We start from the raw sequence: 101,322 nt of genomic DNA on the forward strand, positions 1-101,322 counted from the left end.
TCTTCACTGTAAGCACCGTATTTGATTTTTATATTTAAAACACAGTTCTTATTTCGGTCCAAGTCTTTCCTGTTGTAAAGATCTAGTTGATATTTTTTACACATTATGGGTGGCATACTTTTTTTTTTTTCTTACAGCGCAGCATTAGATTTTAGACACAACTTATATGGAACTTAAAGCAGGCACAGGTGCAAGACTTTGGTTAGGCCCTAGTCTCAATCCACTAAGTGTTTGCTAGCATTCTTGACATATTCATTAAGGTCTAAATTTTGGAAAAGACACGGGAATTGCTAACCTGAACTTAAGTGGTTTCCAACCCAAATTCTATGATTCCATGTAAATCTGCTCTACAGTTCTGTGGACAAGGTAAAAAATCAGTTTGAATATCAGGGCCACTGTACAGTGCTCCGAACACCCAGGACATGTTTTTGCTGAGGAAAATACTACCAGCTTAAAATGACCAAGAAGAGTGTTTCAGCTGTGGCCAAAGCCGCCTTCCAGGTGAAGGGTGACCAAGACAGACAACGTGGCTACATCCCACCGTCCCACAGCACATGCCACACCAAGCAGGGCTAGCACAGGAGCACAGGCAACGTCATACCAGCTTAGCCTGAGTCCTCTGTGGCTTCTTAACATCATTTTCACAAGGGTCAGTAATCTGTGTGGGAATGATGGAAGTTAATCTTTTCCCTTCCTTTCCCCAATTATTATTCAGCTAATGATTAAAGCAACCCCTGGGAAAGAGGGGGAAGGCGAGGGTTTCAGTTCCTACGGACTGAGGGGAGCCTACAGCTCTTTCCTGGGTGGTGCTGCTTTAGCTGGGGTGGAAACAGCAGGAGCAAACATAAGGTTCACTTCTGTTTTGATAGAGCTTTTTTATTAACTGCACATGACAGACTAAGACAGGAATATTTTAAATACGGGTAAAAACTGACACAACAATGATTTGCAACCACTTTTCTCTAGGAGTAGTAAAGCTTGATACAGCACAGCATGGTGAAGTGAACATAAACATCCCAGATATCATGATCAGAAAATATTTTTTTAAAAAAATTCGGGAATTAAGAGGTTAAAACATGTGCAGTGTTCCATGAACGTAAGGGCCTGCTTCATACATCACTGAAAGGAACACATTTATAGTTTATTGCGAGACTTTCTATTCTTTTCCTGCTGAAAAATGACTTGACAGGAAATATAAACAGGCCATGCAGAACTACTCTAAAATCAGTCTTTATCTTTCACCATAATTTCTAGCAGCTATGTTCTATTACAAACAGTATAAGCGTAGTTGGGGAAACAATACAGAAAGAGGAGCATGAACCTATGAAAGATTGATGCAGAGTGCTGTGAGGAACTCTTACAGAAGACTTTTTTTTTCCCACATTCTGCAGATACGTGCAATTTTTCTGAGAAAAAGTGCATTCCCTTCCAATTGTGCTATAACAAGTAAACCAGTCAACAACAGTGTCTCCATTTTGAAAATAAAATACTAAATGCTTATATTTTGCATATAATAATGAAATTCTCACCACTTTAGACTAATTCCTTCACATAACCTTAATAAATTTCCACATCCATGCAAATCCTACAGAAGTTAGACATCAAGCTTATGATTTCTGTGGGAATTGGAAAAAATTGAGAAAAACTGGAATAAGCAACTAAGTGGATTCCCATTGAGTTTCTCAGGATTCCTGTCTTTCTGGGGTCAAATAGTATTTAATTCCACATGTGTGTGCATATATATTTTCATAAACATACACAGTATGCATGAAGAGAGACGGAGATGTTTTTATTCCTGCTGCAAATAGAGGCCTATTTCCACAGGGCAAGCAGTTGTGCCTGTGGGGCTTAATATATGAGCAAGGCAAACCACAGTTGAAGGGTATTCAACAAAGATGTCATGGAAATTTGCCAAGTCTCACATTTCATTTATAACTGATCAGTTCCTTTCCCCTTGCTCTCTCTCTCCACCTATCACCTTTATTTGTCTGCTAAATCTCTTTAATTGTCTCTACTTTAACTTAGGCGCTGGTGATTTCAGGCAGTTTTTAACAAATTTTCATGTATAAGGGTTTTATATACTTTCTACATCCATCCTGCATGGGAAAATAGAGGTGCTTTGTAATTTTAATATATCACAAATGGTTTTGATTATTTCTACATATATGGTTCTCTGATTAATTCGAAGAATTACCAGTGTATCTAGCTTTGGTACAGTGAAAATATTTTGAATGTATGTGCAGTTCATGTGTGTTCATATGGCTACAAGTTGGAGCACAGCAAGTTCCACACCAATATGTGGAAGAACTTTCACTCAGTGAGGGTGACAGAGCCCTGGGACAGGCTGCCCAGGGGGATTGTGGAGTCTCCTTCTCTGGAGATATTCAAGACCCATCGGGACACCTACCTGTGCAACCTGTCCTAGGGAACCTGCTTTGGTGGGGGGGTGGGACTCGATGATTTCTGGAGGTCCCTTCCAACCCCTTCAATTCTGTGATTCTGTGATATCAGGATATATTTCTTGACCTACATAGGCTTAGCCTGGAACTGACAGAAAATAAAGTAAATTAAAAGTTTCGGATTCTGATCTCTTACTGCGCTTTTAGTCAGGAAAAAAACCAAACTAAAACCTACTTTGTCTGTAAATACGTACATATATAGATAGACAATATGACAGCAGTGATTTCCTGTCCTCTAACTATGAACATTTCAGTGTGTAAGAAAGCAAAGACAGAAAGTACTGGCACTAAAGCATCTGGGTTTAGTGGTCAGCTGAATGCACCTTGAAGATACAATCTTTAAAGTCTGACTGTCTTCACTCTGCATGCATATAATTTACTGGCACTGATACTGGGCCTGCAGTAGTTGCTCATAGTTTTCTTAAACATTTATTGACATATACTACCAGGTCAGAGAGGCAGCTGCAGCGTGATCTGTCCCAGATCTGCTGAGGCTGAATAGCCATGGAGCAGAGATGCTCCCAGCCAGAGGGTGGAGCTGTCTCTAGTCAGGTAAAATTTGCAGTTCTCATTACTGATCGCTCAGACCAGAAAAGCTGTCTGTAGAAACAGATAAGATGTCTGCAGTGTGGGCTGTCATGGATTAACCTGACAGCACAGAAGAGCACTTTCTGGAAGCATGGGAAATGTTTTGCTGCTCTTAGTGTCTTTGCTGTGGACACTGAATCCTTAACTTTCTGAAGGGTATTTTTGCTTTCTTTCTGAGCATACAGAGACATACAGATTTGTCACTGTATGCCATTGAGCTCTGGTAATGGCTCCATATAGGAAAAATCCCTGCTTCCATGGGAAGAGGCATGCTTCACAAGCCACAGACATTTCTTCTGTACACTCAGCATAAAAGTAATGCTCTTAACCCAGTCGTCTTTCAGTAACAAGCACTGCCTCCACCAGATGCTGTTGTGAACAAAATGTGAGAGAAATGTAACTGCAAGCCCACCACACCATGCAAAGCAGGGACTGTACCACACCACCAAAGCTGGTGGCAGGGGAAACACTACAGCCCCATAGCTATTCACTTAAGGTCAACCTCCACCCTGAGGAGGCTTCAAGCGGCTGTGAGGATTTCTGTGTTTGGCTGGATACTGGAGAGTAAGCACAGGGAAGTTCTTTAAGTTTGTGCACATGCATGAGTGGAAAGTGCAGAAAGAGCTTGAGAAACAGAGAAGATGGAGGGGTGTGCAGCTGCAGGCATCCTGCCACCCGCATGCCAAGAAAGCAGCAAGCAAGAAAAATACTGATTTTACAGAACAATGAACACAACATGAGAAGAAAGAGGAATGCCGACTTTGACAGATATATCCAGGTGGTTTAGAAAAGCAGGTTTTAAAGATGCAGGTGGGATCTCAGCTGCTTGTGAATTCAGGAAAGACCCGTGCAAGCAGGCTGGTCTGGCCATGATTCAAGGTAGAGTCCTTCAAGAGGTTCAGAAGTCAAGTCACAAGTTTTCTCACACGGCACTGCCAGAAGACCCCATTTTGTTCTTCTGCATGGGCAAACTCAGATGAAAGAGTAATAATAATGGTTTCTTGTTTGGCAACAAGAACTGACTAATAACCGTGCATTCCTTTCTGCTTAAAGCTCTGGTTTGGGGCTACACCTGCCAGCACAGAAGGAAAAGTAATATGTCGAGGTTCTTTTTCTGAATCAAATCAATATTTATGGGGCAATAAAGAGCTAAATTATTACTGTCAGGGACAGCACAATGCATGTATTCACAAAGCCTCCAGGAGAAAAGGAACACAGAAGGCAAGGTCCATAGCACTGCACTAGGAATCCATTGTGCAGCTTGCTCCACATGGTATAAGGTTTGGTTTTCTCCAACACTATCCCAGTCACCCTTTTATCCTCACCTCAGTTTTATACTGGTGATGGCACTGGTGCTTTGCAAAAAATGACCACATTATTTCAGATAGCTCAAACTGAAATCCAAAGAAGCACAGAAAGAATATTCCTGTGGGGCAGAACAACTGCATGGGACTCAGAGGGCAGCAGGGTCAAATGCTGTGTAGTGTGAACACAGCTAGTCAGGGACCTATTTTAGGCCATTCTTTAACTATGCTTTATTTGCAATATAGACACAGTCTGAGGACAGGCCAAGTCAAAGCAGACCTGCTAGTCACTGACACCAACTCCAGGCAAGTACTGGAAAAAAGTTTACATAAAAGTATTCATGAATGAAGGAGGATATGAGGCCCAAACTGGGAAGCATTACAATGATGATGCAGTCTGGCAGTGCCAGACAAAGAAATTGTATGTCATGATCTCAGATAATCTCTTTACACTTAATGCAGTGCTGTTTACAAAGGGTGAAAAAGAAGTAAGTGGCTGATTAGGAAGACAATTTTTTAATTTTTTTTTCTCTTTACTATGCTGTTTTATGGATATATCAAATTGAGTATAGTCACAGCCATTTTATGTTTCTTATCCCTGATATGCTGTGCCTTTATCAGTAAAATCATGTAGATAAAGAATTTATATCAAATTGAACTTTAGCTAAAAGATGGCATCTGTTTTATGTCAAATTTGGCTGGGTTTATACCTTTAATCTTTCAGATGGGGCATCAAGGCCAACATTTTTAATAACTCGCACTAGGCAGAATAAAGTCTGCCTCTGAGAACAAGAAGGGATATCATTAATCTGTTTCTAAACAGTGAGTTATAATGGCTCTTTAATCTTAAGAGGATAGATCCTGAACTGGAATGAAGCATCTAAGTGCCAGCCAAGTTCTGTGAAAAGTGAATAGTGTATATATCATAATTTATCTTGACATGGCTGTTTTGTGATCTACAAGAAGACATTCATTGTGTTGGAAGTACTTGAGAGAGACAGCTGTTTGTGATCAATTGGTGCACTTGCTGTATGTTCTTCCCTTAAGAAAGATCAACACTTTTTGTGGGTTGGTTTGTTTTATCTTTTATTCTCTATCTACTTGGTTACTTCATTGTCCTTTCAGGTACTTCAACTTATTAACTAGAAGCAGACAAGCTATCTTTCAGCATTGAAATCACTGGAGTATTTTAGAATATGCATCAGAGCATGCATATCACTAGCCTGTATTTATGAATGCAAATGTGCAAGCTGTTAATGCCTGGGTAAACCCAAAAGTTACAGTGATTGAGGAAAATATCTTGGGGCAAAGATTAAAAACAGCAGCTTTCTGGATTTGGTAGGCATTTCAGGATTGGCCCAACCATTATTAGATAAATCATCTCTTTCATGATGATTGTCACTGAATTCTTCCAAGACGGTAAATGAGCAGCAGCTCATGATAATCAAAAGAGATTTTGATAATAGTGAGCGAAAGACATGCTACCAAAATACAATAAACGTTCTGTTAAAAGTTACATAATTATATACATGTAGTTCCAATGCTTTGCTGCCAAACACATTACAGTACGATAAAAAACATCACAATAAGACAACTCACTAAATAAATAAATAAATGAATAATCTTTAAAAGAGCAAGAAGTCTTATACTACAGGAGAATCAAAATGTTTGGAAACTTGGTGATATGTTAGTACAAGGCTCCAGTTGTGTCAGTCACAGGGCCAAACACGAAGCATCTAGACCGATGGGCTTTCCAACATTCTGCAAGTAGCAAGCATCATATCTCAGTTGCAACACCAAACAATAGTAGGCACTTTAAAACTGTGGAGAAGCATATTTCAAGGGATATAATAATGAAGCATTCCAATTTATAAAAAACCTTGGGGGGGGGGGGGGAGGGGGGGGGAAAGCATCCAAAGAACTGAAGTCACCTTCAGATGTAGGGTACCTAAGGAGCTAAAGACATGCTTTCAAATTCGCCTCACTGTTCTTCAGAGCTAAAATCTTCAGCTTCATCTTAGCAAGGTTCTATGTCTTCATGTCTTGAAAAGCCCAACTATTGATGAAATTGGTTTAGATCCAGCCAGTATGCTTTGACTTGTTAGAGCTCCAAACATATTGAAAGACAACTAACTTAGAATGATGGAATCATAGAATCATAGAATGCTCTGGGTGGGAAGGGATGTCAAAGATCATCTTGTTCAAACTCCACTGCCATGGGCAGGGACACCCTCCATTAGACCAGGTGGCCCAAAGCCCCATCCATCCTGGCCATAAACATTGCCAGTGTTGTGACTTTTACAACCTCTCTGGGAAGCCTGTGCCAGGGCCTCACCACTCTAAAAGGAAAGAATTTCTTCCTAATGTCTAATGCAAACTTACCCTCCTTCAGCTTGAAGCCATTGCCCTTTGCTCTATCACCACACTCCTTCATGAACAGTCCCTCTCCCACTTTCCTGTAGGACCCCACTTAAGTATTGGTAAGCCATAGTGAGGTCTCCCCAGAGACTTCTCCAGACTGAGCAAGCCCAACTGTCTCAGCCTGTCTTCACAGGAGAGGTGCTCTAGACCCCTGATAAGCTTCATGGCCCACCTCTGGACTCGCTCCAACTGCTCCATGTCTTTCCTCCCTAAGCTGGATGCAGTACTCCAGGTCGAGTCTGGCCAGAGCAGAGCAAAGGGGCAGAATCACCTCCCTCAACATGCTGGCCATGCTGTTCTTGATGCAACCCAGGACACTCACTTATCCAGGCAGTGAGCACTGAACTATTTATTCAGTGAAATTACAGAGAAGGCTAGTTTCACCAGCCCCAAAATCAAGGAAGGACAGAAAGCACGAAGAGAGATGTACAGAACATGGAGGGAAAACAGTGATACAAAGATGTTAGACACGTTGAGGTTCTCAGTGGTATGGGCTAGATATCTGGTTCAATAAACGTTTGGATAAAGTAAATTGCTAGCACAATACAAAGAAGAATCAAGAAATATTTCCACATGCTAATGCTAGAACATCACAAGAAGGTTGGAAGCACACCTACCAGTAAAAGTAAAAAAGAAGCCAGCAACCTAGTTTTGGCATGCCCTCAGCTGAAAAACACAAACTGAGAAATCAGAAATCATTTTTGGGTGAAAGGAATAGTAATGTACTTATAGCCACAGCATTTATTATAAATACTAAAAACATATACAAGAAATGTGTTAAAATTTTGCAACTGAACAAACATAAGCAGTTCCCAGGTATCTGCTGGCATAAGCCAAGGTTACCCCTGAGAATATGAGTTTCACATGACGGCAAACAGTCTATTGACATTGTGGAAGTTGTCTTCAAATATTGAAGTCCTTGAACTTAATGAATTCATGACAAAGTGAAAAAGGTGAAGTATTTATGGACATGTGAAAGAAATACCTCCAGAGAGATAGGGTTATCTGGGCTTGGACTGCAAGCTAAATGTAAGGAAACCTTTGTCGAGCTGTTCTGGAAACTCACAAAGACTTTCCAGGCACTACTTCTAGTTCACATGTGACTTCTGTGATAACGGATAACGTGCTTCAAATGTATCAGTCCTTCCAGTAATCTTAACCTTGCTCAAGTGACATGATTGAAAGGCAAATCTCTATCACCCATCATTGTGGATTTTTTATTCTTTTTTTACAGGAATCAGAACAACAGGACATATTTGAAAGAACAGCCTATGCCAAGGGGAGGCCATTTTTTTTATTTCAGCTGACTTGGATAATAGCATTGTAATTTAATAGCATCTTTGAAATAATAATTAAAACAAAAGTGTCAATGACATCACACCAATGTCAGTTCTTAAAAATGGAAATTCCCACAGAAGTTCATGGAATCCATGTCTCAGTGCAAGAGTACGTGGAGATATCAAAACTGGAAATGAAGACTAGGGGGTCCCTGAAGACCACAAGTGCTTTAAGTGTTGTCAGTTCAGGAGTACCTGATTTTGTTCCATTTTGAAGCCAGGCAAAACAAACACACGAACTCTTTCCTGCTTCTCCAATGCAATTCCATTTCATGCATTTTTCATGTGTCCTACATGTTAAGGATGGCATTCTTCTGATCTATTTTTCACACTTGCTTTAGGATAAGATGCGTGCTAGCAACACATCTAAGACTCTTGAGTCACTAGCTTAGAAACTGTCATCTACAGTGCAAATAAATATTCATAGTTTAGTCAGACAGACCCCACCTATGGAACTATATGGAAAACATCCTTTACTTGTGAGCTGATACTTATTCTGAAATAAAGAGGTCTACAAGCCATTGGACACAATCTTCTCTTTCAAGAATCTCAGCCCAACACCAATGCCTGTTTCCAGGAAACTGTCTCTGAAATTTACCCTGGTCAGAAAAGATAGCAAAAAGTAACTTGTCCAGCTACCTTCTCCAAGAAAGTAAAACATCTTCTATCGCAGCAGTGACTGGATACTTTCTTACATCATAATTAGTGATGGGAATCAGTTGTTTACCCCAACAAGAGTCTCAGAGAGTAAATTACCTAAGCTCTATGTTTGTATGACATACACCATCAGCACTCACCAAAAAATAACCTTCATTGCATCCAACACGGTTCTCTTAAAATGGCATGCTATAGGCATTTTTGAGGTAAATGAAACAGAGACTTCGGAAGAATACCACTTGACAATCCTTTCATGGCTTTCCTATTTTATATATGTATACACTAGATATTATGTAACAGTCTAGTCTGTGCAGAATATTTTATTTGGAGCTATAAGGTATGGAGAGGAAATATTTTTTTTCCCATAAAGGATTTGTAAAATGGTCAAAAATAACAAACCCCATTGTCCAAAGAGACTTACTCTGAGCAGATCTTGAAACTTGTTATTTTAATGTTTGGTGATACTAAAGTATTGCCCTGGCTATGTGAGATATTTTACCATGTCACATACCATCTTATGTACTAGGAATCCTAAAACCAGACAATGACTGCTTTCTGATGGAACTGAAGTTCTCATGCCAAACTTCTTCTGAAGACATTTCTTAATTTATTGATTAAAACTTGTTTGAGCAGTCTCCAGCAATCAGACACTTGGATCAGCTCACAAAGGATCAGGCAGCATGCGCTGAAAATTCAGCAGATGCCTTGCAAGCATGTCACACTGTCCTGACCCTGCGCCCCCTCTTTTTTTTTTCCCCTCTTTTCCTCATTCCTAGTTAGTAATATGAATTTGTTTGGCAGGATCGTTACATCCTGATGTGCACAGGATGCAGTTACTGATTCACTGATGTGCACAGGCAGCCTGTTCATTTTCAGATTGCTATGAGGTCCAGAGTTCAAGGGCATACCTCGCCCACAGCCATCTGTGTGCCAAACCCAGGGTGCTTAGGGTTAGCCCAGCTTTCCATTTTGGGTAAAATGGTGTCAGCGATGCTATGCTGGGTTGCAGCAACAGCAGATCTGCCCTGCTCTGGAGACACTGTTCGGTCAGGAGGAATGATAAATGCCTATCCCCTTGAAGTAAAATCAATCTGATGACCTTCACAAGTCACTAAATCAGGTCTATCAGGAGGATCAGAATGACATCTTACCATTTATTAGTTCCAGCCATGAATCTATATTTGCCCTACAGGAAATAGCAGTGGGGGAGCCTGATTTAATATAACGTTTTAATTACAACAAAAGTCTGGTCCACTAAGGTCATCTTTTTTTCTTTGGCTTCCTCAGAAAGCAGCTGGGCTTTGATTTCAGTCTCCTTCTGTCAGCCATATGAATGTTGGAAGCATCCTCAGCTGTTGGAAAAGATGCACTCAAACCAGGAGGAGCATTCAGGTAGGTATTGGAAGATGTTTTAAAAGAGAGCTGAACAGAAGAGGCATTTATATTAAAACTAATATAAACATCAGCTTGTTTCATAAACAGTCATTGGCAGTCTTTCAGAAACCATGGATCACTATGTCTTCAGCATATGCAGTCGTGGAGGGTGGCCGGAAAAATTTTCCTGAAAACTGTTTCCATTTTGGAAGAGTCAAATATGTTTGCACTGAGATGTGAGTGTTCATTCTCTCCTAGACAAGAGCAATAACTCAGTGAACAGTTACTACTGTCCCACAGCTGGCAGGGTACTCACGCTCACTGTGCTGCGACTTGTGCGTGGGTGAAGCACCAAGCAAGTACCATGTCCCAGCATCCACCTTAAGCTGGACAATGAGTCTCCCTTCCTCCCTCTCCCTGCTGCACTGAACAAACTGCCAAAAGGCAGGTATAAAAGCTATGGCAGAGATAACAAGAACTGAAGGAGTCATAGCAGGTGTAGAGCATTAGGGTACCACCTGGGGCTGTCCAAGTCCAGCTAAAACAGTCTCCTCCACAACTGCCCAGAAGGGTGGGGTGGCATAGCTACTCAAGGTCAGGCAGGCAGGCAAGCAGAAGCTCTGGCTTCAGTCTGCGTATCGCTACAAGAGCCAGCAAGATTGTAGCCATGCTATTAATTACTAGGCAGCATTAATGCAAGTGCCAGCTCACATTCTTTCTCTAATTACTTTTGCTGATGTATTGTGACAACTTGAAATTGCCCTTGATTCTGTGTGAGCCGGAGTCCAGAAGTACAGCACAAACCACACCAGCAAACATAGGAAAAGTATTACCGCTCCCTGCCCAAGGTTAAGCTCAGTCATTCCTTCCCTTCCTCAGAAAAAAAGGTGAAAAACCTTAGGCCCCCAGCATGTTCTGAAACTCAAGCACCCCTCAATGCCTACAGCACAAGGTTCTGCAGGTTATAAACAACCTTGGGAACAGTTTCCAAGAAGAACATGCAACTCAGCCCAGGCTTCCACCTGCAATCGTGTCAGGTATCACCTGAGTATAGCACCATTAACTTACCTGTACTCTCTAACAGTGCCATTTCTGAGGGAATTTAGCAGTTCACCACTCTAAAATACGGCAAAGGCTAAATGTTTCTCAAGCAATTACAGAATCACAGAACCTTTAAGGTTGGAAAAGACCTCTAAGATCACTAAGGTCAGTGGTCAGTGGTCAACTGAAATGCTCACATTTTGCAGAAGGCTGTGCTGTGACAGACCAACTAGGAAAAACACCTGTAAATCCCATCAATATATATGAACACATTTGATTCTGGAGCTAATCTCGTACGAAAAGTAAGAACAAATTAACAAATTTTTAATGTGCCTCATGTATTCACGCTAAAATATAGTGAAATCAAGCTTTAAATAACTGGAAGGTGATGAGTCCCAGTCTTCTCTGTCTATTTATAGCAATGTAGCTGTGTAGTTTTTATTAGGTAAGTAAATGTGTGCCGACAGCAAAATGCTAACCAACCATTTTGCACTTCTAGCCTACAAAGTTGAAAATAGTTATGACCCCAAATTAAATACTCAGATAAAGATGAGAATGGTTAGCCTGTTTCATAAAGTGACTTATGACTCATGCCATTGAGTCATACAGCAGAGGATTTGTCCAGAACAGATGCTGGGTGCCATGACCCCAAGTGAATGCCATGCCTGGAAACACTGCTGGTCATTCATACTGTCTTCTCAAGGGTCCAGAGCTGATATTTCAGAAATAAAGTGAGATATGCATTATCCATGTGCCATGAGTGAGACTTTAAATTGTATAATTGACTCTTAGATAAATGTACAGCTCATTCTGGTATCAGTGGAAGAGAGTTCCAAATTCAAATGGAAAAAAAATTCATTTAAGCTTCACAGTTTTTATTTTGTGTTGGGTAGATGTTTCTAAAGAACTGAAGCCAATAAATAGGAAGTAGTAGGCAAGGACTTGGGTGGACTTGGGGCTTAGCCATGTTGTGGTTTAATCCTAGCTGGCATTTAAGACCCACTCAGCTGCTCACTTATCCCTACCACCCGTGCCCCGCAGTGGGATGGGTGAAAGAATCAAAGCTCCAAAAGCTAGCATACTCCTGGGTTGAGATAAATGCAGTTTAAAAGATAAAGCAAAAGCCACGCATACAAAAAAATCAAGACAAAGAATTTATTCACACTTCCTATGGGCAGGAAGGTGTTCAACCATCTCCATGAGAACAAGGCTCCAACACATGTAACGGTGACTTGGGAAGACAAATGCCATTACTCCAAACATCGCCTGCTTCATTTCTCTTCCACCAGCTTTATGTGATGAACATGATGTCAAATAATATGGAATATCCCCTTGGTCAGCTGGGGTCAGCTGTCCCAGCTGGGTTCCCTCCCAACTCCTTGTGCACCCCTATCCCACTTGCTTGTGGGGTGGGGTGAGAGGCAGGAAAGGCCTTGGCTCTGTGTGGGTACTTAGCAGTTACAAAAACATCTCTGTGTTATCTACACTGTTTTCAGCATAAATCCAAAACACAGCCCTGCCCTAGATACTGTGAAGAAAATTAACTTTATCCAGCCAAATGCAGCACAACTCATCTGGCTGAATGTGAGCTGAATGTTTCGGAGTACTCCATCCTGTCACTGTATCATCTGCTTCCACTCTAAATACATAGCCTGGAAGTTTTCATTTCTTTGACTGACTAATGTTATGTTTAATCATCGTTCTTCTTTGTCTGCCCACAAATAGATTTTACAGAATCAATTAGTTTTAGGGAAGACGAATGTACTTTTCTTTAATTATGTTCTCTTTATACATGCTACATTTTATTTAAAAAAAGAGAAGAATCCATTTAAAGAGTGTAAGAAAATTCTGCTTGTAGTTTCCTGCAACATGTATTACCTTTGGTATTTGTAATCTCCATGTTTGTTATACTGAGTTGGTATTATTGACAAAATATTATCACAGAATCATAGAACTATAGAAGGTTTAAGGTTGGAAGGGACCTTTAAAGGTCATCCAGTCCAACTCCCCTGCAGTAAGCAGGGACATCTTCACTGGATCAGGTTGCTCGGAGGCCCATCAGGCCTGACCTTGAATATTTCCAGGGATGGGGCCTCCACTACCTCTCTGGGCAATTGAGTTCCAGTGATCCACCACCCTCATATTGAAGAACTTTTTCCTAATATCCAACATAAATTTCCCATTTTCAAGTTTAAAACCATCACCCCTCGTCCTACTGCTACATGCCCTCATGAACAGTTCTTCCCCAGCTTTCTTACAGGCACCTTTCAGGTACTGGAAGGCCACTATAAGGTTCCCCCAGAGCCTTCTCTTCTCCAAGCTGAACAAGCCCAACTGTCTCAGTCTATCTTCACAGGAGAGGTGCTCCAGCCCCTTCATCAGTTTTTATGGCCCTCCTCTGAGCACGTTCCACCAGGCCCGTATCTTTCTTGTGTTGAGGGCTCCAAAGCTGGACACAGTACTCCAGGTGAGGTCTCACCAGAGCAGACCAGAGGGACAGAATCACCTCTCTTGATCTGCTGGCCACACTGCTTTGATGCAGCTTAGGATGCACTTGGCCTTCTGGACTACGGATGCACATTTGTGGGTCATGTCCGTTATGAGCAGAAAAGCTACAGGACTATGACATACTCTCATTTTCATGTGTTTTGTACATTCAGACCAACAGCTAACAGTACAATTACACTGGTTGTGCCATAGCCAGAAGCTGTATCTTTCACTGTAAGCTCCTGGTGTTAATTCTTGTGATACTAGAAAAAGGTGTATGTGCTGTCTAGTAATTGTGGGGATTATTAAATTTCAGTGCTACAAATTTTTTTTCTGTATATTCTGAAACCATGCTGTGCAAAATCCACATGCAGGTTAGTTTGAAGGCTTTGGATTCCAATAGCACACTGGTGCCGCCTCACCTTGAGTACTGTGTGCAGTTTCAGATGCCACAGTACAAGAGGGGCACAAAGCTATTGGAGAGTGTCCAGAGACAATGAGGATGGTGAAGGGTCTGGAGGGGAAGTATTATGAGGAGAGGCTGAAGTCCCTTGGTTTGTGCAGGCTGGAGAAGAGGAGGCTGTGGGGAGACCTCATCGTGGTCTGTGGCTTCCTGACAAGGGGGAGTGAAGGGGCAGGCGCCAATCTCCTCTCTTTGGTGACCAGGGATAGAACCTGAGGGAATGGCATGAAGCTGAGTCAGGGGAGGTTTAGGTTGGGTGTTAGGAAGAGTTTCTTTACTGAGAGAGTGGTTGGGCACTGGCACGGGCTCCCCAGGAAAGTGGTCACAGCACCCAGCTTGACTGAGTTCAAGAAGCATCTGGATGACATCTGGAAAGGAGTTATTTTTATCACCTGATATAGACAAATCCCTCCTGTACAGGGTAGATAAGAGACACATACTGGAGTCCCTGTGGCAACACAGATCCCTCTATGAGTCTATGATGATGCACTCAATCACATGCTCTGATTTCCCTGGCCCTATGTGGAGCCAGGAGTTGGACCTGATGATCCTTATGGGTCCCTTCCAACCCAATGTATTCTATGGTTCTATCACAAAGCAAATACTAATCATTGTACTTTTTTGCTATAGTAATACATAGGAGCCAATTGCAAATGGAGCACTGTAAGACCAACTTCTATACAGATGTGGGCTCCTAGGCAGCCCCTGCTTTTTAAAGCATGGTCTGTTGATTCAATGCAGTAACTTCCCAGCTCCTCTTGCATAATGGTGTTTTGGAAAGGTTCCCCATGACTGATTACATATACTTCTTTAAAGTAGATCCAAATGTCAGTGCCTAGGCTTAAAAATATTGGCCACTCTCCACAAAAAGTATGTTTTGTCACAGATTATAGATATTAGAAAATAAATGATGGAAAAGACCCGTGATATCATCTTGTCTCTTCCCATGATCATAGGGTTGTTCTCTACAGTGTATGTCAAGCAACTTTGTTCTTTCTAGTTCAAATGAGACTCAGGCTTTCATCAGACTCTTTTACAGTCTGATTTATCTTAGTACCATGACATTTGTCCAGATATTCAGTTTACACTTCACTATTCTGTGTTTCATCCCACAATTTTGAATTGTTGTCCTTCCTTCTAAATAAAGAATCAGGATCTCTTTGTGTTCCTTATTCTTGGAAAGTGCAAACATTTCTGGACTTAAGTAGACAGAAAATGTAAGTGCATCTCAAGTACATTCAATTGAAACTCTCTTAAATAATTATGATGCCCAGTAGAATGCAAACATCCCCAACTCAAAACTGTTCAGGGCAAAAAAATTAGCTATTTTCTAATAGTTTCTTTGAAACAAGGTTCTTCATTGTAATTTTTTGTTGTTGTTTTGGGTTTTTTTTAACTGTACTCTGTGCACATCGTCTTTTCAGACTCAATAGATACACTTGAATATGATTTGAATAGTGGTTGAATAGACATGATTACTCCTGTAATGGGTTGGGGTTTTTTTCAATTTATATGCTTTTCATTTATTAGTTTAAAAAGCACTTTCATGAGAACACTCATGTTTGCACTCTCATATACCTTACAGCATCCCACCTCTCTGACCTTGGTCTCACACAAACACTTGTCCTCCAAAACATTCTGCTTCATGCACCCATATGCCCTTCAGAAAAAGCCTAGTGGACAGGCGACCCTAATTAACAAGAAGTGTTATCTAACTAATCTCATTAGACACCATAATCCTGATTAGAATGTCCAGGCGACCAGCGTTTAATGGGATGAGTAAAAACATGGATCCAAAGAAAATCTGCATTTATAATTGTCCTCAAATAATAAAATGCTGCTTTTTAATTCCAAAGGCTTTTAACGAACAGCATTACCTGAAAAGAAACAGGAGACTTCACATCAGTTTTTAGGCACCATCTTATGTGCTGTCCATAGCTTTTCAAATAAGCATACTATGTACTAGACAGGTATCAGTTGTACATCTATATTACATGGGCCACTACATATATTTGCATATGGGGAAGGGGCGTATATGCACACATTCATTCATGCATGCACACCTACATGTTGTGTTTATGAGACAATAAGCACCCGGGAGAGAAATATTGACTGGAACACCAAATTAGTTGCATCTTTTGTGCAACCAGAAGAATCAAAGTTGGAGGAACGTTGTATCCCATGAAACAACTACTATACCCTATCCCCTTCACCTCTTGCCACTTTGGATCTTCTTGTTGTGGCATTGTGAATATACATTTTCTACCACTCTGTGTGTGGCCCAGTGATTCCTGGGGGCATATTTGTTCCACCTCTGAAGCCTATTCACCAAGCTTTACCTTGGTGAAATACTGTCTTCCCTGCTCGAAGCAAAACTTGACAGCAGATTGCACAGAAATGGCCTTACTGTAAGCTACAGTTTGTCAGTGTTTGCTAAGCAATTTTAAGTATGCTAAGCTTTCTAGCCTCTTTACAGTCTAAGAAAGAACTTTATCTTCTCTCCTCTCTCGAGTACCCTCCTACTAGAAGAAAAGCAAACCTGTTCTCAGATACTTCAGCAGGCTTTCTGGCATCATGACAGATACTAATGACAGGTACTCTGTACTATAACCTTTGGCTGCTATTTTTCACTTGTTTTTACAAGTTTTTACTTGTAATTACTGGCCTAAATTAATCACTGCCAGAACTCCATTGATTCAGCAGCAGACTCTCCTAGATAAATCTATCTCCAGGTTTAAGTGGCTGCTGTATCTGTTCTTGTTCAGCTATACATTGACCAATGTGGCCTTGAGAAAATCCTCCTAGAAATATCTGTATCCAAGACCCTCTGCTACATAGGTATTTATTTCAAGGTATTTTCATAATTCCATTTGGTTTACTTCGTTTCATTGTTCTCACTTGTAAGAGTTTGACAGAGAAAATGCACTTTTTTGTACTGGAAGAAATCACCATTTTGCTCTTCTTCACTATTGCAGATGTCCACCAAACATCTGCACTAGCTGCTGGCTTAAGCAACATCTGTGTAAAAGGAGCCAGACCCCTAACCTCAGACGAATGTAGGTTTCTGATCATCACTGATAGAAATCTACAAAATAAGGAATACTGGAGAGACCAACAATCACTGTTTCCAAAAATACAAGATTAATGGGTCCAAGAAATTAAATGAAGTCATTTAGGAGGATGTAGAAGCCAAAAGCATGTGCCAGTTCATTACACGACAGGCAGATTGATGGGCAACAGACCCACTGACTACAGTTATCTGTGATGATCTGGACTCAACTTCCAACACAGGCAGCCTCTGAAGTACCAATTACTGGAAACTACAAGGGCATACCAAAGAAAGGTTTGTTTATATTTGCTCAGCTCCTACACTTGTAAGCACCTGCTGTCCACTGTTTTTGGAGAAGACACTAGAGCATATGGTCTACTGATCTCATAAATATTGTAGATCCTGCTTGTTCTTTAAGTGAAGGTCCCCAGTGCCTTTGTCATCATGTAGCATGGATCAGACCTCATGAAGACCCTGCTCTGACAAGGCGTCCTTCCCGAAAGGGGCACAGTCTCACAACAATTTTATTAATTTATTCAAGGATGCATATCTATGTCTTTGGTCTTAACTTTAGACAGTTGTTCCTGGCTGCAGGGTTTTGATGAAGTGAATTCAACCAGCTCCACCTGGGCAGAGTTATAAATCTGCCATGGATTAAGCAAAGATCACTACAGCCATGGGGTGGATTGGAGAGGCTGCACAGCTGCTCCCCTTCCACGTGACATGAAGCATGTTCCACATAGGGGAAGCAGGAGCAGTCTCCTGCCCCCCTCCCCACCACCCACCACAAATCTCCTCCTGGATTAAACAAATTCAGTAAGAGGTTGTCTGTTATCTGGCTTTATTTCACGCAGATCTTTTTTTTCTTTTCCTGTGTCTGAGCCCACTGCAGAATCTTTTTTGGTGAACTTCTGTATCTCCTTTAGCTACAGTCAAAGGCTGGTAAAGGTCCTAACGCGTGCGTACATGTGTATGTATATGATTTTGCAAATCTCAGTAGGCAAATGGCTGTAAACCATTTGCTGTTTGTCTTGAGTGGTCATCTAAGGATGTTATATATAGTAAAATCTACTTGCTAAAATGCTTCCTGGAAACCGTAAAGCTCCTGCCTACATTTAAATCCGTGCATGTTCAGAGTTGTCATAAAAGATTTATGTGTACTTAGCACTTTTGGAAAAAAAGTGAAAGAAAACTCAGAAAGGTAGATGATGATATTTTAGAACAGTAGAATGATAAAGCTAATATTTCTCGTTCACCCATAGAGACTCATGACATTTTCGTGATTTGAAGACATGACAATTTCATATTGATTCAGCAGCAAGACAGTTGTGGGTTATAACCAACTTCACCAGTCACAGCAAACCAACTCTGAAATGGAAAAAAATGGGGAAAAATATTTGCAGAGGACTCTATTTACTATTTAGTTAACTTCACTGTTAACACAAATTAAGTATGCCTTTTCACATACTTTAAAATGTTTTGGCCCGTTTCACAAGACTCGCTTCTTCTGAAAATGAAGGCACTTGGAGTGGCTTCTATGCAGCCCAGTCCACACCTGATAACATAGGAGCAAGTAATTTAGGACTTACAGACTGCCAAAGTGACTCCAGTCAAGAAAGAAGTAGGTATATAACATGTGAAAATGCTGCAATTTCAAAATAATTCAAGAACAGAAACATGATCAAAGAACTTTAAAATGCTTCTGCCTTTAGTCAGTCACACAGCAAACAGCAAAACCATTTTTAGTCTCGTGTGGTTTTTTCAAGGTTGTTCAAGTCGCTTCGCAAAGAGCCCATGAGGGATGAAGGGATGGGTCTGTGGAGTTTTTATTTTTAGTGCCTAGTTAGTGAGAAAAAAAACATCACTGCCTTTGTGCACTGCCCTCTCCCTTTCCTTTCTGCTGCTGGATGCCACAGCGCTGCTTCAAAGCTGGCTGGCTGAGACCAGGAGGTGCTCCGAGATGGTGAGGACAGTGCCGGGTACATAGCCCCTGGGCAGGCTGGGGACACCGCCTGTCCCCGTACCCACCCACCAGCCAAGAGTGACCAAGAGGCACACAGCCTTAATCAGGAAAAACAGAATTAATGGGGGTGTGGGCAGCCCTCACTTTCCTCCATATATTTCCCTACTGCAGCCATCTCAGCCAGGTAAAGCGTTTATGGAGGCACCGGAACCCTGTGATTCGATAACCCTTTCATACAGCAGTCACACTGCAGCATGGACCTTGGCCGACGGTCAGGATGGGGGGGGGCCTGGAGCTCACTGGGAGCTCAGGCTGGCTGTGGGACCGCACTCCTCTGGACGGCTGCACACACACGCTGCTGCCTGCAGGCACAGTCCATCCCTGACACCAGCTGGCTGCTGTTGTGCCTGCAGCCATCGGTTTGCCCAGGCCAGGCAAACATGGCACCACCATCACTGAGAGCCTCTGCCATGAAAGCCATCTTCTCAGCCAGCTGAGATAAAGCAAAGACATTTCCTGAGTAGCAATGCCTCCAAAGAAGTTGAGCACGTTCACCTTGTGCTTAGCTAAAGCCTGTTTTCACTCTTTTCCAGGACTTTTTTTGGTTTTTTAGTTAAAGCCTGCCTATCCAGATTGAAAAACATTTCCCTCTTTATAAAAAAAATCTGAAGCTGGACAGTTTTGCCAGGAAGATCTGTGCTTGTACAACCTTTGGAGAGGCACACCTAGCACAGGCTCCACAGGGCAGGGAGGAAGCTGTGGGGTTTCATCTGTCGCCCACTGTGCCACAGAAAACCCAACTCAATCCTCAGTGCTGCTTGCTGGAACAGGCAGCATGGCTGCCCTGCATGGGTGCTGCATCCCAGTCAGCTGCAGTTGCTTGAGGTACCTCCGTCACCTCCTCCCGCCTGCTCTCACATTCCTATTTGTGCACATGTATGTGTGTAATTGTGAATTACTTCTGATCAACATATCTGGAGGTTTCAGCTACATCTGTAGTGGAAAAGTTTGTCTTTGTGTGTATCTTTTCCTTTTTATGTGTGTGGGATACAGTGGACAGGCACTTGTTGAAAAATTTGTGACTGCATTAGTATGATACTGGGCATGAGCTAACAAGCCAAGCTCGTCTTTGTGTCAGAGCGCAAATCGAGCAAATTCGTGCCTGTCCATCATATGCAGAATAAACACACGCAGAGTTTTCAAGTGGTCCCAAAGACTTTCCAGTTTCTCTTGCCAACTGAAGTATCCACATAGTTTAAGGCCACACTTTGACCTACTTGGATGGGTTTACAATCTCAGAAAAGGTCCTCTGAAGTTCAAAAATTACTTCATATAAAAGCCACTTGTCAGCAGCAAAACATTTTTCTTACATTTCTGTTGCACGCTGATTCTAGAGAGCACAGCAAGAGACAAGCAAATGCTAGAATACCCCTTATGTAGACAACCGCTCAAGCATTTAAAACTACATCAGTTCTGTGTGCAAATACTTAGCTTTCTGTGAATAATCGATGAATATCATTACAATAATTATTCCCAATAAACTGGAACAGCAGAGCCTGTGTGAGCAGACTGCAGCAGAACACTGCAATCTCCCAATTCAGCATTTAGGCAGTAAGTCCAGACTTGCTCTCACGGCCAGGATATCAAGTAACACAGCATGAGCCTGCCATGGCCTTTGGAAGCCCTTTGCTAGTCCTAGGACTGCTAGCAGGGTATGTGGCCCTGCTCTGGCCTTCTGAGTGACCTCTACGATGTACTACACCTCAGCGACTTTTCCTAACCTTTTCATGTCTTGTCTCTGGAAAATCTTGGAACTTCAAAAGAGTTTCAGGTTGGGTTTTAGCCCTGTGTGACCATACGGGGAGCACAGCATTTGGCTCTTCCTGTATCACTGTAGTTTCACAATAATTATGGTAGTTATTGTACAGGTGGAAAGGGCATCCATAAATAGGTCTTCTAAGTCTGGGAACTATCCTGGCTACGTCAAAGCAATAATAAATGCTGCTGCAATTCAGAGTCCTGCTGGGCTGCAGATTTGATGCACCTGCAGCAGCTGTAATAGTGTAAGTCTTCCGAAGGATAGTGTTGTGTGCTTGGCTTTCACTTGAACTTACCTGTGCTGCTTGGGCCTACTCAGCTGCTCCACTTCAAGTTCTGACAGTGAGTGCCCTATGTATACTGAAATACCAGTTAAATGTTTGCATTTTTGAGTTTCATCGGCACACAATTAAACTGCCACATCTGTGTAAGTATAACACCAAACCGCATTAGTAACAATACCAGTGTGCTCCACTACTACTCACGGCCTTGTCACCTTGCAAATCTGAAATAAAGCTCATAATCTGGGATGAGATATCAACAGGAGTGCTGGGTATGCAAGGAATGCAGAACTAAACCCTTTGTGCCACAGTTTGTAGTTTGCATGTTACAGACACCTTTTTTTTTTTCCTCATATCTGGGGCTTCAACATACCTTGGCAATGAAATTAACATATGTCTAATGAAAGACTTTACTGGATGCATACCTTCAAACATCCCAGACACAGAAGTGCCAGAAGTCACCAGTTTATTCGCTCCATGTTATACACATCACTGTAATCACACTGAAGAGAGTCAGAAGAGCAGGTTTTGATGTAATATTATGCAGCTGTGTTATTTGCCTGTTATTTACTTTTTTATATCTGGACTACCCTGGTCGTTGCTAAAGGTGCGCAAGTAAAAATCTGGCATGTGTCTTTGCATCATACTTACTTTTGCTTGCACATGCTGGTGTTAATGTACACTAGAAAAATGATCAGCCACTGAAAAAGTAAACTGGTTGCATGTTGAAGTTGTGAATAGAAAAAATACAAGACAATAGCAAGACATGAATGGAGGAAGCACTGTGTAAATTCTGATGCTCAACTTTGTAATGACATCTGCCATTGCAACATGACCCCATAAAAGCTCTTCTGTTCACGTTACCCTCTGTTCTAGCAGCCACTTTATTTTTCGTATGTATAAATCTGATTTTTCACTGAGTATAACCATGCCTTGACAACTTCTTCACAGTGCCAGCAAGCACATGACCTCCCCAGCCAGGTAGTGAGATCTCAGGGTAAAGGGCTCTAAGCAATTTCTGGAGTTTCACAAGTCAGGCAGGAAGGACTAGCATCCCAAAGACATTCACCCACACTGGCACAGAAACACCCACTATTAGATGAAACTGAAATCATTAGGATGTGATGTAAAGATCTGGGCATCAGATTTAGTCTTGTTACTGTCGTCTGATTTCTGCTTTAAGAGGCAGAGACAGTCAAAGAACCAAGACTAGAAAGAAGGCATGTGTTTCCATGGCTTGCTGCAGAAAAAATATGAACCATGGCTGGCTGGTATCAGTATATTGTAAGCATTAATGAGGAACAGAAGAGATTTATGTGCTGTAATAATCCCAGGACAGAATAAATAGATTCCTGTTGTTCCGACAAAGCTAATTTGACTGGATGCCTTTTATATAATATAAAAGTGCTCAGAAGCAGGGGAAAAACTAGTTTCTGTTTCAAGCAATTTCTCTAAAAAAAGTACTTCTCATTCAGATTTCCTGTTTTCTGCTCAGCTGTTCCCGTTTGGATTTGTTACACTGCCAGTGTCATCCACCTGTCCCACAGCAGAGCCTGGACACAGCCACTGCTACGGCAGGTAGTGGTCCCAGCGTGGCTGACACTCCCCAGTTTTCCCATAGGAAAAGTGGAACAACAAGCACACAAAAGCAGAGTGGTGTAAACAGCCTGGCAAAGACATTCACATGCCCATCAGGTATCATTACTTCAAATCCAGGAGGAAGATGAGTTGACCCAGCTGTCCCAGCAAGTCGGTGGCTGGGGTTCCCAAAGCACACATCCCCATCTGCAGGGGAGAGGCAGCAGCCTTCTGATTCAGTGCTGCAAGGAGTCTCTCTCCCCTTCTGCCTTTCAACCATGCAGAGACACACCGCTCAGCCTGTTTCTTGGTTTTCAGCGACCCCTCTTGATACAGTTTTATGCCCACCTGCAATTTGTTATCTACCTTTAAATTATTAACCTTTCCTGTTTCAGGCAGAGCACTTTGTAGTCAAAAAGGTAGAAACAGACATTAAGCTTTTCCTGTATTTTACCAGTGCAAATCCACTATCACAAAGGTTTACAGCAAGGCTCTCAAAGCTTACCATTCATAGATGATTAGTCATGCTCTGTACTGTTATTTGATATCTGGAATGGGACTTCAGTAATTTGCAGACATTCTTAATGCACTGCATAATGTCAGAGATTACCAGTTTCCCACAAATTAATTTCTCTTCCTCCACAAAAAAAAAAAAAAAAAAAAAGGATTTAATAGAAAAACAATGCAAGCTCTCTACTTCTGCCAGTTCAAAGAGCAGAGTGCTGATCCCACTCCACCATCTACTGGAAATCTGCAGAATCACTGGTCTGCCTTAGAGAATTTTCCCTCTGAAGGCCACAGCCTGAAAAAGGCTGGGGAAAGGGCAGTGCTCAGCACCACAGACCTGTCCTCCACTTTGCCACACAGCTGCTGGTGAGTGCTATTTAGACTCTGTGGTTGCCAGGCTAGGTGAACTTCTAAGCTGACCTGGAACAGATGCTTTCCCCGCCCCGCCCCCCCCCCCCCCCCCTTATGTTATCCTGTAGAACAAACAATAAAATCATTTTTAAAATTAACAATCAAGGATTTGCTTATACATTTCCCTTTATCAGCATGATGTGACATGTGCTGGCATCTGGTGTCACAAACCAGTGTGTGTATCCAGTACAGACACAACTTCACCCTGACCCTCCTGACTCACCTTCACACCCACCCCATTTGCTCCTCCACATGCTCATCCCACACCACCTTGCTCATCAAACCATCCTTACACCATGCCAGAGGTACTGAATGCAGTTTTAGGTCTGACAATACAAGGAGGAAGTCTTTGCAGGGTATCAAGAGAAAGTTACAGCGTATTGAAGGTGAGTGGGAGACTCCCCACTCCCTCTGTAGTGGGCACAACAATCAGTCTGAGAAAAAAAAAATTAAATTCAGTTTAGTTAATTATAAATCATCTGAGAAAGCAATACCCATAAAACTATAACAGCCCTGCTCTAACTGCAGAGTGGAATCTCAGGTGTGATTGGCTTGTTATGAAATTTATCTCACAGGATGCTAGTGATATTCCAATCAATTCCACCATGGGAGATGCCCTGATCCCACTGAAGTCAAGGGCAAAAAAGCATATTGACTTAGCAGAGGATGTATTTGACCTTAAAATGCAGGGAGCAGAACAGAACATATCCTCACTCTGTCTTACATTTCATGTGGGAACTGCTAAGGCACAGCTGTGAGTTTATTCTCCTCTCTCTAGTCACGGTTTATCTGCAGACATTTTAGCAGAGATTTTGCTTGTTTGGGTGAATCCTAAATTCCACCAGAGAGCACAGCTGAACTGTTCTGCCTGGCTTCACATTCATCTGAGCTTGGTGCAAACACAACGTTGAGGAAGGAGCTCCAAATCCAGTCAGGAGTTAATTCATATACAGCATGGTATTTGAAATACTTTATGGTCAAATTATTACTGCATTTCATTAGGAATGGAAAGTGAAGGTTGATGGTACCCCTTTTTTCATTTTCATTTCCATTCACTAGATCACATGATTACCAAGCAATACTGAGAGTATAAACATTCAGGCATGCAACACATCCATGAGGAAAGTAGGGAAACACTTCAGTGGTGGAGCTGCTGTCTTTGTGGTGCTGGCTGCTGGCAGTTCTTACAGGTTGGGACACTGCTGCTCCGGGTACTTTGCAAAGGCAGGAGGTCATCTTTCCTCCAAATACTGGCTGAAAATGGATGCAGAACCCTTGCTCACTTGCCAAAGTTCTCTCAGGGGCAGCAGAAGAGCAGCGTTTATGTTCATGATGAAAATGTAGCACAGAGCAGCTGTCAGCTGCAAGCACCAATGATCACTCAGTGTCTGCAATGCCAGTCTTCAACCCCACTCTGCAGCCCAGCAAATAACATTTACGTACCATTTTAATAGATTTTTCAACCATACTCTGTGATCTCACCAGAACTTTTGCATTTTGCATTCAGTTAACCATTATAAGGAGGAGAGTTCACTTCTCTAAATACAGCCAAATTCTGATGCATAGGCAAATGTGGGTAAACAAATAACCAAAAAACCCTCTGTGTTTATACTACTGTCTTTTCATCATTTTTCTGTAACAAGACTTTCTTCTACTAGAAGAAAAAACACCCAAAAATTACCCAACTACCACTAACAGCATAAAAATTCAGGAATACTTTGCTTATAAGTAATATAAGAATAATCTAAGTTAACAATATTAAAGCTATTGTCTTTATCTGGTGCCTAGATCAGACCCTACCTCTTCATGGCTGCACTGTCCTTAGCCAAAGTTGCTTTCATAGCCACTGAGCACAGGAGGCCCTGAGAAATTTGGAGACATTTCCTTCAAGTCTTCTAAAGAAGTAATAAAAAGATATTTACAGACCAGTCAGTGAGTCAAGCCCAACTCCTAAGTCCCAGGTTTTCTAGCAGCCTCGTAGCTGTGATATATCTACCACAGCTGAGACACAGAACTGTGTTCATCAGATGCCCACGTCTACATGGGGAAAGGTGTACTCAACTTGCTCCTCTTCTGGCAGGTGTAGAGGGCAGGAGTTGCTGGCTCTCAAACACACTCCATCCCTGCGGGCTGGGGACACCTGTCTTAGGGATGATGCGTGGCTCTCCCATAGCTGAAGGCAAGCTGAACCCCTGGCAAATGTACATAGTGCCATAAGGAATATTGTGCCCCACACAAGACCCACACGGAATTGGCTGACAGGTGTTTCTCCTCCTAAATTCCCAATGCACCTCCTCCCCAGGCTAATGCACTGCAAGAGTGAGACTGTACCAGTACTCTTCAAAAGCCATTCCACGGTACGCTCCGGAGCAGAATAGAAGGGCAGAGACCCAGCAGTGGCAAACAGGCAGGTAAAGCTGTGAGTATTTGGCTGCCTGGGTTAGGGAGAGGGCAGCAGAGCAGGCAGCTAGCTGTATAACCCGCACTGCAGCCACGCCTAGGGTCAGGAACCTCCTGTACACCAGGGACGAAGGGCCTCCTCTCACCTGCGGGAAGCAAAGGCCACTCTGGGGTCTTCTGAAGATCACGGGGGGGGGGGGGGGGGGGGGGGGTGTGGTGTGATAATGTGGAGTTCAAAATGCCTGGCTGCAGACACGTCTCCAGCTCCAGTGCCCCCTCCACGAAGGGGGCTGCGGCGGCAGCTCTTTGGGCAGAGACAGGGCGTGAGCCTGGACAGACCGGACTGTCACCCGCCGCTGCACCCCCGAGCCCCTCTCCTGGCAGCGAGATGCGCGTTAGGAGCTGGCTGGCTGCGTACCTAACGCTCTGCCCCCAGGTTGCAAGGACAGCACTTGCCACACGGTGGATCCACGAGCCAAAGCACAAACCATCCCGCGGTAGAAAAGAGGCAATCCCTGGCTCCACAGTCCCATCGCAAGCCTCTCTCTCCGTAGTTCAGGACCCTTGATCAGATCACACTGTCACATTTTGAGGGATTTCTGCTCTGCTCTTTCCTTTCAAATTGTTGCTTCCTGGACCATACTACCTTTTTCCAAATACTTAGTTTGGATTTAGGTTCAGAAGCAGATGTTTGGGGTGTCAGTCAGCTCCAGATACAACACCTACAGTGTCCACATCTACATTGTGTGTCTAGCACCCATTGTAGTCATTGGAATATGTCAAAACACCAGAACAGAATAAATATATTGAATAAAGTCTAGGGGCTTCTCAGGCTGATTGAATTTAGGCATAGTTTCAGTGTAGGTCCTGTCTGCACATTTGGGCCACAAGTGTCTTGTCTTTCCTAATTTTCATATATTAGATTGCCTAATTCAACAGTAGTGATGTGTGACCCAGGTCTAAGCAAATTTGTATACCTTGGTCATCCACCAGTCCATAAGCACTACTTGGTGACCTAATGCTCCAGGTAAATTCAAAGTTAGCCCATGTATTGTTTCTTCCATGGAAACAACACAGCAAAAAAGTAAAGCTTACTGGGGTCCCCTCCCCTTCACAGGACAGAGTCTGAGTTCCCAATTTAGGGAGGCAGAGGCCCAGTCAAAAAAAGTAATGTGAAGATGTAGGTCTACTGTTGGTTTGTCAGGCACTGCATGTGGAGCATCCGTTGTGAATTATTATTATACCTGTTGCACTATGCTGTTGGAGCTATCGCTGTCCACTTCAGCCATAGCAATGTGCTCCCAGTTATTACCTCCTTGTTAAATGTTGTACTTTAACTAACCATAATTGGGCAGTAGAAAGAACTTGTTAATTTGTGTTCTCCCTGCAGGAGTTAAATTAGGAAATAGGTAATTTGTGAAAACATCATTTCACAAACCATCCTCAGCCACACGCTGAGAGCACAGTGGTACAGGCAGCCTGCCCACGGGGCCATCTCTGAGTGCAGCACATGCCTCTCGAACGGCACAGCGAGGATGTCGTCTGCACAGCGAGGATGTCGTCTACACCCGACCTGCGCTGGCAACTCTGCACATGCTCTGTCTGCCAGACAAGTCCCACTCACCCTCTGAGGCTTGTTTGTCTACGGGCAGCATTCGGCTGCTGAGGCTGGGTGAGCTGCAGCATCTCTCAGAGCTGCTCATAGGCAGTTTCACTCGCCGAAGCTAAGACGTTTTTCAGAAGCACAGTTAAGCTTCCAGGGATGTCATTTTAAGAGGGTCTCTAACAAACAGAATATACTGTTCCCATCGGGCTAGTGATAATGTCCTTGCCTTGACGACAAGTTGCAACCGTAAAGCGAGTTTAATTCTCTGACAAGAAGATTGGTGACAGCTATCGTTGCATTGTTTACTATAATATATGGGATTCTTCCCTGAAAACCCTGGAGATGGCATTTGTCTGGTCTGGTTGTAAATAATGAGATAGACCACAATGGATTTCAGTTCCTCATCAGTGTTTGATCAGCACAAAGGTAAGTCACCTGCTACTAATTTCAAAATCCTCTGGTCCTGACGTGCCTCCCAAGCAAATGTATTAAGATTACTTGACAGAATTAGTAGTAAGAATTTTTAGAAAAGGTCAGGTCTCAGAGAGATTTATTTTGATTACCCATGAAGGAATTTCTTCAACCAGCTTTAGACATGGATATTTCAGGCTCTGGCTACAGTGATTTTTAAAAATAAAATTTTTTCAGCAGAATGTCAACAGCGTCCGGTTGCTTTTATCCTTAGCACTGAGAGATGTGTTTATATATGTGTTGTTTATATTATATATCATCGCTCACACAGATATACATATATGAAAAATTGTAATATTCAGAAGCAAAGCAATTTAAAATGGAGTAAAAATTTAAGAAAAGCTGATTTTCATACATCTACTAGTTTGTATGTATTAAAAGGAGTAGATGCTGACAAGTGATTGACTTGGCTTCAGCAAATGTAAGCTGTATAGGTTAGTATTGCCATAATTGTGAATTTAAAAGCTACAACACGAAGATTTTCTACATGGTAAGGTTGCTATGGAAATACAAGTTAAATGGTTGAATTTCATGTCTTTATTTTCCCAGTTCAAGCTTTTATGTCATACAGCTTAATCCACTATAAGGAATGTAGTGGTATTCCTTTTATGTTCCCAAGGCAGGAAGCTGTCATTGGTCGACTACCTGTGTTGCAACAAATTTCTCAAGTCAGCTTGCCAAATAATTTGTGTGCAGTGGCCACGGCTCCCAGTGCACTCCTTCCAAGGGTCCAAGCTGACATGGCCACGCTGGTCCCACAACAAAGGTGCTGACTGCAGAAGAAAGATGAAGGGCAGGAGGGAGAGGGATGCTACAGTGCCTTCCGCGTGTCTGTGTCCCACAGGTTGTAATTTTATGCTTAACCATGCTTCTTTGGTGAAACCAAAGTAAATTTGCTCCATATAAAGCAGTGGGCATAGGGCTGCCTTTCAGACACAGTAGCGTTCGAAGCCTGAAGCAAGTCTTGAGACTACTGGTCTATACCAGCCCAGCCAAGACCCCACCTTGAGTAGATGGAGAAGAGTGGGAAGCCAGCAAGGAAACTGACTGAGAAGAAACAAAAAATACTGCCAGTAATACAGGAAAAAGGGAAGTGCAAAGGGGAAGGGGGGATCTGTACTGCAGGAATGAGAGACAGGTGCTCCTAGCTCATATGTAAATGGTGTAAGGAGTGTTTCCCCAGCAGGACACACACATGGCGTGACTGAGCTTCTGCAGCTCCACACAGCTGTTCTCAAGTGTTCCTTCCACAGGCAGTATGAGTATGCTCTGTGCCACGTGCCAACCCAGCAGTGCCTACACTGAGGAGGGAGAGAGGAGACCCTGCACACTCAGTGCAGTGGGGTGGCTGACAGGGAGCCTGTGGAAGTGCTGACAGGAATGAGGCTGGAATATGACTAGGGCTGGGGAGGGACAAGTCAAGTCTCCAGATGCATTAGAGGGCAGACAGCAATGCAGGATACCACTGACCCAAACCACCTCATCTGGATAGGAGTGAGAGAGCTGGGAGGCAACATCTACCTGTCCCTCCCCTTGTTCCTTATCTGCAGCCCTTCCTTCTGCCAGGCCACTCTCCACACCAACCCACCCTTATTGCTGTCTAGCATCATCTCCAGACCCATGTCACACTGCACTCATAGCACTTCCCCAGCAAGAGGGTCCCTCCTGGATAAATTCATTGTCTCACCACCACCACCACTGCTGAGGGATGCTGGCTTATTAGCTAGTTTGTGACTTACCGTTTGTCTTCCCTGCTAGCTGCATGGCACTTGGATGGGGAGCAGAGGCAGGCAACACAGAGTAATGGGACACTGGACCCACTGGATATCATACAAAGGAAGGTCTATTCAATATTTACGGCATATAGTGGATTTTATTGAAATAGCATCTTAATGTCCTGGCACATTACTGATTTAAGCATGTAATTTTTTTTTTTCCTGTAGTAAAGAGAAAGGGAATATCCTTCATTGAAACAATTTATAACAATGGAATAATACAGACTAGCTTCCAAACACATTGGTCTAATGAAATAACCCAACTCTGCCCACAGCCCCTTTATCTACCCCATTCATCACCTATCCCAGCTACATATCAAATAAACAGCATTCCAGGCTTGAAAAATTATACCATCTCTCTGTAACACTTCCCATGGTACTGCCCATTTATATCTTGTAATACTCATCAATACTAACAGCAGCAGCAAAGTGGGTCTTAAGCAAGTCAATATCAGAAACCCCACTCCTCTTAATATTGCTTGATGCCACTTAAATGTGTGCTGTACCTGGCTTCAAATGTTTACCATTCAAACAGAGAAGCTAGACAAAGGCCTGGCCTGGTACATTCACAGCCAGTCACGCACAGGGATTATTACTTTGTTAGCAATCAATAAACCCATAACATTAGAGAGTGAATTGCAATTTCCAAAAACTGCGCTCATCTACCTCCTGCTGACCCTTGACACTGACATGCTGAAATGAAATAAACTGTCTAGTATTGTGTCCTGGTGACAAGCTGTGGGAAATCAAGTAAGGCATTTGGCTAATGGTGGAGACAAGGGGGTTTATAGGAAAGAGGGGAGTAAATTAAATATAAAATAAATATTTCTTCTTCACAATGAACATACATTATTCCCTTATCCAGCCTTCAGTTTTCAAACATTAGTGTTTTAGCAAGGTTAAATCAGTCATTGTCAAGACCACATACATCAAGCTGCAGCAAAAATACGTAGACCTTAAAAATCCAATGCAGGAGAAAGCACGCGCTTGTGTACATCTACTGCGCACTTTGTAAAACAGCACATCAGCCACCATCGTAAATTGGGTATAATGTGTGTTCTTCATAGGTGGGGCAAGGGGGAATTAATGTCCCAAGCAGTGTAATTTCATTGCTCTGAATCTTGTAATCATTCTGTATGTTTCTTTATAGACTCCCTTTTCTGGCCAAAAGACAATCACTTTGTGTTAGAGGAATGACATGTTTTTGAAACACTGCAGCCTATTTCAGATAGGATTGGTTAAAAGCCAATGGCTTTTAACTTTGATTTTTTTTTTTTTGTCTGAGGATTTTACCTACAAAAGACATCACAAACCTGTATGTCATTTGGTCTTTGCTCACTTAACATTCTTCCAGACTTTTCTACACCACTGTTGTGCCAGTCTGCAGTTTCTCCCTACCCTTTCTCTATACACAGGGTCTTAGTTAGACCTTCTGCCTTCCTGAATGTTATTGACGGCTTCCTGTCACCAGTAGCACATCAATTTTCCAAAACAACATGTAAAATCTATCTGAAATGGAACTAGTACTCACTAATGGTTTCAGAACTGCAAGATAATAAATGAAGCAACATTAATGCATTTGAAAATGAAGGGTCAGGGATTTGGCTATTCAAAATCCTGTATCCCATGTGGTGCTGGTACCCCAGCCACAGCTGACCTCCCCAGCAGGGTAAGCTCACAGAGTGGGACAGAAGCACTCAGTTCCTCATTGTTGCCTTCTGCAAAATGCCTACTCTCCAAACCATTCTTCTTCCTCCCAGGAAGGAATACACAGAAAGAAATGGCATACAAGCTTTGCACCTGTGCCCCCTCATTTCTTGACAAAGTAAGCTGGAGGAAAATGAAGCAGGACATGTGTCACCTGGAGCCTAGTGCATCCAGTATAGATGATATCCAAGCCCCCCAGGCATTTCCTGCTCCCTGTCATGTGAGGCATCAGAAGCCCATGTATCTTTCTACTTCCCTGTCCCCTACCCAAAGTCACAAAGGTCATGATAAAGACACCCTGTTTAAAATCATTTCACACTATAGAAATGGAATTAGTGTCAGTCGTTATGTCAGATGAATGATTTGAGCACTTACCAATTCCTACTGACCAATTCCTCCCTCACCAGCAGAGTGACAGCCTGGTCTCCCTGCCTAGCCTTGCTCTGACAGCTGGGACTAATGCGTGGGGAAGTCTGAATCTTGGATGTGGCTTCATGACACTGTCCCTTAAGAGGAGTGGGGCTCATGTTCTACAAGAGCAGGCATGGGAAAAGCTTTGTCTCTCCATCTGTCCAGCCAGCCAGCTATCCATCCATCCATCCACCCACCCACCCACCCACCCACATATAGTTTTGCTTACTCTCCACACAGGGGAGGGTAATTGTTCTGAGGAAAGCAGATTCAGCCCCACACAAGGGCACAGGAGAGAAGGTATTTTGGTTTTAGTTGGATGAAAAAGGTTAGAGAGAATCAGGAACACTTGCAGGTATGCATCCATGTTCTCATCTGCCTTACATACTGCTCTCCAGGTAAGCAACTGCTCTGCTCAGGAGACGAAAAGTTTCCCTTTGTGGGTGGATTGCTCTGCTCCTGACTCACAGCAGGGAACAGTACTTACGAGGCTAAAAAGCAACACCTACAACATTTACATGGGTAATGAACAAAAGGAGGTGAGGATGCCCTTTGATCTACTGTCTGCCCCAGTACCTTCAGTGGTACCTTTCCCGCTGCCAGCAGCATCTCTGTACCATTGCCATGTAATAACCACCACACACAGGTGTGAGATGAGCTGCATCAATGCTCATGGCGGGCTCCCCCTGTCTACCTCCAGAGAGGAACAAGACAAGCAATGAGCTTCTGCCTTGCCTCCTTGCCTTCTGCCCAGCCCATACCACACACCTTGAGCGAGGGACTAGCTCAGACCTGACCTTGATGTTAACAAGTGTTTGCTGAGTTTACCAATTGTGAGAGGAGTCTGCAGATCTGGCATGATAAGGAAATCTGATTAATGGCCCCTGTGGAAAAGTGCCCTCTTTTTTTCATATACTAGTCACTGATGATGACTCTCCAGAGGCGATGACTCTTAGTCTTTCCTGATCTCACAAGCTCACAGGTAAAAACTTCTGACCCAAATGAACAGCTGCCTCAGCAGTAGATTCCCCAACAGAATAAAAATCAAGTTAACATTTTTAATTTACAAATTTTATCAAATAAGCAATGGAAAAGATCAGGTAGAAGAAAAGAAATGTCATTTTCTTCAGTTGAGTAGTAATGAAGAGGGAATCTGTGCACTGGTGAAGGCAGATTTAACATCAGCTTTCTAGTTTTCCCAAGCCCACAACCAGAACTCCAGCTTTGACAAACTAACCTTTCTCAGGGTAAGATCCAATTGCATTTCCATGGCAGCCAAGTTTTGTGGTCGAGAGTGATGGCTGCATCCCAGGAAGAGAAGGTCACATGTGGGGAATTACACAGAGCTATAAACCCCAGCATGGTGTTCACGCTGCGACATCACAAAATTAATAGTGTGGCTAATAGTTTAATATTATCTTTAAAGACCTTTTATCACTCAAAGATATATATGACACTGATTAAAATATTATTTATATCAATGTGTTCATAACAATGTGCTATTTTATTTCAGATTCTCTTTAAACCATCTCCCTTTTTTCTGCACAGCTTACATAGTTATGCTGTCTCCAGGACACACACAAGTAAGGATAAGTCACCAGTCACTTAATCTTCCTTTCCTTTGATCAACTCTCTAGTCTGTTTTAGGTGTCAGTTTTACTTTCTCCCGCTAAGAAGGTGATGCAGTGGCTGGACAGATGTTATGCTCTTACCCTCAGCCATAGTAAACAGCAGAGCTTGCTGCAGCTGTGCTTCTTTTTGAGTTAACAGAAATCAGACTCTTTTTAAAATTAAACATGAGGCTGTGGCTGACCACCAATACATTTCTAGATTGTTTTACCAAGACATCATTGTACTGGGTTGGCATGGCAGGGGGTTGGGGGCAAACCTGCAGGGGTGGCTTCTGTGAGAAGTTGCCAGAAGCTTCCTCTGTGTCTGATAGAGCCAATACCAGCCGGCTCCAAGACAGATCTGCTGCTGGCCAAGGCTGAGCCCATCAGTGATGGTGGCAGCACCTCTGGAGTAACACAGTTATGAAAGAGAAAAGAACACCAAGAGCAACTGCAGAGAAAGACAGGAGTGAGAAGATGTGAGAGGAACAAGTCTGCAGACACCCAAGTCAGTAGAGAAGGAGGGGGAAGAGGTAGTCGAGGTGCCAGAGCAGAGATTCCCCTGCAGCACATGGAGAAGACCATGATGAAATGGGTTGTCACCCTGCAGCCCACAAAGGATGATGGGGAACAGAGATTCTACCTGTAGCCCATGGAAAACCCCACATTGGAGCAGGCGGAGGCACCTGAAGGAGGCTGTAAACCTGTGGGAAACCTGCCCTAGAGCAAGCTCTTGGCAGGACCCATGGCCCCATGAGAGAGGGGACACAGTGGAGCAGGTTTGCTGACAGGACTTGTGATCCTGTGGAGGAGCCATGCTGGAATCATCTGTTTCTGAAGGTCTGCACCCCACAGAAGGGACCCACTCTGGAGCAGTTCATGAAGAACTGCAGTCTGGAGGAAGGACTGACTTTGGGGAAGTTAGTGGAGGACTGTCTCCAGTGGGAGGGACCCCACACTGGAGCGAAAGAAGAGTGTGAGAAACCTTCCTCCTGAGGAAGAAGGAGTGGCAGAGACAACAGGTGATGAACTGACCACAACCCTTATTCCCCATCCCCTGTGCCGCTTGGGGAAAAAAGGTAGAAAAACCAAGAATGAAACTGAAGCTGGGAAGAACGTAGGGTGGGGGAACATGTTTTTTAACATTTGGTTTAATTTCTTATTACCCTACACTGATCTGATTGGTAATAAAATAAATTAATTTTCCCCGAGTCGATTTTGTTTTGCCCATGGTGGTAACTGGTGAGTGGTCTCTCCCTGCCCTTATCTCAAGCCACAAGCCTTTCATTAGGTTTTCTCTCCCCTGTCCAGCTGCGGGGGAGAATGATGGAGCAACTTTGGGGGACTCCTGCTCTCCAGCCAGGGTAAACCCACCAGAAACAGATTTGACCCTGTAGCAAAAAATCAACTCTTTTGACTCCTGGATTTAACAGGTTACTAGTTGGCTTGAAGTCAAAGGAGGTGTAGACATGCGGAGAATGGGATGACCAGTCCAGAAGGAATTTACCAGCAAAGAAGCACAGAGACAATCATCATGTTCATTCATCTAGAAACAATAATCTGAGGAGCGTTCAGGAACAGGTCCAGCAAGGCATCTGCTTTAAATGATACCTCATGCTGTAATTGCCAAACAAAATAAACCTCTCCTGGGTTACAAGCAATAGTCCACCTTTCCATTTTGGAGGAATTATTAACACAAACCATTGCTGCCAGAAGTTCACTCTCTGGAGAAGAGAATACCCTTGGAAACCGCAGGGAAAGGAAGTGAAAAGGCTCTGTCTTCTCACTGGTGCAAGGATAACACTGAAGCTGAAAATGCCTGTATCCTGACTTCATCCTATCTCATAGAAGCACAGCCAGCACTATTATTAGCTACTTCTGTAATTACTTCATTGTTTCTCAAGTCATGTTACATTAATGTTAGCATGATTTCTTATGAGGTGGAAACTTTCCAGAAGTTTTCTCATGTCATGTCTATGTCCAACAGTTTTTGGAAGAAGTTATGATGAAAAACAAGTTGCAGATGACTAACAAAACCCATAGAGCTGTTTAGACACACTTTGTTCCACCTTGAGTTATATAGTCGTAAAAACTCAGGGAAATAAGTGTCATTATTTTCACTGTTAATCATTTGTACTTGCTCTCTGCTTACTCAAGGACATGTTCCTCCCCTGCAGGTGATGCAGCAGAAGAGGTTGACTTGGCTGTGGTTTACCAAGCAGCAGCGAATGGTGATGTGAACACACTAACGGCAGTGATTCGAGAAGATCCTTCCATCCTGGAGTGCTGCGACAGTGAAGGTAAATGAAAGCTGAGCTTGTTCTCAGGGGTTTAGCTGCCTTTGCTTGCAATTAAATTTTCCAAATTTCATCCTGATTCTTCTGTTCAGCGAGTTATATTTAGTAGCAGAATATGGGAAATTCAAGTTATTCTTTGGAACATCCGCTGGAAATTATCAGTTTGAGCACTTTTCCTGTGTAATTGTATTATTTTTAATATGGATACAAATAAGATGTTTTGTTAAAATTAGAGAGTATTTTATAAATAATCTATTTTATCCCCTTTAGAGAGATACAGATAAATGGTTGGCATTTCAGAGAAGGAAAAATAATACTTTTAGCAAAGCCAAATGCTATACATTCTGCATATCTCTAGAGTAGAGGGTTTTAGCCTTTTGCACTTAAAAATATGTGTACAGACACAGTTTGAATGATTTTATCATGTAATTGTTTCCCGAAGGGTTGGTTGTACAATGTGCAATAGTCTAAATAATCTGCTTTATCTGTGCAACTCTGGTCCTTTTCATTTTGTGTTCAGGTTACTATCTAATGCCATTACAAAGTGTTGTTCATTTGCTGGGTTTTATATGCACCTATTTCCTAAGTGAATTAAAGCCACAGATCTCTGGAAGCTTCTCTCAAAGAAGACTTTGTTTATTCAAAAAATTATTTTATTACTGCAGTTTCTTTTAAAGGTTACATATGAACACGGTATATTCTAATCTTTACAAGTTTTTACCTATTCTTCCGACAATTTAAACCAGACATCCTAACTGTTATTATTTAAATATCTACTGCTTAGTAGGGAAAATACTTAATCAAACTAAAATGCTCTCAGTCCAGATTCATAGAATCAAAGAATCGTAGGGGTTGGGAGGAACATCCAGAGATCATCAAGTCCCACCCCCCCGCCAAAGCAGGTTCCCTAGTGCAGGTCACACACGTAGGCATCCAGACATATCTTGGATATCTCCAGAGAAGGAGGCTCCACAGCCCCCCTGGGCAGCCTGTCCCAGGGCTCTGTCTCCCTCACTGTGTAAAAGTTCTTCCGCATGTTGGTGCAGAACTTCCTGTGCTCCAACTTGAGGCCATTGCCTCTGTACCCAGAGACAACTGAAAAGAGGCTGGCCATTTCCCTTTGTCTCCCACACTTAAGATACTTCTAAACATTGATCAGATTCTCTCTCAGTCTTCTTTTCTCAAGGCTGAACAGCCCTGGTTCATTCAGCCTTTCCTCATAGGGGAGATGATTGTTAATGGGAGAAGGACCACCTACGAAGGGCAGTTGGTGGAGACAGACTGATTAGCAAACAGAAGTATTTCAGCTCCAGAATAATTTGTTTATTAGGTAGCACATACAAATGCAAATAAAAACCCATCTTGCAAGACAAAACATACAGATCATATCTTGCACAACCTCAGGTTGTTCAACAGTCTGCTTGTACCCTGTCAGAATAATCATTCCTCAGTTGTGTCTGAAGTTTCTAGTAGTCTTGCAGTTTCTCATATTCATGTTTATTCCCAGTTTAGTAATTTTAAATTGCTTTGTCAGAGTATGCTGGAAAATTTCTTGCTATTATTCAGCAGTTAGCAGAATAGAAGGAAGAGGAAGCAATTCAAAGATATCATAATACTTCATGAGGAAATTTGAGTATTAGGTTTGAATGATGATTTCAGGATTTTTTCCACCACGACAATTGTTTGCAGAGTGTAAAAAAGTTCTCATGACAACAGAAAATATTCTGAAGCAAAACCCCAATTTAAAATAAGTTACTGTCTACACAGAGCATCGAGTCACACACATACGCCTTTGCATGGGATAAGGCTTGATTTCATAACACTTTTTAATACATAGAGACAGAATGAAGCTAGGGGTTGAGAAAATTAGACAAGCATCATCTGGCTACTAGCCACTCTAAAGAGTATCAGTCTCCAAAGCAGTGTACAAAGCCAAGAACCTTCTTGGTAGAGTACTGTGGGACAAAGACCTGAAGGGAAGAGGTGTCCAAGACAGCTGGTTAGTTGTTGTTCTTTTGTGTGGCTGGGTTCTGGTGGAGGAGGAAGATTGCAGGGGTGGCTTCTGCAAGAAGCAGCCAGAAGCTCTCTGCAGGCCCCACAGAGCAAACACACAGAAATGAGAGAGCAGGAGAGAGAGAGATCTGCACCAGAGCTTTTGACCCTGTGGGCGACCAGGCGGGAGCAGTCTGGGCCATTCTATGATTTATGACTGCACCCCATAGAAGTGACGCACGCTGGGGCAGCTGGTGAAGAGCTGAAGCCTCGTGTGAAAGGATTCACACTGGAGAAGTTCATGGAGGACTGTCTCCCATGGGTGGGACCCAACCGTGCAGCAGGGGAAGCATGTGTGGAATGCCCCCTCTGGCTAAGAAGGAAAACATTTCATGAGGAACTGACCGAATCCCCTACTCCCCCATTCCCTGCCCCTCCTTGTGCCACAATGGGGGGAAGAAGGGAGTGAAATCATGACTAAAGTGAAGCCTGCTAAAAAGGGAGGGGTCAAGGGAGGCGCTTTAAGATCTGGTTGTGCTTCTCATTACCCCACTCTGGTGCCACTGGGTGTGCAGTGCAGTGTAATGAATTAGAGAGTTTTCTTTCCTTTTTTCTGTGGTGAGTCTGCTTTGCCCATAACACTGATTGCAGAATGATCTCTCCCTGTCCTTATCTCAACTCCTAAACCTCTCAATGCATATTTTCCCCCCTGTCCAGCTGAAAAGGGGACTGACAGAGTGACTTTTGTGGGCATCTGACCTCCAGCCAGGGTCAAATCATCACACTAGGTCTCAAGGATCACCTCCTCCAAGTTCAGGAGTGATGTATCCCAACAAAGTAGAAGTCAGGCAAAAATGCCCAGAGGCCTGCATGGATGGACAAGAAGCTCCTGGGAAACTCAGCTGCAAAAAGGGAGCCTACAAAGACTGGAAGCAAGGATAAGTAGCCTGTGAAGACTAGAAAAATTGTCTGAGCAGCCAGGGATCAGGTCAGGAAAGCCAAAGGCCTTAGAGAATTAAATCTGGCCAGGGACATCATGGACAAGAGAAGCTTCTATAGGTTCATCAGTGATAAAAGGAAGCTAAGGGAAAATTTGGCCTCCTCTAGAAGGACATGGGAGACCTCGTTACCCAGGATATTGAGGAGGCTGGGGTATTCAATCACTTTTTTGCTTCAGTCTTCACCAGCAAAGGCTCCAGCCACACTGTCTACAACACAAAAGGCAAAGGCAGGCACTGAGACAATGATAAACCCGTAGAAGATCAGATTTTACTTCGTCTAAGAAATCTGAAGGTGCATGAGTTCATGGAAAGTGATGAAATGCATCCACAGGTTCTGACAGAACTGATGGAAGAAGTGAATAAGCTGCTTTCTATCGTATTCGAGAAGTTGTGTCAGCACAGTGAAGTTCCCACTGACTGGAAAAGCCCAGTCCATTTTTAATGAAGAAAAAAAGGAAGACCCAGGGACTACAGGTCAAGCAGTCTCATCTCTGTATGGCAACATCATGGAGCAGATCCTTCTGGAAGCTATTATGCTCAGACAAATGAAAAAGGAGGAGGTGATTGGTGACAGACAACATGACTTCACTCAGGGCAAGTCACACCTGACAAATTTGGTGGCCTTCTACAACACGGTTACAGTGTTGGTGGATAGGGGAAAAGCAAATGATATCATTTACTTGTACTTGTGCAAAGCACTTGACATTGTCCCACATGACATCCTTCCCTCTAAACTGGAGAGACATGGATTCAACAGATGGAAGACTTGATGGATAAGGACAGTCGCACTCAAATAATTATGGTTAACAACTGCATGGCTAAGCGGAGACCAGCAGTGAGTGGCATTCCTCAGGGGTTGATACTGGGACTGGTACCCTCGAACATCTTTGCTGGTGACATGGACAATGGGATTGTGTGACCCCTCACCAAGTCTGCCAATGGCACCAAGCTGTGATTTGTGGTCAACATGCTGGAGGGAAGGAATGCCATCCAGAGGGACCTTGACAGGCCTGAGAGGCTGGCCCATGTGAACTGCATGAAGTTCAGAATGGCAACGCACAAGGTCCTGCACAGGTCAGGACAACGCCAACTACAGGCTGAGTGGAGAATGGCTTGTGAGCAGCCCTAAGGAGAAGGACTTGGGAGTGTTGATGAATGACAAGCTCAACATGAGCAGGCAATGCACACTTGCAGCCCAGAAGGTCAAAAGTATCCTGGGCTGCATCAAGAACAGAGTGGACAGCACATCAAGGGAGGTGATTCTGCACCTCTGCTCTGCTATAGTGAGGCCCCATCTGGAGTACTGTGTCCAGCTCTGGGGACCCCAGTACAGTAAAGACATGGAGCTGTTGGAGTGAGTCCAGAGAAGGGCCACAAAGATGAGAACACTGGAACACCTTTCCTGTGAAGACAGCCTGAGAGAGTTTGGCTTGTTCAGCCTACAGAAGAGAATGTTCTGGGAAGACCTTATTGCAGCCTTCCAGTACCTCAAGCAGACCTGCAGAAAAGATGGAGAGGGATGGTTTATGAAGGAATGTAGTGATAGGGCAAGGGGTAATGGATTTAAAGTAAAAGAGGGTAGGTTTAGATTAGACATTAGGAAGAAATTCTTCCCAGTGAGGGCAGTGAGGCCCTGGCACAGGCTGCCCAGAGAAGCTGTGGCTGCCCCCTCCCTGGCAGTGTTCAAGGCCAGGCTGGATGGGGCTCTGGGCAGCCTGGGCTAGTGGAGGGTGTCCCTGCCCATGGCAGGGGTGGGTGGAATGAGATGGTCTTGGAGGTCCCTTCCAACCCAAACCATGATGATATTGGGAACTTGTCAACAGAAAAACACATTTCCCTCCAGAAGCAGAGTTAATGAGGCAAGGCTTTTGCTAATGAAATCATACTCTTTTTAAAAACAGTGGTCAGTAACTGGCATAGTAGTTACTTCCTGCCTGCAAAAAGCTGAGTACAACTGTTGGACCATTGTCAGAGAAAGGATTTGTTAATTTGCCAGTGCTAACATGAGCAAATAAGAAAATATGTCTATCTTACGGCTTTGAGAAAATAAAAACTGTAAAAGAATATTTTACTTTCTCCCCCAGGTTGCACACCTTTGATGCACGCTGTGTCAGGACGCCAGGTTGATACAGTGAAGCTTCTGCTGAAGATGGGAGCCAATATTAATACTCAAGATGCATGTGGACGTACCAGCTTATCTCTGGCAACTTATTTGGTACCAAGACTTGGGGGAGAAGGATGGAAAGACAGATGAAGTGAAGGGACTGAATGTACAGACCGCATAAGATTTCTGTTCTTATTACAGAAAGAGAGTACAAAATATTTGGTTAAAGACAGCAGTGATATTGAAAACTTTACTGCAAAGGTGGAAGCAATGATAATTAGAAAAGGATCAGGAATCCTGTCAGAGTGTCCTTTCTCTTTTGGCTTGTAAAATCAGTGCATGGTATGGGGATGCCATTAGATCCTAGGTCCTCTGTGTGATTTCAAAATAGCCACCCCTTCTGTGCATTGGAAAGTCCTCTCTTGTTCTTAATACACAGATTAATTTCTCCTGCCCTCCCTCCCCACAGGAGCAAATTCCAATGACCAATGGGCATGTTATCCTGCACACCACGTGGTCCAGGGCATTACTTTTCTTTTTTCACTACTGTGCTGGACCTTGGATGGCCAGGTTAAGAACTTAAGTTCAAGTTGCTTCAGGTGTCAGTGTAGATGCCCAGATCACAAGAAATCCAATTCCCTATCAACCCATGCACAAGTGATGGTCAGGGCAGGCATCCTATTGAGAAGTTTGGGAAGTGAGATACAATGGTCTCTGTCTGAAGCACACAAGGTTGGTTCTCTTCCACTTAGACTTCTACTCCATGCTGGAGGGAATTCAGGATTCAGAGACAGAATGGGGACCAAGTTAGTTGGGGAGAGGGGTTGACCATGGGCTTCCATTATTAGTTGGACAGAAAGGAGGAAGGAATGTTCACCCATGCTACGTAGTTATCAGATATGGCTGGATGACTGCCAGTTCATTAAACAGATACCATGGCAGCCTAATTAAATCACATCCCATCCATCCAGTTTCTTCCTGCAAATTCAGGACAAAACAATGCTTCTGCTCAGCTATGTAATTTTCAGCCAGAAAATAACTGTAGAAAATAACAAAACAAGCAGTCTTTTTCAGTGCAAGTAAGTCCTACTTACTTGAGAATAAACATTTTCCTTGCCAGACATTTTCAAAAAAATATCATAATTGGTGTCATGCTCCCTTTTTCCTTTCTCTTTTCCCAGAGGGGAAAAAATATTCTCTGGAAAAAAAAGAAATGACTGGAAAAGATTGAAACCACCCAAGCTTCGAAGTTTCCATTTCTGTTTCTGTCATGGATATAATCAGAGGTCTAGAGAGAATTTGGCTGTGATATCTGTCCAGAGAACTGAATTCAGCAGAGCTCCACAGTCATAATCGCATGCAGAATTCAGTGGTCTTGTACTTCCACCAGAACCCACAACAGGGATGTTCTGTTTCCATCATTCCACACCTCCTTCCTATAAATGCTGGCAGTACCAATCCGACATAGCTCATACAGGAGGAATCAGTATTCATGAAATGCCTGCAGAGGTTTGAACAAAACACTTAAAGGCATGCTTGATTTCCCTGGGACTTAAATTTATATTGAAAGATTTACGCAGTCACGACCAGATTGTTTACTTGCTTTTCTGTCGAGGTGATCAATAGAAGGTCTTATCCCAAGAACTGATTCATCTCATCTGTATTGGTGCAGTTTAAGTCTCACACTGTCACTAATCCAAACTTCTGCAACAACGTATATAAGACCACACTCCTAGGCTACTTACTGTTGAGGTGCCATCACTGCTAAAATCTCATAATGGAAATGAGATTAAGTGCCCATTTTCTTGGTTTAACCTAGCCTAATTAAATCCACATGTAAGAATATGTCTAGCACTTGCTAGTGATATGGGAATTAGCAGGGTTTTAATCACTGTTTACTCAGTACTTATTGCATCTGCAGAAAAACCAAAATGCAGTGTAAAGGGAGCACCTTAACACAGATACAAATGCCAAAGCTAGTCTGAGACCCAGACTCCAGAGGGGAGCCAGTCTTAGTCCTGAACCAGTTCCTCTGCTGGCGGAAACAGCTAGTCACACATGGATGCCAGAACCACCAAGCAAAGATCTGGCCTGATGCGTTTCACTTTCCTCTTTGACATGCTCTGATTTGTTTTTTAGGGCTGGCTGGAAGGCTGTGTCAGCCTGCTCAGAAACGGTGCTAAGCAGAACATACCCGACAAAAACGGGAGGTTGCCACTACATGCTGCTACCGCGGAGCCTGACGTGAGGTATGTCACAGGCTCCAGCACCATTTGCTGGTTGAATCTCAACAAGCAGTTTCAAGCTACCCACCCTAAGGGGAGCTCAAGTCAGGAAGGTTAGCAGTGACAGTTACACTCGTGAGCTGGTCCTTAGTGGTTATCACAAAAAGGGTTAGAGAGAAGGAAAAGCATTGCACAAAATTGGTGTAACAGAAATATACGACCAAGGAATGTGAGGAGCCTGGTTTAAGATCACAACAGCAGAGGGGGGCTGTTTAGGATCACAACAGCAGCTGAAACCCTACATTTCCTCTGAACCATTACCTTTCTCCCACCTCTGTGCAAGAAATATTACAAGCAGATCCTTCTCTGGACTTCTCCTCCAAGTAGCATGGCAAATGTGAGAAAAGTTTTGCACACAACAACCTCTCTGAGAGTCTCCCATAAAGGGGAAGCTGAGGTTTGGTAGACTGGCTCATTTTTAATTACTTTTACTAAAGGTGGAGTAACAACTACAGAGTGCATTAACAAGAAACCTTAAGAAAGATCCTCTGTCTCATTCCAGCCTCTGATAATAGGAAGGTTTAACAAGTTTGTATTTGTACATCTGAATAAACTCGCTCAAGAAACTCTCCAAAGTAAATCACGTCTGGAGGAATAGAAGGAGATTACAGATGGGCAAACACTGAGTGCATGAAAAATGTTCATGTGACCTAATCACTGAGTCTATAGTTTTGCTGCTCTTGCCGTATCAGACCAGCTCAGGCTTCTATGCATTTCTGTCAACCTTGCTCTCCAGCCTTTTTTGACAGCATTATCCATTTTCCACATTATCATTGCTTTTCATGCATCACTTGGAGAGAATAGTCTGAGGTTCCTGCAAAAGTACAGGTCACTGTCATTAAACAAAGCCTCCACAGAAAGAAGACAATGTTTGTACAACACTGCACATGCTGCTACTTGAAAAGGAACTGTAATCTACTTTACCGGCAGCACACAGGATTCCCTGAATGTTTTCTACATTGTCCATAGATATGGGCAGACCTCTGCTCTGCACAGGAGTTTATCAGTTACTCAATTCCTTTTCCTTCATTGGGATGGAGCTTTGAGGGGGAGGCTTTTTCCTCACCGTCATTGTCAGTCTCTCGAATCCCTGCTATTGCCAAAAGGCTGTATGCAGTAGCCAGCTGTGAATGGTTTTTTTCAACCAAGTTTGATAGCTGCCAGACTGCTGCTACAACCCCATGTGCTGGAGGCAGCACATGGACCACATGTAAAGAGAGACACAGTGATCAGCCAATTTATGTATTGATTTGATAATTGATTTCTGTGCTGCCGTGTGCTCTACAGAGCCGAAGAGGAAAGGTGGAAAGAACATCATTGGACTTCTTGATCTATGCCTTTAAGGGTAAATACCAGAGAAATCTCAGCTGCGTGGCTAAATATGTACATATTTGAGTGGTAGCATTTATGTTACCATAATGGTCTAAGGATTTGAGACAAAATTTGTTGAGAGGTTTTACACTCAAAGAATGAGCTTTTCTTCACATACACTGGTTTCATTGACTATATATAGCATTAAAATACAGATCCATGTATCAGATTATAAAACTATGTGATAACATACAAACACATTATAGTTATCTCGTTTTCTTTCTGCTCACTGCTTCGTTTTTACCTGTACCTGTTTCCAGACACCGAATTTCTGAGATTGTAGTCGTTGTGCCAAATAACCACAAAATGTCTCTTCCCTCTCACAGTTTTACAAAACTGATGACAGGAATTTCAGAGGCCACACTTTCCAGAGTTCCTAAAGTACAACTCCATTATGCCATTGGTTGTGTGATTCATAAAATGAGGTCTAACATTCCTTTTCTACAAGTATTTGTATCCAAATACAAATTAAGTCCTGGCAAAGTATTGGAATAGACCCAGTCTTCACCCTTTAGGGATATTCTAGTCAGGAAAAAAAAAAAAAAAAAAAAGTAGATTTGGATTTCTGGTACATTCTCAACAGGCAACATTCTTAACCTGATCTGGTCCACACACCTAAGCCACCTGAGCACAGTTCAATCCAGAAAACATACTGAAAGTTATTGAAGAATTTTCTGATGAAAAGCTACAAAAGATTTTCAGTCTCCCATGCATGGGAATAATGTAGGGTTGTATACATTTATCCGTGGGCATTTATCAGAGTCATTTGACACTTCACCATCTTTTAATTTCCTTACAAGACAGCATGTCTTTAAAATGTCCATTCTTTGAAGTCTTTTAGCAAATTCACACCTTCAAACGAGCCACAGATTTGCTTTATGATCTTACCTAGGGATACATTAAGGATATATCTTTCCTTTTGCTAGAATCATAAGAACTGCACGCCCATGTTAGGATCTGTGATATTTGGAATTGTTACTGCCTGTGACAGGACAGTCCTTTCCATTTCCCTCATCCATCCATGTACATGATCCAAACACCTAGTGTCCTGATGCAAAACACAATCATCTTCACCAAACCTGCAGTGATTTCAGAACATCTTCACAGGATACCAAAAGGAAAAGAGAAGCAAAATCCATGTGGAGTTAAAAATATTACCACACTTGAATAAAATTTCCAGTAACCATTTTATCGGAACTGTTCCCTCCACCAGAGGGGAGTGTTTGTAGTCTGATATTCTGTAAAATGTGAACCAATGAATTGCTATATTTTATACCACGACAATGGCCCTGTCACAGCAGACATGCTTAAGGCCTTGTAAAATACTGTTCATTTGTGTGTGTGAGAGTAAATATATAGTATGCATGCACACACACATACACACAAACACGTACACATCATCACATTACTCTAAGAGTTAAGGAGAGTGAATTTAGAAATTGGTCATTAACACTTCTGTTTATTTAAAACTTTGTGAAAAAGAATTACAATGCATTGCTAAGCCACCAAAAACTGCACACAGGTATAGCATTACACACTGTGATTCCAGCCTGGCAATCAGCACAATAATTCTTCCTATTGACTCTGTTTTAATTCCCAGCACTAAACTCCTGTTGTTACAGTAAGCCATAAAGTACTATTTGTTATTCTAGTATTACAAAGCTCAGACCTAAGATTCTGACCTGTGGCCATCATTAATACTGATTTTTCTTGAAATTACATGTTGTGTTTCTCAAAAAAATGTTGATTTTTCAGGTTTAGTCAGGAGTACACCACACTGATTATGTCATTGCTTCCACAGGCTTCTAAACGTGCTTCTGCAGCAGTCCAATCTTTGTGAAATTAATCATCAGGACAATGAGGTGAGTGAACATGCGCTACAAGTTATGGTCCCATGCTCTGGGGGCATACAAGTCATGCTGTTCAGAAGCAGTCCACTGTACTATCAATTTCATGATAAGACTATGCACTAGTCAAAAACCTCTATAATGCTCTTGCTGAAATGTACATTTTTTCCTACTACACATGATGCAGCTTCAGTCTAATTATCTTCCACATACTGCCAATTATGGAGGTACCTTGAAACAGTCTCTTCACTCACTTGCCAATACATTAATTGCTTTTGATTCTTCTTGTTAAGTTAGACATTGGACTTAACCTTCAACTTTACTGATCATCCCATTGTTAAAGTGCTGTTCTCAGGAAGAGTATTGGAAAGCTGACATTACACAGAACAGCCATGGAGCTACAAAATTTTTTGCTATCTTCTGATCCTCAAAGAATTCTGTCCTGCATAAATATACATACATATATATGATGAACACAGAAGTGTGTTAACCTCCAAAATGCATTCTTTTGCAAACAGAGAAGCCACAACACAAGAGAGATTCTAGGTATCTTGAGCCTTAGAACTGCTCAAGGATGCATCTCTTCTCAATAGTGCCAGAACTGCCACAGGGTTGTGAATTTTCCCTCTTCCCATGAACTTGCTTTATCCACTGGATGGTTTGCTCACAACAACCTAAACCAGACATATGCTTTGTCTTGTTGTAGAATTATGTTGCTAATGAGTTGCACAGAAGCATGGATGATAATTTCAAGCTGCAATGTTTTGCTGTAATGCATCGCTTACATGCAATTTGGAACTTCTAGTCCAGCTCCCTGTTATTTGGCACTGAGAAGATATTTTTTCAAGTGTCAGTACTAAGCCCTGAATATTCATGTGGTCTGAAAAATGTGAATCCTCACAAATTATTGCAGCTAATAGAGCTGTTCTCTTGGCATAAGTAAACCACTTTAGTTTTTCCATCTTACACTTGAGAAAAACACCTTGATGAATACATGAACACGTAAAGAGTAAGAAATACATCTGGAGGTTTCATAGGTTCCACAACTGTGGCTTTCTGTGGGTTTCTTATGCAGCCTGTAAGATGGCAATGTGAGGAAACATTCCCTGAAAAAGCTTCCAATCCAGGCAAAACGAATGTCATGATATATTTCCCACAGCCATTTTTTCCTGGGTTTTCTCCTTTTATGTCCTTGTTTTTTAGAAATGCACAATTACTTGGCTGACTAAGCTTTGATATTACATTCTGCTGTACCTTCTGCTCTGACAGCTCTGATATCACTCTCATGCATCTTCTGACAACAATAGTCCATCTACAGGTGCCACTCAAGGGTGGTATCACCATGCACAAATCGGATGGATGTGGGTTAGACAGCCATCACCCACTGCAGCAGACCCACACGTGTAAGCTGCCACTACTACCATCTCAATGCTCTTTGCTCAGTTGAATACTCAAAAAGGACACATGGAATTTACAAATTATCAGAAAAGAAATAGAGAACAAAACAGGAAGCAGCATTATGCTCTATAAGAATCCTTGGTACACCCACATCTTCAATGTTGACTGCAAGAGTAATCTGGAAAAGGAAGTACTAGAAAAGGACAACAAAGACAGTAATTAATACTTACATATTAACTTCCTTTCATGGGAAAGGCTGACAACGATAACAAACTAACTGCAACAGGACTTTCAGCTTGGCCACTATGTCTGAAGGGTGATACTATACAAGTCCATGTCATCATAAATTGCACAGAGAAGATTAAAATATAATTAATATTAACTAGTTTTTAAATCTAAAATGATGGGGACACCTACAGAAATTATCAGGCAGCAGAACTAAAAAAAATTTTTTAATTACTTTTTTCAGAAAATACATTGTTTCCCTGTGGAGTTCTGATGTCATAGGATGCCTGATTACAAACTTTAGGTGACTGTATATCATCAAGCTGTGTTTCTTAGGTTTTCTCCCTAAGCATCTGCTGCTGAACTCTCTGAGCTGTGTCCCTGTACAAGAGAGATCTTTGATCCCTACCCAAGTTCTCATGCCCTAGGGTTATGGTTGACTGCCAGTTACTGCAGTAGAAACAGAAAGTTGATTTTACAAGGATTTTTTGTCCATATCAATAGACTGAGAGAGGATGACAGAAAGCTGTCCTGGTACACTGCAGCTTCTCTTTCAGTGGCTGTTTCGGCTCTCCAGGACCAGCTGTGAGGACCCATCTCCCATCTGGAAATCACTTCACTGAAGCTTCACTTCACAGCACTCACAGATTCTGAGTATCCATCAACAGTACTAAGTCTCTTGCGTCAAAACCTTGGTCCACTGACGTCAATGGCAGAAGTCCCATCAATTTCAGTTAGGATAGGATTTTACCCTCATTCTTGGTTTTACAAAACCAAAACCCCCTGATTAATCTTTGCAAACCCTAAGTAAAACCAAAACTGCTCTTGTTCAACTGCTCTACTTTGCCATCATCTATACTTAAACCATCTGGGAGCCTAAAAAACCTTTTTAGATACCTGATAAGTGAAAGAAATTAATGGTAGCACATTCAGGCTTTTAGTTAGAAAAATCACTGCTGACAACTTCCACTATTAATGCACTGATAAGCTGCTTGCATCAGTGTTTCATAGCTCGTGCTTTCCTGAGTTGTTGCCAACCAGCTTTATGGGTCAGGTTTTAATTTCTTTTCCACTCTACATTTTTTGCTTTTGACCATTTTGGAAACAAGGCAAGACCCTTGAAATGCATTTTCCCTGGTGAAACAGTAAACAACACCTCCCAGAGTAAAATGTTAACACAGCTGAAGAATACCAGCCATTTCTTTAGAAACATACTAAATTAGTAACTTTACACAGAAAAATCTTTAATATTTTGGGTGTATAGTAACATATGTGTAACAATGCTGATGAAGGTGCAAATGCAGGCCATGAACTTGCTGATCTACCAAGACTGACTGAACACAGCTAAGATGGAATGAAACGGCAGGTCAACAGTTTACCACTTGCTTTGTTTTCTCCCTAAATAGTAAATATGAGATGTTTATGTTATGATTTTTTTGTTTACATCACTGGGCCAGTTCCTTAGCTTGCCAATTAGTGGCAGCAAGAATACAAGCCTATAATATTTATTTTGGATCAAAGATAAGACCTAAAATAAACATCACGCTGTGTCATGTCAAAGCACCAGTCTAAAAGAGGTTTTTCTCACAGGATCCAAATTGGGCAGTGAGGAACTGTCCCCCAGTTGTCCTGGCCCTGTCCACATGTTATTTGTGACAGCCTATAGTCACATCCAAAAGAAGCATTAGTATTTGTACCCATTTTCTGTAATAACCACAAAAAAGTTAATTGTTTGTGTGCCCCTTCTGACTCCACTAATTCATAAACTGTTACCAATTATTCCAAATAAAGAGGGAGAGCAAAGAGTCTGTCAGCCCAAAAGAATTTCAAAACTGTGTAGTCTATCTACAGAAACTTGCAAGTGATAATACTTGTTCTCTGGATTTGTGGCCTTCAGGGAATGACTTCACTCCACTGGGCTGCTTTCCACAACAGGCCCCAGCACACCCAGACTCTGCTGCACAAGGGAGCGGACCTGACTCTGGTGGACAAAGACTTCAAAACAGCCTTGCACTGGGCGGTACAGGTGAGCCGCGGCCGCAGTTTCACCAGGCAGTTGCTCAAGCTGACTTAAGTTGGTCTCCTGAATACTCCAGAAGAAATTATTTCAGCTGTGATATTAGGAAAATGTATGCTAGGAATGCCCACTAATATCCCCAGTATTTTGCCAGTAGGCACAGGTCAAGGATCTAACATCTTCTTCAGAGAGCAAGGCATACTTAATACAGGGTCAGCACTGATGCCCTGAACAAAGCTAGTAACTTATCTTTCCAACACTGTGTATATGCTCCATGTTGAACGCATGCTTAAGTTTTTTCACTGAATGAGGCTGCAGAAACCAGCAGTTTAAACAGTCTTGCCAAAGGCCTTTGCAAATAAAATAATGAAAACACGTGTTAAAACATATTTAAACAGTTAAAGTTGTGGAATAACTAGCTGAAGGGTCGAGGCCATACTCCTCTTGAGATAAAGGAATACAAGGAGCCAAATGCGTTTCATATTGAGCAGTATGTTCCTATCTCCTATGCAAAAACAATGACAAATTGCTAAAAAATTATTCAGGCCACCATTAGAGAAATAACACAGAGATTTAATGTGGCATTAAACACTGTATTATGCAATGGTAGTAAGTTGTCTAAAATATAGCATATTTGCTAAATTTACTAAGCTTTACTACAGAAAACTTCCCAGATTAAATAATATAAATACATTTTTACTTGCTCACTTGCCATAGCAAGTTCCAGTATCGATGTTCAAAACACCTGCACACCAGATATGCAGAAACAGAACTTGAACGAAAATCCAGTAATATTTTCCTACAATGACTAAATATTTGCATCCTCACCTTTTGGTCTAGTTTACTCATCTTAAAAAAATGTGCCAACAAAGAAGTTTGAAGCTCTGAACTGCCACATACTATATTTGCAAACAAGTAAGGATATCTGGAACAAATAATGTTTTCTTCAACCACTGGCTTCCACAGATCTTTCACATATAGTAAGCTTGATTTCTGTTTTTCTGAAGTAGATACTTATTTTGGCCTCTGCAACTGGTATTATTTCAACAGTAGCTTTTTTTCTTTATTCCTACTAAGTCTGAAATTGGACTATATCCTTTGCTTTTTTGCCTTGGGAAACTAGAGGTATCAACTCTAAAATGTGTTGTGCATTTTTATTAGGCTTAGTCCAATGCAGCCTGCTTCCAGTGGGAGATCTCTGAAACCCATGCAAGCTCCTGCAGGCTAGGAAGTGGTCTGGATCATAGCTCTGAGAAGAAGCGGTCTCTCAAGCAGAAAGACAAAATGGAATTCCCCTCAAGTCAGGACCCTCAGAGTTCCCCTCATAACTTAATCTTCTCCTGATTCCATATTTTGTAAATTTAATTATTGAATTCCCCCATTAATGCCGTTCTCTCATAAATGTGTAGAATAACTCTTGAAAAAATAGCAAGTTAAAACTGCACAGAATCCACTTGGCCCCAGATGGAAGCAAATCACAAAACCTTCTTCCTTCTCCCTTTAAGTAAACTGTTGAAGAGGACAACCCAGCCAAGAGGCTAGAGACTTGTAGCTTCCTAGAGAAGCTGGCTCCTCATGGCTTGGATCTGCACACGCTTTGCTGGATAAAAAAATGGAGTTGAATCCAGTTGGCAGCTGGTCACGTGTGGTGCTTCCCAGGGCTCAGCGCTGGGGCCGCTCCTGTTTAATCTCTTTATTGATAATCTGGATGAGGGGATAGAGTTCACCCTTAGTAAATGATGACACTAAACTGGGTGGAGGTGTCAATCTGCTTGAGGATAGGGAGGCTCTTCAGCAGGATCTAGACAGGCTGGATCAATGGGCCAAAGCCAATTGTATCATTTTCACATGGTAGCACCACAGCCTTGGGGCAGAGTGGCTGGAGAGCTCCCAGCAGAGAGGGACCTGGGGGTGTTGATTGACACCCAGCTGAACATGAACCAGCAGTGTGCCCAGGTGGCCAAGAAGGCCAATGGTATCCTGGCCTGTATCGGGAACAGTGTGACCAGCAGGGCCAGGGAGGTGATCTTACCCCTGTATTCAGCCCTGGTGAGGCCATATCTCGAGTACCGTGTGCAGTTTTGGGTGCCACAGTGTAGGAAGGACATCAAGGTGCTGGAGAGGGTGCAGAGAAGGGCAACTAGGCTGATTAGGGGTCTGGAGAACAGGTCTTATGAGAAGAAGCTGAGGGAGCTGAGGCTGCTCAGCCTGGAGAAGAGGAGGCTGAGGGGAGACCTTATCACTCTCTACAGCTACCTGAAAGGAGATTGTAGTGAGGCAGATGTTGGCCTCTTCTCCCTAATAACTAGTGACAGGACAAGAGAGGACAGGTTCAAGCTGCACCAGGAAGCGTGGAATTGCCATCCCTGGTGCTGTTAAAAATACAGGTAAATGTGGTGCTTTGGGACATGGTTTAGAGGTTATGGTGGTATAGGGCTGACAGTTGGATGTGATGATCTTGAAGGTCTTTTCCAACCTTGATGATTCTATGACTCTGGTTCTATAAAGGTAGTTCCAGCCAGGCAAGCTGATGGCTCCTGCAGCTCTCAGAAATCAGAGGAAACATATTCAGTGTGACCCTCTAGTTTTAGTTCTTAAAAGATTTCTGATATGAAACCTTTTAAATTGCTTCTTCCATCCACATAGGTCATTGAAATACCAGAGTATGGAAAAGATCTGTTAATATTCCTTTTACTCAAGCTTGACCGAGAAAAATATTCTTCCAGCCAGTGCTCTCTGCTGCCCTATTAACCCAGGAGAAATAAATGCTGTGGACAGGCATGACTTTCTCTGCTATGATAGAGAGCAGAACAATGCTGGATGGGATTATCATTATGTCTAATAGCCTCCTCTGTGGCTGCTGGAAAAGGGATCTTTTCCTTTAAGAATTTTATTAATATCTTGAGAGCACAAGAGACTCACAGAGCTCAGCCAGTACCAGCTGCAGGGGTTGTTTTTGGCTGAATAGGTCCCTGTGTTTAATTTCATTTTTAAAAAGTGCAGCAAGGGGAAGGACAGTCACTGCACAGAAACTTGTTTCAGAAGTTGCAGGAAAGGGACAGTTTGTGCACTCTGGGCTAAAACACAGCAGATACACATGAGAACCTGATGTATTTGGTCTGGCTGAGATGGAGTTCATTTTCTCCAGACACCCTCGCAGCGCCAGGCTGTGCACTGGCAGCCAGTGAGGTGCTGGTCACACACCAGGGTTCTGGTTCCCCCCGAGCAGGGCTGGCACAACCCCAAGGCTCCCTCTCTCCAACAATCCTCCTCACCAGCAGGCTGGGGGTGGGCAAGATCTTGGGAGGGGACACAGCCAGGACAGCTGACCCCAGGGACATCCTGTACTATGGTATATATATATATATATATAGCTGTTTGCTCAGCACTACGAGCTGAGAGAAAGGGGGTGAGTGGGGGAGCATTCATTTTTTACCACATTTGTCTTTGGGAGCAACTGCTGCAGGTACTGAAGCCCTGTCGCCCGGGAAGTGGCTGGACATCACCGGCTGGTGGGAAACAGAGAATAATCTTTTGTTTTTCCTTTGCTTCTGCACACAGCCTTTGCTTTTGCTTTACTAAACTGCATTTACTTTGACCCACAAGGGTTTATTTCATCTTGGTTTTCTCCCCTCCCTGCCCTGCTGAGGAAGGGAGCGATAGAGTGGCTTGGTGGGTACCTGGTATCCAGCCAAAATCAGCCCACCACACCCACCAGTTGAAAACAAATTCTCAGGCATGTTTAATATGAAATCATTGTTCCATGCTGGCTGTTTCAAGCACTGCATGTTTGCCACTTGGTTTCCCATCAGAATAAATTTGGCTGCGGACTCCCACACAGAGGTCTGCTCTGTTAAAAAACTCAAAATTCCTGCCACTCAAGTTCACGCTTTCAGTGCAAATGTGTTACACCGGTGTCAAAAACACAGACCATTCTGGTTTGAAGTGAGAATATCTTATGTCACATTTTTACACATTTTTAAGAGCTGGTGCGGACAGGGCTATACTAGAAGTGTCTCAGAGGTATTTCTCTCATTGCAGCCATCCAAAAGTGCTGTAATGAAAAGGAAACACTCCTTTGTGACAAAAAAAACCTTTTAAATGATACTGTAACAAAGTGTAAACAGTTCTAGATCGTGGTGCCGTTGAAATCCTAGCAAAATATAGTATATACTAGACAGTATACACTATCATACTACATATTACCCTAGCGTAATAATATTAGTAGTACCTAGGAAATAGTCCGGGAAGTTTTGGAGTCTTCCTGCATTTTCTTGCCAGTCATGATTTTTACCAGAAGTTTCTTTGCCTCTTAAAATTCTGTCTTCCAAGGTCATATGATTGTGTAAAAATATCAGGTTTCATTTAAGGAATAAACAAAGATTTTTTTTTTTTTTTTTTTTCTAATGGGAAGAAATGCAAACCTCTGGGGATAAAAAGAAGGCAAGTAAAAAGAAGCCATTAAAAGTTACATTCTGCCATGTGGAGCTGTGCTTACAATTTTTTAAATAGGTTGATTCAGAGTGCAAAGTTTTTAAGAAATTACAAGCTTGCATATTTGCCCCACAGCAACAACGCAATTATTTCATCCCCCCATTTCCTGAGAGCAGAGCGAAATACCAGTGTACCTTAAACACACCGTAAAAGCAAAGCACAGGCAATTATTCATTTGTGCTTGGCTGAGCAAGCCTGGTGGCCTCTCTGAAATTACTGGGAAGGTGAAAGCAAATTTAAATTTCAGGATCTCTAGGAACGAATCTCTCTGCTGCTTTAGGGCATCCTGAAGACACAGCTGGCCACCCAGACAGGGCAGAGGAAGAGGAAAGGGCCAAGGAAGGCAGCAGTGGCTCAGGGCCAAGGTCTCTCCTCAGGGTTCACTGCTTTGCTTTTCTCAACTCGGCACCCCCGGTTTTATTCTGGGGGCTGCTGATGGAGGAAGGATTCGTAGAGACTTCCAAAGTCTTCTTGAACTTCAGTGGGTGTTGCTCCGTATCAGACACAGGGTTTGTTGGATTAGGCTAAAAAAGGTGCTTTATCTAGGCACAGTTCAAAGTGTGGTGGGTTTCAGGCAGATTTGTTTTACTGCCAAATTGTACTTGTTTTCTCTTTGTTTCCTACTGTTTCCTAGAGATAGCTAGAAACGGAGAGTGATAGTGATTTTTTTTTTTTTGTCACTAAGCTTTAAAGACAACTTTGACTGTTAGCAAACAAATGAAAAACAGATTCAATTTGCATTTTTAAGCATAGCCTGGAGAAATCCCTTTCTTGTGTAAATATTGTCATTCCAACAAAGGTACAGCTGTTGCTCATGGAGGCTGGAATGTTGCATAGCAGCAGGGCTCTACAGAATGAATTGTCAACTTGCAAAACAAGGAGGAAGAGAGTTTGCAAACAGTTTTGAGTAAGAAACAGACTTGCTCCAATACCATCAGTAGTTGTTTTTTTGTTGGGGGGGTGGGGGATTTCCAAAAATTGCCCTAAACATTTGTGACAATGTCTGCAATAGCAAATTAAACGTGCTTGAGTCTTGGCACCGAGGCCAACTACCACAGGACAGCCTGTCTCCTTAATTGCTAAACTCTGTGTTCTCTACAACAGGGCAGTCGGCATGCAGACCACTTACTGGGAATGGTCTGTGGCCCATGCCAGCTCCTGAATCATGCCCAGGAACTGGTGGGGAAAGTGTTAATCAAGAATTTTAAAAATTTTATGGGACAGCAGATTTCCAATGCTTAGGGATGTTGCCTAGAGTTACTTAGTTTTTTTAACAGCTTCGACCTATTTCTCCATTTTCATTTATGTTAGTTCATAAGCCAAAGCCCCTTTTGTGATCTGTACATGGTAGAGCAGTAAGTATTGAAATACAAACTCATCAGTACAGCCAGCTGATCAGATAAACTGCCTGTACCTGAAATAATTGACTGAGCCCTTCAAGTATGAGCATGCCATTGACAGCGCAATTATTCACGCCACTCGAATTTCCAAGGAAATCAATTGCAGAACTCCCACTGAGCTTAGTAGGAATTAGTCTCTGGTAAAACCTGTAGGTAGGCACAGGGTGATTGCCAGACCTCTTCCCAGCACACAGTATATATGTAACTCCTCAACATGAGTACTGTGCGTGCACCACACTTTTTACATGTCGACAAATGTCCTGACCTCCTATGCCTGACAAAAAGGCACTGCAAGACAAATGTTTCCATTTCTCTGATGATAGTAAGGAATAAATCCTGATTCTACTATGGAATAAAAGATGATCTCTTTTCCAAAACACATAAAAGAGCTCATCCAGAGAAATCGGTCCTCACAACAATGTGCTAGCAGGGGAAAGCTGCCAAGCAATTTCAGTCACAGCCATAGTAATTTACATGGTAAATCACTTGTACTTATTATAGAAGACTCCAAATGCAAATAAATTCTGGGAGAGACTTGGCCAATATATCACACAGATTTTGTCTGAGCAAAGATCGGGTAGAAGATGCAGGGAAGTATGACAGCCACAGAGATAGGCGTCCTGACTGTCTTTGTGATTTGGTAGGTTTTTCTAACACCCACTAAGGCTGCTGAGCAGACAAGTATTTTAAAAACACCACGTGCCCTAGTTGCACCAGAGGCAGCAATGCTCTGAGGACCACAGGACAAAGTATCCTGTACAACAACAACACTTGCTTTTTCCAAGAGTACCACAAAGTCAAGCCAAGATAGGTCATTCTGACTCTGCAAGAGACACTGTCTCAGTGGGTGTCTGAGACTGAAGCACTAGGGTTGGGAGAAGACAAATGATCTCTGAGCTGTCTGAGTCTCACCAATGTAACTACAGTGGCGTCAGTAGAGTTGTTGTTAATTTATGCTGGTTTGCCATCAGAAACACACCCTGTGAAGTGGCTGGGCTGTATCCAGACAACTTCTGGTAAAGTTTCCCTGGCAGGAGGAAAGCTGAAGATGGTATTACTGATTACTCCCTTCCTCAGCACAGGGCCCAGTTCCCTCTGTCCCCTGAGGGCAGAGGAGTGCTCTGAATTTTTCACTGACTCTCCACTACCAACACAGCCATCTGTCAGCCAGGGCATGACAGCGGTGAATGTAGAATCGAGGTGCTTCCATTCATCAGCTTTACCTAGTGTGGGGTACAGAGGTGGGGGGAGGGGAGAATGCTGAAAGTTCTTATCAATGGGAGAAAGCTCTTGTGTGCAAATCTCTTCAGCAACTCAGGTTGCCAGCTTTTATGGAAGTTTCTCATCATGCATTTTGTCTCCACTCTAAAGTTTGACAGACATTGCATCTACAAGAAGACAGGGATGTGTTGTTGTGATACAGCCATAATACCTGATTCTAGCCAGACATACCATCACAGTTAGTGCAACATGATGTTTGTCTTGGTCTGATTCTGGAATGAAATCCTGAACTTGCATTACTGCAAAGATAGAATATACTGCCATGGTGCTGTAAACATGAACACGAACATTTCATATGAAAACATGCTCTGTGTGTCTGTTTGTGAAGAGGAAAGGTAAAAGAGTTGGGAAATCAACCAGCATTCTGTAGCACAAAATTCAAACAGCACCTAATGATGCACAAAGATGGTTTCCAGGAAGAAGCCAGAAGACTGATGCAAATTTTATTCAATCCATAGTAATTTATGGTGCTCCTTTGTAAAAGTAGGTTGGTTCCCAGAGTAGTGCAGTGGTGCAGAAAGGAGTGAAATAATGGTTAAAATGCCAAGCCATTCATAGCAAGACATCAAAGGTACAGTCAAAGTTTTGGATTCACAGGTGTGGATTGAAAGAGGTGCTAATATAGAAGAGGAAACAGACAAACCAGAAGTGCAATTCTAATGGTAAGAAGCAACATTAAAGCTGTTTGTAGGGAATTTCCATGCCCAGCAAAGCTGGCTATAGATATAGGAATACGCTTTAACCTGCGTATTAATACAAAGATATAAAAAATATAGAACTAATACAACCTAATTTAAAAAACAAAAAATCCAGAAGCATTCTCATGGAAGAAAAATACTTTATTGGGGTTTCCAGAAAATAGTTGTGGTCCGTAGTTTGGCCCTCTCCCCCTTCCACCTGTATGTTACTAGGAGTCACAAGCCAGCTCCCTTCACATGATCCTTCTTTTTGGCATTGAAATATCTAATTCACTAGAGAGAGGAAAAAAATAACCCTCTGTACAGTGCAGCAAACAAAGAAAACATTGTAATACTTGTGATTGAAGACCTGGCAGTATAAAATGCAATGTTATGATAGAATATAGCATTAAAAAACAATAAATTTCCCAAGTACAATTACCATTCTACATTTCAGTTAGAGGTACAAAAGGCAGAAATATAAAAACAATGGCTGTAGTAACAATCAGGATGAATTGCAAAGACGTAAGTGAAAATAAGTGTCAAAACCAGAAAAGTAGCCCAAACTTGCAGGATTCTCCTCATGTTATTGGATTCAGTGGATACCTCCCAAAGAATTATTTTCTTATTTTGAAAGCATATGCAACTGCTAGAAGTTGGGCTTTTTATTAACCAGCCTAAAGAAAACAGAGTTGTAATCAAGTGAAAGTGAGAGCTAAGAGCCCTGTTGGTCCTCACTTTGGAGAGGACGCAAACATCTGCCAAAAACTTGCATAAAGCACAGTGAGAGTTTGCCTGGCAAGGGCTCCTGGATCAAGCCTTTAGGACATTTCTTGTTCATGATTTAAGTTTAATTTAGATGAGTGATCCAAGAAAGAAAAGTTCACTGAGGAGAATGAATAATGAGTGAAAGCGGATAAAGGTGTGAGACAGGACACAAGTATAAAGAAAACACTGGGAGGAGGCCTTCAGAATTTCATAGAAACATATAGCAAAAATAACCCATAATCTCTGAGAATGTTGCTGGAAAGAATTTGAATACAGAAAGGGAAGATGAACTGTAGGGATACATACAGTAAGGTTACAAAACCATGTAATTTTCCTATGGTACATTTACCACTGAACATCCTGGTCTAACAATAGTACTGTGGTTCATGGTAAATTAACCACAGGAAGACTACATTTTTGGTGACCTCAGCTCAAAGCTATCAATCTAGGAATAAGCACTGTGTAAGCATTTTAGGAGAATTCTTGTGCAACTTAAAAAAGCCATTGTGAATGTAAAGATAAGAAGGCATTCATAAGCAGAGAGAGATGGAAAGTCAAAGAGGAGTTGGCCAGAGAAGTCTTCTAGTAGAAAGTTCAAAATATTAGGAAATATCCTTTGATTATTTTGAAAATTTGATTGAATTGTTAAAACAGTACAGAAAATTCATACTCATCTTCAAAGCAATTATTGCTTCCTTAGATAAGAAGCTATTGGAGATAGAATGTTTGAATGTCATTAATCAGTTTAACACTAGGTAGTAAACCACAGAAATACCAGAAAAGTGCCAACAAGATAAAGTTCATCACATGGCAGAGAAAGCTTGTTAAGCAGATGGTGAAGTGATCATAAAAACACCAATTCTTTGTCCCTTTCTGGTTTGAGCAGTACCTTCAATTTTAATCAGACTGAATTACATCAACAGCAAAATATGTATGTGCACAACCTGATACAATGGTCCCATTCAGGACAGTTCAAGTAATCTTCGGAGGTGGACTTCTCACTGACAGTCCAACAGGGGATGTATCATGTTTTTATTTGTTCCATAGTGAGATGATGAAATATAGAACACTTGTATAACCCACAGCTAGAAACAAGTTAAAGGGACACCAAGAACTTCACAGTTCAGGATACGATTCAATATTATTTTGACAAATTGAAGGAATGCAGTGATATTAATAAAAAAGAGTCCTGTGCAGGGACACCAAGATGATGAAGGGAGTGGAACACCTTCCTTATGAGGAGAGGCTGATGGAGCTGGGCCTCTTTAGCTTGGAGAAGAGGAGACTGTGGGGTGACCTTATTAACGGTGAGAGTCAGGAGGATGGAGCCAGGCTCTTCTCAGTGATGGCCAGTGACAGGGCAAGGGACAACGGGTGCACGCTGGAGCAGAGGAAGTTCCATGTGAATATACGGAGAAACCTTTTCACTGTGAGGGTGACAGAGCACTGGCACAGGCTGCCCAGAGAGGCTGTGGAGTCTCCTTCTCTGAAAACCTGCCTCGATGTGTTCCTGAGTGATTTAGTCTGGGGGATCCTGCTCTGGCAGGGGGGGTTGGACTAGATGATCTTTCAAGGTCCCTTCCAACTACTAACTTTCTGTGATTCTGTGATTCTGTGAAATAGTACTGTTTGCTATTATACATACATTCTGTGTAGGAAAAGTTAAATCTGTTTACACAAAATAAGGAGTAGGAGACAATTGGATTACAAAGCGAGTAGGAGTTTAAATTACAGTGTAGATACAAAACAAACAAACATAATTCTGGGACATATTAGCAGAAGTGTGATACATGTGGGCTACAGGAAGTGGCAATGTCATATTCAATGTCAGGAGAGAAGCCTTAGCTGGATAATTATGTTATTTGGGATGCCATGGCTGAAGCAAGCTGTAGTCTAACTTAAAAGAGGTCAAAAGCAATTACCAAGTATGATAAGTGGGTTGAAAAACTTGACCCATGAAGAGAGGTTGAAATGGTTTGTTTAGTCTAGAAAATGGAAGATTGGTGGGAGACAGAACAGTCTGCAAATGTATAAAATTCCAGTAAAACAGTGGGGCATTTCTTATGCAAATGTTAAGAGTTGTGTAAGAACACTCAGGGACTGAAAGAGTAGATTCAGGATGTGAAATTTGGACTTAACAGACAATATGAAATATGAGTACTAGTAGTGTCTCTAGAACATGAATACAGAAATAGTAATATATTGCATATTAATCACTTTTTGTGTCAAAATTGCCTTGGAGAAGGATGGCAATAGAGAGATGTTTATTATGGTAGTACTAGAAGTATACAGTGACTTTTAGATTCAGTTAGCCCTGAGTGTTACTAGAGATTTCTCTGATGCTAGTGACCAGAAAAATGCAACTGAGAATTATGCTAGTAGGGAGGATGTGTTTGACATAGGGACTGGAGAATAAAACCAGCAACTATTCATATGACCTCAGTATTCCTGAACATGAAGATCAACGGTCTTTTTTCATCTATAAATAGTAACAGGTTTAACATTGCTAATGAGGCTGGGAAAAAATGCTTAGTCATAGAAGATCAGCTTGGATGGCATGATCATGAGTAGCTTCTAAATTAAACAGGTTGTAAACAAAGTACATAAAAAATAAAATTCCTGATTTCAGGAGGACACATTTTGATAAATCAAGGGAATTTTCAGCTGGACTGAGAAGATCTGGGAAGCACAGTCTAGGGACCTGGAAATTGTCCTGTCAATAGAGCAAAATATAGCAGGAAACTGTATCCCAAAAGCAAAGAAAAGTGTGAAGAGGCTCAAGATGTAATAGATGACTATGCATCTTCCAAAGATGTATTTAGAATAAGTAGACATGTCACAAATAATAACATAGAGAAGAAAAAAGTTTTATCTCAAAATGAAGAAGTGAAGAGTAATTAAATGATGGAGGCTGGAAGGAAATTACTTTCAGAAATAAGGCAAAATCAATCTTGCTTAATATTTTCACGATAACTTGCCACAAAATACAGGGGTCTGCTGATAAAATCTGCCAATAATAAAGAACTGGAAGACATTAACAGAAAAGAATAGGAATATCATATAAGCGAAGATGGATGACCTTCAAGTCTAGACTAATATAAATGGGACAGGATTAAATAGAATAAAGTGTTTAAGTCATGCACTTGGGTGCTAATAACAGAGTCCTCCCAGAAACTAAAAACTCTATGTTTGGAAACAACTACAGAAGAGAAGTAACAAGGTGTAAAGGGTTACTCCAAAATGCGTAGGAGCTTCTTACAGGAAACAGCTGTGACTAAGGCAAATGCAACATGCCAAAAGAGGTATTTCTAACATAAATAGGGAAGAACTAGTGTCACAGTACAAAAAGCCTGCAACTATGTCTGTGTATGACTAGGTACAACTTCAATGACCCCTCTCCAAGGCTTCACAAGTAAAATATGAAAGGAGAAGGGTTGTAGGTTGGTAAGAGAAATAGAATGCATATTTTACAAGGAATATTTAAAAGACATTGACTGATTAGAGTGGAAAGAGAACAGCTCAGAAGGGATATGATGATTATCTGTAAATATATCTGTAGAAGAAATACCAGTTAGAGGAAAGAAGTATCTAATCTAAATGATAATGCAGGCACAGAAACAAAGGGACATAAATTAGCCATCAGTATGAATAGAAATTACAGATACTAATCATTAAAGCAAACCAGTTCTTGAACTGGTTTCCTTTGGGAGTAACAGGGACAAAAAACCAATTACTTTTAACGGACACTGTAAGTTTATGAAAGGGATGTTGTAACAGAGCTGCTAGTGATAGCAGGGATCAAATTTGGTGATCTAGAAAGACCTTTCAAGCCAGTTTTCAAGCCAAGTTTCTCTACTGTTATTAAAAACATCATTAATTCTTTTTCTCTATTTCCACCATATAAAATGTTTCAGTTTCATTTACAGGTTAGAGAACAATGTCAACTTTCTACTAAGACGCTGAAGGACTAGAGCAAACTAGCTAAGTTTTCAAGAACCACTTGAGCAAATATTTGACATGGCTTTTCTGGGTGTACTTGGACAGGCTTACAGAAGTGGATTGGTCTTCAAGGTTCTTTCCAACCTTAAATTTCTATGAAAACATATAGACTCATATCTTTCTGGACTCTGGCTTAGCAAAACAGCAAAAACCCCAAGCTATTTCTGAGAAAGCTGTTGAGTAATTCACACTCTGTAAATATTGGAGATATTTGCAGTGGTACATTATTTATTATTTTTCCAGTGTTCAAAGTGTTCTAGGAAATTCATAAAGCAAACCCAAATCCCAGCAGGAGATTGGAAGCTTTTGGCTTTCATACCTGGGGAGCCTGGTATACACAAAACAGAATACCATTATTGTACTTAGCCTTCCCTAGCAGAGAAAATGCAGCTTGGTGGAGCTCCACCAAAATAAATGCTTTTCTTCTGTCAACTTCCTCCCAGAGTGGCAACAGGATTCTGTGTTCCATCATCCTGGACCACTACCAGGGACCATCAATAATAAACTACGATGATGAGAATGGGAAAACATGCATGCACATTGCTGCTGCTGCAGGCTACAGTGATATTATCAGTGAGCTGGCTAAAGTCCCGGAGTGCAACCTGCAGGCCCTTGATGTGGATGACAGGTAACCATGGAAACTCTGAAACTCAAATTGCTGCTTCCTTTCTATTAACCTGAGACTAGCTCTGTTTATTCTATAATTGAGTTTCCTGTTTCACAGGCCGTGGCCTCATTAATGAACTGCATTTACAGAGAACTGGGCTTGCTCAGAAGCACTACAAAGCAGTGCACCTCACATGTATCATATCTAATAACTGACTAGCAGGAATGTTATTTAACTTTGTGTTTCTGGTCGGAAATGATAAGATTATCTGTGAAAGAACTCTGTCACCACTTAACTTCTTTCAATCAAAAGTGAATGTTCTTTTCAAAACAATAGAACAGGAACCTACAATTTGAAGCTGGGATCCTGCTGCAATTTGTGTTTAAGAAATAGCCATGTTCCCTTGCTGTATTTAAGAGGCTAACAGTATTCCTATAGGTTAAGAGGACCTTCACCATCCATTCTGACAAGGAATTTGATTCCTTCCAGGATTTAATCCCTATATTATAGGTGCTGAAGATTCATCTTCTTTCCTCTTTTTTCACCCCAAACCTGCTTGCTTGGAACTTTGCTCATAGGTTTATTTAATACGAGCACAACCAACTGACTGTTCACATTGATTATCCTGCTCAGTGGAGAAAAAGCCAAGGTTTTCTTGGCTTAGGCTTTCAGGTACTTAAAATAATAGCAGTCTTCATGGAAAAGTGCAATAAAATGGAACTGAAATAAAACCACCAGTGTTCTGGAGAACATTTGAAACATCAGTAAAATGAAGCTGAGAAGGTTGTTTCTACAGAATGAAAAGGGGAAGGGAGGAGTTTAGCTACACTTAAGAGCTCAGTAAGACACAACCTCCTATTGCACATTTCCATAGAAGGCATTATACTTGAGGAGGGGAAATTATAAGCTATTCACTATACACACACAGTAGATTTCCATTCTATTGTGTTTCTGACTGCTCCCATCTGAAATCACTTGGATTGCGAGGGAATAGGCAGAGAAAAGTCAATTTTATTTTTTGCAGTTTTCTTATCATGTTTTCTGTGCTTTCATATTTTTCACAAGACCAAAATACTACAATTTGGAAACTGGATAAAAGTTTCCAAAGACTAGATGTGAATCTGCTGCCAAGCAGAAAATCAATTTGATTCTCCTACACAGATTTCAGATAATTGTGTCTGTTCCAGTCTGTGTCCACCAAAGAACACAGAAACTGGAAAAGGGGCAATGACAGCCAGGTAGCTGTGCCCACTTTTTCTCATTCATCTAGGAACGGCTTCTTCTCCTTTTACTTTCAGATAGAGCCCAGAGCCAACCATACCGTTGCTAATTGTGCTTGGTGTGAAGATGGGAAGAGCTTGCCCCCCTATACAGTGGACACTACAAAGATTTTTTTTTCAAATTCTACTTTGAAAATTTCAGACACAGCCTTTAGCAACTCCAGAAGCAGAAGAAATGCTATATAGCATTACTATATAGCATGTATAGGCACTGTACAGCCCCATATCCACTTTCTCTACAGATAATCTGTCATGGTGTACACCAGATAGCAGTTAAAACAACCACACAGCCATTTGCCTCTCCCACTCAGTGGAATAGGGGTGAGAATAAAAAATGAAAACAAAATGGTAAAACTTGTTGAGATAAAGACAGTTTAGAAAGAAAAAGAAAAGGGAGAGGAGAGGAGAGGAGAGGAGAGGAGAGGAGAGGAGAGGAGAGGAGAGGAGAGGAGAGGAGAGGAGAGGAGAGGAGAGGAGAGGAGAGGAGAGGAGAGGAGAGGAGAGGAGAGGAGAGGAGAGGAGAGGAGAGGAGAGGAGAGGAGAGGAGAGGAGAGGAGAGGAGAGGAGAGGAGAGGAGAGGAGAGGAGAGGAGAGGAGAGGAGAGGAGAGGAGAGGAGAGGAGAGGAGAGGAGAGGAGAGGAGAGGAGAGGAGAGGAGAGGAGAGGAGAGGAGAGGAGAGGAGAGGGGAGGGGAGGGGAGGGGAGGGGAGGGGAGGGGAGGGGAGGGGAGGGGAGGGGAGGGGAGGGGAGGGGAGGGGAGGGGAGGGGAGGGGAGGGGAGGGGAGGGGAGGGGAGGGGAGGGGAGGCGAGGCGAGGCGAGGCGAGGCGAGGCGAGGCGAGGCGAGGCGAGGCGAGGCGAGGCGAGGCGAGGCGAGGCAGGGCACTAGGAGAAGCTGAAAAGTCCCTGACTGCTTGGCAACAACTAAGACATCAATGTGTTATCAAATTTGTTCTCATCCTAAGTCCAAAACATGGCACTACACCAGCTGCTAGAAAGAAAATTAACTCTCCCTGTCACAACCAGGACAGTTTCCACTCCTTATTCTATAACATCTAAGTCATTCCCAAATCCTACATCATTCAACACATAGCAATTATACACATCCCCACAGGAATCATTCTTTAAGTCCATGGACCACCCCTGAGAAATGTCTGTAAAATGTTCACAAAAGCCCACAAAATGTCCACTGTATTGATTTAACCCATTACTTTGGGCTCCATCTGTTATAACAGTCACTCAGGGCAGGAGCAATTGGTGTGTGATGGTGGATTGTGACAAGCTGCATCCAGAGCTTGTAGCTGATGTATCTGGCGTGGCCCATGACCACAGTCTGTGGGGTGAAGGAGGAAGTTGCTGGGTGCCTGTTGCTGAAGCTTGTTCTGGTTTCATCACCTCTTTCTCAGTTTCCTCAAAATTCATTCTTCACTAGTCTGGGTGATTCTTATTGTAATACTGTTACTATGGCATACCACAATCCTAGTAGTGATGACATATGCATTATTATGGAGCAATTAACATCATGCAATTCAATTCATTGCCTATTCTCACCTAAAACCAGATCCCCTTGAGGTACACACCACGCTGCCACATCCTTCTGCATCACCCACCACAGAGCACCCTGGTCCTTAGCAAAAGCCATCCCATGGATGGCTTTGCTTTGGCCCAAGGCTGGACTAGCCCACACTCTCTTCCCTAACATAGTCCTCACTTGCACAGCAGGGTCTCTTTGTCCTTCTACAGTACAGAAAAGCTTTGGTAGGGCTGGGACAGCTCAGTTGCCAGACCTCCTAGTCTTGACTCACCAGGTGGCCTTTGCTAAATGTCCCAGTGTTTGAGGGTCCCACCACCCATTGCTCTCAGTGTGGTCTTGAGCAGCTCATTGTATCAGTCAGTGTTCCCAGAGGCTGGTACAGGACACAGGATGTGATACACCCACTCAGTGCCCAGGTGGCTTTTTGGCCCAGGTGTCTCTGAGGGTGTTTCAGAAATGAGTCTTGTTCTCTGACTCAGTTCTCTCTGGGGTGCCATGTTGCCACAGGAATTGCTTTTCAAAGCCCAGGATCATGTTCCAGGTCGTCTCATGGGGTAGAGAATACATTTCCACCCAACCAGTGTTTGCTTTGACCTTTGAGAATTGGGGTTGTTCAGCGGGGAGAAGACAATACTCCAGGCAGATCTTCAAGCAGTTTTACAGTATATGAAGGGGACCTACAAGAAAACTTGGGAGGTACTTTTTAGAAGGGCATATAGAGATAGGATGAGGGGAATTTTGTTTTAGTTGGTAGAGGGTAGATTTAGATTGGATATTAGGAAGAAATTCTTTCCTACAAGGGTGGTGAGGCCCTGGCACAGCTTGCCCAGGGAAGAGGTGGCTGCCCCGTCTCTGGCAGTGCTCAAGGCCAAGCTGGATGGTGCTTGAGCAGCCTGGTCTAGTGAGAGATGTCCCTGCCCATGGAAGGGGGTTGGAACTTGATGATCTTTAATGTGTCTTCCAACCCTAACCATTCTATGATTGTAAGCACATGTTCCTTGTGTTGGTGTTTTTGTGGGAGTGTGATATAATCAATCTGCCAAGCCTCCCCATCATCCTCCATAGCAGATGCACATGGATGCCAGTTTATGACTTTATTGCCACCACTGGGATAAGTTGGTAAAGAATTTCGTAAAATGGATATCATGAATCTGGATGAGTAGCATAGTAGCACACTTCATTATGACATTTGCAATTTTCATATTAAATGTCTTTATTTTTTAAATCATTCTCCCCTCTTTCTCTAGGACACCTTTGCACTGGGCTGCAGCAGCAGGGAAAGCTGACTGTGTGCAGACACTGCTAGAGCTGGGGACAGACAGCAGCCCTCGAGACATCAATGAAAACACTCCTCTAACATACGCAATGTACTGTGGGCACACAGAATGCATAAAGCTGCTGTCTCAGGAGAGCAGGTAAAGCAGAAGTTCACATCTTGCCTACACATTGTCACTGACTGAAAAAAAAGTTATTGCTTTTTGTATGATACTGAAGGGTTTGAGCACTGGGTGATGTCTCCTCAATTCACCTACAAAACTCAGCTCATGTTTTCCACCAAAATAGCAGCATAAGAATTAGTCATCTAGTGAATAGTCTTCACTCTGGTTACAGGGCCAGTCTGCTGATGATCTAGGGGTACTGAACAAAGAAGATTTTAGCATAGTTCTTCCTCAGTCACCTTTGTATTGAAAATTTTTCTTGCAGAATAATTTCAGCCCTCAGATACATATCTTCCACTTTTTTGAAATCTCTATGCACTGTGTGTTTGTGCAATGAGACAGATAGAATGAACTCAAAAGCAGCTTTGCCAGATAGGTAATAAAGCTTGACATTTCAGGCTTCCATTCTCAGCACAAGGGCTTGGGAGTGTTTTCCTAGACTTCTTCAGTTTTCTACCTTGATTGGCTTTTCTTATTCTGAGGGGCTTTTTTTTCTGTTAAAAAGTGCAAGTCTTTTACCATTCCTTATGGTCTTACTCTCTCTTTGCATTTCTTGTGTTTCAGCAGCTTTTATTTAATGCATTTCAGTTCTTTGCTAAATGAGCACACACTTAGATGTTTGTTGTCAGATTTCTTTGTTCTTTCCCCTCTTTTCCTGTAAGCAGTTAGTATTATTGCCTGTGTTACAAATTGGGAGACATGGGTAATGTTTCCTCATCTTCCTCCTCCTTCCTCATCCTCTTCTTCTTCTTCTCCTCCTCCTCCACACTGCAGTAGGTCTTCAATGTTATTAGTCAAAAATCTCATCTAAAAAACACTACACCAGCAGCAATACCACTGTAGGTAATAACCTTACTGGGCCTTCTGAAATTGTGCTGGTCCTGTTTAGTACAGGCAAGGCAAGTGGAAGGAGAAAGCGAAAAAGAGGGAAAGGGAAAGAAAGAGGAAAGGTAAAACAGAAAGTAGAAAAAGCGGAAAGGGGAAAGGGGAAAGGAGGAAAGGGAAAGGGGAAAGAGAAGGAGAGGAAGAAGAAAGAGAAGAAGAGGGAGAGGGAGGGGATGGTGAACTACTACCTTTCTTAGTGTCAGCAATGACTGTGCTGTTGGTAATACCATTTTCAAGATATGACATAATACAAACATCACTTGGTTTTGACAGTCCCAGCATGTTCTTCTTATTATTGGATCTTGTTCACCATTAAGAATAATGATTTTGCAGCTGGTAGATACTGAAGCCAGAAAACGTTTTTAGGTTCTTCTTCCTGATAGCTGCACTGAGCCTACGCTGAGTGTAAGGCAATGAACGTCCCTATGAAAGAGTGAAGTAACACAGCATCATTTTAAGTCTTTGTTAATTACAACTGGACTCATAATTTCTACCTCCTTGAACCACCCCTGCAAATGTATCTGAACAGTATGTACCCCATTTCATGAGCTAACACAGGCAGCTTTTTTTTCAGTACTTGGTCATCTTGACATCACATTTTGATTTTTTACTTCCAGTAGGTCTGAGCCAGTTCATCAGTTTCCCTCACAGAACAACAGACTCCTCAAGAAAGAAGGACGATTCAGTATGCTGAACCACATCTTCTCTTGCAAAAAGAAGAAAGATGATCAGAAAACCCATCAGAAGGAGAGAAACAGAGATGGAGGTCCTAGAGAAGAGACCTCAGAAGTAGATGACATCATCACCACTTTTGATTGCATTATGGACACAAACTGCAAAGACATTCCAGATGAGTGTGTGGCCACTGCTGACTTCAAAAGAAGGAGCACAGACACAAAGTACCTCATACCAGAAAAGAAGCAACCAGAGTGTCAGGTACTTCTGCCTACCAGAACCCAGAGCCTCCCCCCAATCACTGCGGGCAATTCCTTCCTAACTGCTTCCCAGAGCACAACATCAAGCTTTTCCTCTACCACCAGCATGCACCACTTTGCACACAAGTCTCAAAAAAGTAGGAGTGAACACAACTTGCTGGACCACAGAAGCAGCTGTCAGGTTTTGTTGGATGATCCCTGGAACACAGACTCTAACCAGCTACTCTCCTACAAATTCTGTAGTAGAACTCCTTCAGACAAACTGATAAATGGCTTAAACTCTGATAGATCTCACCATGTGCTTTTGTGCCCTCCCCGCCTTCCCTCACTTCCAAGTTCTCCATCAGGTAATTCCTACCTTCTCAATTTCCCAAATCTTATAATTGTTACTGAGGTGGCAAGCTGAGTCAGAAAAAAACCCATGACATTTCTGTTTCTTTAATATCTTTTACAGTTTCTTTTCCCTGTATGTGGTAACAATCACAGACAACATATGGACAGGACATAAGCTGACAGCAGAACCAAGGATATAAGAGATTTAAGTAGGTCTGATGAGCAAGCAAAAATGCAGGTAGTTAAGAAGCATGTAAGGTACCTGAGCAACTTAAGTGCCTCCAGATCGCCCATTAGTACCCACTGCCATGCCTGCTGCCTTGTGTCCACATTTTTTCCTGGAAGTAGATGTGCAAGGGAAGAGTACAGCACTCAAATCTCTAACAAATCTCAGAGCTGCTTCTGGATCCAACCAGGCAGGCCCACCTGTGCCACACTGGACAGCTCTGCACCATGCCGCTTTTCCCTTACAGATATAGTCTGACTACAGGTTGTAGTGTCACCCCTTCCCACTTCTCCCACCCTGACTGCCAGATTTTTGGTCTAATGTACCTTCTTATGGTTTCTCCAAAGCTGAATTCAGTCTGTTAAATTTACAGGAGCAGAGTAAATACTTTTATGCTGTGGTTTGGAAACTGTAATGCAGCAGTAATGAAGCAGAGCATCAGAATTCTGAAGTAAACTCGAAACCAGGATTTTGGCAGGATTTGGGATGTAGTGCTTTGACTCACATCCATGTTGAGATGAATCTGGCTGGCTCTTCTGTGTGCTAGTTTACTTCAACATATCAGTCCCTCCAAATTCATCTCCTTTGGGATTACTCTCATTCCAAAATTAAACACATCTAGCATGCCTTCCAACCACTGCCATATCCAACTGAAAACAAAGCAAGTAAAAGCAATCACCAGTACACCATTACAAGGAATAAACACTACACAATAATTTAATCTACCCTCACCCAACAGACATTAACCAGGAAGAGGAGTGAACAGAAACCCTGCCTGAGAAGAACCCTTAGTCAGGTCAGGCCACACAGTTTGCATGATAGGGCAAACTATACTGACTCCTAAGCAAAGAGATCTATAATATAGCAAACCTTTGTTCACATCTCTAATAATGAGAGTAGAGACCTCAATTTCAGAATGACAGGCCGTTCTACATTGTGAAAAAAAAAAGAAAAAAAAAAAAAAAGGCCGGAAATAGTTTTACAGGATAAAAAAGGAGCTATTCAAAAAGTTCAAGTCCACGTACATGAATGAGGGCAAAATCACATCAATTATGGGAAATCTTGTAATTGTCACAATAGAACAATCTTTGTATGACCACAGGAAGAGTAAGTTGTTTAATCTCTGACAGTTTATTATCTCCCTCAGAGGGAAAATTAAAAAAGAGGCTCAGTCTGCTTTAAGCCCAGCTGCCTGTGTACCAGATCCCTTTAACAAAACTGTCCAATAACAAAAAGATTCCTGTAGCCTGCAAAAAAGGACTTCCACTGCAACATGTGAATTAAAAGCTTGTAAGGAGGCGGGGAACCTCTGGGAGGAACGCATTGCACAACCCAGATACTATCTAACATTTCTTCATGATAAAAAGATCTGCTTACCCCTCTTCATGCCAGTGTGTGTGGTTTAAATCTGGCTGTCCCTGTAATTAAAGCCACCTTTCTTGCTGTGATTTAGAACTGCATTTACTGTATGAGCTCCAGGGCTTCCAGGTCTCCAGTGGACTGGGCCTGCACGACTTCCAGGGATCAGAAGCAAAGCAAGCCTGGCTCCAGGCCAGCCAGAAGCACTGCGCAGGCAGCCCGCTCTGAGGAAAGCTATTTCCTCGCCCTTTTTTTTTTCTGCAGGAGGCCTAGCTGAGGGAAAAAACCCAACATCTGGTCTTTGAGGGATGCAGTAGTGTTAATACTCCATTTCTCAAGTCATGACTGTGGGAGCTACATGTAATTTCCTGATCATTCATAATCCGGGGCAGGATTATGGGTATCGATAATGTAGGGGAACTCGATTTGAAAATTATTTTCTCAGCTGACACGCAGTGCTGACTCTCTTGCATAGCCACAGTTTTAAGTAAAGACAGAGCTAATTTTTTGTGCTTACTGATACTAAGGCAGCTGGCACATCAATGGGGATTTTTTGAGGTTTTTTGTTCTGTTTTCTGTGCTCCTGGAAACGAAACATGAGTCAATTTACTAGCTGAGCCATAGTGCTTACACAAATGGGAGAGATTGCTGTGGGTAGCAATGAGATTTGCCTCACTATCATGCCACTGGTTTATCTCAGAATAACTATTTTTTCTTGCCAGAAAAGATAGACTGTACCAAAAAGTACCATCAATACTTTAAGAGCACTTGCCAGCCACAGTGCTGAGCTGGGATCCATCATCCAAAGTATTTTGTATTTATGAGCTGTGCAACCATCTCCTTTTGCAAAATGTACTGCCATCTACTTCACACAGGGAAAATGGTACAAAGTAGAGAAATTCAAAGTTATGTGAGTAACAGGAAGCCTCACTCAAATGTAAGGCAGCTCTTAGCACCCTCTTACCAGCTGGGGCCTCCTTCTGTCACCCACTCCTCTTCTAGATCTTCCAGGTCTATGGCAATACTTTATTACAGGCTTTACTACAACAGCCCTTCTATGTACCTTCTACAGTACCTTCTATTTGCTTGAACAGCTAATGTAAAAAATGGGTTATTATTAAGGTTATTTTAGCAAAAGTAGCATGGTATTGTCCAATAGGAAGCCCTTCTTGGCCAGAAAAGAGTAGGGCAAAGCTGATGAGTATGGTTGTAATCTTTCTCAGACTGGTGAACTGGTCTGCAATGGGACATTCATCATAACATTTGTAGACTTTCCACAAAACACACCACGATGTGATTCACCTACTTAAATGCAAAGGAAAATCGAAGAACCATCTGCAAAACATGTCAGTTGACAAAATTAAATGCAGAACAGTCCTGCATTTTATAACAATGAAATTGCCTCCTTTCCATTTCGTTCAAAAATAAATGCCATGATAAATATGCTCTTGGGAATGCCAAAGGTGATGTTTTAAATAAAGAAAAACTTTTTTGTCTGATGTTATGTGGAGCAGAAAAGCACTTCCACTTGATGACAGAACTTTTATACAAGAAAGATTCTTTTCCAAGCATTCATATCCACCTTGAAAACATGATTATGATTTTTCAGCCAGATATCCCCCATTTATGAAATAAACATATCTCTTGAGAGAAAAAAAGACATCTCATCATCAAAGCCAGAATGGTACATACATAATGAGCCATTAGTTCTCAGCATAAGCATCACTGAAACCATATAACTCAAATTGCACTAATGGGACCCACAGGCTTGATTCTCTGCTATTTTGGATTTGACATATTTATTTCCTTGTGCACAGTGGATGTGATGTGTATAGAAGAAATTTACCAACTTCCACACCCGCTTTTGGACCACCCTGGAGGAAGTGTTAAAGACTAAATAAAGAATAAAACATGGGGAAAGGAAACCAAAGTCTGTTTCTATTAGGCACAGCTCATTCATAAGAAATTAATCATCCCTCAGCCTAATATGCACCAGTTTTACCCATGGGATCCAGTAAATTGATCCGATGTCTATCAACTGCCATGCTCTTCGGACCAGAAATTTGCTCCGTGCTGAGCTGATGACTGCACTATAATGTGAAGGTTTGTCTGATAAACACCACTTCAGGTCCCTTCACACAGAATCCGTTTGGTCACTGATGTAGTTACAGCAGTCTTCCCAACTACTTCAGTGTGCCTCTAAGAAACTGTTCCACAACTATTTTCCTACAGCTTTATCTTGCACAGCCCAGCGCAATACATAGGTATTTTCAAGTAGCAACCACAAAGCCACAAAGCCAGTTGATATCATTCCATTTCTTCCTGTTGCTTAAGATGTCCTGCTACATCCAGCATGTGTCTCCCTCCCCTCTTCTGCGCATACCAATGGAGCACATGCTTGCTCTGCAATTTTGCTCAGCATATTACTCTGCGTATGTTGCAATGCCATGCTGGATGAGCAGCTCTTTGGCCAGACAACTCCAGGCTCCTTTCAAGGTTCACCTCAGACCTGGGGATAACAAAAAAGAAAAAATTGATGGCCTCAAACAGCACAGACTAAGATGAGTTCAGGAAAAGGATCTGGGGACAATGTTAATTTGGTGCTTGAGTTCCTACTTTTTTAATATTTGATGTGCCATTTATGTAGTGAAATGGACATCATTTAGTATATTGGGGGGGGGGGTTAATAGTACTAGAGGAAGGTTAGCTTTAATCCTACCAGTGAAATGCCACCGTTACCCAATTAACCTTTCCTTTTGCTGTATATATTCCTCTTGGCAAAAACAAAATTGCCATAAACTTTGTTTAAGAGAAAACAGTCTCAGTTTATGTCAGTTCTGTTTGCATCTGCAGCAAAACCCTCTCAAAGCTCATCTTTACTGCTGATAGACTTCCACCAGTCTCATTTTCTAACCAGCAATTGAACTCCATTTGTGTTCTAAGACTTAGAAAGGCTGAGACCCTATTAGAAAAATTTCAAGCTGAAACTTTGATAATGAAAGCAAATCCATGTAGTTGAGTGTTTCTACAGATTTACTGTCCAAATAGTCTTACATGGACTCAGCTACTGCACCATGCCTGCTTTAAGACCGACGAGTATATTATATGTGAAGAAGTGATAAGGGTACACATTAAGATCACATTAAATCAGTCACTCTTTAATTAATGTGAAGAGAACAAAGCAGCAGCTTTTTTCAGTTGGTGGTTTCTTGTTATTACATATTTCTGAGAATTACTAAGTGAGTAGTCTTTTCTTTTTCTAGAAGCCAGAGTGCACCATATTATTTAAAATTGTTTTCATATGGTAACAGATTATCTTTTTCTTCTACAGGTAAAGATTTTCAACAGATGTCCACAGACCAACCCAAAGCAAAAAACCTTACTCCTTACAGAAGTAACTTGCGGAACAACCTAGCTCCTGTACCCAACCACTGTGCTCAGAAAAGTAAGTACAGGCAAGTTTCAGTTACAGCATCATACGGTTTGCCTCCATCACTGCCATCTGAGGCCATGAGAGAGGTTTCATGTTCCTTTTTCACAACATCATAGAATGGGTGAGGTTGGAAGGCAGCTTTGGAGACTGTTTAGTCCAACCTCCCTGTCCACAGGGGTTGCATACAGCAGTGGCTCAGGATGAGATCCAGTTAGGTTTTTAATACCTCTAGGGATGGGGACTACACAGCTTCTGCAGGCAACCTGTCCAGTACTTGACCACTCTCAAATTAACAAAGTTTCTTCTTACTTATTTGTGCCCATTGACTCTTTTCCTTTCATAGGACACCACTGAGGAGAGCCCATCTCCCTCTTCATTACCCACTCCAATCAGGTATTTATACATATTGACAATATCCTCTGAGCTGCCTTCTCTTCTCAAGGCTGAACAAGCTGAAGCATCCCAGCCCTTACAGTCTCCCCTTTGAGGCTGGACACTCCAATCCCTTAATCCTCTCCATCTCCCCCTTTGTTGTATTTGGTCCAGTATGCCCATGTCTGTCTTGTACTGGACACAGCATTCCAGATGTGTCTTACCAGTGCTGAGAGGAAGGATCTCCTCCCAGTCTGCTGGCAACACCTTTCCTAATGCAGTCTCAGATGCTGTTGTCTCTCTTTTCTGCAAGGGCACATTCTGCTGCCAGGTTCCTTTCTGACAAGCTCTTCCCCAGGTGTTTGATCCCCAGCATGTACTGGTACAGGGAGTTATTCCTCCCCAGGTGCAGGACTTCACATTCCCTATTGTAAGAGTCTTGTCTGTCCATTTCTCCAGCCTGTCAGGGTCTCTCTGAATGGCAGCACATGCACCTGCTCTATCAGCCACTACTCCCAGTTCCATATCATTTGCTAACCTGTGGGACGTGCACTCCACTGCATTGTCCTAGTTACTAAGGAAGACACTAAATAGTATTGGCCCTTGTATCAACTCCTGTGGTATTCCTGTAGTGTCTGGCCCAACCCTAGCTGGGCTCTGTGCTGCTGATCACAGTCCTTTTCTCCAATGAGTTTCACAGACTTAGCCTAGTAGAAGCAATGTCTGTCAATACAGAGGAGAGTTGGTTCTACATTTTTTTCCAGAGCAGAGGTGACTGGAATTCTCATAGACATGGGATTTTTCACTCTCCATTTCTCTTTAGATTACATATACCTGTATGACTCCAGTAGCTTTACATAGGGGACAGGACATGAAGTAACATGGTGACTTACAGTATGTAAAGAGATGGATGACACCACCCTAATGACTGCCATGGCAGAGAAAGGTTGAATATGTGAGATGAAAGCCAGGATAAAGAATGACTCTTCTGCAGACAGGATGAAAAATATCATGACACTGACTTTCGTGTCCTTTTGCTAGGAAAAATCAGAGAGACAATAATTAGAACAAGATCATCAAGTTTCCAATAATATTGTCATTTTATGAATGTTACACAGGTGAAAAAGATGTTCCATCTCTGTCTTACTTGGAGGGATATACAAGCTTTCACACGAGAACAGGAACAATTAATTTCTCTCATTTCATCAGCAACTGATTTGGGTAGCTTCAACCACACAGGAGCTAAAATAAAGGGATTCTGAGAGCAGCTACCATTTTTTTCCTCTGCATTCTCAGCCAGCTCCTCATTCCCAAGGGAGTAAGAAGCAAGGTCCCAAAGAGCAGGGAGAGGCCTCACCCTGCTCCCACAGCCCCGGCAGTGTCAAGACTTAGTGTCCCAGGCAGTGGCTCACATGTTCTTCACATACAAACACTAAACCCTACTCCCATAAGTGTCCTGCCCTCACATTCTGATGCTCCACTAAGTGTGATCCCCCAGTGTATTTTGGATGAGGATTTGCAGCTTACTATTTACCATCCTGCAGATCAGCCAGGTCCTAAAGTACTCACATTTTGGAGCTAAATTTAAGATTCACCAACTCTTCTGATCTGAGTTTCAGAAGCAATTCTGCAGTTATAACAATATTACTAAAAGTGAAACAGCAGAGGTGGCTTTATAGGGAACATCAGGCCGGGTAGGGGAAATACAGAATCCTGCACTGCTGCTACACAGCAAGTAAGAGAGGAACAAGAAAATTAGAGATATGTGGAATACTGAGGTGGTATTTTCTGCCTGCTCAGAGGAAAGAAAATAATCACACTGTTTTCAAAAACCCAGCTCCACGTCTTCCATTTTTAAGCTTTCTACTAATGTTCTCTGTGTCTTCTAGTAAAAACATAGTTGTAAGCAAAATCCTAAAGAAAAAATATTTCGCAATCACTGGCGTTCTTGCAGTAATTCATACAAACAGACAGGGTTTTAGTTCTAGTCTCATGCCAAAATCTGTGTTTTACAAATAAGATACAATTGTGACAGCTAATAATTGTGGTTTAATTAACACAGCACATTTATACAGGTGTCATTACCGCTCGAACATCAGTTCAAGAAAATAACAGAAAAGCAAAGTTATTTACAAAATAGATTACATTTCTTCTTTGTTAACAAAAATGACACATTTGATCCTGGAGCTTTCCAAATGACTATTTCAGAGCCAAGATTTCACTCATCCTTCATCCAGCCCTAAAAATATTACTGTTTTGGAAACAGCCTTTATCCGGGCAAATGGCTCCAGAAACAAAGCTTGAAATATAAACATTTGTGTTTCTCTAATATTTGCGTTACATAAAATGCGTGTTAAAAGCATGCAACAAAGTCAGTGGATAAAAAAAGCAACCAGGGAGCTAGAACAATAAAATAAGCATAAATTAGAAAGAGAACTGAAACTACTCAGAGATTAACAGAAAGAAGAAACATCTCCCAAAAAAGGAAGGGCGGTGAAAAAAAAAAAAAAGGAAGAGATGCCATAATCTGTGAGCAAAACATTTAAAAATATAAGTTAGAAAAAGTGTAATAGCAATGAAACTGTCACCTAGGAAAGGAGTATTCGAGTGACTTTAAACCATAAACTCCTACCCTACAGATGTTCCCAGGGCCAAAGAGGTCTGTCACATGGCTTCTTGAGTAGCACAGACTGATATCTCCATTATCCTGCATATTGCTACCCCAACCCCAGTATACTCTTTCTATCTCATCACAAGACGCTCCCAAGACCCCTGGAAAATGGTCTTACAACTAACTACACACACCAGTCCCAAAATGCCAGAATAATTTTCCAAATATGAGACTTACAGACAGCTCTCTGCTGCTTTCACTTCTTCGTGTGGCTTAGGAGGCCTGAAGCCATAGTGAGGTTATTGTGGGTTATTATGTGTTGAACAAAACAAAACAACACCTATTTCTACGGGTCATTTAACAGTATATTCTGTTGATCAGTGGTTCATTTTGCTGTTATTCACCATGATTTGGAGTTTCATCTTTCCCAGTTTAACAGCAAAGGATTCCACAAAGCACCCTCCTCTTTGCAAAGGGCCACTATGGTCCACTGTTTGCAAAAGGAAGAGGGCCTAAGAGTCATCCCTTCTGCTGAGTGGTACACAATCTTTGAGCAGTGCCTCCCTGATGGCCTTATTCTTGCCTGTGCCATTTGTAATAGTGGCCATGGGAGAGTCACTACTGTGTGGAAAAGGCTCCCGGATTTGGTAGCTTTTATTGTAACACTAGGTCTTCTCTGAACATGAGTAATTACTGGTGCTTTTGCTGCATATAAATTCTGGATGTATGGCAATCAACCGCCTCTCACAGCCCCTAGTGCTGGGGCTTGAGGCTCCTGTGTTTCGATCCACATATTAACGGTCATATTAACAGAATATCTCAAAGCCATCCATGCACCAGACCTGAATCCTAATCAAATATCCTAAACTGAATGCAGTATGTAGGACTAGGTGTAAAGCATTGATGTTTGGATGCTATTTTTTTACTTTGTGGAATGAACAAGGGTTTGTAATGGCTACCTGGTTATGGAGGTGAAGGTACATCACACCACTTTCGCTCTACTTAAATCCATCATGAGGGCTAATCTAGTATATAAAGTGTTCTGCAGGTATTTTCCATAGGTGTAAAGTTTGAATGCATGAACATATGCTTATGCTCGAAGGAGGGAAACAAGCAAGCCTATCAATATGCATGTGGTTTACATATCAAAATTTCAGTGAACTCAAAAAATTCTATCATGTGCCAGAAAACAAACAGGCTCATTTATTATATTTTGCCCTGACTGATTTACACAAATTCAATACAAACTAAAGCAAAGTATTAATGTTAGTTTGGTTTTGGTTTTGGTTTGTTGTTGTTGGGGTTTTTTTAATGGAAAGGAGAACTAAGTGATTTCCTGAACTTCTGTATATGAATGAACCTTAAATATGCCCCATGAATTACTCTACATTGCCAAAGGCCAGACAGCTCTAGTAAACACTGCCTGATCAAGGCCATCACCACTTGAAATGTACTGAAATTAGCATGAAAAAACAAACAAAAAAAAATGCAAAAAACCTACACATTTATAAAATCCTCTCTATAAAGACTTCACTGTGCCCCAAGTATATACCTGGCAGCTCCTAAAGAATTAGTGGTCCTGATAAAAAAACTATGAAAGGTGAAATAAGTATATGGCATGTTGGAAACATGGCAATGGAACTTCAACCTCTTTTGCACAACGTATATAGTAAAATAATACATAGATGCAAAGCTCTTCCAGTGCCCACTGAAGTCATTAGAGAGGTAATATTTATTTTCATTAGGACAAATTTCTGACTTATTAATTACATGTTACATAAATCTACAGACACAGAAGGCCTCTCATGACAAGACTCATGATGTTTCTGCTTTGCCAAAGCACAGAAGCTTCAGGGTTTCTGCTTTAACTTCTTCAATATAATTCTGACTTTCTATTCTACAGCCCTCAAGACACTCTATATGCTACTCCACCTATGAGTTCCTCAAATGTGCTGAATGTTTAGTTTGGTTAAGATTTATTTATTTTAATCAAGTTTGATTTGTAAGGTCCATCTTACCACAGGTGCATTGACTGCAGTAGTTATTCTGTTCATACCAATTGATTACGTGGTCTGTTATTTCTAATAAAGACTAGTACATTTACCAGTTTACCCTCTATTAAAATATTTGAAATCTAGATAAACATCAGATACATCTCTGGAATTACACGTGATTTTCATAGGTTTAAGACAGCTTACTCTTCTCCATTCCTCATTTCTGTAGAATTTCCCTGAACCTGCACCAGGTCAGAGATTATGAAAAGGCTCCATCTGTCATAACAGGCCTCAGGAAAGGAGAGGTGGTGGACTGTGACAAGCTGCATCCAGAGCTTGTAGCTGATGTATCTGGCGTGGCCCATGACCACAGTCTGTGGGGTGAAGGAGGAAGTTGCTGGGTGCCTGTTGCTGAAGCTTGTTCTGGTTTCATCACCTCTTTCTCAGTTTCCTCAAAATTCATTCTTCATTAGTCTGGGTGATTCTTATTGTAATACTGTTACTATGGCATACCACAATCCTAGTAGTGATGACATATGCATTATTATGGAGCAATTAACATCATGCAATTCAATTCATTGCCTATTCTCACCTAAAACCAGATCCCCTTGAGGTACACACCACGCTGCCACATCCTTCTGCATCACCCACCACAGAGCACCCTGGTCCTTAGCAAAAGCCATCCCATGGATGGCTTTGCTTTTGACCAAGGCTGGACTAGCCCACACTCTCTTCCCTAACATAGTCCTCACTTGCACAGCAGGGTCTCTTTGCCCTTCTACAGTACAGAAAAGCTTTGGTAGGGCTGGGACAGCTCAGTTGGCAGACCTCCTAGTCTTGACTCACCAGGTGGCCTTTGCTAAATGTCCCAGTGTTTGAGGGTCCCACCACCCATTGCTCTCAGTGTGGTCTTGAGCAGCTCATTGTATCAGTCAGTGTTCCCAGAGGCTGGTACAGGACACAGGATGTGATACACCCACTCAGTGCCCAGGTGGTTTTGTGGCCCAGGTGTCTCTGAGGGTGTTTCAGAAATGAGTCTTGTTCTCTGACTCAGTTCTCTCTGGGATGCCATGTCGCCACAGGAATTGGTTTTCAAAGCCCAGGATCATGTTCCAGGTCGTCTCATGGGGCAGAGAATACATTTCCACCCATCCAATGTTTGCTTCCACCATTGTAAACACGTTCCTTGCATTGGCATTTTTTTAGGTATATGATCTGCCACACCTCCCCATAATTATGTTTCATTCATTATCCTCCATACCACAGAGGCTTTAACAACTTGGCATGTTTGATCGCAGCACATTTCATATTCCTGGATGACCTGTGCTATAGTGTTCACGCCTCAATCACAAGCCCATCTATATGTTGTACCCCTTCCTTGTTGATCTGAGGTGTCGTGGACCCATTGAGCTATAAATAATTCACCCTTATGTTGCAAGTCCAAGTCTACCTGAGCCACTTCAGTCTTGGCACCCTGATCCACCCGATGGTTGTTTTGGTGCTCCTCATTGGCCTCTCAGATACGTGAACATCTATGTGATGTACTTTTGCAGCCAGGTTCTCTAGCTGGGCAACAATATCTTGCCTCAGTGGAGCAGCCCAGATGGGTTTGCCTCTGCACTGCTAGTTGCTGTGCTTCCATTGCTGTAACCATCCCCCCCAGGCACTGGCCACTTTCCATGAGTCAGTACAGAGGTAGAGCCCTGGCCACTTTTCTCATTCAGCAATGTCTAAAGCCAGCTGGATGGCTGTCAGATCTACAAACTGACTTCAGCAGCTTCTGCAGCTCATTGTGTAAGACTCCATACAGCAGCCTTCCATCTCCAATGATTTCCCACAACGCAACGGGATCCATCAGTGAACAGGGCATATTGCCTCTCATTCTTCTGTAATTTATTATACTATGGGGCAAATTTAGCACATGTCCCCTCCTCTTCTGGTGATATTCCAAAATCTTTGCCTTTCTGGATAGTCCATGATCACTTCCAGCATTTCTGGGCAATTGGGGGCTCATATTTGACCAGTGCAACCTACTGACGCTCCAAGTGAAGCACTGCATCAACTACTAGAAAGAAAATTAACTTTATCCCAGCCGAGACCAGGACAACCAGGAAATAGAATGATAAATGACAGGTTGAGATGGTCACCTTTTGAACTGAGCGCTTTATAGCAGGATTCTTCCTGCATGTAAAAAAAACAGGGAACAAGCATGATGCCAGTCTGAGGACAAGTTTTTGGTTCTGAGCATGGTTTCTCATAGCTGACCCCTATGAAGTGTTTGTGGTTAGTTTCAAGGGATGGAGACAGAATCTAAATAACCTTCTTGAAGCTGCCATGGCTAGTAAGATGAAACTCGAACTACAACATCTCAGAGGCAAATGTTCATAGTCTCTCATGTATTCATCACAAAATGTGCAGATGGAAGGAAATTACAAATGGAATGATAATGCAACCAAAGGAAAAATTATTATGAAAATTTGAAAGAAAGTTACTATAACTAAAACAAGAGATGGTGTTAACTCCAGTAGGGATCTCTTCATATGGTTAAACTGAAAAAAACAGTTTGTATACAAAGAACTTGTGAATAAAATGGAAAATTGAATTGAAAGAAGCTAATGCAATTCACAATAAATTCCACAGCAGAGAAAAATAGGTCTACAATTAAGGTTTTGAATTCTCGTTTTAAAAAATATATGAAATTGGTTAGTGGATTGCCCAAATGAAGGAGCTTCAGAATTCAAATCTAGAGAAAATACAGAATTCTATTAGCACAAACACTGTTACACTGATGAGTGTGAGGTGGAGATTATAGATTATCTAAATCCACAGCTTACAAGACTGTTGACACTCATGAGACACAGAACAGCTAGGTTCCTGTGTTTCAGTGTGGTTCTTCATGAGCTACAGGGCATTGGGCTGTTTCTGTGGCCTGTGACTTACAGAACATGTGAGGACCTATCTTCATGATTGACTGCCTAGAACACCCCTGAAAAAAAAGTCCTATTGTTTTCCATTTCATCTTCCAAAGATTTTTATCAAAATTTACCCTGGGTAATACAGCATCCTCCCACAAAGGTTTTGTTAAAAATAATAGATTCCCACTGAACACATCTGTTTCAGTCAGCCAGTGGTTTTTGAAGAAAAAAAACTTCTTGTTGAAATCTCTGTACATAGACCAAGTCTCCTTCAGACAAACTACAGATTCTCTGCTTATCAAAAGTAAACCTTTGCACTTATCAAGTATTACCAGTAGTAAATTGCTTAACACTGCAGTTGTTTTCTTCAGTTGAAGATTTGTCCTGTCAGGGCTTAGCAGTCTTTTCCTCATATTTTGATCACATTTTTCACATGCACATAACACAACACTACAGACAACACAAGAGAAATGATCAGCAGCTCAAAGAATGTATCAAACTCGTTTGTAAAAATGTTGTATTTTTCACTTTCTGTGCACTCTTTCTCTCTTTTTTCCCCCCTCTCTAGTTCAGCTACCATCTCAGGGTGCTAAGAAGTTTAAGTCCCTGCCTTTAAATTCCCTAAGGACTGATGCAGTTATTCTCCCACCAGCCCTAACCTCCGGATCCCAGAAAAAGGGCCATTCTCAGAGTCATTTGCGATACTCTTTCTTGCCGGGTCTATCAGGAGAGCCTCTGAAACCAAGCCGTGTCCTGCCTGCTATCCCAAGCCAGAAGAAAGCTAACCCTGCAGAACAGCTTGAGAAATCTCTCACCAAACCAGATGCTGAAAATTAACTCGTTACACTAGCCTCAAACAGTTGAAATATGTCTAAGAGCTTGTTACAAGATAACTGCACAGTAAAATCTCATTAATTTGCACTAACGATGCTCTTGTGAACTCGAGTGTAAATGAGCAAAAAACAAGAACGGGTGTCACGTCACAAAGGCCGCACTGTGTAATTGTATAGGTATTTTCATTATAGTTTTCATTTATGATGAAATTACTGAGTTAATACTTAACGTGCTGTGAATCTATTTTGTGAATGTAATTGTCATGACATGCAATCTTGTTGCAGCAATGTGCTGTTAAGCCTTTGACAGAAAACAGGAACAAAGAGTAAAATTTTCTGTGTGATTTAAAATTGTAATTAGAGCAACATAAATTGATGGGGATTCTCTGTTATTTGTAAGTGCAAAGGTGCTGATTCTGAGGCTGTGTGCCATTGAAAACATCTTTTTAAGATTAAAGCTTAAAATAAAAGGCCGTTTTAGCAAATGAGGGGGTTTGGCTCTTTGTTTTGCACATATTTTCTACGCTGCAAGTTTGTGGGGCTCGGCAATCCAACAAGCTAAAAAGGTAGAATGCAACAGTAATCCCTGTGGGGCAGACAGGGCCATAGCATATGCTCTTCAAAACTGTTCATCACACTGACATATTTATGCCTCTTTCATGTAATTCTTCACGTTCTTCACTGACAAAAATGCCATTTTGCTACTTTGTATTGTTATTTTCATAAAAAAACAAAAGGATTGCAGAGTCCTGAGTTACTAGGAATTATTTCATCACTTGGATCACTGAACTGAAGAAGGAAATCTACCTAGGCTGCTGTTCAGTCAAGGGCCTTGGAAAGGGCTGCAAGCTTTTGACTAAACATTAGTCAAAAAAGATTAAAGTAAAGACCGCCCTTTCCTAGGGGCCAACAAAGGTGCCAGCCTACTCTTGCTTCCAGATTCTTATCTAAATCTTGCTGCTCTTGCCCTGAAGGCTTCCCTGCTGCTCATTATGGAGGGTCTGTGGGCATTTCCCGGTGGGGAGAGGGGGAGACAGAGGGAGTAATCCCTTTTGCCACCCCTTCTGTAACATCACCATTGATAGGAAACCTGTCCTGCACCAGCTCCACCTCAGCAGCTCATTCAACCAGGACATGGCATTTCTGTTTATCTCTAGATAAATATTTTATTAGCTGTACAAACATTTCTTTTGCTGTCTCACAGTAAAAGACAAACCTGACATGAAGGCAACAATAATCATGTCCCAGTAGCTTCAGTTTCTAATTTCCTTGTGGTAATGACTGTAAATAGAAGGATGGATGGTGGCTGTCACAGACAGTCCCAGAAAGAAACAAAGCAGAGCACAGCAACAGCTGCTCTGATGCAACACGGGGAAGAGGGAACCTTTGCACACAAATAAAAGGATGTTTTATTTTTAAACATCTAATCCAAATGTCAGGGTTTGAAGCTCAAATTCAACAAGCAATGTAAACCTCTAGCTGCTTGCTGAAATCTGGGAGAACAGAAAGCTTGCGTGCTTGGGCCTGGCAGGCAATGTAGCCTGAGGCTAGACGGAAAACCTACTGCATGACAGGCTCCATTAAAGGAAAAATCAATTCTGGCATGCTCTGCCTCCACACACGACCAGTCCTGCTCAGTCCATCCTCACTGGAAAGTCCAGAGTTCCTCCCACAGGTATTTGCTCCACAGGGTCACTGCCAAGCTGCTCTGCTCTTGGCGCCTCTCAGCTTGTCAACCCTTGAACTCCACCAGCTGTGAACCCCAACTTCTCTGTTCTGCTGCCGGCCCTGTTGCCCCTCTCCGTGCGGCCTCACAGGCCTCACATGAAAGGCAAGCGGGTTACAAGTCGGATCATCAGAACACTCAGGCCTCAGTGAAGAACTCAAGCCACTATCCAATGGTACAGAGCTGGTGGTTTTGGTGCAGAGTGCACAGAGAAGGGAAAACTAATTCACGCAGCTTCTGGCTGGCAGCAAATTAACCCCTGTGTTAACCCCAAGTGTCAGTACAGACATTATGAGAATGGGGCTTGCCTTCCCAGAGTGAGATCCCAAAGTAACCCCTCTGGCAGCAATTAATTATCTTTAGTTTAACATGCTGCTTGGGAATGGGTATGGTGTGTAGAAGGAAGAGAAGACAGCAAGGAAATCCCAGTGAGGTCAAATGTTTGTCACTCCATCGCCACTCTAGCCCTTTTGAATGGGTAAGAAACCCCAGGTTTTTGCTACCAACTGGGATGCATAAAATGATGCAGGTCACATGCTGCAATTCCATTATTTCCTCAGGGGAAGGGGATCCTTATTGCGCTGTGAGAGAGGGTGAATCTCTCTCATCTCTTGGATTGCCCTGCTTGCAATAGGGACCAGGAGACTCCCTGACTGCCTAATGGCAATCATCTAAGAGCTGTGGTGGCACCCACTTGTTTGTCTGCTGCGGTTCCATGCAGGAGACTGGTGCAGTCTGTGTTGGCTTCCCATTCAGGCTTGAACAAATTTCAAATGTTTCCAGTATTGCAGCAAGAGAGAAAGGGAGAGACATTCCCCCATGCCTTGGGCTAGACACTTCCATTCCCAGAAAGGATGCAATCAGCTTTTTGGTTTTCCTATTCAGCAGTGCTTTGTTAATGCAGCATGGGCAGACAAAGCTGAATAATGAACAATTTTTGATCAAAGATAACACTGTCTTTCAAATTAAATCCCTTCAAAAACGCAGAATTTTAGGAGCAGTCACTCGAGCTAAAAACTCACCACTGCCTCCTCTCATACAACCAGTTTGCATGACAGGAGACATCTGCTAGATGAATTTTTCATATAATTTCCCCTTTTTTGCCTTATCTTTTTCTGGTAAGGATTTTTTTCTTTTTTTCCCTGGGTCTCCAACTCAGGAAATAAGACTTATGCAGGAAAGGAATGCAAATCTAACTGCCTGTTCGAAGTTAAGCATAGAATACCGTATTTGCCTGAACAGAGACAGTCTTAATTGCATGGCAATCGGAACTAAGACCCAGGTCACTTAGGTGCTTCTTCTGTAGGCTGCCATTAAAGTAGTTGACAATTTACCAAATACGGATCTTTTTAAAAATAATTCCAATAGAAAGCACTAAAAATTATTCTCGGAAATGTTTCCACCAGAAACTATTCTTATCTTTGGGTTTGATAGCCAAGTCGTACAGTAAATAAACAAGTCAAGTTGAAGTCTTTCACCTTCAGAGAGCAGACTGTTGACTGCAGCATGCTGCATGAAGGAAAACAAATGAACCAATACCTACTTAAGCTACACTGACCTCTTGCTCAGACCTTTCCTGGAAGATAATGGCAGGAGAGACAATAAAAGGCTAACACAGTTGATTAGCAATTGCCAAGAAATGTCTGGTCAGTAGGTCATGACAGAGGTTAGGCTTTTTGCCTCTGTCTAGTGATTAAGTATCTCTGGTGTGTTCTTTTGTAGCACTAGTTGAGTGTTAACTCACAGTGTTGCAGTACTCAGGTGTCTGGGGAGTTTGGCTTGGCACAGAGAGCTAAAAAAATTATATATATATATATACACACAGGATACATTTTCTGACCAAAACACAAGATACTTCCTTACTGGAACATGCTTTACATTCCATATATCATTCTTATGATCAGAATTTTTAAATGCTTTTAAAAACAGTGCAGTCTTTATTCCAGTGGACCATTTACTTCTTATACATTAATACTGTATGGAGTGGTCCACTCTTCCAGAAAACTGAGCAGGAGGTTAGCATTAGTCCATTATTTAAAATGGAGAAAAACATTGATATATATAAAACATAGGATTTTGCAATATTTCAGAGGTCATTCAAATGCTATTGTATTGATGAGCAAAGTATCTGTTGAGTAGGCTAATTTTCTAGTACAAATACCCAGAAGAGAAGCTATATCTTCCAAAATTAAGTCCTAATTAAGCATTTTAAACACCTCTACCACTGCCAGAGGTGGCGAGCTCCGTCCGTTCACCCCAAATACACTGCATTCTTCTACTGTCATGAAAGAACAGTCTTCACAATCCATGTATTTTTCCACTGCAAAACAGCAGAAGCATCGTAGTCACCACAGCAACTTTTCAAACAGTTCTAACAGGGCTGCAAGAGCTCATCTGATCATCCTGTCATCATGAGTCATTAGGCCTGTTGTTAGTCGGCACCTGCATTACAAGAATGATTTAGAAGAAGACAGAAGTATTGAAAGCATGCGTTATTTGCCTTTGTATTTTGAAACCAGAATTTTTCTCTCATTATTTTAATCGGGTTTTCCTATGTTCCTTGGTCTCAGAGAACAGAAAGGTTTTCCTGTGCCGTGCCTATCAGCAGAAAAGCTCCGTATTCTATTGGCAGAAAAGCTCCATAGTACAACAGAGGCAGTTTAGACCTGAGGTTGTCAGCTGTCCACATCAGTGGTGCCTCTAACCAAGGACAGTGAGTAATACTTGATGTATAGCAGCTGACACCGAGCCAAGAAATAAACTACAGGCCCACTAGGATCCTAAAATCCAAGTGTACCCTCCCTTCCTACCAGCCAACACTGGACCTGCCTCCTGCAGCTGCTACCAAGCCTAGTAAGGTCTGCAGACACCTTCATGGTCCAGTCCCTGCAGCAACTTTCTATTCTCCATCTCACTGTTTGCAGTGCCTGAGGGTACTTGGCATCATGGTGTGACATTCTGCTGCTCTGCAAACACCAAGAAGGAGGTGTTCAGACCTGTCCAAGAGGAGTACCTGACTCTATGCACATGCTCATTCCTGCACCTTTGTGCATGTTTCTGCACTCAGCATGTGGGATACCATCCTTTGGGAGAAGGATGTGGTGGAGTTCCTTGCATTACATGGGAGCAGACTGAAACTGTCTGAACACATCAATGTGCTAAGGCTCTGTCCAGCCCCACAATGTGACTCTGTAGCTACCACCACCCCTACAAAAGACCCCACAGTCATAGCTTTCCTTGTCAAGATTACAATGGGAAGACTAGTTTGGTAAGAGGACAAGTGAGGGGACAGAGCAAGAGAGGCAGATCTCCTGCTGACAGACAGTGCCACAGAGTCAGCTATAATTTCAGCTTGTCAACTAAGCCAGAGGTAGCTTTGCACATGTACTGAAACTGAAGGGGCAGTTTCCCACAATGCATGAATAGTTGGCTGCACTTAAGTGGCTAAAAGTGGAGGCTGTATCTTTCATACACAGACATTCAGGGTAAATATCATCCAAGGAAGGAAAAAATATATGGTCTGACCAGAAAGGCTATACTAAATACACAGGTGTAAAGTCTACATTTTCAGTTTCTAAAATTTGCCAATCCAGTTCTGTTTCTGAAACAACTGTTTGCACTAGCCTCCTGGAAACAAGGCAGAGATTTATTACTAAGAACAGCTAAACCAAATTATGAGATGATGACTTAACCCAGAGTTCTGGAGCTCTCACTCCTGTTCCATCCAACTCCCAGCTCCAGACAGATGTACTTTTTCTGATCTTAAGGTCTAGATCTTCTCAAAGGTTCATTCGTGCTCCAGCTGTTGATCCAAAGAGACATCGTGTGTAGGGAATTTATCAGAAGGAGGCTGGACGCTATGGAAAATTCTAATTCTTGTAATTCTAAAAAAAGTTATTGCACTTTGGCCTCCCCTGTTACTGTGTCTAATGCTTTTTACACAATTCACTATGCTATGACCTTACAGAGATTTTTCTTCCGTTCTTGATTTGGGCATTTTTTTCAGTCTGTCCTGGAAACTACAGACTGCAGCCACTTGAAGTTTGTCATTCCTTCTCTTCAAGCTAGTTTTATAAAAGATTGATTTTCCTATAAATAAATCTTATTTTCATTGTGGGTTCCAAGACATATCTTGGGAAAGCTGCTTCGATTTGCCGTGGCTTACATTTCTTCATGAGCCACAAAAGCATGCCCACTAGAAAAGGCTCGTGATAATTAATATGCACAGCAATTTCCACTCAGAGATGTGGTGATTCATCAGTGGCAAAGGCCATGAGGAGCAACGCTGTCCTTCTGCTTTCTTCTGTTCTGCTGCGGTTTTTTACACCCAATGAATTTACAACAGCACTTTATTGTTTTCACTCTTAACATACATGTCTACTATACATTTAATCAAATGCTGCATTTACAGGCCCTTTAGAAGCAGAGCTCAAGCCTCTCCTACTCCGTTCTTGATGCTGAGCTTGCACTGCTTAGTTTCAGAAATGCAAAAATCAGTGCATCAGGGCTCTCAGCTATACTACACCTTTCCCAGGAGCAGTCATTGAGAATGCAGAAACCAACTTCTTAACCATGCCAGCTGTGAGGTCTTAGGTCTCTTGGCTTGCAACAGCACGGAATACTTTTCCAAGTTCCTTTTCACAAAAAAAAAATCACATGACATCAATACTGTCAGATCTATCAACATCAGCTTTCAATGCTGATTTTTCTAAATATATAATCATCACATGTCAGACAAGTGTCAAAACCAGACTGAAGCTGTGGCAGGAACCAGGGTAAGCTCTTCATCTAAATGGAAAAAAGCAAGCACCAGTGTTTGCACACTTCTGGTACTCTCTGGTACTAAGGTGGTAAACAGGAAGGTAGTCTGCTTTCTCAGAGGTTTTATTCTGCTCTCAGCTTTTATACGAGGACAGCACCTGGTTACTAAAACCCACAGAGATCTTGTAGCAAACTGGACAATAATTTTTATATGCTCTAATTAAATTTTGCAGTTAACAAAGAGTAACCACTTGAGTAACCATCATTGAAAGCTTCCCAGGAGGCTTGTAAATAGTATTATCCCAATGCTACATATGAGGAAACTGAGGCAGAAAGATAAACCACTAAACTTCCACTAGTGGTTTCTAAGAACTGGACTTGGAGAGCTACCCTCAGTGCTCAGGTGTTAACCCTCCAAAATGTGGCTTCTGTTTTCCCTCCTTACGGGAACTTGCTTTTGAGTGTTCAGTATTTATGGCATTCAGGTGGAGAAATGTAGGAAGCAAATTAAGGACTGAAAAGTAAATATTATAAATGGCTCTCCTCAGGGCACAGTGCAGAGTCAGTCTGACAGCAGATTCTGGCCACTGGCCTATACTTGTTCTTGGCCAAAAGCCACCTTGGCCAGCTCAGCAGCAAAGCTGCTGCTGAGGAGCATGTAGTAGTCACTATCACTGGCAGTCTGAGAAGCAACATTACCCACGGCCATGGACAGTTCACAGGATGCTGGGGATCCTGGCCAGGAACCACAGCCCCAGAGCAGTAGTAAGGGACTGAGAAAGGGCCTTTATCTTCAGGAAAATTAAGTGACAAACTTCTTCATTGCAGATACTTTGTGTGATTACTGCCTGGGCTAGGAAAGGCATTGGATGAATTATCTGCCAGCTGAGATTACCTCTTTCTTTGTCTCCTTGATCCTCTTTGTCCTCTTGTCTTCTCAATCTCCTTAGAGGATGGAATAGAACAGGCTGAGATTTTGGAGTCTCAGTACTTGCCTGCCACCCCAAACAACAGAAAAGAGCTAATAACAAGCTAATACATAAAAAGCCTGTCCCGGCTGCTTTCCTGACAGCTTTTGAGACTTCTGTCTCATCAAACGACACCTACAGCAGGTTTTCTGCAGTAGTCACTGAAGAACGACTGTTACTACCTAGGAGAGCTGGGGCCGTTCTCACAGAGAATGGTTTTGTTTCACATCCTCTGGCTGATCCAAATCGAAATGCTACTGCCCTCTAGTACTGCCTATAGAGGGATACAAAATACGATACATGAGGTCAGCAGAACCTTTCTTGGGCAGCATCCCTTGGCAGGTACCTCAGCACAGCACCTTCACTCAGACAAGATGGTGGGTGACAACCACTTGGGCCGGCAGACTGGTGTTTACAGGTTAACCACAGGAAAGTGCTGACCAGGCATGGGGATTGGCGCGTTCTCCATTTTCACACATGCAAAACTCTTGCAGTATGTTCCAAGTTCCTTTGTTCTTTTCCTTGACTTGCCTTTAAGAATTAAAAGGCCAGTGATAATGGTGCTGACAACTGCTTCCTGTGAGCCAAACCAGCACCAACTACTCAAACCACGCAGGCCACTGGAAAGCTGTAGGATGAGTTCAGTTCTTACTGTCACACTTTTATTTCAGCCAACAGTCCACTCTGAGAAGTTTCTTGTAATAATGTGACAGCCAGATGCACGCAGCCATGGAACTAAAATCCACCTTAATGTAACTCCCTCATTTAACATTCTAAAGTCCATAATCTTAGTTTACTAAATCAAATGTTGGGTTAAGTTCAACAGTTGGGCCGATTCAGAATAACAAGTACGAAAAGTTTCAATTGATGATTTAAATTATCCTAATTTAAAATGTGAATAAAGCCTAGAGACTTTTCTCTCTGTACTAACCTTCACTTGTTTATGATTTTATTTGAATATACCATTACACAAGTAGAAGCTTTACTTATCTTCTGGCCCATCTTATGAACTATGTGAGAACATGGAGCTGATTCTCACATTCACGTGCATTTTTTGCAAGTTTACATTCTGAAATCGTGACAAATTCTGAATTCCACATGACAGAATTTGGTGTTTGTTTTGTCTTGTTTTGTTTTGTGTTGGTTGCTATGCACAACCACATCATATTATTTAACTATGTAATAGTATTCCATTGATGGTTAAGTTGATTTTTCTATTTTAGACATTTTTCAAGAAAAAAATTAATTCCTCAGCTGCCTGACTCAGAGAGGTCAGAGATCTGTGTCAAAATGTTCTCTAAATAAAGACCTTAAAGAAATGCTGCCACAGGTGTGAACTACTTCCTTTCAGGCACATCTACCAACAATCTCAATCCTACAGTCTGAGAAACTGACGCTTAATCTATTTTTAAATATATTTTCATAACAGAAGTCATATCTCAGCCGAAGGGAGAATTTTTAGAGAGAAAAACATCCTGATGATTTGGCAACTACCTACATTTTGTCAAGAATCTGAATTTTGCTGGGCAGTATCTCTTCCTCCTGTTTACAGAAGACACCTGAAAGTGGCCAGCACTGACCCTTCAGCCTTTGAAATGCCACTGGCATGGTAGGATGAGCAGAGTTGACACTTCAAGGCCACCAGCACACGGCCATGTAATGCATTAGTGGAAATGATAACACTGTATGACCTCTCCAAGAGCCATGTCGCAACGTCAGATGGCTGTGATTATTTTCAGTGCACCAGGGTATAACCTCAGTGTAAGGACATGTATTTGTTCGGGCGTTACTTCTTTGTACTACAACCGTCCGTCATCTTTAAACGATTACCCAGCTTTCCCAGGCAAGTCTCCCTGAGCACGCTGTCTCATCTGTACAGTGAGTAAGGAAACACTGAATAAGAATACCTGGGGTGATGTGCTGTGGTTGGGTATTTCTGCTTTTGTTTTCAATGTTAAAGGAGTGTCTGCCAAATGCTGAAACTCCAGGAAGACAAAATCATCTGTCTCCAATCACCAGTTCATTTCTGCTGTGCATTTGGGGAAAAAAAAAGTCACTTTCTTTGTAAAAAAGCTGTTGCCTTCAGTTGTTTCAGTATCCTTCTCAATGAATTAGTAAGATGATACATTATTTTAAAATCAGAACTTGCTTCCTGAGGCTTACAGTTGCTACCTCAACACTCTGCAAAGAGGAAACGGCAGTGCCTGATTTGGCAGAACAGAACAGCCCAGCAGCGAAATGGAAGGAAAGCTGATGATGTGTTGAGCTCAGAGCCCCACGCGCCTATCCAGAGGCATTCTGGAAAGCTGCTGCCAAGGGGGACAAGGAGGAAGGAAGGAAGGAACTTAGTATCAACCACTAATTGCCAAGCTCCCAAGGTGAAGCTCACAACATGATTTCAGTTAAACCAAGAGCTACACGGAGTTATTCACAGTAGCTGTGAAAGAAACTGAATCCTAAGCGACTAGTAAATAAATCAAAATAAGGTATTCATGAGAGGTAGCAGCATGGTCTCTGACTTGATCTGATTATTTTCAAAAATGCAGGTTTAGGCTTCCCATGTATGACGAAACAAATAGCAAAATGCAGTTCCACTTTCAAACGGAAACCTGCTTCCAGGGAGGCAAGAGGAGTTTATTCCTCCATTTCCCACTGTCATCCTAACAATGACTCTCCCTTTTCTTTTGGATTATTGACCAACTTCTGCTGTGAACGTACACCGACTTTCACACTGCCCATTCACACTGGCCAGCACAGACCTCACTGGCTCAGACACCGCCTCAGGAATGCGCTCTGTATACATTTGGACTGTGCAGCATTGTACAGATGTGCCATAGGGTGCCAACACTGTGCTAACAGTTTTTACTTTCTGGGAACACTTAGCCGATTTAAATTAAGATCTTACTGGCAAGTACTCTTAAAAGCCTCCAGCAAAAGTTTAAGAAAGTAACCAATAAATACATTTATGAGAGAGTGGAATGTCACTGAGCAGTGGGGCACGTGACTGTAAACTGTACTGGGATTTAAAAAAGAGAAACCATTTAGGGTGTGATTTGTGTGGTTGGCTGAAACAGCAAAAAAAATGCAAATTCAATTATGCAAAATATTCTTTCACTTTGCAGTCAGCATAACTGGAAACACAGCTTGTGGAAGAAGCCAATGTTGCCTCAGACTGCATCCATCCTCTCCCAGGCTGCAAGCAAATCTTTTGCTATGCATTTTTCTTCCATTAGACCCTAATGGAACTAAAGCCCTCCTGTTACACAAAAGACACAACTACTTGTTCAACTGCAATTAATTTACTTATATCAAAGTAGCACCTAGACATTCCAATGAAGATTTAAATCTCATTGTACTTCTTGCTGTGAAAATACATTGCAAGAAATGCTACCTGTAATCTCAAAATTTAGAACTGAAACAAGCAAGCTATGCATAGAGTAGCAAGAGTAACAGCAGCAGGGAAATGAAAGAATTTGGTCAAGGTGATAGACCAAAAGTGACCTTGTCGGTTTCTTGGTTCAGCCATATGTACGTTAGTACCTTTCTGTAGTTGAAGATATGCTACCAGTTTGCAGTTAAGGACTGAAAAGGGTGGTATTCTCATGTGATCATCCATTAATGTGATTCATTCTGGTTTATCAAAATGGCTCAGCAGGAAATGAATCTTACAGGGTAGCAGGGAGTGGCTTTTCCTTTTATCTCCTTGTTTCAGATCCTCCAGCTGTGAAAGAAAAATGTTATTTAGAGAAATAAAGGTCAATCTATTGATTTTTGATATCCATGAATCAGAAAGAACATTTGCTGATAGAATGTTGTAAAATTCAATGTTTTTGCCATAGAACCATGGTATAAAAATCATAGAAGTCATGAACTTCATTCTCCATTGTCTTTTTCTTTATGTGAGTTCTGTTGAAACAACATTCAGGAATGAAATAAATGGTGTTTAAAATTACACTTTGATGAAATCATTCAAGTGTGAAAGGTCTGCTTTCTCTTTCTTAACACCTCTGATGGTTGTTTTCCCTGTAGCAATAAGTCTCCTGGGGCCTTTTAATTCTTTAATAGGCTGGAACCTTTCATATTGTCATTGCAATGCAGCAAGTAAGACTAGTGCCCTAGCTGTTTGATTTTCATAAGTTTATATTGTCATATTCTCATTGTATCTGAAAGTGACATTTCATCAGTGTGCTACAGACACCACATGTGCATGCAGTGCATGCAACTTCACCTTTCTCTCTGGGAAATAACAGGATGGATCTGTGAACACGTGCGCACCCAACCCTTCGTAGTGCTGATAAGCCCTTTTTAAACAGTCCCCGTGTTCCTCTGCATTTTAGCAGTGGAAAAATATAGTCATCACATGTGCATAATTCCTTGGACTTTCTCTAAGTATTAGCTATTTTTAAATTAATTTTAACAGCCCATACTTCTCCAAACACATCAGCAATGTTTATGAACTAAGAAATCCACATTCTTCCAGCAGTTACTATCCTTCACTCTTTCGAAGGATCTGTTACACAGAGGGCTCTCTAATCTAGCTGCAGAGCGTCTCTTACCCCTTGCCTCATTCCTATTATTATTTTTAGAAGCCAGACATTTAAACACATTCTCTAAGATTGCATTCACTGTAGGACAGTTACAGCAAAAATACAGCTGCTTACATTCTTGGATATGCTAGCGAGAAATCGCTGTCAGAGGCACACTTGGCCAGCCAGAATCAAGTAAGTGATGCAGCTTCCAATGTTCCAGTCAATTTTAAAATAACTTTTGTAGAGCTCTGGGGTGCTGTTGGACTGCAAAACATACCATCTGATAAGGGCAGCAAAGCTTTCAGAACCCTTTTTGTCTCATGTCACGAGAGCCTCAAGATATATTTATCATAAATTATTTGTATTTTGTTATTATTACAAAGCATTTTAAGCGTTTTTCTAAATATCTAAGTTTTTTAGAATTTGAAAACATTTTTTAGACTCATTTACACTCCTGAGTTGAGAAGAAAATATGAGAGCCCTTTGCACAATACTTACATAACCATTTGTATTCGAGAAGAGCATTACAAGAAGTAAAGAGGAAATACTATAATCAGCACTCACAAGCTTTCAATGATTTAAAGTTGAAAGTGAAAATAGAAAGACAAACATCTTTTTCCCCAAATATTTCTCATCCTCTTTAGGACAAACTCCAATTTATATCTGAACAGTATTTCCAATGTAGTTCAAGTGCTTTTATTTAAAAAAAAATTAAAAAAAAATACTTTATGTTCCCTGGTGCCTTTAGAAAAGAAGTTGCTCTGTCACAGAGTTTGAGGCTTAAGGCCAGCTAGAAAGTGTGGCAGCTGCTCAACAACTATTTGAGGTGAAATCTAGACAGAGGTACTTTTATACATGGGAATTCACTGCTCCCTTTTCAAACCAGAAAAATAGGCAAGATGCCAGGAGCTACATACAGGCTACGAGCATGTATCTGAAAGGGGAATTCACCTGCCAAATCACTGTTTCCCTGAGGACTGCAGGACCTTCCACACCTTCTCTTCCAGGACACACTGAAACAGCTTCTGCTGGTGTTGCAGCCTGGAAGGATTAGAAACCATGACCTATTCCCATGGTCCTTCCCTGGAGTTGAGCATGTTTTGTATCCTGCATAATAACTCTCTATGCACATACAGAGAGGTCTGTCATGTAGCTTCACCACCCACAGCCTCTCTCACCATATAGACTGAAAAGGTTCAGAAACCCCTACGACAGCTGACTACACTACACAGACTTCAGTCTGCCCAGAGCTGATACAAGACCCGATCGGGATGAATCAGCTGATGAAAAAGCTGGGAAGGCAGAATTCCTGCAACCAATAATTATTTAACCACAAACTTCAGATTAACATTTCCCTGTTATTTATCTGTACTCCCTATGCCAGAAACAGGATCATTTCACTGAAACTGTAGTAACCTAGCTACTGAAAACACTCCATCAAGTAATCTTACCTAGGTACAACCTGAGAGTGAACCACAAAACAGAGTGCAAAACAGCAGTTTTTCCTGTTTCTGACATTACAATACAAAGATGAAGTAGAGCATCATCCTCATCACCCTTAACAGTAAACATAACTTCACTGGTTTCACAACACTGTTAGGTTCATGGAAAGTCTGTGCTTTCCAGCCTTGCAATGGTATTGATTCACAGACTATAAATCCTGTATGTTGTAGCAGAGGGCATGGAAGCCAGGTCACCGACACAGAGCATGATCAAAAATGCAGAGTTAGTCTTTATAATGTAAAACCAAGCCTACACAGCATTCACATTTGGCACTCTTCCAAGCCAGGAGAAAAATGACAGATAACATTGTTTTGTTTTGCTCATCATCTTGGAATTGAGCAGTATTTTGCTCTTCCTGTAAGCTCAAGGAGTTGTTTGTTTTCTAAATTGTAATTGTCAGACATGGTTAGCATGGTTTTCATGAATGCAGAGTTGTTAGGGGCAGTCAAGAAGACCTGGAGTACTTCAGAGCAGGCTGGCTCTCCACTTCCACTTTTATGGCACTGTCAAAGCAACATGAGGTAAGATGACAAACAGTGGCATCTGAGAGATCTCTGGGATCATCAAGATGTGAGACCATCAAAGAAACCTTATGAAACAGCGGGTATTATTCCAGTGGTATCTTGTTCCATTGTAGCCCCCAAAACAGAAATCAGAATTATTCAGAAATGTGCTGAATATAAAGGAAAATGAAACATTCTTCCCAATCTCCTGGAAATACTCTAAAATAAATAAGGATGCTAAGTACTGGGCAGAAATACTGGAAGTAATTTTTTAAAATAACAAAAACACAGATGCCAATGGAGGCCGCTAGTCATCCTAGGCTTAGCGCTGGAAAGAAATTATGGTTTGAGAAACTAAATCTACAGATAGCTGCCAGATGGTTAATCATGGTTAGTGGAGAACACAAAGGGCTTTGCTTGATGAATGGGCTTAGCAAAATAACAGATGTCCCAAAAACCTGAAAATTTTATAGATTCTGAAAAGTCTGGAGTCAGTAAATTTGTACAGTCTGGCTCGCAAATTCAAACCCTTCATTTAAATGCATGTCAGACCCCACTTAAATGTTGATTGTTGCCTAGGAAATACAGGCTGCTAGGAAAAGCCTTAACAAACTTCTACCCAAGGGGAACAGTGCAGGGTTTAACTCTACTACTAGTATACCACAAAGAAGATGATAAAACTGTCAAATCTCATTCTCATGCAATTTGTTACTGGGCTAGGAAACATTTCTCATACCGACATTAGACAAGGCAACATTTGCTGTATCTACTGTAGTCACCTTGGGTCTTTAGATCCTTTACAAGAGTAGGCAAGCACTGTCTTCAGCAAGAATTGAAAGAAATAACATAGGAAATACAGCACATTAATAATAATTGGATAGATATGTTTGGTTTTCACAGGAGAGTGAGTTGTATGCCCATTTTAAACTTCTAACTGAAAACTGACAGAAACCCCCAAGATTTTAGTGCAAGAAATGACAACTGAAACACTGGAATTCAGTGGGGTTTTGAAGTGATTTATTGCCTAAAGCAACTTCTTTTCAGCAAATTGTAACACTCTTCGTATATGGTAAATAATAGAAGGTATATTTTTCTTTTTCTTGCAGAAGCTGAAGTTTAGACACTACCCAAAATAGAGGTGACAGAGCCACAACGTGATCTATATCTCTTCAATAATCTTTTCTTCCTTTTTTACCTTGACAATCTGTGGCGCTTTTCAGCCAACTAACTTTGCTGTTATTATCTCCAGTTCTTTTTTTAGCACTAGGGTTTGACTGAAATAGGAAGTGGATTTGCTATGTGTTTTTTTCCTTTCCTTTCAAGCTGTGTGTATGTCAGTCAGTCAAGCAGCAAGCATCCTGTCCTTGTTTTCTTGTTTTTCCATTTCACTTCACCATTATATTGGCTTTTCTTTTCATAATAAAATTGACACTGGTGCTGTTACCTGTGTTTCAAAAATCAAGATACGTTTCAAAAATCAACAGCAACTGAAAAGATGCACATCATATAAAATGTATTTTTAAAGTCTCAAAATGCAGAAAACCTCTGTTATCATAACTTATCTTTACATTTTTTGTTAAATCGCATTTATCTGGAAAACTGAAGGTGAAAACTGATCTTGTAAAAGACAACAGGAAAATACAACTTCAGTGAGATCAGCATTTCCCTCTAGTCCTTCTTTTGTACATTAAGCTCTTCCAAGAAAACTTTGTCTTTCAGTCTCCATTTGCACATGTCCACTTTCACAAAACATTACTTGGTCATTATTTATTTTGTGCACAGCAGAGATGAAATTGCCTTGCAGAAAATTAATTCTGTCTGCCAGAGGGATGTCACTTTTTGTCTGCATTTCAGACTCCTCTGCCAAAAAAATAGTTCTAAAAAACTAGCACATACAGATCAACCTCATTTAACGGAGACACACTGCATTAACAAAAGGTACTCTCACACAAGATAGGAAGGTTGTTGCTGAAGCAAGGATTTCATTTACCAGATCCAGGCTCTATATATCCTAGAACACTTCTTCTCCTCAGTTAACTTAAAGAACATGGGAGGGGGTGAAGAAGATACTGCTGCATCTTGTAATAACTTCACTTTTGTATAACAGTATTTTCTAAAGTTTCTAAATAGTTCAAGGCACTTCCACAGCGATGCTACATGTCTGTAGGTAATTCAAAACATCTTGCCTGTTATAATTGCAAATAAATATTTTCTTATTAATTTCTGGGCAGGAACCTGTCTTAAGAGCATAGTGACAGGCTTATTTCTACTCCTTCATGAGTCTGAATTTCATCCACCCTAAAGTTACTTTAGAAGATCATACTGACTTCATTTTAAGTATGTGCTATAAACTCTAAAATATTTTAACTTCTGTGTTAAGTCAAGTTGTAAGTTAAAAATGAAATAAGATAATTCTTATGACAATTCATATCCTTGAGTGTTTGACTGTAAGTCACTATAAATTTATAGCAGTCATCACCTGCGTTTCATATAAAAAAGAGCAGTTAGTAGAGGTCAGCAGAACTCTGCCAAATTTGACAGTGGGAGTCCAATCCAACTACTACTGAACTCTACAGCAAATTCCTATTGATTTAAATTAAATTAAATCCGAATTAAGATTTACATACATTCATACTTGTACTTGACTTTCCAACATTGGCTGAAGGTTTAATTCCTCAGAGAACATCCTTACCCTGCAGGGTGAAAAATAAAACACTTGTTAGTTTTGCTGGTGTAGAATTTTGTCGGTAAGTTTCACTTCACAGTTCAGGAACCAAATCAGCTAACCCTTAAGATGATGAAAACCCAAATATGATTCCTCATTATATTGAGATGACTTCCCATTACTACCAATGAGAACACTGAAAACATACTGGTCATGTTAGCTTTGACTAGTTTAGAGGGAAATCAAACCCAACAGTTCTAAGGTTATTATCAGCAGAAATTTTTCATCTAAGAGCCAGTATCCACAACACAAAAAGGCACTCAAAAATCTTGATTCAGTAATGCAGTACCTATTGGAATGTTATGTTAGGTTACATTCCTTTTCTCAAGAAAAGCATAATTGATTAATGGGCTGGCAAAAAGTTGTTTCTTGAGCTGACTGGAAAAGTACCTGACAGCATAGCACATACTCACAAACACTATAAAAATAAAGTATGTCATTTACCACTTTAGAGCTATCAAGCCTACGGTGTGTGAGCCAATAAGCCTAATCTTGATCTGAATCCAGCTTTGGATAATTAACTTCTTCCTGCCTGCAAAATTCCCCTACAGAATCAGCTGGATGTAATTTAAGGCTTCACATTATTAAACAATTGTTACATTCACTCCAGACACAAACAAGTTCAATCATCTGTAAAGGGGACTTCTTACAGACAAAAATGAGACTGAACTTTCTGTCTTCAAACCAGACTTTTTTTTTCTTTTTTTTTTTTTAAGGCTGAAGACAAAGAATTACTGCTTATAGAGGAAGGAACTGTGTGAACAGTGAGTACAGTTTCCTCTCATCTCTCAGATACAAGGGTCAGCAACTTGTCAAGGATTATATGTCAGATTTTATTTTTCTTTTCTAAGTCAGTGGTTGAACTTGCTGGAAGGAACTCAGCAGGAGCCAGGAACTGCTGCTTCCCAAGGGGCAAGATCCCATCACCACACAGTCAATAGCTCATCTGTATGTGAGGTACTAGTTTCTGGCCACCATCA

At 41.8% G+C, this 101,322-nt stretch overlaps 1 protein-coding gene across 1 annotated transcript; it reads left to right on the top strand.

Annotated features, from left to right (window-relative positions):
- Positions 1–28,130: 28,130 nt before the first annotated feature.
- Positions 28,131–83,631, top strand: ANKRD55 (ankyrin repeat domain 55; the record flags this gene model as incomplete). The annotated part of the gene is made up of 11 exons (XM_084278754.1): positions 28,131–28,170; positions 35,896–36,018; positions 41,093–41,223; positions 43,252–43,361; positions 46,570–46,630; positions 50,136–50,264; positions 63,318–63,502; positions 67,540–67,707; positions 69,234–69,898; positions 74,801–74,914; positions 83,363–83,631. The coding sequence occupies 11 exons, from the start codon at positions 28,131–28,133 to the stop codon at positions 83,629–83,631; spliced, it is 1,995 nt and encodes a 664-aa protein (XP_084134880.1).
- Between the last annotated feature and the right edge of the window lie 17,691 nt (positions 83,632–101,322).

This window comes from Gallinula chloropus (assembly GCF_964237585.1).
Source record: "Gallinula chloropus genome assembly, chromosome: Z".
NCBI lineage: Eukaryota > Metazoa > Chordata > Aves > Gruiformes > Rallidae > Gallinula > Gallinula chloropus.